The following is a 144,179-nucleotide window of genomic DNA, read 5'->3' on the forward strand; positions in this document are numbered from 1 at the left end:
TTTCAAATTTGGACTCAGAATTTTAATATTCCATGTCGAAATAGCTCAATTATAAAAATGTTGATTTTTACACTATAAAAAGGACAATAATTTCATCTGATAAATGAACATATATTATTATTGAAAATGGGCATGTTATAGCCAAATAGCTGTGCCTGCACCCAGTCTGTGTCAATGGTTTTCGAAAAGTTCACAGCACTAATAGCAGGGAGGTCAGACTGCACTTGTTCCAACTACTGCAGGCTTGTACTTGTTATTGCTTCCTGTTTGCTTCTGATGCTCTAGTTGTTGCACGAAAGGATGAAGTTGCCAATGTCAGCCAAGTCCTCCTTGAGATTTTTGCTGCATTTTGTTTCAGCCGCCCCACTGCTCCCATTCTTAGCCGTTCTTCCCTTTTTGTTGCTGGACTTTTTACCAAAGTCCGAGATTGTTTTCTTCCCCGAGGCTGCCTTCTCCTTTCCCTGTCTGGACGCTTGTTCCTAGGGCTTACGGCTTCTTCATCTTTGGGCTTTATCTCCTCTTTTTGTCCTACATTTTCTTCTTGGCCCTCCTCCTTCTCCTTTATGGCTCTTGCTTGTGCGTTAAATAAGGCTGTCAGGTATATGGGGGCCAATATTTTTTCTAGTGTTTGGGCGGTTGATTTTTCCAATCTGATCATTTAGATTATTGTAAAGCACCTCAGCGCCCAAGCCACTTTCAATCCTGCCTCTGCCTCTTTCACCATCCCATAGGCTTTTCTCGACATGCAATATAGCTTGTGGGTGAGATTTATCATCTCCACCATAAAGCACATTCACTTCTATCGGTCTTCGTCTGTCGTGCACCTATTATTTTGAATTCTTTAGCCTTGCCCTCCACATCATGCCAAATTCCTTGATTAAGTCATCCTCATTGGGCTAGCTTGACCTCAGTCTCCCCTTCAACCTAGCAATTTGAAGACTTTAGCCACATAAAGGGGGTTGAATACACTTTTCTCACTTGATGGGAGCGTTATGATATTCGATTTCTACAAATTGCTCCAGCTGCTTCACGGCCTTGAAGTTGTGTTGGAGCTCCTCCAAGGGCAGCTCTGCAAACTCCTTCAACCCCATTTTTTACAACCACACTGGGTGTGCTTGGGCAGCTCTGCAAACTCCTTCAACCCCATCTTTTCCAACCACACGGGGCATGCTTGTTTGCCTCCTTGTATAAGGTGAATGAGAGGAAGTAGAATTCCACCATTTTCTTGACATCGGCTATGCTGGGGTTGAGAGACAGAAGGCAAGGGTGGAAGCAGAGCTTAGAAATAGTATAGATTAGAGCGCAAGGTAGCAAGAGCTTTTTGCACATTGATTTTTGAAGTAGGCTTTCTTGACATCGGGGTTGTGCTGGGGTTGTGCTGGGGTTGAGAGACAGAAGGCAAGGGTGGAAGCAGAGCTTAGAAATAGTATAGATTAGAGCACAAGGTAGTAAGAGCTTTTTGCACATTGATTTTTGAGTTAGGCTTTTGATGGAGAGATAGCCGACCGTTGCCGTGATGCACTCATTCCCTAGGTACGTCCATAACTGCTCCACATCTTCATGATTCCCCCAAATCCCTTTCACAATTGGGCCATGAGTGCCTACGGCTCCCTTTGCAAGAGGTCATTAATGACTAGGCTAGGAATAGGCGACGGTGACACGACATGTGTCCCTTTCCATTCATGCACCCTTTTTCAGGGTGGCAACTTTGTTTTTTCCACCAGCTCCACACTACTACCAGTTCGCTCCTCTATTCCTATGCATACTGAAATCATATTTACATATGAACATCCTAATTTGGGATTTTGTTTTCTTATATTTTTGTTTACTCTAGAATCTTGTTCTGATTCCCGATCCTGATAGGACTCAGACTCTTCTTGTTGGGCACCTTCCAAATCCTAATTGGACATTTCTGCTTGTTGTTGGACATTCTCCAAACTGGATCTGGATCTGGATCTAGATCTAGACACACTTTGGTTTGTTAGAGACAATCTCTTTTCTTAGGTTCTCCAAATCTAGACACACTTTCCTTAGGTTCTCCATATCTCGATCTGGACACACTTTTCCTTCAGGACATACTTGTCTTCCTAGTTCTGGCACTTTTCCATAATAAGGCTTCAGCCCTGTACCCATTCACCAATTTCCTTAAGCTTTCTCCATCCAAATTTGCCAACTCAAATGTTCATGTCCCCATTTTCTTGATAATTTTGAATGGGCACGTCCATCTCATTTTCAATTTTCCTGGGTGGGATCCCATTCTTGATGAGAACAGCAAGAGTGTATCTCCTGTTTCAAAGATCTTGAATTTCGTGTTCATGTCCACATGTTGCAACTTTCTCCTTTTCTGCATGATCTCGGTTTTCCATGCACTGCAGTCTCCTTTCATCCAGCTCAAGGAGTTGCTCGATCCTGTGCACCTCTGATTGTTCCAGAGAGAATCTTTCTGCTCTACAGTTATCCTGAGGTTCTATGTTAAGAACTGCATGGGCAGCACCACTTCCTCTAGTCCATACACCATGCTGAAAGGTGTAAGTCATATTGCATTCTTATACGCTATCCAAAATTCCCACAATGTTGAGTGCATCTTTCTGTCCCAATCGATCTTATTCTCATTCACTGTCTTGACTAATATTCCCTTCAAGATTTTATTTGTGAATTTTGCTTGCCCATTTTCCTATTGGTAGTATGTAGTGTTGACTTCTTATGTAATATCATGTGCTGCTTTGTCAGTTTCCTAATCAGTTCATTAAGGAAGTGGGTCCCTTGGTCACTCACTATGTCTATTGGGCATCCAAATCTTGTCATTATAGTTTCATAGAGAAACTTCCCTATTGACAATGCCTTATAGACTTTCAAGGCCTTGGCCTCTACCCATTTGGTGTAGTAATCCGTGGTCACCAAGATGTATTTGTTTTCTGTTCTCTGAGTTGTTGGCTTGAATGGGCCAAAAAAGTCCAGATCCCAGTTTTGAAATGGCTGTAAGGGCAACACTGGGGTGTGTGGCATTCTATTTGCATCATTAAGTTGCCCTAGCCTCTCGCACATATCACACTCCTTTGCAAGCTTGTGTGCATCTTTCAATGAAGTCGTCCATCACAAACCTGCCTGGAACACCTTTCACCCCATGACTTCTCCAAAAAAGTGCCTTCTGCTTATTCCTTTGTGCACTTCTGCCAACACAACCTTTTGCTCATGTTCGAGGACACATCTTCTCAATATCTGATCAATTCCCATCTTGTAGAGCTATCTAGCTACCACCATGAATGACTTGCTCCAAGAAGTCAGCTTCTTTCTTTGATCTCTAGACATGTACTCTGAAAAGGACAAGTCTGATAGGAATTGCACAATTTTGCTGTACCAACTAGGTTTTTCTCCATCTGTGAGGAAGAGCTGCGCATCCGGGAAATCATCTTCCACCCCCTCTGGTTCTTCTCCTGACTCCAGTCTTGACAGGAAGTCTACTACTACTGCGTGTTTGTTCCCGAGGGTGTGCCTTATGTTGAACTCTAACTCTTGTAACAAAAGCATCCATTTGGCCAATTTTCCAGCCAGGTCTGGTTTGTTTATTAAGTATAGGAGTGCTTTGTGATCTATATGAAATTCAGACATTTTCCCCAATAGATAGTGCCTGAACTTCTTGATGGAGTAGATCATTCCTAGTGACTCCTTTTCTATAGTGGAGTAGTTCTTCTCCCCTCTCGAGATGCTTCTGCTGTTCTGGACTATAATTGGCTCTAGTTGGCACTTTGGCCATCTACTTCTTTCCTACGCCAATTTCGTCTCTTTTCTTGACCAAGTTTTTCCTTAGGATGCTCTGCTAGGGGCGGGCTTTCTTGCATTTTCCTCACCATCCCTTGTTCACTCTGCACCAACTTGGTGATTTGTTCACAGACTCTCTGCTACCCTGTCCACACTGTTATGGCTTCTATTTCTGTTCCGGCTCGGCATTCTTATCTGTCAGCATCTTGAAAAGTCCTTGTGATTTTGTCATAGCCATCACCTCTAGTGGCTTTTCTTGTTCTTTTCCTGCCCCATGGTCCACTTTTACCATGTGCTTAGCTGCATTAGCTCCTACTGTCTTTGCGGCCTCGCCTCTTACAGTTCCTACTAATCACGTTGAAATATGGGGTAGTTGTTTTGTCTATGTACTAGACCATTGCACTAGAAACAAGCTCCCTTTGGTCCAAATCTACCACCTCCTCTTCCATATGGTCTGTTGACTTGAGGTCCTGTGGTGGCAACCTGGTTAACGGTTGGGGCTTATTGCTACTGCCTTTCCATCACCCTTGGATTCACGTTTCGAGTATTATAGTAACACGTTTCTGCAGTGTGATTGTTCCTCCCACAGGATAGTGCATATCTGCTAAGTGTTCCTTAAACTAGCTCTTGTCCTTCATGTGCCCTTGATTGTTACACCTTGTGCACCAGACGTCTGGCCTGAGTCCCCAGATCCTGTGTGTCCTTTGGCAATCTTGGCTAGGGCTTCACTAGGGTGGCCTTTAGTTCTTCCTAAACATTTACTACCTACTTTTTGCCTTTCTTTTCTCAGAGCTTTCGCTCTTCGGCATCTGACTCCTAACTAGACTCTAACTCTGGAGGCGTCTTCTCCGAAATCTGATTCTAAAGTTTCTTCCTCCTCTCCTTTTGTTTTTCCTTCTTCTTCTTCTTGGGGTCTTTGCTTGTTTGCCTTCAAGATCCCTTCAGCTCTGGTAGCTCATGCCACCACTTGTTTGAAGGTGAGGGCATCCAAGTCATATGAGGCTACTGCTATCTAGAGCTTTTTTCTCAGTCCTCTCATGAACCACTAGTTGAACATGGCTGGAGTAAGTCGGTTGGTGGGCTGATCTAGGTGCATCAACATTTCTCAGAATTCAGCTGCATAGTCTTTTGTTGGCCTCTTTTTCTGAGTTAACCTCTACAGCTTTTTGAGCAACTCTGTTATGGTCTTGTCTTTCCTGAACCTTTTTCAAGAAGGCCTTCTTTAATTCTTCAAATTTCTAGAAGTGCTCCAAACCATATTGTGCATACCATCTAGTGGCCTTGCTACCCAACATTGTCACAAAATACTCTATCTTTTGACAACGGAGATCTTGTGGCTAGGAATGTGGTTTCAAAGGTAAAGATGTGGGCATCTGGATCCTTCTCACTCTTGCCCTTGAATTTATAATACTTGAGAGATATTATTTCCAATTGCTGCTAGTTCTTCTTCTTCTTGAGCTTCTTGCCTCTTGTTTTGTGGCTCCTTTTGATCTTCTTCATGATTCCTTAGTGGTTCCTAAATCTACCTTTTCAGTTGGCATAGAATCCCTTCTATGAGTCTTCTTGGATGATATAGTTATCCTTTGTGGTCTGCAGCTTCGTCCTAGCTGACGGTGCATCTGACGGTGCGACATTGCTCTATTTGAGCTACCTTCGTTCTCCATGCATGCTTTTATGACTCTCTCTTGAACATACCTAACCCCAGTGTGTATGCACTTCCTTTTCTGATTTATTTCAACCAGCTTCACTCTCTGACTAACTGTGTAGGACTGACCTAGGACTAACCTTTATTTTCTTACTCCCCTACCTTGCAGACCAGTTCCCCAGCAGGATCACCAAAAGTGTCGGTTTTTGGTCAAGACCCAACACTTACATGGTTCCAGACTACCTAGTTAGATCCGAAGGAGTAGCGACTAATCCAGTTGTGCCCAATGCAATAAGCCAACACCAGGACGTTGAGCTACCGTCTGCCTAAGTGTGGGGACATTGAGCATAAATGCAAGAGGGTTAGTTCCTATAGCTATCCAGATTCTAGACAGACTTCCACATCTAGATAGGAATGACTTAACACAAGATTGAAAACTACATAGATAGAGATGAATAGATAGAAAGCAATAGTAGGACAAGGTCCAATCCATTCTTAAGTATTACAGTACAATGCCTTAGAAGAACTCTGCCCACCATAAACTACTCTCTCAACTCTCCTATGTCCCCATTTGGTATTGTTCCTCTCGTCAGAGCCTGAGTAGACTCCACGCGTATCTCCACACGTATCCCTCTATCCAGACAGTAATGTGCACTCACTTCTCCAATGTCAACCGGGTAGACTAGATCCACTCTCTCTCTTCTATCCCCTTATCCAACTAATCCCCTTTTTCCATTACAACCATGAGTACTACCCGTTAATCAAGAAGCTGTTACAACCATGGGTACTACCCGTTAATCAAGAAGCTGTTACAACCATGGGTACTACCCGTTAATCAAGAAGCTGTTACAAGGTCATTACAAAACAAGAAAGCCTGGCTTGTTACACAACGATTAGTCCAGCACAGCAGCGATCTAGGCGGCGGCCAAAAGGGCTGGTTGGCCGCCGCTAACACCTAAGAAAAAGAAGAGCTCTAGTGAGGAAACCCAAGAAGAAGAGTTAATCCAGGAGGTGAGTGATGAGATGACTCAGGGGGTGTACTTTTAAGAAGACTACATCCACAATGTGCATTCAGAGGGTATTCAAAAATACTCTTTTCTGGGAATTTTGACTTAGTAAAATGACCCTTTTTTCTTTATAAACTTATGGGTTTTTTTCTACCATTTAAAACCCCCTTATATGTAAGTAGATTTTTGTAAATTTTTCTCAAAATCTTAGTTTATCAAATGATGGAGTGTGAGTTGTGAAATCAAGCCTCCATTGAAGGTGGGTTGGTGGATAAGATGTGCAAAAAGACTAAAATGATCAAGATGATAATTAATACAAATCATATTTAAGCAAAGGATGATTAAGGAGCTATGGATGAGTGCTATGATGCCATGTTGGAATCATGATGGCTTGAATGGAGTGATTAGGGACATGGCTTAAACATGATGACTAGATTAAATAAGAGATTAGGTTCATTAATTAGGATTAATCAAATAATCAACATAATGACGACATGAATATGAAACATGAGAGTGTTCTCTTACATTAGATCAGAGCTTTTAGATAGGCATGAGTACCATGGATTAAAAGATGATTCAAAACTAATATCCTCCCAAAATGAAAACATGAATATGAAAAATGAGAGTTCTCTTACATTAGATCAGAGCCTTTAAATATGCATGAGTACCATGGATTAAAAGATGATTACAAACTCATATCCTCCCATAATCTCCCTAGATTTGAGCACCATCAAAAAATAGCACCTCTATCTAGATTTAAATGCAAACAAGGTCCTCCATCCACCAGCTTCCATGAGTACCATCGATTAAAAGATGATTAAGAACTAATATCCTCTAATAATCTCCCTAGATTTAAGCACCATCAAAAAAGAGAAACTTTACCTAGATTTGAGTGCAAACAAGATCCTCCATCCACTAGCTTCCCATGAGTCTCTCTAGCTAATTTTGCAGGGGCTGAATGGACCATATTATCCCTTTGCTTATATTGGATTTTAACCTTTAGAACCTATTATCCCTTTGCTTATATTGGCTTTTGACCTTTAGAGCCTATTTACCTTAGCCCCAATGTCACATACATGAAGTATTTTGGTGTATTATATCAACATTCAAGGCCATTAATTTCAAACTTAGACTAGAGATTAAAACATTAAAAAAAGTAATTTTTGTAGTTTCTTTTTAAAAAATGAATTTTTCATGAATCTTTTGTAGTTTCTTTTTTAAAAAATATTCCATGAATCTTTTGGTGGATGTTGTTGTCCGTTCCAAGACCCAACACTTCAGTTGTTCAGGACCACCTAGCAGAGGCATCATCTAGCTAAGATGTTTGTTTGTGCCTGAGCCTTAAGTGGGTAAAACATGCCCAACACACTCGTCTACATGAATTGAGGACATTCTGGAGGCTACACCAAATGAGTCAAAGGATAGCTTCCTAAAATGAGTCTAAATAGAAGCCAAGAGTACCTATCATTGTTCATAGTGCAAGAAAGGCTTGGTTACATGGACTATAGTACTCATGTTTATGACCACAACAATGCATAAATGAAAGCTCACAATATTGAAGTGTGCAACGCATGTGAAATACATAGTTATACTTTGGACATCACATAGGTAGAACTCAACAAGCAGATAGTCTAAATCCATTTAGTAAAGACCATTATCTATTCAAGACCATATTAGGACTTTGGAAAAATCCCACTACTTTGGGAATTTGTTTTTCAATCTACTTTTTGGTATATGTTGAGAATACCAATTCCAAACTTGTTAGAGAATGTGGATTTAGAACCAACTCTTCAAGAGCATTCCAACAATATGTCACTTGAGGGGGTTTTGACAAAATCTTAAGAGGGTTCACTATGCCCCCCCCTTTCTTGATCTTACAGCTTTGTATACTATGGAGCAGTAGCATCACCGTATTAGATTTGTTATTTCGGCCCCTTGGCTCTTCTCCCACCTTTGGTGCTCCATGCCCACTCATATATAGGGATTCTTGTTGCCTACACACACATATATATATACATAATTTATTTATATGTGTACACACACATATACATTATATATATATATATATATATATATATATATATATATATATATATATATATATATATATATACACACACACACACACACACACACACACACACACACACACATACAAAATATATACATATATACACGTACAAAATACATACATACATACATATATATATATATATTACATATATGTGTGTGTACACGTGTATACTCTAGTCATTGGGATATGCACTTTGAGATTTTCCTCCCTAACTGAATCTATGTGAATACATATCTTAGCACACCAATGTTGCGCCCCATCTTCTAGCCCCACAAAATAAGTGTTATCTACTTATTATGAGGGGGTATAAAGTACGAAAATGGTGAAAAGATTGCAATAAATACACACACCCATAAACACACGTAAACATTCACACTAATGTAAATTGGACATCTAGACTAGCCACTTCTAAATAGCCTACTATAGCCTTAATTGTAATTGTAATCACAAGAGTAATAAAAATGATGAAAATGAGTTACTTTACATTGGATATGCCAAACTTGATTATCATCGTGCGGTGACATTTGATACCTTTTATATATCTCCATGTTTTGACAAAGATACCAAGGATATATACAAAATGTTTGACTTTTCTATTTAATCTAGTGCTACTTTTCATGACCACCTATGTTTTTATGAACCAAAATACTAAAATATAAAAAAAGGTTACATAATCCTTGGTGATCATCTTCATTATGAAAAAGTATATCCATGATGTGTGTTAATGGGTGCTAATGGGCACCCATTAGCACCCATTAGGGGCTAATGGGTGCTAATGGGTGCTAATGGGCACCCATTAGCACCCATCCATGATGCGTGCTAATGCGTGCTAATGGGCACCTTCCTCTCATTTTTATGATTAATCACCTCTATTTACTATGTTATTGCATTTTAGAAAGCAATTCAAACACAAGGTAGGGTTTCTAATAGGGGAATAGTCTCTTGTTTTGCAAGCGCTTCAAAATTATATTATGTGGTTAATGTTCCATGGAAAGACTAATTTTATTGGATGTATCATTGAAGTACATGAATAAACTTGAGGGTATTCTAATTATTAGTATGCCTAAAAGTTTCTATCTAATAATTTACATAATGACACCTTTTTTGTTATAAAGTCCTAGCACTATAGGGTGATGATTAAAGTTAACAAAATTGACATTTTTGAAGTTGGAAAACCAAAAAGAGGTGATGGTGGGGGGTGGATGATAAGACCCTTATTCTTATCAGTCTCTCAAGTATTTATGTTTGTGGGCCTTAAAAGTCTTTATGTAGTACGAAGTAAGTCCCTTAATTTGAAACATGTGATGGGAGGTGGACGATAGGTCCCTAAAGTCTTTATATTTAAAGAAATTCTCTCTCTCTCTCTCTCTCTCTCTCTCTCTCTCTCTCTCTCTCTCTCTCTCTCTCTCTCTCTCTTGTGTCTAGTCTTTCACTCTCTTATGTGTTTTAAAAACTCCTATGGATTTGGATTTATAAAAAACATTAGATAACCTACCCATTTGAAATAGGTGATAGGAGGTGCCCCCTTATTCTTGTAGGTCCCTAATATCTTTTTTTCATAGGGTACCCTAATTAGATAATTGAATAAACTCTCTCTCTCTCTCTCTCTCTCTCTCTCTCTCTCTCTCTCTCTCTCTCTCTCTCTCTCTCTCTCTCTCCCGGCATTTTTACATATACTTATTGATTTCTTACTTTATACTCTAATATTATTTAGTGGGATAGGGTAGAGACCAAAAAGAAAATGTTTCCCACCACTAGTACATCCCTTGTCGATGTCGATGATGTAGCAACACCCATGAGTATAATCGTATCATTGGAAGCCAATCCACCTAATGAGAGAACGAACAAGGGGACTTGTCACTTCCTTCTTTGCCTAGATTTACTATGGTAGAATAATGTGATTATGTATTATTAACAGACATTATGCATCATTTTAATATTCGTGAAGACTATTTCTTGGATTCTGTAGCAAATTATAGTGAAGCAGTCATGGGGTGGGTAGAGCAAGGAGTTTACAAACACCTCCTAGTTGATTCTACAGTCTAGGACTCCGAGTATCTACTTGGTAAGGATATATTAAGGGACATGTTCAATAAAGCTAGGGCATATGAAAGCCAATTGCCTTCCAAGGAGGAGGCTACAGTAAGAATAGACCGTCTTGTTTAAATTGGTAGATATGGGCAAATATATAGCAGCTACCGTACATGAAGACAGTAAGTCTACGATCCCTTTGTGGACAAGTAAAATGCTTGAAGGTGATGAAAATCAAAAGGTAATAGTAAGTCTACGATCCCTTTGTGGACCCAAGCAAAATGCTTGAAGGTGATGAAAATCAAAAGGTAATAGTACCGAAAATTTCTTAAACTATTAGTATTCGTTTTACGTGTATTTTGTTGATTAAACGTATTACATTGCTTTTGCAGGTTTTTGTATATGATGATTTCCTAAAGAGAGCAAGAGGCTCAAGATCATTCGATGCTAGCAGGTCAAAATCAACAGGTTATCAAAAGGATGTTGGTCTCACTAAATATATAAGACATTTGAATCATCAAAAGGTGCATACATTTTATGACACTTGCTTATAATTGATTAGTAAGTTGACTTGAATCATGATGCTTACAATTTTTATGAGTAGATCATTATATTTCATAAAGAGTTCTCAAAAGACAATGCAAAATTTCCTTTATTTGCATTGAAAGTACTCTCCAAGTTTTGTGGTGGATATGATGTGCCATTGAATGCTAAGAAAGTGGTGCCCCCTACTTGATGTAGGTTCTATCCTCATAACCTTTACCTAAGTCGAAAGACCTAGTCGCCGAACTCATGTCGATAGAAGTTGTGGTGTGATTGAAGCTTTTTTAGGGTTCTTGAAATGCTGAGTGTGATGTCCAGATGTCGGTGTCTACCATGTCTTCGAATGTGACATGCATATAACCTGGCGGACACCTGAGGAGGCAATGATAATAAAGCATCATTCCATGTTCATTCAGGCCTCTATTCATGTCGAAGCATAACTTTTGTGCCTCATATCCATCATACCTTTCCTTTTGTTGATCAATAAAGACTATGATCAACTTCAAAAATTTGACATGCCCGCCACTATGTCGGGATCTAGTATTCTGCACCATGCTCTTATCCATGTCATCATCTGACTTCTTTGACTAGTAATATCCTAAAATGTTAATGGTGATAATTGAGGGAAGTTATAGCAAATGTGGGAATCCCACTGCTTTGCCTCATGGAACTGTAAGGAGTGAGCCACCTTTTGATTGGCATATATAGAGGATCTAATCTACTCTTTGTTTTGTGGCAAAACTGGTACTGAAGGCTATACTCTGGGATTGTGAGATACTCCTTTCTCCAATCAGGCTGTATTCCAAATTCCATGAGGTGAGGGTTGGTATCATATGTAACTATTGATGTTTATCCACCCCGTGTATGTACTAGTAGATGATGCTGCTTGGGCCACCTGCGGAAACACTAATTGATCATGAATGTGATGATGCAAATTTCTAGCAGGTCAGCCAAGTGTGGGTTTGCCAATTTGGTGTGCTTTGCCACATTTTCCCACAAAGAGCTACCTTCAAACTCTGGGTTAGAGTTTTTTGAGGATGCCATCTGTAACATTATCAATAGAGCATCAGTCATTGTTGATTGGTAGGAGCACAAGATAAGAATTTTAAAATTGATCTTCTTCTTCTTCACAACAAAGGGTTTTCTACCAAAGGATAAGGGAAAAACAACATAAGTACTAAAGTACTATGTACATGTAGTCTATAATGTGAACACGCTAAGTAAGTGAGATGGCAAGATAAGTATGCCATAACTCAGTGGTGGACTAGTAGCTGGTGTAGTCTAGTTGTAGAATCACTGGTGAGACGATTTATCATGTTAGTATCCTACCAAACACGCCACTGATGTAAGTGGCAAAAACAGTCACCCAGGCGTATCATGAGTGTCAGCTTGTGTTGAGCTTGATATCTCAACACTCCCCCTCAAGCTCAACTCCATCTCTAGGACTCCAAGAATAGTCCAGAATCGATGAAGCTTCTTTGCTCCCAAGGCTTTCGTGAAAATTTCAGCTACTACTTGCTCCTCTGCTAACATACATGAGATTAATGTCTCCTGCTAAAACCCTCTCTCTGATGAGGTGATAGTGGACATCTATGTGTTTGGTCCGCACATGAAAAATCAGGTTCCTCACCAACTGTATACTGCTAAGATTGTCACAATAGATGATAACCTATTTGTTAACCTACAGCCCCAAATCACCAAGTAGCTTGTGCAACCAAGCTACCTCACATGCTGCCATCGCAGCACCCCTATACTCTGCCTTTTTACTCGACAAGGCAACTATTGGCTACTTCTTGCTACTCGATGTAACAACACCACTCCCAAAGGAGAACATAAATCCACTGTTAGATCTCCTATCTGCAATACTACCAGCCCAATCTGCATTGGTGTATCCAAACACCTGCAACTCTGTATACGAGCCTCATAAAAGAGACCATAGTCTATTGTAGACTTCACATAGTGCAATGTGTGACTCACACCACATCCAAATGTGGCTTCCAAGGAACCTGCATAAACTGACTTTCCAATCCAATTGCATAGTTCAAACCTAGCCTCGTGATCATCATGTAAATCAAGCTACCCACTATCTTCCTGTACATAGTGGGGTTCTCCAAAATCTCACCCACAACTGCACTCAACTTGCCATTTGAATCTAATGGCATAGAAATTGGCTTACAACCAGCCATACCATATTTGGACAACATGTCCAATGCATACTGCGTCTGTGTGATAGCCATATTCCCTTGGCCGTCCTAATAGCCTCAATGCCAAGGAAGTACCTCAGCTCACCCGAATCCTTCATGTCAAGTTTCTGCTTGAGGAGACATTTCACACTCTCAACTTCCTCTCCGCTTGTCACCCCCAACAATCAAGTCATCCACATAAAATGTGATGACCACAAGGCCCCTTCCTCTTCCACACATAAAGCGAATGATCAACATCTGCCACATGAAATCCAATGATGATAAGATATTGTGCTATCTTATCATGCCATGCTCTAGGTGTCTATTTCAAGCCATATAAGGTTTTACGCATCTTGCATACAAAGTCAGGGTGGCCCACATCTTCATAATCTAGTGGTTGATCCATATACACCTCTTCTTGCAAATCACCATGCAAGAACGCATTCTTAACATCCATTTGCTCTGCAAAACCCATCCTTTTAATGTAGCCACCGCAACAATAAGAGATCTCATGGTTGCCATCTTGGAAACGGGGCTGAACATCTCCTCATAATCAATGCCATAAGTTTGAGCATAACCTTTGGCAACCAATCTTGCTTTATACCTGTTAATACTTCCATCGTAGTTGTGCTTTATTTTGTACACCCATTTGCATCCAATAGCCTTCTTGTCCTTAGGCACCAATTCCCAAGTCTCATTTGCATCCAATGCAGCCATTTCTTTATCCATGTCTTTCTCCCAATCTAAATTCCCAACAGCTTCTTCAAAACATGTGGGTTCAATATCTTGCACAACTTTAGCCATATATGCATACATTATATGTCAACCTGTCAACAGATTTTCTGAATCTCCCTGATCTGCATTGTCCATGATCACTACATGGTATTTTTTCAACTTCTCTTGCCTGTCTTACACCAAGTGTTCTAATAGCTGGAATCCCAAGCTCATCATCAAGGCTCTGCTCCAAGCCACTAGACTCTCCATCAACATAAGAATACCCTGCAAAAATGTCAGGCATACTAAGAGACTCACCAACCTTCTCTTTGCCTTTTCATGATGTACCAACTGCATTTTCAGGACAGGTATTTTGACGCAGCCTGCCACTCCATGGTCTATCAAGAGACCCAACACAAGAGGACTCTCTAGGTCCACTCAATGATTGTGATTACTGCTGACTTGCTTTCTATGCACTCACATTTCTAGCTACATCAACCCCAATGGCATCTTTTTCACCAGCATACCAGCTACTCATTTCATCGAACGCAACATCTCTGCTTACCCTTAACTCACGTGTAGTAGGTTTATAGCATCTATATCCCTTTTTCTCAAGTGAATATCCAATAAACACACATTTTTATTCCTTTGGATCCAGCTTCATACGCAACTCGTCTGGCACATACACATAGGCAATACATCCAAAAACTTTCAAGTGAGACAAATTAGGTTTCTTGTCATTGAATTTCTCCTTTGGCGTCACATCATGTATGGTTGTAGTAGGAGTCTTGTTCATGATATAAACTGCTATAGAAATAGCTTTAGCTAAATAGCTATGCAACATATTCTTCTCAATCATCAATGCTCGTGCTATCTCTGCAATGTGCCTGTTTTTCCACTCAGCAACTCCATTTTGTTGCAGAGTGTATCTATATGTAAACTATCTTTAAATGCTATTCTTCCGAACAAGAAATCAGAGAACTCATTTGAAAGATCCCTGCCCCCTCTGCGCAACGAATTCGGGGGTGCTAGCAGCGGAAGTAGCACTTCTTGCGTAGGGCAGAGCCTCTCACTCGGGGCCTCACCCACGGATATCCGGACAAGAGACTAATCCCTTGGTTTATTCCAAAATCGAACCCGAAAAAACTTCCCTTGCCTAGAAAGCACGGGTGATTCCTCCTGGATATTTTTATTCTAACGTAGTCAAGAGCCTTAACTAACCAAACTGATCCGAGCGAACCAGTAAGTCATATGGTCAAATCAAGGAAGAGACTTGCACTTGGATCATAGAGACCAATGTTTTTTTCCTCATCAAGAGACACAGCCGTTGATTCTTTTCCATAGAACAAAGACTATCCGGGATTTACTTCAATTATTGTCGTAACTTAATAGAATTGAGTCTCATTTTAGGGATCCATCAGTCCATCCTTACCCCATCCAGTCCCATGGGTTAGCCAACCGCCCAACCATTGTAAAGATAGGATCTATTTAGGAATTTGGTTATGTTTTGTCCTGGGTACTAGGGAAAAGAGTTCCTAGGCTCCCTAGCCGGCACTTCAAGCAAACTTCAAGATAGTCACACCACTTACACACCCAATATGAAATTGCCTATTTCACAGATTCAGCTGTCTTTAAAAAAATCTTTTAATGAAACCATAGTATCACTGATCATAATCCTCCAAAATATCTGGGTTGAATTCTAATTTCCAATCATTCTTTCATCGGTGTACCTATGGCCTCATTGACAAAACCAGAACGCTCACCACCTGTTCACTCAGGGGTCTTTTCAATAGTTCCTAGCTCATAGTACTCGGAAATATATTCACTTATAAAAATCCAGATGGACTCTCCATTGAAGATCAATAAGATCAACCAACAGATCCATATAAAAGAGCCATGGACTCATCCGTTGTTGAGGACCAGCAAGGACAATCAACCAGATCCATACCCGAGTTCAGAAAACAACTCTAACTCCTTGTTTCATTTTCTTCCTCGATGCACGTGTGGATATCTTCGGCAACCCAGAGCCCGAGCACTGTATGGTCAGCACCCTCTAGGCTTCTTCGCAGGTCACCTAGCGCTTCACTCATATGCCGCTTCCTTGGTCCCTCATCCACCGTACTGGAAGCTCACCATTTAAGTCGAACCGAGGCTGGTCAAGACCTCAGTCGACCTTGCTACGCGAGACATCCTCCATTGACTCTCCGTCTCAGCTGTTGTAACTTTATCACTTAGGTCTCCACTTAGGTCTCCACGACCTCATTCACAAGATGGTCAAAATGCTTCCCCAGCATTCTTGACATAAAATGGTCATTTAAAAATAGGTCATAAATACAGTTTCTAACGAACTCTCATCTTTCCACATTGTTCCACATAATTTCTCGTTATTCCACATTCTTCTACATCAATTCACATTGCTTAATCCACATCTAATCATATATATTCCCATTGTCCTTCATCCATTCCCATCTAGTCACATCATATTACATCTCATCACATCTATCCTCATCATATCTCATCCATTCACATCTACCCATATCCATATCACATCACATCACATCCATTCACATTGCATCTCATCCATTCACACCTATCTCGATTCACATCACATCACATCTCATTCATTCACATTTATCCCGATTCACATCATATCCATTCACATCCAATCACATCACATCTCATCCATTCACATCTATCCATATCCGTATCACATCACATCACATCCATTCACATTGCATCTCATCCATTCACATCTATCCCGATTCACACATCTCATCCATTCACATCTATCTCGATTCACATCACATCACATCTCATTCATTCACATCTATCCCGATTCACATCACATCACATCACATCCATTCACATCTATCCCGATTCACATCACATCACATCCATTCACATCATAACTCATCCATTCTTATCTATTTACATCACATTCACATCTATTTACATCACATCATATGTCATCCATTCACATCTCATCGCATCCATTCACATCCATCTCATTCATTACTCCACATCACATCACATACATCCCATCCACATTACATCACATCCACATCTCATTCTCATCCATTTACATCACATCACTCCCTTTCACATATCATCACATCTCAATCTCATCTCATCACATTCACATCCACATCCATTTATATCACATCACATCCATTCACATCCACATCCATTTACATCACATCACATCCCATCCACATCTCTTCACATCTACATCCACATCCATTTATATCACAGCAGATCCCATCCATATCTCATCACATCCACATCCATTTACATCACATCACATCACATCACATCCACATCCATTTACATCACATCTTATCACATCCACATCTCATCACATCCACATCCATTTACATCATATCACAGCCACATCCATTTACATCATATCACATCCTATACACATCTCTTCACATCCACATCCATCACATCACACCCCATCCACATCTCTCCACATCCACATCCATTTACATCACATTCACATCTTATCATATCCATTTATATCACATTCACATCTTATCACATCCACTCACATCTCTTCACATCCTATCACATTGCATTCATATCTTATCACATCGTATTCACATTTAGTAACATTTTCTACTTTCGATACCGATGGGACTTTTTCTAAATTTTTGCCAATTGCTTGGCCTAGTTAAAGGTACTTTTCTCGATGGATATTTTCATATTCTTTCTCAAATTTCTCAAGTGAAATATATTCAATATTCTTCTTTTGAGTAAAAGATTCATGGGATATACAAAAATCAATTCTATCCATATTTCCCAATAATGCTCAAAATTTTACTTTTGATAAACTCATAATTTGAATTATGCTAAAAATTTCTCTTTTTCCATTTAATTTCTTGGATCTCAAATATCATGGGAATTCCTCTTTTTGCATTTAAATGATTGAATTTCAAATGTCATGGAAATTCCTCTTTTATCATAAAATAAATTTATATAAAATTTCTCTTTTCTTTAATAAAAATATCCATTATTTCAAATATGCCAAGAATTTCATTTTTACCATTTAAATGATTGAATTTCAATTGTCATGGGAATTCCTCTTTTATCATTTAAATTTTCTCATGCATAAAATAAATTTATCTAAAATTTTTCTTTAAATTAAATATTAATTACTTTAATATACCAAAATTTCTCTTTTTTCATTTAATTACATGGATCTCCATTATCATGGAAATTCCTCTTTTTGCATAAAAATAAAAATACCAAAAAATTCTCTTTTCTTTAATTAATTATTTATACATAAATACTAAAAATTAGTTTCCCATGAATTTGATGAAAACTATTCTTTTAGCATAGGATGTCCAATCCTAGAATATGGTAGGAAGTCCTCTTTTCACATTATGCATAAAAATGAGTTATGTATTAATTTCTAAAATTTTTACCATAGCTTCGCTGCTATTACTGATAATTTTTAATATTTCTAGAAAGAATAAGACTTTGTAATACAATTATGATAGAATACTATCCTTAGACTTAAATCTAATTTATGGAATTAAATTCCCTTTCTTATTATAGTTGGAGCACTCTTTGTTCTGCTTCATTCAGAGTAGTTAAGGATAGTGAATGTAGTTGTCCTTGTAGCTCTTCTTCCTTGGCTTGGGAGGTGTGCTTTAGCTCAAGTAGCTATTGAGCATGGATAGCCGCTTGCTCCTTGTTATGTGTGACTTCCTTTTGAAGTTGCTCCTTGGCTTGTCCAGTTGCACTTTCAAATTTGTATTCTTTTTTATCTTTTGCACAATGGTTTGGCTCAGAACAAGATTGTTATTTTCTAGTGCTTGGTATCTGGCTTCCTGCTCCTCGGCCGCTTTTAATCTCTTTAGGATAACATCCTTGTGGGTTGCTTCTCCTGCTGTTAAGTTCTCTTGCAATGTCTGAACTTGACTGGTAGCCTCTTGAACTTGCTTCCACAACGTTGCATTGTGGTCATAAAGCATGTGGGTTGTAAGAAGATGGCATCGCCATACACGTTGCTCTTGTTCCCAAAGGGAAACACTTGCTGTTGCAGCCCTTTCCAATCCAACGTGTGGCAAGAGCAAGAATTCATCTAGTTCTTCCATAGCCTCTTGAAAGAATCTGTCATAATCCAAATTATGGAGGAAGGATGTTTTTGGTATCTCTTCCTCATCCTCTAGACGTTGCCTTCTTCTACTGGGACTTGGTGTCTCTTCAACCCTTGGTCGTTTTCCTGTGTCCAGTGGCTCTTCTGTTAGTCGTAGTACTGGGAGTGATGTGGCTTCTTCATGCCCTTGGGGCTCTGCTTTTGGTAGCACTTTCAGTTTAGACTCTTTCTGCAGCCTAGCAGCAGGTGTATCTTACATTGTTGAATTCTTCAGGGAAGAAAGATTCTTGAATATTAGTTGTGCGGCCAAACTTGGAGGAGTTAGATGTTGTACTTCCATCCTCTCTTGAGGTGCTGTGAAGCTAATACTTGCTTCTTGCTGGCCCTGTACTTCTTGGTATGACGCTATTTTCTAGGCTAGCTCGGCCTCGATCCTTTGTGTTTTTTCTGTGACATCCAATATAATGCCTCTCATCTTTTTCTCAGTCTTCTTCTTTCTCCCTTTCTTGATCTCCTTCATGACCTCTTTTGTTTCCATTAGTACAGCTTGTCCTTCCTACATTTCTTCAGCAACAGTAGCAGTAAGTGGCGGTTGCTATGTAAGTAGTACCAGTTGCATCCTTTCTTCTGGTTCCGGATCTGGAAGAGGCATTTGAGCTACATGATTCAATACCTGTGTCATTAGGTATGAGTTGCAGATCTTTGACTGGTGGGCCTTTAGATAATTTTCCATCTCTCTATGGATGTAATAGGCCTAGTCATTCTCTTTTTCTTCATATCCTATGTTTAGGGGCACCCTATTGTACCTATCTACTAGCTTCACTTGCATAATTAGCGACATTGCCTTGCATGCCTTTTTTGTTACTTGGCTTATGTCACCGTCGGGGTCTCTGTGACTTCTGGGTTAGATGTTGCTGACGTCGACATCTGTACATTGAGAAAAAGGTTAGTCCATAGATTGGTGAGGGCATGTGCCACACCTTGTTGTTTTCTCTCTCTCTCTCTCTCTCTCTCTCTCTCTCTCTCTCTCTCTCTCTCTCTCTCTCTCTCTCTCTCTCTCTCTCTCTCTCTCTCTTGAAGTGTTAAGGTTAATTTTGATGAAAAGTGTGTTAGTAGTGTGAGCAATTAAGAGGGTACAAGCTCTGTGACGTGACAAGGTCCATAGCCTGTGAGTTGGTTAAACACCGTGAAAGTGCAGGTGTTCATGCCGTGAAAGAGAATCCCGTGGAATGGTGTAAAGCCATGAAAGTGCAGGCCATGAGATACGTGAAAGCTAAATCCATGAAAGTTAATCCGGTGAAATTTAAATCCATGAAATGGGGTAAACCCGTGAAGGTTAATGCCGTGAAATGGCTTGGAGCTGTGAAAGTTAAATCCGTGAAATGGGGCAAAGCCGTGAAAGTTAAATCCGTGAAATGGGGTAAAGCCGTGAAGGTTAATTTTGTGAAATAGCTTGGATCCGTGAAAGTGCAGGCCGTGAAATGGCTTGGAGCCGTGAAAGCTAATCCCGTGAAGGTTAATCTTGTGAAATGGGGTAAACCCATGAAGGTTAATTTTGTGAAATGGCTTGGAGCCGTGAAAGTTAAATCTGTGAAATGGGGTAAAATCATGAAGGTTAATTCCCTGAAATTGCAGGTGTTCATGCCATGAAAGGGAATCCCATGGAATGGTTTAAAGCCGTGAAATTACAGGCTGTGAAATGGCTTGGAGCCGTAAAAGTTAATCCTGTGAAATGGCTTGGAGCCGCCATGAAAGTTAACTCCATGAACGTTAAATCCATGAAACGGGGTAAACCTATGAAGTCAATTCCGTGAAATTACGGGTTTTGGCTTGGAGCCGTACTTGCAGGTTTTGTACCTTGTTGATGAATAGTGAAGTTGTTTCGTGTTTAAATAACTTGTTTTCATGAATGCATGATTTGATTGACCCGCAGAGCAGAGGGTTTGTAAAACGATGATAATTAATGTGATTGACACAAGGGGGAAATCAACCATTTCAATCATGCAAAAAGAATTGAAAACACGAAAGAAAAACGCAAAAGCAAGGCACAAGCTCCCACCTCAAACCCGTATATGTCGATTTTGCGCACTATGTAAGAAAACTGAGATCGTCGCTCGAGAACCAAGCTTGATAGTTGCGCACACGATGAAGGATGACGAATGCAAAATGACGAAAAAGGAAGGAAATTTGATTTTATGGCATAGCCGTCGGACTAGGTGGCTACCTTAATGAAGAATGCCACGTGTCTTCCTATTATTGGCCGAGAGAATGTGACTATTTCACAGCATGAACCCTTGAGGACCAATTCACGGCGTGAACCTTTTAGGTCCAATTCACAGTGTGAACTACTTAGAATGTTTCGTGACGTGAACCCTTTTGTACCAATTCACGACGTGAACTGTTTTTTTGTGCCAAGTGTGTGCAAGATTGATACCCTACATTTCTCTTCATGCTCAGACACTCAACCATGCATTACAAGATTGGATGAAGTGAATAATACCCATTTTTACCTTGTATCCATTTTTGAGTAATAGATACCTTCATCTTTTTATTTGCCATGGAAACTAAGGTGGTACTTTGGTACTTCTGCGCAAGCGTTTTAACTCCATGTCAATTCTAACCGACCCTTTGAGGTGTGATCTCGGACACTCGGAAAGGTTCTAGACCTCTGTACTTTGGTACTTCTGCGCAAGCGTTTTAACTCCATGTCAATTCTAACTGACCCCTGAGGTGTGATCTTGGACACTCGAAAAGGTTCTAGACCTCTGTACTTAAGTTTCTTTTTTCTGGTGCTCCCTACACCATACATGAGGACAAGGTCTCCCGTTTCTAGTTCTTTTTATTTTAAGTTATTGTCAAACCAATGTTTTCTTCGTAGTTTTTTGACCACCATGAATCCATGCGATGCAATTAATTGGTTTCATCAAGCTTCTCTAAATCGATTAGCCTTTCAGCTATAATGCATTCTCCGTCAAGCGTTCTTGCACTGCAATTCTCAAGCTTGGAACTAGGTATTCCATAGACATTACTACCTCAACACCATAAGCTAGATGGAAGGGAGTATATCATGTCGCTACCTTATACAATGTTCGATATGCCCATAAGGCCACTATTGGCTTATGTTCCCAATCCATTTGACTTGCTTCCAATGTTTTTGTCAAGATAGTACACAAAATCTTGTTTGTACTCTCCGCTTAACCATTAGCTTGTGGATAATAAGGTGATGACTTCCGGTGGACTACAAGGAATCTAGCACAAGTAAGTGATCAATTACCTCATTAAAAATGAAATGTGAACCGTGATCATTGAATAACTCTAATGGGCAGCCGAATATTGAAATGATTTGCTCATATAAGAACTTTGATGTTGGTGCATCAGCTCGCTTAGAGGCTCTAGCTTCTACCCATTTTGTGAAATAGTCTGTGGCCACACGATCACATATCGGACTTGTGATGGATGCACAGCTGGACTAATAGGTCCAACAAAATCAATTCTCCATTTCTCAAAAGGTTGTCTTACAATAATAGGGGTAAGTGGCATCCTGTCCCTTTGTTGCGGGATAGCAAATTCCTGCTGACATTGCACCTTTTGATAAACTCTATGGCGTCCACAAAAAACGTAGGCCACTCTTGAAGCACCTTGCAAGTTGTAATCTCTCCAGCAAAATTTCCTCTGACTACCCCTGAATGTGCTTCATCCAATATCATGATGAACTCATCTTCCCTCTCACGCATCTCCTTAGGACATTATCCTTACCTAGCTTGTATAGTTCTCCTGTAATTAATTGATAAGGTGCAGCAAGCTTAACAAGCCACCGCATTTTATCTTTGTTCAAGGGTCGTTCTTTGTGGAAAACCATAAGCTAGATAATCAAATATTCCTCGCTCCATTCGGGCACCATGTCCAATCAGGGAGGTCATTATCAACACCCATTGTCGATTCCCCATTTGGAATTCTCGACATATGATTGGCCAACACATGTTGTGTCCCCTTTCTCACCATCGTAACCATGAAGTCAAGTTCCAATAGTAACAACTGTTGAAAATACAAGTGAATAGGGTGTGTGGGGGAACAAGCCCTTGGTTAGAGGCTGTAAAAGAGAAGATGTAATTGTGAAAGAACCTGTGAAAAGGTGAGAAGAATCTACTGGGAGAGAATAATGGGTAGCATGAGGGAATTTAGGAGTGTGGAGATATTCTGGGAGATATTCAGGGAAAAGAGAAGAGGTGGAGAGAATCAGGCAAAAGGTGGAGATATTCTGGGAGTGAATCATGGAGAAATCAATGGGATTTGATGCTTGATGTAAACTCTATAAATTGAGGCATAGCCCTAATCAGAATTTGCTGGTTTTTGAGTATCCATGCCTACATTAATCTATTTGCTAATTATTCACTAATTACGTCTTAATCATTTGCTAATCATTTGCTAATCACTAATCACTTTGTTAATGATGTTGATTCTAGTGTATGATCCACCATAGCTCATCATTTTGCTCAAATTTCAACATGGTATCAGAGCCATGCCTAGAATCAATCAAATTTATGAGCCCATTAGTGAATTAATTAGGATTAGTAGATAATTAGCAAAAAAAATCAATTTTTAGTGAGTTTTTCATCTTCCCCTTCACCCCCAGCCAGTGGAGGACTCCATTCTCCATGCACAGTCAACATTAGGTCTTGCCCTTCTAACACAAGCTAGCTAACCTATTTGGCTTCAAGCCATCTACTCCACGCATCAAACTGCCGACGGCAGCAGCCGATTTTCGCAGATTTCTGGGCGCCATTTTTCTGAAGCATTTTGAAGATTTCTCCTTGTGCAAGTCAAATTGATTCAATTCCTCCTAGTCCAAGGTGTAATCAAGCATGCTCTACAAGCTGGTGAAGACAGAATTCAATTTCATTAAGTCTACATTGAGATCAAAGCTCTTCATCAAATCTGCAGGTGACTTTGGTAAAACAGAGATTAAGCTTTCATTATTTGGTCAAATCTTGTGTTTCTTGGCTTAATCCTCTACTAGACTCATTGCTATTGATGCCTTTGAAAGCATTTGAGCTCATTTGAAGTGGAAGGCACCAGATCTGGACTCCCCGCATACTCTGTTTTCTGCACACAAAACAGAGCATTAATTTGCTAATCAGTGTAATCAGTGCTAATCACTATATTTTGGTGCAATTGAGGATTCAAATTAACCATTAGGTATCTGATACAGATCCCTATAACTTCAAATTTCAAATCGGAGTTGGTTTGATACTCCAACCATCCCGTACAAATTGGTTACCCTTGATTTAATGTAATTTCTAAGAAAATTGTGCTGATAAAATTGTGATAATCATCATTTTGCATTTAACCCTTGGTTAATGCTTGTAAATCTCGCTCAAATTCAAGATTATTCACAGCCAGAGTTGCATTTGGAATGTGCATGAGAATGAATGCTATACGCATTATGTATTGGGCACATTGCATCAGTGTAAAAATGGGAACAGACACTGCCCTTGTCCAAAATAAGGCAAGAGGTAAGACCTCCCGCATAAATTTGGGTTTGCATCGCATAATGATAAAAGATAAACATAAAAAGCCCAAAGGAACTGTCAGCAAAACATTGAAACATGTTGCTCACATGGAGCAAAATGACCTGACAGACGAGCTCATGGCCCCAGTCATGAAAGAAGAAGAATATCTCTTCCCAAGAAGAGGATCCACACCGAGAAGAAGATCTGAAGGAAGACATGGACACGAGAAGAGAAGCTGCCACGAGAAGAGAAGCTGCCCCAAGAAGACTGAAAGAAGAGACGGACGCGTGGAGAGAAGCTGCCACGACAAGAAGACTGAAGACAAGAGAAGATGTGAGGCTCCAAAGAGTGAGGAGCCATGTGAAAATCTCTGAGAGAGAGAGAGAGAGAGAGAGAGAGAGAGACCCCACAACCCAATGTAACCTGCCCCAATAAAGTAAAACCACCTCTGAGCCACCGATGATGTAGGCCACGTGGTAGATGTATGTGTGAGCACTTTAGTCAAGGTCGCGGGCACTTATAGTAGCCTTGGACACATAGAGAGAGAGTGTGTCAAGGACTATGGAGTTTAGGGACTTGAGGCACTGGTCGCGGACTGTCAAGTAAGAAAGAAACTTGATACAGGGTCCAGGTGTGCTGAGATAACTTGAGGGGAGGAGTAGACACTGGTCGCGGACTATCCAGTTAGGGGAGGCAAACTTGGTATAGGGTCTAGGTGTGCTAGGATTATTCACTTGAGGGGAGGTGTTGAAAATACAAGTGAATAGGGTGTGTGCGGGAACAAGCCCTTGGTTAGAGGCTGTAAAAGAGAAGATGTAATTGTGAAAGAACCTGTGAAAAGGTGAGAAGAATCTACTGGGAGAGAATAATGGGTAGCATGAGGAAATTTAGGAGTGTGGAGATATTCTGGGAGATATTCAGGGAAAAGAGAAGAGGTGGAGAGAATCAGGCAAAAGGTGGAGATATTCTGGGAGTGAATCATGGAGAAATCAATGGGATTTGATGCTTGATGTAAACTCTATAAATTGAGGCATAGCCCTAATGAGAATTTGCTGGTTTTTGAGTATCCATGCCTACATTAATCTATTTGCTAATTATTCACTAATTACATCTTAATCATTTGCTAATCACTTTGTTAATGATGTTGATTCTAGTGTATGATCCACCATAGCTCATCATTTTGCTCAAATTTCAACAACAACAACCAGCATGTGATTCTTCTCGTGGTGCAAGGCTTGTTCACCAAGTATAATAAGGCCTGATGGTCTTCAAAGAACACAAATTTGTTGGCCAATAGGTAATGTCAATACTTCTTGACTGCATAAACCATGGCCAACCCTTCTCACTCTGTGGTAGTATAATTCACCTCTACATCATTCAATTGGCGACTAGAAAAGTAGATTGGGTAGTCTAATTTGAACTCACCACAAGCTATGCCAATATGCATCCAATAGCAAAGTTTAATGCATCAATATGCACATGAAATATAAGGTCCCAATTAGGTGGTCTTAGAATTGGCGCGCTTGCTTCAATCTATTATATGCTTCTTGGCATTCTTCAGTACATTCAAAGACAATGAGTAGCTTATATAATGGCCTGGAGATTTCAGCATAGAAGATTATGAAGCGGCGGTAATACCCAACATGGCCCATAAATCTTTGCACACCTTTGTAATTAGTGGGTGGTGACAGCTCCAAGATCAAGCTGACCTTGCGATCATCATCTGTGGATATACCATTCTTAGAGATAATGTGTCCTAATATCACACCATGTTTGACCCAAAATTGGCATTTTAAAGGGTTTAAGGATATACGATACAATCGACATCGCTCAAACACCTTCCTTAAGCAAGCCAGATGGTTTGTCCATTGAGAGTGTGCACACAGATCATCAATGAATACCTCCAACCACTTCTTCAAGTAGTCTTTAAAGGTTGTGCACATTAATCGTTTTGGAATGTTGATGGGGCATTGGTGAGACCAAAAGGCATGACTTTGTAAGCAAACGTCCCCCACATTGTATTGAAGGTTGTCTTATGCTGGTCTTCGGGTGCTATAGACACCTGATTATAGGCTAAAAATCCATCCAAGAAGCTGTAAGCTTCTTCACCAGCAACTCTCTCCAAAACATGTTCCTTTTAAGGAAATGGATAATAGTCCTTCCTAGTAGTTGCGTTGACCTTTAAGATCAACACATACCCTAAGTTTCCCATTCTTCCTTGGCACTATTACGATTGGTGACAACCAATCCGTATGCTCTATCTCATAGATGAAATCTACAGTAATGAGTTTATTGATTTTCTTCTTTACAATTGTCACATATTTAGGATGCATCTGGTATGGTTTTCGCATGGTTGGTCTTGATCCGTCTATGATTGGGATTGCATGTTACACCACCTCAGGTGGTACACCGTTCATCTCTTTGTAGTTCCAGGCGAAGAAATCCTTAAACTCTTTAAGGAGAGCAACAAGCTCAATTTCTTCAACCGGAGTCAAGTCCTTATTGATATAAACAGGTTTGGTTTCCTCCCTTGGTTCTGCAATATCAATTTCCTTGACTTCAACTAGGCCATCGTATGATGTGGACAACCCATCTTCTTTAACTCTTTTTACCATCAGTCGGACCACCTTTTGTTCATCAATTGTGTAGGTTTTGAATTGGTCTGGTTTATCCTTATTCCTCACTTTTTATTTTAGCCATAACTTTCATGGCCTCTTGCTCAGCTTCTACCAAAGCTTTGTTTCATTTTCAGCACCCAGCTTTCGTAGGCTTAGGCATTTCCGGTTCTTGAAGGATGACTTCCTCCTATGTTTCCCTTTAAGGGATATCTTACTCAATTCCTTACCCCAATCCTTAGAATTTCTAACTCGTTGTGTACCTTAGTAGCTTCGAGGTATCTCAGTCTCACTGTGGGCATCCATGGGTTTTCTTCGTAGTAGGGCATTTTGTTAGCAATATATCATTTCGGCTTTCGCCGTCTTCTCAGGCATTGGGCGTTGGTACAGCCTTGTGATACTGTCCCTTCTATGCTAGAGACCTCCTCTTCTGATTCCTCATCAATGGTTTGCCAATTGACCATACAGACAGAGGTAGTGGGAACAATTCCAGATTTCACATATTGGGTTCCTCGGGGTTGCATCACATCTATGGTAGTTAGCACGTGCATCCAATTTTCACTGAAATCTGGAGGAGGAAGTAATGCATACATTTTCGTTTGCTCTTCCTCTTTGGAAATTTCCACAGCGGGCTGGCATATTTGTATGGATGTGGTTCGCTCGGTTGTAACCGAATCATTACCGAACACAGTGACCGAATCATTACCGAACAGTTTCCCTTCCATGGGGTGTGCTCTCCATGTTCTTAGATCTATCTTTAGAATTTGCGAATCCCTACGAACATACACATGGTCTAATGCCCAATTATGCACCAATTTGGATTCTCTCATGAACCCATTATTATGTCATATGAGTCTGGTTGGCACAGAAAGTCCATTACTACAAACGTATGATGGTAGCGAAACGTAAAGAGTTTGAGTCTCACATTCTCTAAAAGCCCAATGGGCCTTGAAGATGTTTTGTCTGCCATTTTGACGATAAGATCTGCTCTTTTCAGATTGGGTTTTTCCCAATTTTTCCAACATTGTTTTGTGATGATGATAACCCTCGCCCCACCAATTGGGAGGAAGCTCCAAGATAGCCAGTGCCTGGTATCCATTATGATGAATTGGGATCGTAGCATTAGTGTCATCGCTTTCGTAATAACGCCCCAATTGATTAACTGGTATCTTTATGACTCTGGTTATTCTTTACCTTGTGTGTTTTAAGGTTGTTTCTGCCACCACAGGTGATAGAACATCCTCTGTAGTGTCGGCTGGCCTTAGTCCGCCCTTTACCCATTCCTTTATGTCTATCCATAATGTTGGTGAACTGTGTAGTAGCAGTTGTCTCAATGGCATTTGCACAGAAGTGGACAGTACAGCCACGAGGTTGCCTATGTCTCTGGGTTCTTTGACAATTCAGAGTTCCTTCCATGTGTGTGTCTCGTATCCATCCCTAATCGTGTTTCCTTGAGATCCCTCTTCCGTCTCTTCTGGAATTGGAGTAGGTACGTCCAATTCCCTTTCCCTTGTTGGTTTGTTTATTGGATACATTGTATCCCTGCCCGGTTAGCCCGTAGCTTGGCTTCGTGAAGTCGTTGACACTCTTCTACTAGGGCCTTGGCTTCTTCGAGCTTCCTTATCTCTTCTTCAGCATTTGGGTATTCACCAACTCCTTTAGGAGTTGATGGTCTTTTCCCTTTGCATCTCTTGGTCCAACTCATTTGGTTTGACCACTTGATCCCTCTCTTCTCTTGATTGAGTGGATCCGGTGTTGATCGTATCTTCTTCAGATCCATCTTGAATTGTGACCCTGGTGTCACCCTTACCCACTTTTTTCACCCTCTTCTCTTGCCAGTTCTGGAAGTGGTTGCATCTACTGGGTGCTTCCCTTGGTCCCCCAATTGGGCTTGGGCTCGTGTTAGGACATTGAGTGGCGTGATGTTCCTAGGTTGCACATTTATGGTGTGGGACAGCGGCCTAGTTAGAAGTGAAAGTCGAACCACTTGCGCAGTATGGACAATATTTGATCAAATGATCAATCCCACATTTAGTACAAGTATTGGCATGTCATTGGGAGGTGCAGTCAATTGTTGAGGTTGGTGCGTATGAACCACATTCTTGTTTGGACATTCAACAATTCGATGCGGTCCATCGCAACCAAAACATTGTAGCGGTCCTCTCCTCATATTTGAGTTTATATCCTTACCCTTCCATTGTAGCATGGTTTGAAACACAGGCACTGGCATGTTATTTTGTAAGACATAGAATTCTAGTGCAATCTCCGCAGCTTCCTCATAGTACTCACCCCACTGAGTTCTACTTCACGCACCACCATATCCATATCTTGTGATGGCTCTTCAATCAATACTTGGTTGATTTTATCCTGTGGTGGTTGTGGTGGTAGAACAGGTGGCGGCAGAGGTGAAGTGTCATGTACCCAAAACATCCCCTTAGGTAAATCGAAAGGGTTTGGCTGCCCTGCAGAGCTGCAGTGATTTGCACAGGTGGTGCTGGTAAGGCCAATGGAGCTTTACGTGTCGTTAACTGTGCTATTGTTTGGAACCTTGGATATCTGCACATGGAGGTGTCATGATTCCCTAATTTTATACAGTGCGCACAATAGAGTAATGGCCTTGCTCTTAACTGTGGGCATTCGGTGGTAGTGTGATTCAATCTACACATAGAGCACCACACCATTTCTCTACGAGGGTAAAGATGGATATGCCCATGCCCATGCCCAGATGTTTCTCTTCCTTCCTTTACCTTCAATTTTTCCAGTATCGCATTACTGAGTTCATCCACAGTCATGTTCCCGACTGCTTGCTTCGAGTTCCAATCTCTTGGTAACTTGAAACTTGCAAAGTTGTTGCTGTCGAGCGACGACGATATTTTGACATCTTCTGGCTGTGGCAATTCTAGCATATTGTCTTTATATTCAATTGCCAGCTTACAATAGGCATCTAGAGTAGTCGACTGGGCTAATACCAGATAATCATGCATCTTGTGGTCTGGGACTCCTCTCCGGAAGCAAGGCAATAACTGATCATCAGTTAGCCCCTCCCGTAGTTTGCACCTTGAATTCAAGTGCTTTAGCCACCGAGACACATAGTCTCGCATATTGACTCCATTTCTTTTTGTTTGATGTTGTGCAGCTGTGCCACAAGACTCCATCTATCGCCACTTCTGGCAAAGCTTGGCACAAACACATTCTTGAGCCACGTGAAATTAACCTTATCCTTGGGTTTGAGGGTTCAGAACCATTGATGCTCTTTTCCTTCTAGGGTCAATGAGAAAGCATGAATCATGGTTACATCACTTACTAGCTCGCAGGTTTCACAACTGGACTCAAAGATCTCTACATGTTGAATCGGATCCCCATCCCCAGAGAATTTTTTAATAAGCTTTGAAATGATGTGTGGCTTCATTTGGGAGGGTCAGGGTTCTAGAGCAGTGCCTAGTTCCTTGACCATTCCTCGGCCCATTTTCGCAGTCATATTCAACAAGTTCGTCTTTATGGTTGCATTAAGATCTATGGTTGGATCCGCCCTTGGTCTTTGAGGAGCTCCTCCCCCCTACCTAGACCTCGTCTTCTTCCTACATTGGCTCTTCTAGGCATTTTCGGTCTATAGGACGGTCTGGCCACTTCATTCTAGAACGGCTCATCATTAGTCGACTCCGGTTGCCTCTGTAGAATTAAGAGCTCCATAACCTGTAAGAAGGTGGGATGATTGATCATCTGCTCGGTGTCCTTCTTGGTGTACAGGCGGTCTTCCACTTCACCTGCTTCTCTTGGTAGATTATCCCCTTCATCTAGAGTTACAAACCCTTCCTCTGCCCTTTACTCTTCATTAATGGGTCCTAATTTTGGAATTTCTCCCTCACTCCTATCCATGGCTATTTTCGGCTCTTTGCCACATGATTAAAGTAAGTTCAAACTTCCCATATCCTTTTGTTCGTCGACTCTAGCCCTTCGAGTATTGAGCTCTTGTTTCCTTAAGCTCAACTCTCGTAGCTACCGTTCTACTTCAATCCTTTTTAAATCTAATTCTACTTCCTCTGAGGTTGGGAAGAATACTTGGCATGTCCTGGCTATGCTTTCCATGTCTCTTCTCATTCGAGGGGGGTGCCAGTGTTTGACAGCCTCGAATTTGAAGGTTGGATAGGTACTTCTTGCCTTTGGACCAAGTCCAGCACTGGTTGATGGACTCGTGCCCGCAGATTGCGCCTCTTTATTGTTGCTGGTTTGGAGACCAAAAAATCGTTGGGCTATATCAATGATACCACTGGATCTGGTAGGGGAGGGTGGTTTCTCCTCTTCCCCAAACCCAGAGTATTGCAGCCCTTCTTCCATGGATTCTTCACTACTAGTCTCGATGGTGGTTAGATTCCTTAAGACACTCAATTGAGTGCTTACTGAAGTGGCCTGAACCCACACTCTTTTGATAGGAAGATTCTTAGATGATTTGCTGCACTATCGTCAGGAGTGAGGTCATCTCCAATGAGCTTTCCAGACCTCAAGTGTATGTGAATATGATTTGATAAGCTATTTTGCTACCCCAAGTAAATTCTAGCAAGATACTGTCAACTTTTTTCTAAGGCTGTGAGATTGCAGAGAATAGTTCACGATGTGAAATGTCAGAAAATTATTCACGTCGTGAACAATTTTTTACACTTTCACGTGTTTAAAATTTTTGCTCTTCGGACTCAAAAATCCACGTTTAAACCTTGTTATAATTTTTACTGATCTCAAGAACTTTCTTAACCTTGATCTAACAATACCAGATTCATGAGTTAGATTTGGTACAAGCATGAAACTGCAGAAATAGTTCATCTCGTGAAGGAAAATGGTTCACGTCGTGAAATGTAAATGTTCACGCCGTGAAATGCAAATGGTTCACGCCATGAAATGCTCTGAATAAGTTCACGTTGTGAACGTTTTCTGCTAATTCACGGTTCTTAATTTTGTCAGACCCGTGGTGTCAAAGGTGTCAGGATAAGGCTACCTATTTTTAGCAAGGTAATCCCGTGAATTGCGGCGATGATGTTGGGAGCATTTCACGATGTGAAGTTGCAGAGAGTGTTTCATGTCGTGAAATGGTCTCCTGTAGTTTTACGTGGAAAATTCCCGCGTCGACTGAGATGAGTTTGGGTGCAAAATACCTATCCAGATGCTTCCAAAATGATTGTGCCACGCATAAATAATGTAATACAAGTTCAAGACACAATCAATGGCTCCTTATTTTTACGATTTTAGTAAATTTTTGCAAGGAAAGAAAAACAGAATATCACCCTACTTGTTCACGTTAACGATTCTGGTGATACAACATCAAAATTGACTAGAAAAAACAATGGAGCCTTCTTCCAAGGCCACTCCACTACACAAATACACAACAAAAACAACTAATTTCTCACAATTTTTCACTTCATTCATTCCATACACAATGCACTACCAAAATGCAAAGGCAATGATGAATCTTATGTAATGGGAGCTGAAACTCAAAGAGGATGGAAGAAACAAAGGTGTTTCCCGGAAGCGGCACCAAAAATGTTATGGGCTACCACACTTCCAAGAGGAAACTCAATGCATTCACCTTTAGAAAGAGAAATAGAACACAAGTGTCGTAAGGCACTTACCAATGCTTCAAACTTGTGTCAATTGAGGTCTCCAAGCTCACTTGAGAAGCTCCAATCCTCCAAGCTCCACCTCCACACTGTCACCGTAGAGTCGCTCACACCACCACACAAGGCAATCACTCTCTCTCACTTCTCAATACAAGCATGCAACATACAAGTATAGAGAAGGCACAAGTGCTAGAATGCTCTCTCTCAATATCTCTCTCAAGACAAAAGCAAGGACTCTCATAGCACAAAGGGGGATTGTGTCCATTCATTATGAGAAAATGCCTTATATACAATTGGCCCTTATTCACACTTGGGCACCCAAAACTTACTTGACCCGAATTTCAATGGAGACACTGTGGGAAGTCATTTCTTTTTCAATGGCTTCTCTGTAGGGTTAGGTGGGATTGATGGTGGTGGTGAATTTGGATCTACGAGAAGATCTACACGATTGTTGAGCATTAATCTAATTGCCTTTGTTCTCACCCACCATATGTATGTGTCTGTGTAACATGAAGTGCTTAGTAAACATTAGTACAATATGAAAGTTTAAGATAAATTCATACTACTTTCTTTGATGTTTGTTGAAAATACTTATAACTACTCTTTTTGAGAATTCAGCTCTGGCTGTTGACAGTAGTCAGATGAGATAGTGGGATAAGTGTTGAGCACTTAGTCGAGGACCTTCTATTTCTAACATTTCAATGCTTGGCATTCATTCTTTGCATGATATGTGTGATTCATATGTTACATATTCTTATTTTTCTGATGTTTGGCACAAGTTAGAAACTAATAATTGGTTGCCTCTTCATGATTATGCATATAATGATGGTTAACTTTTCTTTCAAAAGCGTTTATGCATTACACTTTCTTATAGATCTTTTATTCTTGAAGAGATGCATCGTCCCCCATATGTTGGTCATCGTGGCATTCTCACTACTCTTCGCATCATAGAAGTATGGGCCATGTGCAAACAAAATATACTTCACATAGAAAAAAGAACATATTAATAATGAATTTATGTCATATTAATCAGTTAATGCATGAATTACATGAAGCAAAAACTCTTACTAAGTAGAAGGCTATGTCCTTGTTCCCCCAGGTAGCTACAATTGTTTTCAAAAGTGTCTTGATTGCTGTCTCAAACTGACTTGTTTAACCACCTTCAGTCATTTGCTTACGTAAGAGTTTCATAAAACTATCAAGCTTTGTCCAGACTCTTATACGAAGCTTTGTCATCCTTGGATCACTAGCTTGGTTGGTTGTGTGCTCTCGCATAAAGCCTTCCAACATTCCCATACTATTGTAACTTGTTTGTTCTCATAGTTTGACAAGAACCTCCTAGCTTTGGCTCCTCCCATTGACACATCTGCCAGAACATCACCAGTGGTATCTAACTTCTTGTCATCCTTTTTAAGTTGCACATGTCCACCATGAAAGCCCATGTTAGAGAGTAATATCTCACATTGCTCTAAACATGCATCTCATAGTTCTAATGGCAAAATGGAATTAGCATAGTCAAGATGAAGCTTTAATAGCTTATCCAATATTCTAATTTCTACATGTAAAGTACAAATGTAAACTTGTTCTAGCTTTATAGGAAGTATCCCAATTGGGATCCTCAGGCACAATACAAGGTTCACCCTTGACTTTCCCTTGCTCCCGGTCTTTGATTTCCCTTTACCCTTGGTTTGGTCTTTATCACTACTTACTTCCTTAGTCTTGTCTCTAGATGGAGGCTTCGTACAATCCATTGTTGGGTGGTACCATTCTAGACTATTCATGCCTGCCATGCAATAGAGACATGGGTTTGTTGATCTAGGACCACCACACACCCTATACATGCACTTCAATGCTTTTAAGTCGGCACTCATGTACCACTCCACTGTAAAGTTTCCTACCCCATCCACCACAAGATTCTCACCTTTATTCTGTGCATCAATGATGCTTAGAATTTTTGTGTGCTAGACCAACCATTTGAGATTATCATGACTCTCATATGGCACTGCACAGCTACCCCTAGGTGCCATAGTTCCATCTCTTACTGTGCACTGTGTAATGGCTAGTCTAGTCTATCTCACCTTGGACATAATTCAAAGCTTTGTTCATCAGCCCTATACTGATTCTTTCCATTTTTTGATATTTGAGGATCTGTGCCTCATCAAGCTTGATAACAACAATAAGATTACCCTCACATTCCTCTATTGTGCACAGATAAAACTTCATCGTGGCTAATTGGACCCTTCTAATGTCTGTAAATATGTTATTATACATGTCGTACTTGAATGTTGATTTCTTTTTCTTTGGCTTCTCTACGGTCATTAAACTGTCAATGTGTTTGTATTCACCTATGAACCCTCGAATAGCCAAATTTTGTTGGTGTCGTGCCATTTCTACAGTATGTGGTCGGGGTAGGCCAAACACACGAAGACGACGAGGCTTCATACCTTGGATGAGTAACTGTGATATGGCTTTGTATCCCTTCATGCTTATTGAAACCTTTCGCAAGCCTCCACCACCTCATCAGGCTTGACCAAGTAATGAAATTCATTGCAAACTTCCTTGACTACTCTCCTTCAAAGCCCTACACACTCCGGGAGCTTGAGCATTTCAATCGTCATTGTTTTTAATAGCAGACTTGATTATAGCAATTCTATCTAAAGGATTATCCAAGAAAAAACCTCCCTATCACACTATTCATGTAGCTTTGAGCAAGCTTCATCCGTTTCTTCTTAGCACCCCCATGTGTTGCTAGACATGTAACACTCTCTTAAACTATCTAGATCTCGCTCTTAACCCAAAAAGAGTACTTTTTAGTTGGGTTTTTTGGAGTGCATGTTCCTCTAAATTCTTGTTAGTTTGTCTTAGCTCTGTTACCTCTTCTTGAGATGATTGAAGTAGTCTTTACAACTCATTTACACGTTGTGAGATTACAATGTCTTCTAGCACTTTAACAGATTTCTTATATACACCAAGCATAGTTTTAGCCATGTGTGTGTGTTGATAATGGAAAATAGTAGCTTGAATATTCAATTTTGTGAGCAGTATCCAAATAAGCATATCCTACTAAAGAGAGTAGCAGGATATGGAAGAGAGTAGCAGGATATGGATATGAAAGAGAGTAGTAGGATATGGATTTTAGAAAATAGTAGCTTGAATATTCAATTTTGTGAGCTTGAATATTCAATTTTGTGAAATAGGTTTATTTTAGAAAACATGTACTAAAGTAGATAAGACCACCGCCAAGAATAGGTGAATTAAAGACACTATAGATACGTGATGGATGGCATATTAAAGACACTCTCCTCTAAATATAGGTAAAAGAGACGCATTTAATATAGTTATTTGTCTATGCTATTTTAGTTAAATCACTTTGATTAAGAAAGTTAATTCAATCCTTACACGACCCTTTTTTTTCCATTTTTGACCTTGATGGTACCTTTCCTACAATTATTCTAGAAAAAGAGGAGTGAATCTTTCTTCCTATGGAAGTCATCCTCTAACAAGCGTCCATGCCATGACAGGAAAAGATAAATCTATCCCAAATAGATGCCCTTTCAAGTGGGTCAATGATGCCTTTGTCCCCCCTTCTTATATGTGGGTTGCTCAACCATGTTGAATTCATGTTGATCTACCATATTGGAAAGTAACCTTCTTTGGCTTATTGGAATCATTATTAGTCTCAAAAGAATGGTTTAAATTATTCTTTTGTTGGAACTTCTTGCCTTTGCCCTCAGTGATAAGAGCGTGATCATTGTTGGAACTAATAGATACATTCTTTCTAGATTGCTCCTCCTATAACAATAAGCTAGCACGCTCACCATAGGTAAGGAAGGCTGCATTGAAACCCAGAGAAAAGTATTAAGATTCATACAAAGAGTTAAGGGTGATGTTAACCATTCCTTGTCACAAATTATATCATCAATGTTGAGAAGAAGCTCTCTAAAGTCCCACAACTTGGTTAAGTGTTCATTCATGGATCCCATCTACATTTTCTCATTATCAACTTGCCTTTTGAGAAAAGCAACTTGTGCATCTGATACATAATCTCTACAGTACCCCAAACAAGTTTAGATGTTTTGTAAGAACAAATATGCGAAACAATTGACCCTTTGACAAACAAAGCAATTAATGGCAAAGCTTGTGCATCGTTAAAGTCCCATCTTCTTTGATCTGTAGTAGTTTGAGGGGCATGAGACTCAGTATGTTGGCCCTAACCCTATTGAGGAGTGGCACGAGAAACTATGACATGGTGGGACTCGTCATCATTGACAAGGCCCCATATATCCTTGGTAAAATATACAGACATTTTTTACTATGAAACTCCAAAGGAAGTAAGTTAAGCCATTTTACTTGTCCTCTTTTGAAGGAATACCAAACAAATCATTGGATAAGTTCCTAACTATTGTTTAATCTAAGAAAGAGAGATGTTGAAAATAGCTTGAAATGAAGTCACTAGATACTGTTGATTTGTCAATCTGCTGAAAATCTACAGTTGAATCGAGCGATTAAAGTTGACAGTTGAATGAGACAATTGAAGTCTTGGATTGGATGATTGTGACAATTGAAGTCTTGGATTGGATGATTGTTGAAGTAGAATCGAGCAATCAAACTAACAATAGAATCCAACGATTGAAGTCCTGGATCCGATGATGATTGCTGCAGGAGAATCCGATGATTGAAGTACAATCACTCAATCGAAGAAGTTCAATCGGATGATCGAAAAAGGTCAATCACCTATCGAAAAGTTCAATCAGACGATCAAAAAAGATGAATTGGGCGATTGAAGCAGCTGGATCACCGATTAAACTGGTCTTGAATCGCACGATTAAAACATGTTGGATCTCCCACAATTTATGCAGTTGAATCGGCTGATTGTAAAAGGTTGGATTGCCGATTGAACTGCTACACAAACCAAGGTGTAAACCATAAAATCCACAAAGCAACAGTACAACAGCTCCCCTTGAAACCAGCTCTCCTCTATCAAGATTGGGCGGTGACAAGGTGATTTGTGGTACCATCCTAGTCCTCTTCCAAGCACTTTCAGTCCAGTTGCTTAGCTTTTCTTCCACTTCAGCTCTGTAGATTTTGGCCACTGCTGAATTGACCATAATGGTATGGTCACTGTTGAGCTAATCTGGTCTCCACTACGATACAGGTTTCACCCCAATCCGCTGGCCGCGTGGCTTGGTCCATGAGTCCACACATCCAGTCCAATGTAACCCCTCCATTTCATGAGCTCCAAAAATTATATAAAGACAACCTTCTGCCTTATCATGATAGCCAACTTGATGGTATCTCATGTCACCTCCCCCCACTGTGAAAGTCATTCCAAATCTGTATAGCATACTTAAGCACTGTGTCAAGCTATACAGCATACTTAAGCACCTCATCCTCACTGAAATATCCAATGGCCATGGATTTGTCTCCATGCCTTCTAGGTTATTTGGTGGAGAGAGAGGAGGTGAAGTATTTTTCATCCATTAGATACTTTCAGCACTTTTATCTTGATAAATTCTATGAAAGGTCCACTGATAAAAAATTTGAAAGGATAATAATTACAAGTAGATAACAAGGAGGATTTTTTAGCAAAATGAAGCAACCACTTATACCAAAGAGGATACCACTTGAGTGTTGCATCAAACTCAAGCCATCTGAGGATAAAATGAATGTTGAAATATGTCATAATTGATAAAGATAACAATGAATTTCACCATTTCAAAGCCAGTAATCGGTTTAAGTTTCGCAAGGTACATCATGATCAGACACAAAAAAGCCTATTTCCTCGCATCTGTCCTAGCCAATCCACAGTTGGTTTGTGCATATAAAGACGTGTTTCCTCTTGATGTACGGTGCATCCTCCACTTCTCTAGCTCTGTTTGCAAACTCCAACACCCACTTGTGAACCAATCATAGAGCTAGAATGATGGTTTTGGCCTCCCAGAAACTAGAAAAATAACCACCAAAAGATAGAAAAAAACCAGAATGTCTTATGCCTTCTCACCATTATCCTGCCTAGGAAATTTAAAAAAAATTAGGCCACTTCAAACCACTCTTAAGGATCCAATTATCAATGACCACAAGTCTAAACTACCATATATGAGCGCCTCAATGAGCATGATTTCACTGCAAGACCTTAGCTAAGGTTCAGTTTATCCAATAGTTGGCGCCAACGAGGAGGTTCTTCATCAAAAATGTAAGTCAATGGAGATACAAGAACCCCACTTCCTCCAACCTGGGCATCAAAACAACCGACAAGACAGTTTAACAATCGATGGAGGACATCTCCCCATAGTAAGGACTGATGTAAGGTTCAGTAAAAAATTCTCCCAAGCACTGCATCACCAATCGAATGGGTGGGGATTGGATGGAGAAGATTCCCCACCCATGAGGGACACGCAGGTGAGATCGTCCCTCTTCGCGGGCAGGGTTATGGCTGTAAAGCCCTTTAAGTACATGACTTTCATCATTCAACGAACTTCCAGGCTGTGCAGCTGCAGATATACCTTTCTTAATTGTTTTACTGCATCATAAAGATGGTTCTTTGCCACACAGATGACGATAGCATAATAATCCTCTTGCATTGTCACATTTGTTCCACTAAAAACCGGACTGATGGTCGGTCCCTGGCCAGAAAGAAATGGCCAAAAAAACAAAAAACAAAAAAAGAGAGAACAAAATGGTTACATGCACACACAAGGTAAAACGAAAAAAACATGACTAAAACCTGCAATCCATGGAAATCGGTGCCATTTAAGATGCGCTCGACAACCTCTACACTTGACTTGCCACGCATGTTGGCTACAACCTGCATGCAAACATAAATAAACTCTGTTTGATACAGCTCTCCACTTCAACCTCGTGCGCGCGTGTGCGCGTGAGATTAAAATTTTACCATAAATTGACGCTTTGCCCGAAAATGAGCCTCCAATCTCTCTAATATGTCATGAGTCATCTGTAATGCCGTCTCCCTATGAAGCAACGCTCGCTTGCTTGCAACCAGAACACCCTGCACAATCCTCCCACAAAGCAATTCTGGAATAGGCTTTATAATTACAAAATGCAAAATTAGTAATGTATAAAGAACTTCCAAGGACCTGGCTTTTCAGAACTAAGCCCCCATCAATCTGCTTCAAATTATTTTCACGTAAGGTGGTTTCACTGCTCACAAGGTCCAGGATGGCATCAGCTGTACCCATCTGCCATGACAAATGCAGTCGTTAGATTACAAAAAACGACATGTCAAAAACCCACTGATCATGCAGGCCGACCCATGGAAGGGGCCCAGTTGTGACCTATACATAGGCCCTACCCCCTGCCTCGTTCATCATCCCTCAAAGCATTGAAGAGCAAACCACTAAAAGAAGCAGGCATCACCAGCAGAAGTCCCAGACTACAAGGAGCAGGTGTCCAAGATCTTCCACAGCTCAGCACACAGCCTGCCCAAGTACAAACCAGCCCAGGTGAGCACACTCACACCTCCAGTCAGCCTGGAACTCCGTCAACATTTGTCCACAGGTTCCCAGGATCAACATTGATCACTATCTTTGTATTCATCATAATCCACAAATATAAGCAAATACACTGCAATAGTTGGGACCCAATTGAGTGTACCTGTCTCACTCTTTCTTTCTAGAGATCCTACTAATCAGTCAACAATGCTGCTCCTCTCCAAGCTCAACCCACTGGGAGCAAGGGGAGGCCATGATTCGCATACAGGCAACGAAGGACCTTGACAGACAACCCACTCTCTCTTCTCATCTCTTCAAATTAAGATAATTGCACAAGTACAAAAATTAATCACGCCTTAATCAGTACACTTCCACAGTGCATGTAACAGCCCAGCCTTATGATATAAGGACATCAATACGAGTCAAGCGCTGAGGCTGTCACACTACCACGTCACTGTCATCCCAGCTGCCAAGGCTCCTACAGCACCGCGGACTCCTCTCAAGTCTTGACACCCACGGACCACATCAGCAGCACCTCAGCCTGGCACATGCAGTGAGACTTTCGAGATAACAGTTACCACAAAGACTCCCTTTCATCTTGACATACATCATTCACACCCTTCAGCACCTTCAGAGATTCCCAGGTCATGCAGGAGCATTGAGCAGCCTTTCTCTGCACTTTGGCGCCTGAGACCCTTTTTCTCCCACGTTGGCAGATCCAAGCATTTGACAATCGACTCTTTGAATGATTCCTGGGAGTCTCATCTATATGACAATCACCAGCCTTCACATTTCTTGTGTGGTTGAAGCACTGAGTAAGCACATGGCAACACCAAAGAAACAACGACGAAATGCAGCACACAGGACCCTACAATAACAAGTTTTGAAACATCAAGTACAAGTAGAAAACTGCAGCTATGAGGCTTCTGATATGCAAATTGGGCACATAAAGTGGATGATTGGAAATCAACCTCTGCTTACCTTTGACCACAAAAATTGTGTCATGGTCCAGCATAAGGCAACCTACGGTTCCTCTTTCTCAAGTAAAGGAAAGAATACAAAGGCATCACAAATAATATCTGCAAGTGCATCTCGCTGCTTAGAAACATGGAACTAGATAAAGAGAAACTAACTCCACTTCACTTTAATAATCTTGCTAGCAAACATTCATGTGTTGCTAGCCCAGACCAAGCATGTAAATGTTAAGAACCTCCAAATTATCGCACATACAAAGTGGCAATGTAGACCTCTGCAGGAGCACAGAGCAGAAATCTTCACAAAGCCAGACTCACATGTGAAAAGTTTGAGCACAGATATACACTTGAAGTCAAAGAAGAGAAGTAGCCATTATATGACTCATAATGACTACCATCTCCCATATAAATACGCTTATAGCTCTCTAAGCCACTATAATCTGGCTTAGTGTCAAGAGCTTTCCTATGGCACATAACATGTTGTATGTGGGTCCCATATTAACTCCCATGTCATCAAGTTACCTGCTGTTCAATGAGGGTTTTCTGTAAAGACCATGTTTATCGAATTGGGAAAGACAGAATGGCTTAAAATACCACCACTACATTTCATACAATCTCCACTATTTGCTAAGAAACACCCAGAATGACCTTTGCTACCTGACAAGGCTGGAACCAAAATAAACTGTCTGTACAGCTGCTGACATTCGACTAGGCTTCCATTGTTTACAATTCGACATGAATTGTCGCACCACGGATCTAAATCACAAAGGACACGCAAAAAAGTGCCCACTTGTCATGCATAAAACAAGACAGCAAACATTTTCCAAAAAAGACCAAGGCTTTGCTACTATAATTGATGTGCAAAAGGCATGTAGCAATTAACTTGGTCTTCCTCCTCTGGACACATGGCAGGGCTCCTCGGTAATATTCCATAAGCGATGCTTGAAGCTTCCATGGAGGAGAGAGAGGCTATTAACTCCTCCAGCTCTTCTGGACGTGGCAGGGCTCCTTGGTGATATCCCATATGCGATGATTGAGATTTCCGTTGAGATATAGGCTCGAGGAGTAATATGGTGCCAGTATCCCCGTGCACATTTTGGGGATGCCAGCTCCTTGGGTGGCTAGGCGGGAGGAGTGTGGGACCAGCTCTCTCCAGTCAGCAAGAGAAGGCAGCACCCTTTCTTGAAAAGACAAGCTTTTGCTATTTTTCACACACATTTTCCTCACATCCTTGTGAGGGGCATCCTGACACCTACACTTTCCCCTCACAAACAGAGACGCTATTGGCATTATGCAGCACGCTTTCCTGAAAAGACGAGCTTTTGCTATTGTTCACACACACTTTCCTCACATCCTTGAGGGGCATCCTGACACCCACACTTTCCTCTCACAAAAAAAGAAGCTATTGGCATCATTATACATTAGCAAAATGATAGTACAGTTAGCTTAGGTCGTCGATCCCTATATTGATAAGTAGAGGGGGCAGGTTCTAGATAGTTTTCATTTATAGTTTGCATACTTTTGTATTTTGTTAACAATTGCATGGCACATGTCATTGGGCTGCTGATTATCCCTTAGGGCCGATGTATGTACCTAGGTCCTAAATAGGGCTTCAGTTGCACGACATCGATTCATTCAGTCATTTCTATTTTTGACTCTTCATTTGTAAGTTTCCACTCTTTTGTGGTGGATGAATACAAAGGAAGACAACTCTAGCTCTGCTAGCCAGCTTACTTGTGTGCTGATCTGAACATGTGCTCTCGAACCAAATAAGAGAGAATCTTTTTCTATTGTTCACTTGTTCTGTTATTTTAATCGTGCATGCTTTGTTGCTGGCTGTTTCTGCTAAGTCTAGTAGTAGCTACAGTTTTTGGTAGGAACAGTCCTGTTACAATCATCATGAAGCAAAGAGTGGACCAACCACGTCCATGCCTAGCTATAAACTAGTATCTAGCCTTTTATTCTCCTTCCAGAGGTAAACTTATACTTTCTTTCACTAGGTTCAATAGGTCTCCAAAGACAACAATACAAACGTCTACAAAGAATGGGCAACTTAATAAACACTGTTAAAGAAGAACACTCCCTACCGCAGGAGCAGCTTCCAAGGCCCCATCTGCTGTGAGCAATTCCACGTGTTTGAGACCATTTTTTTGAATGAATTGTTTCCCTAGCTGCAAAAGAAAGTCACATCATATTCCCCCACCATTCATGTTTGATCTTAACATAAAGTACTCAAAATGTGGCATGAAAACACACACATATGTATAGCCTGTGATGATCCGCAAAGGCCTTTCCACAGACCATTGTGGCATTGCTGCCAGTTCAGCTATAGATGAAACATTTGCAAATACTCCATATGTCGGGACCTGTGCGTTGTGATCAAAAAGTTACTTGATGTTTCTCCACCTCTAGGTTGGATCTAAAAGGCACTACTTACACCAATAGCCAATTGGCATTCTCCGAATTCAAGAGCATCATGCACAACAATCAGATCATCATCCCCCTAGTCATGTACAACATGAAACAAGATTATTAGTCGCCTAAGTCTCTTTAACTCGTTGACCCAACAATCCTTAGCTGCTTCTCTACAAATTCATAAAGGATGAGATTCTAGAACATCAGAAGCTGGAAAGCAAGTGATTCACCTGACCATACTCACACACATCGTCGTAGCCCACGATTCCCAAATCCACATCACCTGCCCTGATCTTCCGTACCACATCTGAAACGCGTTGGAACCAAACTTCCAAGCCTGACAACTGCACTTAGCAATCTATCTAGAATATATGACATGTACTCGTGCATGTTGGCTTTTAGTACAGACAACTAAAACTACTTTGGGACTACCAAAGAATTTGGAAGGTCACGAGTGTTACACTTGGAATATCTGCTATATACTGCCACGGATCCGGCTTATGAACCGAGAGTTGGCAGTCCTGAAACAAGGAAGTAAAACCCTATGTAAATTGCAACAAAAAATCACCAAGTTGAGTGCACTAGCCTTCTACGAGTAACCATCAGGTAGAACCTCTTTAAAGAGTGAGTGGCCTAGCCATGGGTGTACACACACACACGAAAAAAGGAGGGGCTAACTGGGGTTAACACATCCGCTACTACTGATGGACCCATTTTGGTCACAGGAGGCAAGAAGTGCTGTCCAAGCCCCCACCCATCTAGGGGATAATAATGTTTTCCCCTGGAGACAGAAAGGTGCTGGAAATTATTTCTCCAATAATACAAAAACCAAGTTTTGAGTGCGTTATGTATTCTTTTGAACAAAAGGGGAAAAACTGCAATTCTATGCAGAGCTGAATTAGGGCAGCCAAATGAGCTCTATGAGGGTAGCAGAAGATGGAGAGGAGAATCACCAGAGTGCTGCAACAAAAAAGACCAGCTGAACAACACAAATTAGATGGCTGAGATGAGCATTATATGGGAGGCAGAGCTGGCCATACTGCAGGCTGCTTGGACTGAGGAGGTTGTACAGAGGCCTGTGATACTGTAAATGACCATACAGAAGCTGTACAGCTCCGTACAGTACGGGATAATGAAATGTGAACGGTTTTTGGCGCCACCTTTTCTTGGCCATGACAACTGGCCCCCACACTTGATTACAATGTGTGAACAACTTTAACCACTGATAAATAAAGGTATAATTGAAAGTACTAAGGTTCAAGGCATTACTTACCACCTTGGCCCCACACAACACATGAGCACATCAAGCAAGCAGGTGGAAGAGAGAATAAAGAAGAAAGCAATTCACAAACTTCATCATTGATGACAGTATGAAAGCGAGAAGAAGAAGATTACTGAAAATTGTACTTTTGAGATTTCTCGAAATAAGATTCCTATGATTTGAATCATTGTAATTTTTTGAACCCCTAAATAAGTGCAAGCAAGAGCGAGAGTAAGAGAAAGTGATAAACCTCTACGAAGTCAAGATGGAATCTCTTTAGAGATGCAGGTGAGTGAGAATGAGAGTGGGTGAGATAAGTTGGGGGGTGGTTGGGTGGAACTCTCTCGAGTAGTTTGGACAATTGTTTCGTGGAAATCTTCTATCATATGCTTTTTCCCTGGAGAAAAGACTGAACATGATTTTAGGCTTCTTCGAATTTTGCCATCATTTTTTAAAATTCTACAAAATTTATGCTTCCGTGCCTCCAAGCTGGTATATGTGCATAGTTGCAAACATTCTCGTTTGCAAGGGTATGCAAACATTTGCAAAGAATGCAGCAAACTCGCAATTGCAGAGGCTTGCATTCTTCCCAACGTTTAAAAACGGGCATCTAGCCAAAATTTGGATTCTTGTAAGGACAGCGTGGTAAAAATTTAACATTTAAAGGTGTTGTCTCGAGCCTCATTTTTATTTTCAGTTTGTAAGTTCTAACTTTAAATCTTAGTTTGCGTTCTCTTTCCTTCTCCCATAATTAGTAATTTGGGCATAAGTTTCATGATTTTATCCATACATAACAAGGTCACGAATGCAACCTTGCCAAGGTTTAAAGCATTCTTTAGCATACTTAGCATACTCGTATGCGTATGTGTATGCGTACGAATGCAAAGAATGCTTGCAACTATGTATACGAGTATATGTTGATTTTGTGACGAACCTGCCTCCCAATCTAGGTAAGCGTAATACACAGTGTTTGACGATTGTTGATCATTTTAGCAAATTTGTTATGCTTATTCCAATGTGACTGCTAAAGATGTTGCTAGGTTGTTTATCAGGCATAGGTGGCATACCTAGGACCGTTGTGTCAGATCGAGATGCCAAGTTTACCAATCATTTCTAGCGGGCATTATTTGATAACTTTGGAACTACGTTGAATTTTTCCAATGCATTCCACCGGCCAGACGGAGATTTACAATCAATTGGCATTCGATGTGCTTAAGTATTTTTTGCCTTTAGTTCAAGATGTATTGAATGACTCTTTTTCTTCATCTATTGGCAGACTCCATACGAGGTGTTGGGTATTTCAGAGTCTCTTGTGTCCTGTATGTCCACCTCCTATACCTGTTAATATGTGTATATCCATCTACATGTGGTTGTATAGGTGTGAGCACCTATTTAGGTGTGACCACCCCATGTTTGTGTAAGTGTGCTTATGTGTGTGAACACCCTCTTATCCAGATAAGATAAGTGTGTGCATGAGGTACGGATTGGGCAAATCACGAAGCACCAAGCGCAACGGATTTCTCAACGGCTCACCCAACGCAAGAAACGGGAGTTCTATGCTGGGAAAGAGGATGAGTTATACTGACTTTTCTTAGGGCCAAACTGCAAAGAGGCCTGGAGGAAACTCCGAGAACATCGCCCTCCCACACCTATCACCTGCCCGAACACATGGCACTCCTATGCACGCTCCCTTTTATCATATCCCCCATCAGCCACCCCTATGGCTGACATCTACATGCTCCTGAATGATGAACACTTGCTGAATTCTCCACAGTGGGTTAAGAGGACTGACTTGACACTCTTAAGGCTGGGAGACTGACCTACGTAGCTCATGACTGACATGTCTCGGACTGGGCTCACAAAGGGGTCGCGGCATACGACAGATCAATCCGAAAAGGTACTACTTCTGTACATGATTCTTGCATTGTTGATGAGCCAGTTTGTCACCGTGTACCACAATGCATGGGTGCACTTGACATTCCCTCCTGCTTAGCTTGGCGACAGGTTCATAGCTTCGAGGTAGTCCGCCAATAATTGTGGATACTTGAGGAAGAATTCTTCATATAGCCAAATGGCTTCATGGGTCCCTCGATCTTTGAGCTTTGCATAAAATTGGCGAAGACGTTGTCCAAAACCATGCTTCCAGCGATGTAGAAGGATCTACTCGGGCTCTATCACCTCTACTTCATCAACCATTTCTGGCTGCTGCTCTTCTGGAACATTCTGCAATGAAGGTCCAATATAAGGCTTTAACCAAGAGACGTGGAAACGTTGTGCATTGTCCAACTGTCTGGCAATCTGAATTGCATGGCGGCGTCACTTATCTTCGTTATGATGGGAAAAGGACCAAAACTTTCGAATGACAACTTTGGACAGCGCTTGCCCACTTGCTTGAGTCTTTGCTTCATGATCCTTAAATATACCCATTCGCCATCTTTGAAATTGACGTCTCTCTGTGACTTGTTTGCCCGTCTGGTGCAAGCCTCCTGAGCTTTGGTAAGACGCTCTTTGACGGACTCAATGATGGCTGAAAAAGTTTATGTTGTCTTGTTGGCTTCCAAGGAAGGAGAGATCATCCTCGTGAGAAGGGATGAAAATCTTTGACCAAAGGTTGCCTCGTACGGAGTTCTGCCAACACTGGATGAGTGAGTGTCATTGAGAATCACCTGTACCGACAGGAGATGAAGCTCCCACTTTGACCGCTGATCATGGCAGTACACTTTAAGCAAATCGAACGGTTTGCCCATCGGTTTGGGGATGGAATGCACTGGACAATTGCAATTTGGTACCAAAGTTGTTGACTAGAGCTCGCCAGAAGTGAGATGTAAACTTTGAATCCCAATCTAAAGTAATGGTCCGTGGCAAACCACAAACTGGATACCAATGCCAGAGAAAAAGCCAGGCCGTATCTTCTGTTGTGGCTATCTGCTTGAAACTCGCGGCGGGTGTGCCCGGGGGACTAGGGCCTTTGACACACTTGTTGATACCATCAATGCATATTAAAACATTTAAACATGGCCACAGCCTTAACACATATCCATCATCACTTTGCATAAAACATAAAAGCTGGACAAAACATCCACAAATGCTGAAAATGGAGACCGCATAGAGGCCGGAATGGGCCCACCCCCCGCTTGGAGTATTTTATTACCCAAGGAGAATAATATCATGTACAAGCTTTGTGGGCCTTACTCTCCCCACTGGTACACCAAGTACAAAAGCTAGTACAACAGGTACAATGGTTGGTACTATCAGAATATGCAGCGGAGATGATAACCAAATCTGAGAACACTAGAGCAAGAACAGTGTAGAAAATAAACAGCACAAGAGAATGAGAGAGAGAGAGAGGTGTGTAACTCTGCTCTATATACACAAGATCCCGAAAATACAAGATGAATATGGCAAGGGGCTATGGGGCCATTTTATATGGCCCCAAAGAAGCAGTCGGCCTGCTTCAGGGACAACCGACAAGGCCTGTATCTCCACGACTTACTGAAAGCACCCAGTCAGCCAACTGTATCAAGTCGGCCAGCTCATAGGTGTAGTCGTGGACCTGAAGCATCAGTCGGCCAGCATCTGTGTACTCCAACCACCACAAGGCAGCCACCCAAGCCATAGAAAAATAGGGAAAAAATACGGAGTGGGGAAAAATGAGAAAATACCTGATAAGGGTGGGCACACCCACAACAAAGGCCCTGGTGTATAGGTATAGACAGGAGATGACTTCTAACACCCCCTCTCAGCTGCTCGCTATGAAACCAATCCCAGGAAGCTGGAGTGCCGCCTGAGCATAGCCTAAGGTAGAGACTTCGTGAAGAGGTCCGCCGCATCGTCCTCTATCGAACAATAAAGTAGCAAATGTCACCAGCCAAGATCTTCTCACGTACAAAGTGATACTGTATCTCTATGTGCTTGGTCCGGGCATGGAAGACCGGGTTCCGAGCAATAGCTTTACAACTCTGGTTATCGCACTGGATGACTGTGGGCTCCTTCTATGGAAACCCAATCTCGCCAAGCAACCTCCGCAACCACACCACCTTGCAAGCAGCACCACAAGCAGCCCCGATACTCTGCCTCTGTCGAAGCTAAGGCAATTGCAAGCAGCACCACAAGCAGCCCCGATACTCTGCCTCTGTCGAAGCTAAGGCAATAGCTTTACAACTCTGGTTATCGCACTGGATGACTGTGGGCTCCTTCTATGGAAACCCAATCTCGCCAAGCAACCTCCGCAACCACACCACCTTGCAAGCAGCACCACAAGCAGCCCCGATACTCTGCCTCTGTCGAAGCTAAGGCAATAGTTGGCTGCCTCTTACTGCTCCTGAGCCGAGGGTAAAACTGTAACCTGAAGTAGATCTCCTCGTGTCTGGATCTCCTCCCCAATCTGAGTCACTCCAACCTTGGAGTCGGACTCCATCCATCAATCCCCCTCCTATGTAGAAGAGTCCAAGATCCTTCATACTCTGCGATACCGCAAGATCCGCAATCATGCGTCCCAATGAGACTTCAATGGCGTCTGCATAAATGAGCTCAATAGCCCCACGAAAAAGCTCAAGTCCAATCTGGTGTTTAGTAACCAGATCAATGAACCTCCAATCCCAAAAAGAAGTGGAGTAAGCCTAGGTCGGCCATCTCAAACTCCTCTGACAAGGCAGCCTTCCTCACGCCAATGTGCTCCACATGACCGCCAGTGAGAATGAGATAACCCACATAAAGGACGATAATCGTAACCATGACGTATTCCCGAAAGAGATACAAGTTGGGATCTGCAACCGATCTCTGAAACCAGTCCGAAGAAAAAGGAATCAATCTTCTGATTCCAAGCCCTCGGAGCCTGTTTAAGACCATACAAGGCCTTACGTAACCTGTAAACCATCCCTTCTGCTCCTGGAACAACAAAGCCTGGAGGCTGCTCAACATACACCTCCTCATGCAGGTCACCATTAAGGAACGCAGATTTTACATCCATTTGATACACAGGCCACCTCTGAGAAGAAGCAAGGGCAAGAACGGTCCAAATCGTGGTCATCCTCGCTGTCGGTGCAAAGGTATCCTCATAGTCGATGCCTGGCCGCTAAGCATAACCCTTAGCCACGAGCCTAGCTTTGTGTTTGTCCACCGACCCATCTGACGCATATTTGGTCTTAAAGACCCATTTGACACCAATGACTGACCGTTTTGACGGCCTCGATACCAACTCCCATGTGTTGTTCTTCTCGATGGCATCAAGTTCACCTGCATGGCTTTTCTCCAAGTATCCTATGAAAGGGCTTCCTTCACGGAAGTGGGCTCCTTGTCCCGCATGATACGAGACATCAAAGCATAGTTTACCTGAAGAAGCTCCGCTGAATGACTTTTGTCTCGGACTCTGCACGAACTTCGAGGACCGTCCTCTGTGGTTCACTCGGAGGGAAGCTCCGTGACACCCGACTCCCGAAGGGTGTCTATCAACCACCTGGGTACTCGAACAGAACGCGGAGCTTCCTGCTGCTGCTGCAGGGGCTCAACTCCAGTTGCGGGCTCATCTTCCTGTACTTACTATGGTTGTCCAGCTGGAACAATGGACTGGGAATCATCATCAGACTCCTCTGGGTCTCCAAGAAGTGGTGGCTCCTCGACAGTGGATACTGGAACATGCTCATCAAAGACAACATCTCGACTGACAATAATCTCATTCCTCTCTGGATCATACAATTTGTATCCCTTGGAAAGAGAATTATACCCCACAAATATAAGCTTACGAGACTTGGAGTCAAGCTTCCCCCTCTGCTTCTTCGGAATATGTACATACGCATCGCTCCCAAACACACGGAAGTGGGAGACATCAGGTTTCCTGCCAAAGTATGCCTCAAAAGGAGTCATATTAGGTACTGAAGTCGTTGGAGACCGGTTGAGGGTATGGACAGCCATCGCCACAGCATCTCCCCATAGTGGACGAGGAAGATCACGATGCTCCAGCATTGTCCTCTCCATCTCCACCACAGTCCTGTTTTTGCGTTCTACAACTCCATTCTCTGAAGGCAATCTTGTATTGGCCAGTTCCCGCTTGATGCCATATCTGCACAAAATCTGACGAAAGCATTCGAAGAGAACTCACCTCCTTTGTCAGCCCTGAGAGTCTTTACCTGCAATCCAAACTCTTTCTCCACCATCACATGCCAATCCTTGAACCGTGCAAAAGCTTGGTCCTTTTGTGAAAGAAAATAGACCCATGTGAATCTGGAACAGTCATCAACACGCAGCATGAAATATAGAGAACCTCCCAATGATGGTGTCTGCTGAGGTCCACACAAGTCAGTGTGAATCAACTCCAATGGTTTTGAAGCCCGCCTGGAAGCCTGCTTCGGAAAGGATTCCCTCTGCTGCTTACCATATATGCAAGAACTGCAACGTCCTTGCCTGTTGCCAACATCTCGCAAGCCAACCACCATCTGGTCCCGGAAAGCTCGCCGCAATGCATCCACATTTAAGTGGCCAAACCGAAAGTGCCACAGATCTCCAACTTAAGAACCTGTCAATGAGGAGAGTGCAGAGAGCTTATAGATACCATTCTCCACACCGCCTTCCCAAACAACCTGGCCAGTCTCACGGTCCCGTAGAGCAACTGAATGCTCCTCAAATTCCACCCGAAAGCCAGTCTTGCATACTTCATGCACTTACAGAAGATGAAAACCAAGAGCAGGGACATAAAGAACATGGGAGGAATGCTTACCCCCCTTGCCCTCGGGAATAATCTCCATCCGGCCCTCACTGTGAATCGGAATAGTGGAGTTGTCGCCAACGACGATGCGACCTGATTGCCGTTTGAGATCCAAAAAGAAGTCACAGGAAGGAGTCATGTGCCTTGAAGCACCACTGTCAAGAATCCACTCCCGGGTATCCTTTGCGGTGAAGCCAACTGCCTCCTCGCTCGAAGACGATGAAGCATCTGAGTCCATCATCTCTAAGTACACAAATGCCGGAGTCTTTGCAGCTGAGGCTAAAGAATCACCACTCTTCCCGGTCCGCTTAGGACACTTCCTCCAATAGTGGCCTTTCTCGCCACAATCGTTGCAGGTTCGCTCGGCCTTCAGTTTCTCTCGGTCTGCATCAGGCTTCTTCTCAGAAGACTTCTCCGATGAAGCCTTCCCTTTTCCCTTGTTATTCCGGCCTTTCGACCGTTGGCCAGTTAAGGCCTCCGAACCTCCACCTTGAGGAGGGTTCGTGAATCGTTCCTCCTGGTCCAAGACCATGGACACAAGCTCCTCCCATGTAATGGTGCTGAGCCTGCCACTGGTAATCAAAGAAGAGTAGAAAGCGGAATACTGAGAAGACAAGTAGGACACCAAAGTGATGGCCATATCTTCTGACGATATCTCCTTCCCAGCCTGAAGGACTTCCTGCTGAAAGGCCTACAGCTTGTTAATATACTCCCGCATCGTCGCAGGGTTCATAACCCGCATCTGTACTTCCAAGGAAATCCTGGATACCCTGTTATAAAGAGAAGCCAAGTGTTGCCATATGCCTCTGGCCAGCGTCATATGCTTTACATGATTGATTACTTGCGGTGTGCAGTTGAGGAAGATAAATGAACGGACCCTGGCGTTGACACAATCCCACAACTGTGCCTGTGCCTCACGGTCCTTTCTGTTTAACGGTAACTCCCCTTCCTCTGCTTCCGGCCATGGTACCCCAACAACGATGAAATCAGCAAGGTCATATGACTCCAGTTGAGGAAGATAAATGAACGGACCCTGGCGTTGACACGATCCACAACTGTGCCTGTGCCTCACGATCCTTTCTTGTTGACACTAACTCCCCTTCCTCTGCTTCCGGCCGTGGAACCCCAACAACGATGAAATCAACAAGGTCATATGACTCCAGAACAGATTCCATCATAACCTTCCATATGCCATAGTTGTTCCTGTCCAACTGACGGTCCACCGGGAACATGGGGAGTGTTGGGATCTTCACATGCTTTTCAACCATCTCTAATAAATTTGCCATTGCGGGGATGTAACTAAAAAGGGTGGGTGGGTGGGAAAAAAAAACTTACACCTGCAAAAGTGGCTGCCTAGCAAATCAGCCCGCCGTCCTCTTGCTTCTCCTCTTCCCGAACAGTCCACCAATCAGCAACGCAACAGTCCCCCTCTTGCTCACACAACTTCCAAGATCTATCAAGAGCCTAGGGCTCTGATACCATGTCAAAATATGCAGCGGAGATGATAACCAAATCTGAGAACACTAGAGCAAGAACAGTGCAAAAAATAAACAGCATAAGAGAATGAGAGAGAGAGGTGTGTAACTCTGCTCTATATACACAAGATCCCAGAAAATACAAGATGAATATGGCAAGGGGCTATGGGGCCATTTTATATGGCCCCAAAGAAGCAATCGGCCTGCTTCAGGGACAGTCGACAGGGCCTGTATCTCCACGACTTGCTGAAAGCACCCAGTCGGCCAGCTGTATCAAGTCGGCCAGCTCATAGGTGTAGTCGTGGACCTGAAGCATCAATCGGCCAACATCTGTGTACTCTAGCCACCACAGGGCAGCCACCCAAGCCATACAAAAATAGGAAAAAAATAGGAAAAAATACGGAGAGTGGGAAAAAATGAGAAAACACCTAATAAGGGCGGGCACACCCACAACAAAGGCCCTGGTGGATAGGTATAGACAGGAGATGACTTCTAACAGGTACAGTAAGTCAAACAAGTACAAGGACTGATACAGCCAATACAGTGGCTGGTACAACAAGTACAAGGACTGATACAGCCAATACAATGGCTGGTACAAGTACAAGGACTGGTACAACCAATACTGTGGCTAGTACAGCAAGTACAAGGGTTGGTACAACAAGTACAATGGCTAGAAATCATAATAAATGATTAAATACCCTTGCCTTCAGTATTTCTTTGCGATGGAAGCCTCCAAAACAGTCCCCAACAGCCGGTATTCTTCATGGGCAGCCTTCAAGAGAGAGAGAGAAAGAGTAGCCATCATTAGGGCAACCTGTAACGGTGGTAGAGGCTAGTGTGCAGCAAGAGAGCCTCTATTAATGAAGAGAGAGGGCTCCAATATATAGATTTGGGGCTCCCATGAGTGAAAATGAAAAGAGAAGGCTATGATGACAAGTGGGGAGCCACACAATAGCTGGAGTGACAAGTGTGAGGCCACTTGTCTCACTTTGATCCACTTTCTGACAAGTGTGAGGCCACTTGTCTCACTTTGATCCACTTTCTTGCCACATGTCCCAATGTAAGAGATGGGTTCTCCCATAATGTTTCCCAACTAGTAGACATTCTGTCATAGGCACTTTGCCAACTCTTGGTATCTACTCAATTCTAGATGTAATGACGCGAACAGAATCTCCATCGGAGTCGGGCCAAAAATAGCAACGCTCCGAAATTTTAGGAGTGTGGTCCTTTGTATTCCAGGATAATCCCCCATTCCCAAAGCTTGTACTTTCCAAATATTTAGACATCTTGGAGTCCACCAGACCCCTTTCATACTGGGAAATGTCCAGGCTGGTGAGATCCTCCCCCCAGCTTCTTAAAAGTTGTCCGCAACTTTAAGCTTGAAGCCATACTAGTATTGCACCCGCGCGTTGCTGCAGTCGACCAAGGTTCCAGAAAAGAACTATTCCCTCTCTACAACCATCTCTCTCTCTCTCTCTCTCTCTCTCTCTCTCTCTCTCTCACACACACACACACACACACACACACACACATGCCCTCTCCCTCTCTCTGTCACGTACACACACTCTCAAATGTTGAAACTTTCTCTCTCTCTCTCTCTCACACGCACACACATATACACACCTACTCTCTCTCTCTCTCTCTCTCTCTCTCACACACACACACAAATACACACACACACACACACACACACACCACATGCACACACTCTCTCTCTCTTCTTACACTCTCCCACACATAGAAGCGCTCTCTCTCTCTCTCTCTCTCTCTCTCTCTCTCTCTCTCACGCACACATACACATATGTAAATATATAGTATATACAATATTATGTTTTAGATACATAAACCTATACATAGACACATATACTTATACATATATACATGTATTTAAAAATATAAATACAAACATCGACATAATTTAATTAATTTTGATTAATTAAATTAATTAAATACATATATACATGTATTTAAAAATATAAATACAAACATCGACATAATTAATTTTAATATGCGGAGATGGGTCATAAGTTGTGGTCACTTTTAAATATATAGATAGATATATCATACACACATCTAAACACACACACACACATAAACATATATATATATATATATATATATACATATATATATATGTATATATATATATATATATATATACATATATATATATGTATACATATATATATATATAAATGTAAATAAACACACACACACACACACATGTATACACACATATACATATATGTTTTCTATTTAATTTATATTTTATTAAAAGATACTTTTTATTCTCTATCTCTCACTCTCTTTCTCTCACTTTTCACCTTCCCTCATTACATCTCTCTCTCTCTCTCTCTCTCTCTCTCTCTCTCTCCAGGTCTACCCCATCTCACTCTCGCTCTCTCTCGCACATTCTACACATAGATGCAGATGTACGCACATGCATGCATATACTCTCTCTCTCTCTCTCTCTCACACATGCATATACTCTCTCTCTCTCTCTCACACATGCATGCATATACTCTCTCTCTCTCTCTCTCTCTCTCTCTCTCTCTCACACACACACACACATGTACACACTGCACATACACTAATCTAAACGCACACTCTCTCCTCCCACACAAACTATCTCCTACGTAAAAATTATATGTCGTCTCTCTCTCTCTCTCTCTCTCTCTCTCTCTCTCTCTCTCTCTCTCTCTCACACACACACACACACATGTACACACCGCACATACACTAATGAAAACACACACTATCTCCTCCCACACAAACTATCTCCTACATAGAAATTCTCAACCCCTCTCTCTCTCTCTCTCTCATGCACACACACACACACACACTCTCTCTCTCTCTCTCTCTCTTCACGCACACTCTCTCACATAGAAACTCTCTCTCTCTCTCTCTCTCTCTCTCTCTCTCTCTCTCTCTCACACACACACACACACACTTAAATAGATTTACACACATATATATAATTTTAATTAATTAAATTTTAGATTAAATTTTAATGGTAGGGATGAGTGGTGAGATGTGCACACAAACTATCTCCTACATAGAAATTCTCAGCATATACTTACCTTGGTGTGGTTTTTAGTGGCCCACTATTTTCCTTGAGGAGAGCAGCGGAGACCAGATTGACCAGAGCTTATGCAGCATTGGGGAGACTAGAGAGGATGTGTTCGCAGGTTCAGTTTCAGAAACCTCGAACAAAGCTCTGGCTCTTTGACACTTTGGTCACTTCAGCCATGCTGTATGGAGTGGAGATATGGGGACCCTCAGTGGATCACCACAGCCGAGCTGGTAGCACTGATGGATGGAGACGTATGGAGAGGTCCTTTGTTTCTATGATTTCCCGGATGATTAGGGCCAAGGCCTCCGTACCACATGATATTATCCGTGCAGAGATGGCTGCCCCCCCATTGGTAGTAGAGGCACTCACTCGATCAGTCTCCTTTATACATAGCACTTGGGCTCTCCCTAGAGACAGATATGCTCGCTTAGCCCTGGAGTCTTCACGACAGTTGGCATCACAGGGAGACGGATCATGTTGGTATGCACAGATGACAGCTTGGTTCCAACTGCATGGCTTTAGTATGGACAGGCTACCTCCATTTCAGTACTCCCTGGATGCACCCTCCCTCTCTCTCACACGGGCAGAGATTACCAGACTTATCAGGCTAGACTTGACTCAGCTGGACACTAGGAGGACATGGATATAGCCGACACACGAGCTTGGTACGAAGATGGCTTTCTATAGAGATCATCTTCTCCAGCTCACGGAGGATGGGTTTGTGATTAGACCCAGCTACATGGATACTCATCTTTCTCATGGGGTACGGTGTACTATTGGTCAGATGCGCACATCCTCACACCAGCTAGAGATTGAGACTGGCAGATTCAGAGGAGTACCAGCTGAGGCCAGGATTTATCAGCTGTGCCAGATGGAGCCAGAGACAGAGTTACATTACATATGTCACTGTCCGGTATATTATGAGATACGAGGCCGTTTTCACTGCCTGTTCAGAGAGGGCTTTGGACCACTTTCTAGAGTCATGAGATACCAGGATCAGAGATGCCTCGGATTGTACTTGCTAGAGTTGCGTAGACATAGAGAGGGTCTCCTGAGAGGGAGGTGATCAGAGAGGGAGAGACACCTACAGAGGCAGATTACAGACTTCTTTCGACCAGAGATTGAGCAGTCGGGTCAGCAGGCATTGCAGCTAGCCCCAGAGTACAGCCGCACCAGAGGTACACTGATTGATCGGGCTATAGAGCTGGGGCGGTCCAGGCGCCCCAAGATGAGAGGTCCATCTCGACACCGGCGGAGACTACAACAGAGGATCAGGACCATACTAGCACGGCATGGGAGACGTCCAGTCAGAGTACTCACCATGGAGGACATTGAGGATATCCGCCATCGACCGATGAGAGACATCTTTGGATAGTGATGTGTATGATGCTTACCTTTGTTGCTGGAGTTTTCCTCCCACATGTTATCCATTAGGAGCTCCTGGTGCCGTACTTTTCCTCATAGTTGTTTCAGTTTCAGTTAGTTGTTTAATTGTTTTTAGCTTTCCTTACACAGACATTGTATCAGATCCACCAATTGTTGTAACCTTTTTGGTCTCATAGGTCATTTTGGCCTTTTGAAGACGTTAATATATCATTTCATTTTCTCTCTCTCTCATGCACACACACACACACTCTCTCTCTCTCTCTCTCTCTCTCTCTCTCTCTTCACACACACTCTCTCTCTCTCTCTTCACGCACACTCTCTCACATAGAAACTCTCTCTCTCTCTCTCTCTCTCTCTCTCTCTCTCTCTCTCTCACACACACACACACACTTTTAAATAGATTTACACACATATATATAATTTTATTTAATTAAATTTTAGATTAAATTTTAATGGTAGGGATGAGTGGTGAGGTGTGCTCACTCTCAAATAAATGCATCTTACATGTAATATCTCTCTCTATCTCTCTCTTTCACACACACACACACACACACACACATGCACATGCACACTATTTATATATACATGCTTACATACCTATAGATACACATACAAACATAATATATATAAGTGTGTGTATCTGTAGAGGTATGTAAGCATGTATACAAAGATTTCATTGAAAGATGTGAGATGAGATCTTCTTAGATTTAAATTCACACATATATATAATTTTAATTAATTAAATTTTAATGGTAGGGATGAGTGGTGAGGTGTGCACACAAACTATCTCCTACATAGAAATTCTCTCTCTCTCTCTCTCTCACACACACACACACACACACTCTCTCTCTCTCTCTCTCTTCACGCACACTCTCTCACATAGAAACTCTCTGTCTCTCTCTCTCTCACACACACACACACACTTAAATAGATTTACACACATATATTTTAGATTAAATTTTAATGGTAGGGATGAGTGGTGAGGTGTGCTCACTCTCAAATAAATGCATCTTACATGTAATCTCTCTCTCTCTCTCTTTCACACACACACACACACACACACATGCACATGCACACTATTTTTATATATATGCTTACATACCTATAGATACACATACATACATAATATATATAAGTGTGTGTATCTGTAGGTATGTAAGCATGTATACAAAGATTTCATTGAAAGATGTGAGATGAGATCTTTCTAGATTCAAATTCAAAATTGCATTGGAAGATGTGAGATTTGGCTCCTCCTCACGCTTGAAGGAGGAGTGGTTATTTTGAAATAGTCCCACCTCCTTTGCCCACGTGGAGGGAGGTGGGGTTGTCGTTAATCCTGTATAGATATCCAAGATATAATCATGTCCCATTAAGTGGGCGAGACGAGACAATCTCAAAAATCCAATATAACGGAAGAATCCATGTCCCAAAGAAATGGGTCAGACTAAATAAGTCTCCATAATACCAATATCAAAAGCATGTCCCAAAATAAATGGGCAAGACAAAACAGTCCCATAAGTCTAGATATCATAATCATGTCCCAAGTAGATGGGCGAGACAAATCAGTCCCATAAGTCCAGATATCATAATCCATGTCCCAAGTAAATGGGTGAGACAAAATAAGTCTCCTGCCAACTAGGCATCGGTCCACATGACCCTTGGCATAGACATAAGCCCCGTGCCAACCAGGCGTCATGTCCACTTTACCACTTGCACTCTGTGTTGGTACTCTAACCATACACCTTGGATGAGAGGTGGGCTCAAGTAACAAGATAAAACAATCACTCATAGGCATAGATAGCCTGGTGTTCCATAAGCATTTCTGTTACACATAGTTTATAGGCATTTCGGCCACCAATAGTTTGTAGGCATTTCGGCCACCAACTCACGCTACCCTCTCAAGTGCCCATGTTCCCTTCCATCTGCTCTCTATTGTTCCACCCACACATGATAGAAACAATCTTCAAGAGAGCACGTAGGACAAGAGAACACTACACAGGGTGTCACGTGCACAGTGTGTATCTACCGTGTGCTACACGCACGCAAGACTAGCTTCGAGGTTTAGGGAAGCTTGGAGCTAGGCAGGCTGATTGGCGAGCTGAGTTAGAGATAGACTAACGGGCGGGCACCCAAGTATGGACGGGCGGGCATCCAAGTGTGAACGCCCGATGATCGGCCAAGAGCCTATAAAAGGGTGGCCAAGGTTAGTCATTAGTCCTATAGAGTCTCGCGTGATTTGTGAGAGCTCTATGGTCTGGAGCCTGGATCTAGTGCAGACGTGCACCTGCTTCATGCAGCCGAGACCGGCAGCAGTCTCAAGGCCCGCGAGGATAGCTTCGTGGCGGTATGGGACGTCGCGAGGTAGAGATTGGTCGGTACGTCCATCTAGTTAGCTCAGCTCGTGGCTCGGTGGGGACAGCCAAGTCTGTGGGCTTACCCACGACTGTCGTGGTTGGGAGGTGAGTCAGGCCTGCACCCCCTTGTTTGTTTGTTTGCAGGTTTCGAGTCTCGTACCAGGAGCGTTCTACGAGGAGATGCGGTGGGGATTTGACACAGGGTATGTTGTGCTTGTCACTACCCTTTGAAGTGCCCATGTTCCCTTCCATCTGCTCTCTATTGTTCCACCCACACATGGTAGAAACAATCTTCAAGAGAGCACGTAGGACAAGAGAACACTACACAGGGTATGTGAACCATGAGTTCCATAAGTCCAATGCATCCCAAATAAAGGGAGCCATAAAGAATAATCCATCCCAGTAAAAGGGAGTCATAAACATAATCCATAAACCTGAGGATGGATCCAAATCCCTAGAAAAGAAGTCCAGGAATCCATAGACCTGTATACCATAATTCTTGTATACCATAACTCTTACCACATACTCCGTGCTAACCACACACCTTGGAGTAGAGGTGGACTTTTATCCATAAAAGCATCATATCCATGAGATATCCAAATATTTATTCTCTATAAACTGGGACAGATTCATCCATAGAAATTGCTTGTGAAGCCCAATATCTATATAAATCTCGTCCAAGAAAAAAATCTCTGTCACCATTTTTCACTCTTGCTTTCACACTATGTACATATTGGATTGGTGTCCATGGCTTATGGAATGTGCCTATGCATGTGATTGCCCCACATACTTGCGAAGGAGACTCACATGAAAAGCATTGTGTATGTGCCAATGACTAGGTAATGCCAATCTGAAAGCCACTTCATTGATCTTCTCGATCACTCGAAAAGGCCCAAAGTACCTGGTTGCAAGCTTAGGATATACACCCTCTTTGCCAAGCCTCTTTGCACGTCTTGCTTTCTCAAATTTCAGCAATACCCAATCATTCTCTTTAACATCCAATTGCCTTCTATGCTTGTCGGCAACCTTTTTATGCTTGTCTTGTGACCTTGCAATGGCTGTCCGCACCTGAGCAAAAGCAACATCCAAGTCTCTTACATACTCATCAGCTGCAAATATCTCATCCTTTGTGCGAAGGATGGGTAGCAAAACCACCTTACCATAAACAATCTCAAACGGGGCCTTTCCCGTAGATGCATGTACTGTGTTGTTGTATACAAATTCCACAAGCGGTAAGTACTTCTCCCAAGAAGACTTCTGAAACGCCACATAACATTTCAAGAGATCCAACACAGCTGAATTTGTAGCCTCACTTTGCCCATCCATTTGAGGGTGATAGATGAGAAGTCCAATTTGGTGCCCATATTATCAAATAAGGTCCGCCAAAAGAGACTTGTAGTCCTGGGATCTCTATCCCCCACAATGGACTTCGGCATTCCATGATGTTTGAACACTTGTGCAAGATATATTTTAACCATATGCTCAGCTTTGATGGTCTTTTTGACCGGCAAGAAATGAGCTTGCTTGCTAAACCTATCCACAATTGTCCAAATTGCATCATTACCCTGTTGGGTACCTGGCAAGTCCATAATGAAATCCATTGTAATACTTTCCCATGGCTGCGTAGGAATAGGCAATGGCTGAAGCAAACCTGGTGCCTTTTGCCTATCAAATTTGACCTTTTGACAGGTGATACATGCACGTACATGTGCCTCTATGTCCTTCCGCATACCTGGCCAAAAGAAATACCGCTCAATCATGTGCATAGTAGGCATTATGCCTCTATGACCAGCATATGGAGGAGCATGGCACTCATCCAAAACCTTTTGCCTCATGTCAGACACCACACATAGGCAATTATCTTTCATGAGATAACCCTCTTTGATCACATATGAGGCATGTGCATGACCAGCCATCAAATCAGCCCAAATAGTGGCAAAATCAGCATCCGTATGATACAAATCACGCATGGTAGACAAGTCCGCATGAGAGGCAACCGAGATAGCTGTGACAATGCATCGGCCACTACATTCTTCTTTCCCGGGGTGTGCAAGATCTGAAAATGAAACATAGAGAGGAAATTGGCCATCCTCATATGCTTCTCTGACAACTTAGTTTGAGTAAGAAAATACCTCAAACTCCGGTGATCTGTCTTCACAGTGAAATCAGCCCCAAGAAGGTAATGTTTCCATATAGTAAGTGCATGAATCACAGCCAAGAGCTCTTTCTCATAAATGCCAAGAGACAGCTCTGCATCATGCAATCTACGACTCTCATAAGCCACGGCATGTCCCTCTTGATTAAGGACAGCCCCTATGCAATTTCCAGATGCATCACATTCCACACAAAAAGGCTTTCGCAAATCCGGAACGATCAATACTGGACCATGAGTAGTTGCATCTTTCAATTTGAGGAATGCATCTCTCTCTACATTAGTCCATTTGAACACGGCCTTCTTCTTTGTCAAATCATGCAAAGGAGAAGCAATCCATGCAAAGTGCCGAATGAACCTGCGGTAGTAAGAGCATAATCCAAGAAAACTACGGATCTCATGCACCGAACTCAATTCGGGCCAATTCCGAATTGCATCAATCTTTGCAGGATCCATCCGCACTCCATCTTTGGACACAATATGCCCAAGATAATGTCTCTCTGACAAGAAGAACTCACTCTTCTTTGCATTTATGAAGAGTTAATACTTATAGAGCTCTTCAAAAACAATAGCCAAATGAGCTTTATGCTCTTCTTCGATCTTCGAGAAGACTAGGATGTCATCAAAGAAGACACCTGTAAATTTCCTCTACCCACGGAATATGCGATCCATCATTCTATTGAATGTAGCCGGGGCATTTGTAAGACCAAAAGGCATAACAAGATACTCATAAAGCCCAAATGCTGTCCTGAAAGCAGTATTGTGTACATCCTGAGGCACTACACGCACTTGATGATATCCACTCTTGAGATCAATTCGGCTAAAGCATGCCGATCCATCCAACTTGTCAAGGATGTCGTCTATGCGTGGAATCAGAAACCGATTCTTGATGGTAAGCTTATTCAAAGGTCTATAATCCACATACATACGAAAGAATCCATCCTTCTTTTGAACTAAGAGGACGGGTGAACAATATGGAGAAGAGCTTGGCTGAACCAAACCCTTCTCAAGAAGCTCATTTACTTGCTTCATGATCTCCTCTTTTTGGGATGCACTTACACGATAGGCTAGCCTATTAGGTGGTGAGCTACCCGGCACAAGATCAATACGATGATCTTCCGGTCGTACAGGTGGTAACTCATTTGGTAACTCATCAGCAAAACAATCATTGTGCTCTTGCAAAAATTTCAGCCTATCATTACTAAGAGTGTTTACATGTACATTATTTTGCTCAACAGGATCTCGTACAAAAATCAAGTACGCAAAAATACTCTTTTTCATTACTTTCTTAATTTGTACATGAGATACAAGGGGAATGGTATCACCCTCTTCACCAGCATCAATTACATGTTCTCGGCTTTTATGCATGAAGAGGATCCTGTTAGTCTTGTAAGCCTTGCACGGATCAATACGTGTATGCCAAGGCTTTCCAAGCAATACATCACAGCCATTCAAAGGCGCCACAAGAAAATCCTCACATGATCCACATAGCCTTGAATGTGTATGCGCAACTTGCCAAAAATAGGCATGACCTGCACTTCTCTACCAACAAAGGCAGTCCCTGCTTCAATTTGAGGACCCATGTCCTCCACTTCAATACCCAAAGCAGCTGCCATCTGAGTGGATATGAAATTTTCAGATGCACAATCATCAAACATGAACAAAGCGGGCTGATCTTTGAGCTGTCCCCAAGCTTTGCATACAACCCTATCTTTGCCCTCATGCATTGTATCCCCTTGCACATCGGGAACCATATGTACATCGACTCAATTTGAGTTCCAATTGCTCGGTGGCGGTGGCGGCTGTAATTAATTGGTGTAAGGTATGACCAGGATACATTTGTAATCCCGCTTTGTACACGGGTTGCAATCCCGATTGAAACCTTCTCTTCCTTTCCGTCTCGGTTGCATAAATGGAGACACCTCCAAGAGCACTTTCCAAAACTTTTGTACATATGCATTTACCGATTCCCCCTCATTTTGCTTTACCCAATCCCACTTCATTGTTATCTCATTCAATGCATTGGGAGGCAAGAATTGAGCATAGAATCTCTCCTTGAACTCTTCCCATGATCTAACAGGATTAGGTGAGAGCTTCTCCGTGAGCCACCAATGGGCAGCAGTGCCTTTCATGAACATGCTTACTTGCCGAATCATGGATTTCTAAGTGAAATCCTCATCACTGAAAGCAATATCAAACTGGGCAATAAAAGCAAGTGCCTTTGATGCATCATATTTCCCATGATGTGTCAAACTTCACAGATTTGTCTCCGGCTTTGAAGTCACGAGACTTTGATGCATGTGTGTGCATCTCAACATGTTTTCCCCCATGTTTGTCCATTGGGACAGCCCCTGTGACTGGCATCATTTTTGGACCAAAAGGTGATGCATAAGGCATAGATACATGTGCCCTGTAAGCATGAGGCATGGCTGGCCCCTCAACATGCATTGATACATTTTCAACCATAACTTCTCCCTCACGAGCACACTCGAAGGCATGAGTGGCATGAGAGAGACGCGGAATACCTGCACCAACAGAAAATTGCAGCCCATGTTGCATGTGTTGTGCATGCACATTTTGAGCCGGCAATGGCATTTGACATACATTTTGACTACTGCCATAAACATTGTATCCTTCACGGGCTACATAAGGTATTCCTGCATGGCATGAAGTCACTGATTGTTCCTCTCCCATAGCATGGAGATTTATCCTCTTAGACATAAGTTCTTGTTCGGGCACCAATGGGGATTCCAAGACATGTGGGATGGTTGCGTTTTCTGCATAGGCATCCTCGGTACGAGCCAAGTATGCACGTGCTGCATCCCTCGGTTGCATGTGCAACTCTTGAGCAATCATTGCCATTGCATGATCCATATAAGATTCAGCTTTCTTGGCCTTCAAACGATCATGTACCAATGGATCCTCGCGACGATAGAGATTCAATTCTTGTTGTTGTGCATGGAGAAGAGCTTGCATACAAGTAAGTTCAGCCCTCAAGACTATGGACTCTTCTTCTTGCATCTTCTCTTTGCCACCGGACGGCTGTCCCACATATTCATGTTCCCTATTGTGCACCACATGAGTTTGCTCATCCTGTAAAGCAGTGGAGGCATGCATTTCATTGTCCCTACCTCTTGTATTAGCATCTCCAACATTCATTGTATGGCTGTCCATAATGTTCTACGTGTAGAGATAGCTAGTGTTCACGGTGATCGTCTCTCACGATAGAAGTGAAAGAGAACCGTATGCTCTGATACCAATGTAACTTGGTAGAACACAATGCTAATCAATACACTTAAATACACTAAGATTTGAAGGACACTTGCTCATATACAAGAAGTAAATTGCTGAATTGACAGCGACACACAATGAGTCAGAACGGCCGACCCCTCCCTTGAGTAAATTGTATTACTTTTGGAGAAATTCAATACATAGCTTCACGGGCATCCATTGCCAAATCCTCCATGCCAATGCATATGAAATTCAGCATTTAGAAAACAATGGTATGTCGATGTAGATCACCAGGGAGCTGCCTTGATGCCCAGCCCGACTTCAGTGCCCATATTCTCTAGCATTGGCTCTATGTTCTACCAAGCAAGGTAGCAACATCTTCAAGAGCACATAGGACAAGAGAAATACTACACAGGGTAGCTAAACAAGGAGTCCTGCCCTTCTACTGAATAAGTAATGACAACACATTGTCCAATTAGCTTACCAGCCTTCATAGAAGTTGTTGCAAGCGGAAGCCTTCGCATTGGAAGCTTTAGAAGTGTTGATATCTTCGATTTGCCACAATCCTTCGCAACAAAAGTTTTCAAGAGGATGAAGGGAACCATGGGAAAGCTTCCCCTATGGTTAAACTTGAGAAAGAAAGACTGAAATTAGGGTTTTCAGCAAAAAGACCAGAAATTACAGCAAAAATGAGAGCTGTATTGCTGAATTTCAGTCATTGGGAATGAGTAGGAGAGTGATTAGCACTTGGAAACACTCTTGGAAGCTTGGAAAACACCCTAGCAAGTCGGGTATGGCTATGGAGAGCTTGAAAATGGAGAGAAATGGTGGAAAAACAGAGTTTTCAGCCTCCAAAAATCCTCATGAAGAGAAAACACGAATTTTCTCTTAATAAGTAAGTGAATTGGGGTCCAATCAGGTGAAGGGACATGGGGAGATGCCCATTTATGAGTAAAAGGGGAGAATCAGGTCCTGGACATTGAGTCTTGTCGGTCTCGGGACTTCAGTGAGTGTGAACTTGGAAGCGGTCATAATTTATAAGTGACTTTTGGACACCCAAACTTTAATGAAGTGGGAACGCACTCACTTATAAATATTGGCTAAGTTCTAAGGGCAATTTGAGCCTAGATTGGGTAATACTTACCACCTGTTCACATGCCACACGACCATGTCAACAGACAGTTTCACACGCACGGTTCACGGGCGGGCGGGCGTCCCCTAGCCCGGAACTACACATAGGTCATGCAGGCATGAAAACAACATGCAATTTCATTTGCAGGCAAGCACATAAAGATGCTATGCAATGCAGCATTGGCATGAGCAATTTCCGTTCATGAAACCATATAAGACCAGGCGTTTCCAGGCAAGTATATGCGATACCAAACCCAGTGGAAAGCCAATCCTCCAGGCGTTTCCGGGCATGTACACAAAGGCACAAGTCAGGGCTATTTGAGCCTAGATTGGGTAATACTTACCACCTGTTGACATGCCACACAACCATGCCAGCAGACAGTTTCACACGCACGGTTCACGGGCGGGCGTCCCCTAGCCCGGAACTACATATAGGTCATGCAGGCATGAAAACAGCATGCAATTTCATTTGCAGGCAAGCACATAAAGATGCTATGCAATGCAGCATTGGCATGAGCAATTTTCGTTCATGAAACCATATAAGACCAGGCGTTTCCAGGCAAGTATATGCGATACCAGACCCAGTGGAAAGCCAATCCTCCAGGCGTTTCCGGGCATGTACACAAAGGCACAAGTCCCAACAGCGGAAAGCCAAGTCCTCCAGATATTCCGGGCATGATAACGTCAAGTCCCAGCGGAATATCATATCCAACTATACAGCATGACACGTGTCAATCACATGCATAGGCACATTTCATAATTCATGGACACCAATCCAATATGTACATAGTGTGAAAGCAAGAGTGAACCATTCGGGTGGCCAAATGGTGACATTTCCAAATATGATCCACACTGCTGTTGCAAAACCACATGAATTGACGCCTCTATTCCACTAACCACTCTCTTATACCATAGAAAGATGGAGTTGGAACACCTTGCCCATAGTTTTTGATGCTCTTCTTACACTTGCCATCTTGGCCACCTAACCATTTAATTTCAAAATCAAATTCCTGCAGGGTCTGCATCCATCTCCTTGACGCATGTTGAGATCCCTTTGGGTGAAGATCCACTTCATGCTTTGATGATCTAATCAATATTGAGATATTTTTGGATATATAAATTCTACAAATATCAAAAATATGTTTTCCTCAAACAAAAAATCAAAAAAAAATTCCAAGGTGCAATTGGAATTAATTAAAAATGATTTAAAAGACCTTAGCCTAACGGTCAAGATTTTTTGAAATTTTTGGATTATGGTCCAATTAAGCTTCCTATGGACCAATAAGATTAATCCAAGTGTTGGGATGAGATAAATCCAATGAATAAAAGAAAATACCCAAAAATAAGTAAATGCCCATATAAGATGAAGAGTTGACTGAGTACAAGATTTATTAGTTAAAAATTATGAAATATTACTAAAAAAAATGAGATTTTCTGGAGTAATCATTCATTTTTGACACCTTGGTAAGGAAAGCGAGAGCCTTCAAGAAGGTGCCTATTTGACATGTGTGGAGGAGTTTTAAACTAAAAAATGAAATGTCACCATTTGGCCACTCGAATGGTTCACTCTTGCTTTCACACTATGTACATATTGGATTGGTGTCCATGGCTTATGGAATGTGCCTATGCATGTGATTGACACGTGTCATGCTGTATAGTTGGATATGATATTCCGCTGGGACTTGACGTTATCATGCCCGGAATATCTGGAGGACTTGGCTTTCCGCTGGACTTAGCCAATATTTATAAGTGAGTGCGTTCCCACTTCATTAAAGTTTGGGCGCCCAAAAGTCACTTATAAATTATGACCGCTTCCGAGTTCACACTCACTGAAGTCCCGAGGCGGACAAGACTCAATGTCCAAGACCTGATCCTCCCCTTTTACTCATAAATGGGCATCTCCCCATGTCCCTTCACCTGATTCGACCCCAATTCACTTACTTATTAAGAGAAAATTCGTGTTTTCTCTTCATGAGGATTTTTGGAGGCTGAAAACTCTGTTTTTCCACCATTTCTCTCCATTTCCAAGCTCTCCATAGCCATACCCAACTTGCTAGGGTGTTTTCCAAGCTTCCAAGAGTGTTTCCAAGTGCTAATCACTCTCCTACTCATTCCCAATGACTGAAATTCAGCAAAACAGCTCTCATTTTTGCTGTAATTTCTGGTCCTTTTGCTGAAAACCCTAATTTCAGCCTTCCTTTCTCAAGTTCAACCATAGGAAAAGCTTTCCCATGGTTCCCTTCATCCTCTTGAAGACTTTTGTCGCGAAGGATTGCGGCAAATCGAAGATATCAACACTCCTAAAGCTTCCAACGCGAAGGCTTCCGCTTGCAACAACTTGTATGAAGACTAGTAAGCTAATTGGACAATGTGTTGTCATTACTTATTCAGTAGAAGGACAGGACTCCTTGTTTAGCTGCCCTGTGTAGTATTTCTCTTGTCCTATGTGCTCTTGAAGATGTTGCTACCTTGCTTGGTAGAACATAGAGCCAATGCTAGAGAATATGGGCACTGAAGTCGAGCCGGGCATCAAGGCAGCTCCTTGGTGATCTACATCGACATACCATTGTTTTCTAAATACTGAATTTCATATGCATTGGCATGGAGGATTTGGCAATGGATGCCCGTGAAGCTATGTATTGAATTTCTCCAAAAGTAATACAATTTACTCAAGGGAGGGATCGGCCGTTCCGGCTCATTGTGTGTCTCTTGTCAATTCAGCAATTTACTCAAGGGAGGGGTCGGCCGTTCCGGCTCATTGTGTGTCTCTTGTCAATTCAGCAATTTACTTCTTGTATATGAGCAAGTGTCCTTCAAATCTTAGTGTATTTAAGTGTATTGATTAGCATTGTGTTCTACCAAGTTACAATCTCCATAGATATAATCCATCCCAATAAAGGGAGCCATAAACAATGTTTCCCTGAAACCATCTCAAGGCAAACAACACCACCTTTCTTCTTCCATGGCTATACAAGGGTTAGTGAACATCAAAAACACTTCACAGTAAATAGCAAAAGCACCAACTTTGCAAACTTAAAGTATACTTAGCTTTTCTTTGCCAGGTTGGTAATGAAGCCAAAAGAAATATCCCCTCACCATATCTGAAACCGGCCTCTGATAGAAACCAGAGTGCGGTAGACTAGCCGTCACCCGTCCACTTGTAGTCTAGATATGAAAACAGAAAAGATTGGGGCTAGAGTGCCCAAATCTGAAAACAAAGCGACACCTGTTGGCCCCAAAACTTGGCGCCCCTTGCGGTATTTCTTTATTCAATTCCAAAAGTATGAAAGGCTGAGTACAACCAAAATCAGCCAAGAGATTACACCTGTATGTCCAATCTGACGGCCCACAATACCTCTTAGCACAGAGGATCCACGTACACAGATCTATGTCTCAAAGCAACACACTGTGCTCCCTCTGATCAGCCAAGACCACTAAGCAGGGCAGCCATGAGCATACATCTGGCATAACTCAAGCACATGATTCAACATCTCAGCTCATACATACATGTACTGTTCAACCTCTGTCTCCACCCTTGTCAATCTGCCATACCCCTCCTCTCACAAGGGGCCAGATAGCTCAAATCTGCAACAGACATAAAGCAGTAGAAAGAGAGATAGATGAACAGATGCGGAGCTTACCAAATTCAGCCCGTAATTCTGCACTGGAGGAAGCAACGATACCAATCTGTACTTGCAAACACTTGTTTCCACAACCCTGCTTCACACGTGTGCATGTTCTTGTCTATACCCTCCTCCTTGCATCCAACTCTATGCTGTACTTGACTGTACAGATCTGAAAAACAACACTGTACCAGTCTGTACTTGATTGTACTTGTCCGTACAAGACTGTACGGACTGTACCTGCTGTAACCAGAAGTACCCGCCTGCTGTCTGGATACTGGTCGCCTGCGCCGCCTGCAACAGATGATGCCCAGCACCTGCCCAGCACCTGTCCAGCACCTGTTCTGGCCGTACAGTGTACCTGCAGAAGTACAGAACTGTACTTGCAGTCGTACAGCCTGTACTGCCTAGATTCTGCAGCTGCAGCCGCCTGTTGCAGCCTGTATCTGTTCCACAACCCAACGCCGCCTCTGCCTACAGCAGTACCTGCTATCGTACAGAACTGTACGGCCTGCTCCAGCACACAGAAATCAGCAGAAGCACAATCCCCTAATCAGCAGTCGACTTCCTTTCCTCAGCTTTTCCACGCTTCCCCACAACTCCTTTTGCTCCACGTTTTCCAAAAGCTAGAGAGAGAGAGAGGAGAGAGAAGCACACACTCCAAAAGTGGAGTTGCCCCTCTCCATAATAATCCTAGGGCCCCCCACTTTAATTATTATTAAAGTTCCCTAGGGGCCACTAAGGCCTAGGGGCAACTTTAATAAAACATTAAAATACTAATGTTCTAGTTCCCCCCTTCACACCTAGGGATGTCCACACATCATTAACTCTGTCCGGCCACCCCCCATGTGAATCATTCAATATTTTGACTCAGCAACCACCATGCCCACACTTGTGCTGTTCCATTTTCACAGGGCCATGACATACCCCCCTCTTGAAAAATGGCAAGCGTCCTCGATTGCATTCTGGTGATACAGCAAAATATCCAAAGTGAAATATACAATATGGCAAGATCAACGTCCCAATCTCTCTAAGCCATGCACATGTATCAACATTCACTGCAAACCAATGGCATAGTAATAGTCCAAGTTGTATACCACTGTGAACCATACATATCCACAAAATCCCATGTGACTAGTACACATATATCATAGAAGTCCCATAAACAGATGTACGGTCAGCCTCAGTACCTTCGGGTGAGATAAAAACTACAGCAAGCGACCTCTAGATGTCATCTGAGCCTGTCTGTATCAAGGGAATGGAGGTGCTACCCCCCTCTTGAGCATCAGGTAATGCTCCAGACCCATGCTCTGCTGAACCTGAATGAGCCACAACAAGAGTCGGCTCTAACTCAAAGGCATCGAGATAAAGCTGCAAAACCTAAGGTGAATCTATTAAGTCACCTTCCTCCATCCACTTCGCATCCATCGGTGAATAGTTCTTGAACTTCACAAGTGACAAGATAGCGACGGGAAACTTTACCTCATACCTTCCTTTCTTTATGTGCCAGTATCTGCTCTGGAATCAGAACCTCATCAAGTTCCTCAACTTCCGGCTGAGCCTCATCTGATACATCCTCAGGCACATCCCCACGGAAAGGTCTACGTAGACTCACGTTGAAACCGGCCTCTGATAGAAAACCAGAGTGCGGTAGGAGCAATCACCCGTCCACTTGTAGTCTAGATGATAAACAAAACACAGATTGGGACTAGAATGCCCAAATCTGAATACACAACGACACCTGTTGGCCCCAAAGCTTGGCGCCCCTTGCGGTATTTCTTTATTCCATTAAAAAAATATGATAGGCTGAGTACAAAACAAAAACCAGCCAAGAGTTTACACCTGTAGTCCAATCTGACTGCCCACAAATCCTTCTCAGCACAGAGGATCTATGCACACAGATCTGTGTCCTCAAGCAACACACTGTGCCTCCCTCTGATCAGCCAAGTTCACAAAGCAGGCCAGCCATGGGCATACATCTGGCATAACTCATAAGCATGATACATCTTCTCAGCTCAACATATACATGTGCTGTTCAATCCCTGTCTTAATCCCTTGTCAATCTGCTATACTCCTCCTCTCACAAGGAGCCAGATAACACATACCTGTAGCAGACATCAAGCAATAGAAAGAGAGATGGATGAACAAAGTCAAGGCTTACCAAGTTCAGCTCGTGAAACAACTCTGGAGGAAGCAACAGCACCAATCTGTGCCTGCAGGCACTTGAACCCACAATCCTGCTTCACACGTGTGCTTGCACTTGCCTGTATCTTCCTCCTGATGCTCACTCCTATGCTGTCCTTGAAAGTACAGATCTGAAAATCAGCACTGTACTTGATTGTACCGCCTCGGGATGCGTGCCAGGCGTTGTACTTGCAAAAACAGCCTGCTGTCCACTTCTGTACCAGCTTGAATCAGAGTACACAGGCCTGTCCAGCACCTGTCTACACCACCTGCAGCACTTGTACCTTCTGTACCAGGCTGCCCGTACACTGTACGGCAGCCGTACCAGGTGTACCTGCTGAAAAACCAACTGTGCAGCCTGCACAGGCCTTCTGCGCAGCCCAACAGTAGCTGTCCTGTGCGCCGCCAGCAGTAGAGGAGAAAGAGAGAGAGAGAGAGAGAGTCCAGCACTGGCCGTACAGTGCTGTACGGCTGGTTTCTTCAGAAAAACAGCAACAGTCTGCAGCAAAACAGCCGCCTTCACCTCCTCTTCAGCTTTCCCACGATGGAACTCAAGCGCATGAAGGAAGGCTCCACTTTTGCTACACGACTCCCCAAAAAGAGAGGAGAGAGAGTGTAGAGAGAGAAAACCTCCTTCCCAAGTTAATCCCTAGGGCCCCAACTTAATAAGTTCCCTAGGGCCACTAAGGCCTAGGGGCAACTTTTATAAACATTAAAAGTTAATGTTTTAATGTTCCCCCCTTCACACCTAGGGTTGTCCACACATCTTTAAACACTGTCCGGGCACCCCCCATGTGAATCATAAAATATTCTGACCCTGCAACCACCATGCCCACACTTGTCCTGCTCCATTTTCACAGGGCCATGACATACCCCCCTCTTGAAAGATGGCAAGCGTCCTCGATTGCATTCTGGTGATGCATCAAAATATTCAAAGTGAAATATACAATATGGCAAGATCAGCGTCCCAATCTCTCTGAGCCACACACATGTATCATCATTCACTGCAAAGCAATGGCATAGTAATAGTCCAAGTTGTATACCACTGTGAACCATACATATCCACAAAAATCTCCATGTGACTAGTACACATATATCATAGAAGTCCCATAAACAGATGTACTGTCAGCCTCAGTACCTTCGGATGAGATAAAATCTGCACCAAGCGACCTCTAGATGTCATCTGAGCCTGTCTGTATCAAGGGAGTGGAGGTGCTACCCCCCTCTTGAGCATCAGGTAATGCTCCAGACCCATGCTCTGCTGAACCTGAATGAGCCACAATAAGAGTCGGCTCTAACTCAAAGGCATCGAGATAAAGCTGCAAAACCTGAGGTGAATCTGTTAAGTCACCTTCCTCCATCCACTTCGCATCCATCGGTGAATAGTTCTTGAACTTCACAAGATAGCGACGGAAAACTTTACCTCGTACCTTCCTTTCTTTATGTGCCAGTATCTGCTCTGGAATCAGAACCTCATCAAGTTCCTCAACTTCCGGCTGAGCCTCATCTGATACATCCTCAGGCACATCCCCACGGAAAGGTCTAAGAAGACTCACGTGAAAAGCATTGTGAATCCTCCAGTGATCTGGTAACTTCAATCGATAGGTTACCTCACCAATCTTTTCCAAAACCTGAAAAGGCCCATAATATCGCATGCTCCCGTTTGTGTCCGTGGAAGATCAAATACAAAATCCATGGCAATGCTTTCCCAAGGTCTATCCGGAATAGGTAAAGGCTGTAATAACCCTGGTGTCTTCTGACGGTCAAACTTTACCTTCTGACATACGATGCATTGCCTCACAAAGGCATCAACATCTCTTCTCAAGGTTGGCCAATAAAAGAAAGTCTCCACTGCTTTGACCGTGGCGTCAATACCTCTATGACCTGCATACGGTGGAGCATGACTTTCAATCATAACCTTGAGTCGCAATGGCCTGGTAACACACAGTCTGCCATGCATCAATAAAAACCCATCTCTGAGAGTGTAATGCTCATGCCGCTGACCCTCAGACATCTGATCATACAACCTTTCAAAATCCTCATCATGGGCATACTGCTCTTTCATTTCATCAAGCTCATGATGATAAGCAAGTGAAACAGCAGAAACCTGTGGCTTGCGTGACAAAGCATCTGCCACTACATTCTTTTTGCCTTCCACATGCACAATCTGGAAGTGAAACATTGACAAAAAGTTTGCCCAACGCATATGCTTCTCTGAAAGCTTAGTCTGCGTGAGGAAATATCGCAAGGTCTGATGATCTGTCTGTACAGTGAAATCAGCCCCAAGCAAGTAGTGTTTCCATGTAGAAAGAGCGTGAATTACAGCCAACATCTCTTTCTCATACACCTGCAAATGCTTCTCGGCATCTTGCAAAACTCTACTCTCATAGGCTATCACATGTCCCTCTTGCATGAGAACTGCACCAATGCTACTTCCACATGCATCACACTGGACAACAAAAGCCTTTCGGAGGTCCGGTAACACCAATACTGGGTCCGAAGTAAGCTTTTCTTTGAGCTTTTTGAATGCTGTAATTTCCCGATCAGCCCATCTAAACGGAGTTGCTTTCTTCGTCAAAGCATGAAGAGGCGAAGCAATTTCAGCAAAGTGCCGTATGTAACGCCTGTAATAGGAACACAATCCTAGAAAGCTGCGTACATCATGCACAGTCCTCAAAGCTGGCCAATTAAGTATTGCTTCCACCTTTGCTGGATCCATACGGACTCCATGACCAGACACTATATGCCCCAAGAAATGTATATCCTGCAAGAAAAACTCACTCTTCTTGCCATTAACCACCAATCTATGGTTTCTGAGTTCTGCAAACACAATGGCCAAATGCCTTCTATGCTCTTCCTCAGTTTGTGAATGCACAATCATATCATCAAAGAATGTGCCCACAAACTCTCTATGAGGCCTGAAAATCCTGTCCATCATTCTGTTAAATGTGGCAGGCGCATTCGTTAAACCAAAGGGCATAACCAAGAACTCATACAACCCAAACGTGGTTCGGAATGCTGTCTTATGCACATCCTCGGGTCTAATGCGTATCTGATGATACCCGCTTTTCAAGTCAATACGACTAAAAACTGTGGAGCCCTGTAAGCGGTCCAAGATGTCATCGATCCTCGGTATGGGGAATCGATTCTTGATGGTATTCTTATTCAGCGCCCTGTAATCTATACACATGCGCCAAGAACCATCCTTCTTCTGCACTAAGAGCACAGGTGAGCAAAAGGGTGATGAGCTAGGCTGAATCAATCCCTTATTCAATAGCTCCTGCACCTGACTCATAATCTCTTCTTGTTGGGCTGCACTAACACGATACGGCGGTCTATTCGGTGGAGTACTACCAGGAATCAGATCTATGGCATGATCTTCTGGCCTCTCAGGAGGTAATTCTCCTGGCAATGACTCGAAAAAACAGTCTTGAAACTCACTTAAGAAATCAGCCCTGTCCTTATCTAACATTGACAAATTAGACTTAGACTCATCATCCTGTGCATCCTTTACATAAATCAAGTACGCAGAAAGATGCTTTTTCATTACTGATGAAATCGCCGAAGCGGATACAATAGGAACAGATTCCCCTTTGAGTTTTACATCCAATACATGCTCTTTCCCTCTATGAGTCAGAGTAATTTTCCTATTGTAAGTATCCACCACCGCATGTACCCTGTGGCACCATGGCATCCCCAACAAAACATCACAGCCATCCAAAGGCATGATGAAGAACTCCTCGCTGTCCACATAACCCTGCAAATGAAGCCGAAGCTTCCCAATAATAGGAGTAACGGGTTCTGCATACCCTGGACAAGCCATATTTGCCTCATGTAACGGCCCCATCTCCTCTGCGCGAATCCCCAATCGGCTAGCCAAATCTGGTGAAATGAAGTTGGCTCTAGCACCTCCACTCCCTTGATACAGACAGGCTCAGATGACATCTAGAGGTCGCTTGGTGCAGATCTTATCTCACCCGAAGGTACTGAGGCTGACAGTACATCTGTTTATGGGACTTCTATGATATATGTGTACTAGTCACATGGAGATTTTTGTGGATATGTATGGTTCACAGTGGTATACAACTTGGACTACTACTATGCCATTGGTTTGCAGTGAATGTTGATACATGTATATGGCTCAGAGAGATTGGGACGCTGATCTTGCCATATTGTATATTTCACTTTGAATATTTTGATGCATCACCAGAATGCAATCGAGGACGCTTGCCATCTTTCAAGAGGGGGGTATGTCATGGCCCTGTGAAAATGGAGCAGGACAAGTGTGGGCATGGTGGTTGCAGGGTCAGAATATTTTATGATTCACATGGGGGGTGCCCGGACAGTGTTTAAAGATGTGTGGACAACCCTAGGTGTGAAGGGGGGAACATTAAAACATTAACTTTTAATGTTTATAAAAGTTGCCCCTAGGCCTTAGTGGCCCTAGGGAACTTATTAAGTTGGGGCCCTAGGGATTAACTTGGGAAGGAGGTTTTCTCTCTCTACACTCTCTCTCCTCTCTTTTTGGGGAGTCGTGTAGCAAAAGTGGAGCCTTCCTTCATGCGCTTGAGTTCCATCGTGGGAAAGCTGAAGAGGAGGTGAAGGCGGCTGTTTTGCTGCAGACTGTTGCTGTTTTTCTGAAGAAACCAGCCGTACAGCACTGTACGGCCAGTGCTGGACTCTCTCTCTCTCTCTCTTTCTCCTCTACTGCTGGCGGCGCACAGGACAACTACTGTTGGGCTGCGCAGAAGGCCTGTGCAGGCTGCACAGTTGGTTTTTCAGCAGGTACACCTGGTACGGCTGCCGTACAGTGTACGGGCAGCCTGGTACAGAAGGTACAAGTGCTGCAGGTGGTGTTGACAGGTGGCTGGACAGACCTGAATACACAGATTCAGGCAGGTACAAGAGTGGACAGCCAGCTGTTTGTGCAAGTACAACGCCTGGCACGTATCCCGAGGCGGTACAGACGGGTACAGTGCTGATTTTCAGATCTGTATTTTCAAGGACAGCATAGGAGTGAGCATCAGGAGGAGGATACAGGCAAGTGCAAACACACGTGTGAAGCAGGGTTGTGGATTCAAGTGCCTGCAAGCACAGATTGGTGTTGTTGCTTCCTCCAGAGTTGTTTCACGAGCTGAACTTGGTAAGCCTTGACTCTGTTCATCCATCTCTCTTTCTATTGCTTGATGTCTGCTACAGGTATGTGTTATCTGGCTCCTTGTGAGAGGAGGAGTATAGCAGATTGACAAGGGATTAAGACAGGGATTGAACAGCACATGTATATGTTGAGCTGAGAAGATGTATCATGCTTATGAGTTATGCCAGATGTATGCCCATGGCTGGCCTGCTTTGTGAACTTGGCTGATCAGAGGGAGGCACAGTGTGTTGCTTGAGGACACAGATCTGTGTGCATAGATCCTCTGTGCTGAGAAGGATTTGTGGGCAGTCAGATTGGACTACAGGTGTAAACTCTTGGCTGGTTTTTGTTTTGTACTCAGCCATACATATTATTTTAATGGAATAAAGAAATACCGCAAGGGGCGCCAAGCTTTGGGGCCAACAGGTGTCGTTGTGTATTCAGATTTGGGCATTCTAGTCCCAATCTGTGTTTTGTTTATCATCTAGACTACAAGTGGACGGGTGATTGCTCCTACCTTGAAACCGGCCTCTGATAGAAAACCAAAGTGCGGTAGGAGCAATCACCCGTCCACTTGTAGTCTAGATGATAAACAAAACACAGATTGGGACTAGAATGCCCAAATCTGAATACACAACGACACCTGTTGGCCCCAAAGCTTGGCGCCCCTTACGGTATTTCTTTATTCCATTAAAATAATATGTATGGCTGAGTACAAAACAAAAACCAGCCAAGAGTTGACACCTGTAGTCCAATCTGACTGCCCACAAATCCTTCTCAGCACAGAGGATCTATGCACACAGATCTGTGTCCTCAAGCAACACACTGTGCCTCCCTCTGATCAGCCAAGTTCACAAAGCAGGCCAGCCATGGGCATACATCTGGCATAACTCATAAGCATGATACATCTTCTCAGCTCAACATATACATGTGCTGTTCAATCCCTGTCTTAATCCCTTGTCAATCTGCTATACTCCTCCTCTCACAAGGAGCCAGATAACACATACCTGTAGCAGACATCAAGCAATAGAAAGAGAGATGGATGAACAAAGTCAAGGCTTACCAAGTTCAGCTCGTGAAACAACTCTGGAGGAAGCAACAGCACCAATCTGTGCCTGCAGGCACTTGAACCCACAATCCTGCTTCACACGTGTGCTTGCACTTGCCTGTATCTTCCTCCTGATGCTCACTCCTATGCTGTCCTTGAAAGTACAGATCTGAAAATCAGCACTGTACTTGATTGTACCGCCTCGGGATGCGTGCCAGGCGTTGTACTTGCAAAAACAGCCTGCTGTCCACTTCTGTACCAGCTTGAATCAGAGTACACAGGCCTGTCCAGCACCTGTCTACACCACCTGCAGCACTTGTACCTTCTGTACCAGGCTGCCCGTACACTGTACGGCAGCCGTACCAGGTGTACCTGCTGAAAAACCAACTGTGCAGCCTGCACAGGCCTTCTGCGCAGCCCAACAGTAGCTGTCCTGTGCGCCGCCAGCAGTAGAGGAGAAAGAGAGAGAGAGAGAGAGAGAGAGTCCAGCACTGGCCGTACAGTGCTGTACGGCTGGTTTCTTCAGAAAAACAGCAACAGTCTGCAGCAAAACAGCCGCCTTCACCTCCTCTTCAGCTTTCCCACGATGGAACTCAAGCGCATGAAGGAAGGCTCCACTTTTGCTACACGACTCCCCAAAAAGAGAGGAGAGAGAGTGTAGAGAGAGAAAACCTCCTTCCCAAGTTAATCCCTAGGGCCCCAACTTAATAAGTTCCCTAGGGCCACTAAGGCCTAGGGGCAACTTTTATAAACATTAAAAGTTAATGTTTTAATGTTCCCCCCTTCACACCTAGGGTTGTCCACACATCTTTAAACACTGTCCGGGCACCCCCCATGTGAATCATAAAATATTCTGACCCTGCAACCACCATGCCCACACTTGTCCTGCTCCATTTTCACAGGGCCATGACATACGTGAAAAGCATTGTGAATCCTCCAATGATCTGGTAACTTCAAACGATAGGTTACCTCACCAATCTTTTCCAAAGCCTGAAAAGGCCCACAATACCTCTTAGCACAGAGGATCCACGTACACAGATCTGTGTCTCAAAGCAACACACTGTGCCTCCCTCTGATCAGCCAAGACCACTAAGCAGGGCAGCCATGAGCATACATCTGGCATAACTCAAGCACATGATTCAACATCTCAGCTCATGAATACATGTACTGTTCCCGGCAACGGAACCTTGAAACCGGCCTCTAATAGAAACCAGAGTGCGGTAGACTGGCCGTCACCCGTCCACTTGTAGTCTAGATATGAAAACAGAAAAGATTGGGGCTAGAGTGCCCAAATCTGAAAACAAAGCGACACCTGATGGCCCCAAAACTTGGCGCCCCTTGCGGTATTTTTTTATTCAATTCCAAAAGTATGAAAGGCTGAGTACAACCAAAATCAGCCAAGAGATTACACCTGTATGTCCAATCTGACGGCCCACAATACCTCTTAGCACAGAGGATCCACGTACACAGATCTATGTCTCAAAGCAACACACTCTGCCTCCCTCTGATCAGCCAAGACCACTAAGCAGGGCAACCATGAGCATACAGCTGGCATAACTCAAGCACATGATTCAACATCTCAGCTCATACATACATGTACTGTTCAACCTCTGTCTCCACCCTTGTCAATCTGCCATACCCCTCCTCTCACAAGGAGCCAAATAGCTCAAATCTGCAAACAGACATAAAGCAGTAGAAAGAGAGATAGATGAACAGATGCGGAGCTCACTAAATTAAGCCCGTAATTCTGCACTGGAGGAAGCAACGGTACCACTCTGTACTTGCAGGCACTTGTTTCCACAACCCTGCTTCACACGTGTGCATGTACTTGTCTATACCCTCCTCCTTGCATCCAACTCTATGCTGTACTTGACTGTACAGATCTGAAAAACAGCACTGTACCAGTCTGTACTTGATTGTACTTGTCCGTACAAGACTGTACGGACTGTACCTGCTGTAACCAGAAGTACCCGCCTGCTGTCTGGATACTGGTCGCCTGCGCCGCCTGCAAAACAGATGATGCCCAGCACCTGTCCAGCACCTGTTCTGGCCGTACAGTGTACCTGCAGAAGTACAAAACTGTACTTGCAGTCGTACAACCTGTACTACCTGGATTCTGCAGCTGCACCTGCCTGTTGCAGCCTGTATCTGTTCCACAGCCCAACGCCGCCTCTGCCTACAGCAGTACCTGCTGTCATACAGAACTGTACGGCTGCTGTACGGCCTGCTCCAGCACACAGAAATCAGCAGCAGAATCCCCTAATCAGCAGTCGACTTCCTTTCCTCAGCTTTTCCACGCTTCCCCACAACTCCTTTTGCTCCACGTTTTCCAAAAGCTAGAGAGAGAGAGAGAGAGGAGAGAGAAGCACACACTCCAAAAGTGGAGTTGCCCCCTCTCCATAATAATCCTAGGACCCCCCACTTTAATTATTATTAAAGTTCCCTAGGGGCCACTAAGGCCTAGGGGCAACTTTAATAAAACATTATATCCACACATCATTAACTCTGTTCGGGCACCCCCCATGTGAATCATTCAATATTTTGACTCAACAACCACCATGCCCACACTTGTGCTGTTCCATTTTCACAGGGCCATGACAATATCCTTAAGATATCTCGAGATATATCTCCATATAGCTTGCCTGTAAGCTTGATAATATAATCCACAATATCCATATGGAAAGAGTGCTAAACATGTGCACATAAAGCCAACTACATACTTCCAAGATAAATTTTGTGAATTCATAAATCCTTAGATCAACAAGCTGTCTACTGCAAGGTTGGATCAAAACGTACGTACGGATGCATTCCGTACCGTACATCCGTACAGTACGGGGATCCGTACGTACGGATCGATCCGTACGTGTGTTTTTTTTTTTTTTTGGGTGGGGTTTTCGTTGATCGCTTGCGATAGGTTTTTTTTTTTGGGGTTTCGCATTCTTTTGGGTTTCGCCGATCCGTACTGCCGCCAGCCGACGATAGCACCTGGACTCGTCGCTTCGTACAGTCGCCAGCGCTCGCACACCTTCCGGTACAGTCTCTCTCTCTCTCTCTCTCTCTCTCTCTCTCTCCCCGTCCGAGTCTCCACTCTCCAGGCCTTCCGCTTGCTTCACCTTCCGGTACAGTCTCTCTCTCTCTCCCCAGGCCTTCCCACTTGCTTCTGTGTTCTTCTGCTCTCGCCCCCCTTTGTTGCCACCGCCCTCCCGAGTCCCTTTGCTCAGCCATGTTCTGTGGTGCTGTATCTTCCGTGTTCTTCTGCGAATCTGCTCTCGGCCCCCTGTGCTGTATCTTCCGTGTTCTTCTGCGAATCTGCTGTCGGCGGCCTTTGCCCACCCACCCTAGCTCAGGCCCCCAAGGCAGCAACATAACTCTCTCTCTCTCTCTCTCTCTCTCAGAACCTTAGGCCACCATCTGTGGACCATGCACTTAGCTCTCAATCTCTCTCTCCCTCTCCCTCTCACTCTCACTCTCACTCTTACCTGAGCTGCCCACTAAATATTATGCATTGCACGATTGCTGAATCCTGATTGAAATTGTATGGCATTGTGCATTGAATTTGTCAGAGCAATCATGCCAAAGCGAGAGAACCCATACTGGAAGGAGCACACAAACGTCATTCGCATTGTGACTACTCCAGGGCAGGCAGGTAGTGGCACTCGACAATGGCAGTGCAAGTACTGCAATTTCACCCTCACGAGTACAATTACTCGTGTCATCAAGCACCTCACAGGCATTGGCACCACCAACAATTGTGCAGGGTGCAAGAGAGTGCCACAAGCATTGAGAGATCAGTTGATTGCTGAAAATTTCCCTGCAATGGGGGCAGCTGGAAGAGGAAGAGGCACACAAGAGACACAGGATGCACTTCATGATGCTCTTCTTGGGGACTTGGCTGGTCCATCCACGCAGGTTGATGAATCTCAGCCTGCCTCTTCTGAGCAGGCATCGTGTGCGAGAAAGAGGCCTTCTGTCATGCAAGATGAGAATGAGGGTGATACATATACGGAAAGGCAAACCACCTTGCCTTCTCGTGTGCATGCACAGTCTTGGGTCAAAGAAAGGCAAAAGGTGGCTGAGATGGAGATTGCTCGCACTCTCATAGAGTGCAATATCTCCTTCAATGTTTTGAGGACTGACCAATGGAAGAGGATGGTCAGAGCTATAGCCCAGGTTGGACACACGGAGTCATGGTCAGGGCTTGAGTACAAAAAGATGCGCACCACGATGCTTGATGAGCAAAAGGCCTTGATAGACAAGGCATTGGTTCCAGTGAAAGCAGGTTGGCAACAATTTGGTTGCACTATCATTTCAGATGGCTGGAGTGACACACGGCGACGACACATCATCAATATTCTTGTCTCTTCATGTCTTGGTACGTATTTCTTACGCGCTGTGGATGCTGGGAAGGCAGGCGAACGCATCACTGCTGAGAGTATCTATCAGCACATTCGCCAGGCAATTGTTGAAGTTGGTCCAGAGAATGTGGTGCAGGTTGTAACAGACAATGCTGCTAATTGCAAGGCAATGGGAGACATGGTGGAGGCGGAGTTTCCTCGCATTGTGTGGACTCCCTGTGCAGCCCATTGCCTTGATTTGCTTATGGAGGACATAGGCAAGCTGAGTTGGGTGCAACCCACAGTTTCTGATGCCACGAAGATCACTACATTCTTCAGAAAGAAGCAGCAGGCATTGGCTATCTTTAGGAGCCACAGCAACCTAGATATGGTGCGGCCATCCAAGACAAGATTTGCCTATATGTATTTGGTGCTACACAGGCTTTTCAAATTGAGAGATCCACTATTACAGACAGTTGTGGATCCAAAGTGGAGAGATATGTATCATTCACAGACAGAGTCCACCAAATACATACAGAGACGGATACTGGATGAGACCCTCTGGACGGATGTGCAAACTCTCTTGGTGGCTTTGCAGCCAGTATTTGTACTTCTGCGAGTCACAGACATGGAGGGCTCCACTTTGGGCTTAGTGTACCACCTCTTCATGCAGATGAAGAGTCATATTGCAGCCTGTACGTCCCTGACACAGAATTGGTAAGTAAAATCTTGATTCTTGATGGCCGATTACAGAATCTTGAATCTTGATTCTTGATTCTTGAGTCTTGAGTCTTGACTTACTAATTGCTCTACTTCTCTGTTTATTTTACTCTTGCAGCCGAGATGATATATTGGCTATTGTGGATTATCGATGGGGGTATATGAGTCGCCCCATTCATGGGATGGCTGCATTCCTCCATCCTTTCTACAAGACGCCACTTCTCTTTCATGATAGGGAGCTGCTCACCTTACGAGATAGATACATTAATAGTATGTATGATGTGGAGCAGCAATTGGAGATTGATGCGGAGCTCTGCAGTTGGGTCAACAACTTGGGACCCTCATTTGCCAGAGTTGTTGCTCTTAGACCAGAGGCCACCAAGCTTCCTCTTACTTGGTGGCAAAACTATGGAAGACAGGGTCTTCCACAGCTTACAGATATAGCTCTGCGAGTGCTATCTCAGGTATGTATATCATGTATGTACTATGGACTATGAACTAGTCTTGTGAAGCTTATTGGGAATTGCTGAGCTCACATGAATGAAGCACTTTTTTTGAATTGGAGTGCAGGATTGTTCAGCAGGTGCTTGTGAGCGCAACTGGAGCGCTTACTCGCTCATACATACAAAGATACGCAATCGTTTGAGCACCTCTCAACTAGAGAGACTGGTCTATTGTAGGGCCAACATGAAGCTCGTACGAGCTTATCATGCTTTGGGCACCCCAAAACAGGTGAGTTTATCCTATTCATTCGCTTGTGGGGATTGGCCTCCCATTTACATAGCTTTTATACTATAGTATACAAAAAGTTGAGTCGTTGATACTCCGCATTCTCTTTGGTTTTACGTTGAATAGGTGGATCCAACACGTGTCAAGCTGGTCCCAGATCCTACCACCATTGATGAGGCAGAGCAACGGTTGAGAGATGAGCAGGCCGAGATTCTTTGCCTCCTGCATAGAGAGCTGGAGAGTGTAGACAGGCGGGTGACGAGATCGAGAGCCCGAGCTTATAAAATTCAGCTACATGAGGGACCTGCAGATGCAGAGAGTTCTGGCTGGAGAGGCGCCCGGAGAGGGAAGCTGCCTATTCAGACTCCTCGAGCACGTGCGAATGAGGCCGTTCGCCTCATTCACACTACCCAGCAGGATGATGCAGAGACAGGGACAGGGACATCTGAGGCAGCCCACCCACCTGTGCCCATGATGACAGGGCCTGAGTATGATGACGAGGGCAATGTCATCACGGAGGGTTATATGCTTGATTCTCCAGGGTCATCATCCTCATCGGATGATGAGTTTTGATTTGGATTACCTTAGTTTTGATTTGGTGTTGTATGGACATGGCACATTTTGTCATTATTCATAGACTCATTTTCAAATTTCATCATTTCTTGATGTGAATTGTGAGTTGTCACGACTCACTTGTGACAATGTGACTTGTCTTAAGTAATAAGTATTAAGTATTAAGTACGATTAACTTATTAAGTATGATTGACGACTTTGTGATTCTAATTTCTCACTTTTGAATTAGTAGGTTTTTGACCTTGTTGTGTCTCTATTTCAAAAGTTTTATATGTCAATGTGGACATGGACTGAAATTTAATGTAAGTGGCTGAAATTTTTGACATTTTATGTATTTTTACCAATAGTACGTATTTTTACGTACCTTAAAATTTTTTTCCGTACCAAACAACGTACAGTACGTACGGATCCGTACAGTACATAACGTTTGGAACCACCTTGGTCTACTGCTCATGCTCTTGCTTCATAAGCTATGAAGCGGCTGGCCATGCTTAACAGCAATGATGGTAAGTGTGGTCCCCACTTGAGATCTTTTCTCTTCCTTATTGATAGAAGGAAGCCTCCGCTTCCAAGAAAGCCTATGCTCTGATACCAATGTAACTCGCGACAGGTGTGTGCCCGGGAGACTAGGGCCTTTGACACACTTGTTGATACCATCAATGCATATTAAAACATTTAAACATGGCCATAGCCTTAACACATATCCATCATCACTTTGCATAAAACACAAAAGTTGGACAAAACATCCACAAATGCTAAAAATGGCGACCGCATAGAGGCCGGAATGCCCCCCCCCCCCCCCCCCCCCCCCCCCCCCCCCCCCCCCGCGGAGTATTTTATTACCCAAGGAGAATAATATCATGTACAAGCTTTGTGGGCCTTACTCTCCCCACGGGAGATGCCGGATTATCCATATACAAATGCCATAACATAGCCCAACACGAGGCTACCAAGCCAGAACACAGGCTGTAGAAATGCCAAGCCAACAATATAATCCATATACCTCCATGTCGGTACTGATTCTTTCCCAAAAACCATGGGTCTTCATGCAATAGAGCTGGTACAGCAAGTACAACTCTCCATTCAACCGGTACAACAAGTACAATGGTTGGTACAACAAGTACAATGACTGGTATAACAAGTATAACAAGTACAAGGACTGGTACAACCAATACAGTGGCTGGTACAATAGGTACAACAAGTACAAGGACTGGTACAACCAATACAATGGCTAGTACAACAGGTACAACCAATACAATGGCTGGTACAACAAGTACAATGGCTAGAAATCATAATAAATGATTAAATACCCTTGCCTTCAGTATTTCTTCGCGATGGAAGCCTCCAAAACAGTCCCCAATAGCCGGTATTCTTCATGGGCAACCTTCAAGAGAGAGAGAAAGAGAGTAGCCATCATTAGGGCAGCCTGTAACGGTGGTAGAGGCTAGTGTGCAGCAAGAGAGTCTCTATTAATGAAGAGAGAGGGCTCCAATTTATAGATTTGGGGCTCCCATGAGTGAAAATGAAAAGAGAGGGCTATGATGACAAGTGGAGAGCCACACAATAGCTAGAGTGACAAGTGTGAGGCCACTTGTCTCACTTTGATCCACTTTCTTGCCACATGTCCCAATCTAAGAGATGGGTTCTCCCATAATCTTTACCTCTAAAAATATCCCAACTAGTAGACATTCTGTCATAGGGACTTTGCCAACTCTTGGAATCTGCTCAATTCTAGATGTAATGACGCGAACAGAATCTCCATCGGAGTCGGACCAAAAATAGCATCGCTCCTAAATTTTAGGAGTGTGGTCCTTTGTATTCCAGGATAATCCCCCATTCCCAAAGCTTGTACTTTCCAAATATTTAGACATCCTGGAGTCCACCAGACCCCTTTGATACTGGGAAATGTCCAGGCTGGTGACACTGCTCGCATGGTAGAAGCATACAAAATTTACTAATTTTGTCAACTATCGTACACTAAGTATCCCGAGATCCAGTAAATGCGAGAAGGGGTCCAACAAAATCCATTGTGAAACGGACCCTCGGGAACTTGCAATGACTGAAGCAACCCTGCCTGTTTGGTGTGAGGTACTTTCACTTTTTGACATATGGAACACTGCGAAACATAGTTGTAAACATCCATGCGTATCTTCGGCCAATAGAACGATCTTTCTAACTTCTCCAAGGTATTATTGATCTTGCAATGACCACCAAGTAGTGAATCATGGGCATCATGGAGAAGTGCCAGTCGTTTCTCCCTGAGAACACACAGTCGACCCTTGTAAAAGAGCCAACCGTCTTGAATGGTGTAATGACCTGGTTCGAAATAAAGGGCCATACTGTAAGGAGTTCCAAATTCTAGACAATCTATATACTGTCTAAATCTTTTCCATGTATCTCCGACACAGTGGACTCCTGTACTGTCTGAATACTACCTTTGCACCTCAAAGTGTCTGCAACGGGGTTGTTCTTACCCGGTACATACTCAAAACAACTGACTCCACCAATGTTGTCTATCGCTCCACTGGGCACTTGGCATAGTTTGTAACCACTTCAAGGCCTAGTGGTATGTCTTCACAGTAAATTCCCTTCCATAAAGACAAGGTTTCCACTGCTTCAAGGCTGTGATAACCCCTAGCAACTCTTTGTCGTATACAGAATAATTTTTTTATGCATCATTCAACTTTATACTGTAATATGCCACTGGTCTGCCTTCTTGTTGCAAAACTACTCCTATGGCGAGATTATTGACATTGGTGGTTACCTCAAAAGTGTCATCCCATGATGCGAGTTTAAGAACTGGTGCTTCGGAAGCTGCCTTTTGCAAAGCAAAGAAAGCCTCTAAAGCCTTACCTGTGTGACTGAAACTTTGTCTTCTAGTCTTCACTCCCTTGAGCAAATCTGTCAATGGTGCTACTGCAAGGTTAGAAAACTGATCCATATGCGAGCTATATACTTGGCACAAGCCCACGAAGGAGCGTATCTCTTGGGCTGTCTTTGGAACATCCCAATCGAGGATTGCCTTTATCTCAAGGCGAATGCCATTGTAACCGATCACATAGCCCAGATACTGGTACTGGACTTCTTGAACTCCAAATATGCTCTTCTTTGCATTAATGTAGAGTTCATTGTCTCGCAAAAGCTGCAAGACCTTTTGCACATCTTTCACGTAAACCTTCGACAATTGTGAAGGTATCTTGCCTCCAATCAAGAATGGGCGCATACTGGCGGAACCACTGAATTCCAAGGATCGTGTCGCACCCGAGAAGGGGCGAGACAATGAAGTCCCTCTGAAACTGGGTCTTTTGAACTGTGAAAGCAAATTGTTGAGCTTTCTGGGAAATATGGCCAAGAGTGAACCCATCCACATCCAAATGATACAACACAAGGGCACATGTCATCTTGGTTGCCAACTGAAACAGAAGGGCAACTGAACACGGAAAATCTAATCAATCATGAAATCTGAAAATAACAGCCCATAGCACTCCCACATCAGCCCGGGACAACTCAACATCATCGTCTTCTTCCTATCTGGCTCATAGAACAAGTCGACCAGCCCTCAAAGGCTGTTTTCAGCGGTCAACCAACCCGCAATAGCCTCAGAAAAACTCAACCAGCAGTTGTACACAAGCCTGCAAGCCCCCAGTCGGAAAGAAAACTGTCCAGATGCCCACGACCAGCTCTTCCTCCCTGTTTGTATCCTCTGTCCAGCCTCTCTGTTCAAGTTGGAAATCAGCCGGCCAACAGTGGAGAACATGCAGAAGGGGTCGGCCAGCACTTCCCATGCACCTATTAGATTTTTGTCGCGGTAGAAGGCTGTAAACAGCCTGTAGAAGCAGTCAACCAGCTCCCATGCACCTGGAAAAGTAGGCGCCTCACATAAAACTGGAGTCTTACTCAAGATTAGAGCTCCTCCGCCAGTTTTAGCTCCCACATGTGCTTTTTAGGTCCAGACAGGGGGCGCCTCATTTGAAGAAGGCCCAAATAATGTCCAGTGCCCCGCTTTCGGCTGCCACGTGTATTAAATAAGTCTTGCTCAATGTGTACTCACTTATAAGTTGTCCGGCCACTTATAAGTGAGTGTGAACCTGCATCAATAATTATTAGCATGTGAACTCATAAAGCTGTAAATTGAGTTTTTGGGAATACTTACCACCTGCAAAACACATGTAGACCACCTGTCAATCCCAAGCAGGTGTGCACATACACGTCCACCACAGGGTGCCAGGCATCCCCGGCCCCATGAACAACACAGGCAAAAATCTCAGGCATTGTCCAGGCAAACAAGACAAGTCATCCAAAGATAAAATGAAAGTCATGCACACACATGAGTGCAACTAGATTGGAAGAAACACCCATCTGCTCAGTTGTATCCGATAAAATGTCCAGGACTCATGATCCTTCCGGAGCCTTCCCATAACATAAATACAAAAGATCTCTAGGATAGCTAGTCCCAGGGAATTACATCATGTCAGGCTCCATGAGCCATACATGTACTGTCATGTCAAGCTACACCAGCCATACATGTACTGTCATGTCAGGCTCCATATGCCACACAGACACACCATGTCAGGCTCCACATGCCACATGAACAGTAGGAAAATAGAAGCTGTAAGGAATTTTGTGACACCAACTGCGGAGAGGTGGAACATCTGAACTGCCCATGTCGAAGAGGACAAAAAACTGTTGCTCCGTTGTGCCACAAGCTCTGATAAGACCTTTCTGACGCTCCTCAGCTCCGCCCTCCTGCTTATCATCGAATACCACTGCGGGTACCGCATTCAAAGCAGGCAAAAGTTGAACAGCATTCGTGGTTGAGAGCGGGGGTGGAGGTGTGGCGGTAGCCACTTTAGAGGTTGGTTGTTTGCTCTTTTCTGCCTGCCATTTGGTACAATCCTTCCTAGCATGTCCTATGTGATGGCAGAAAAAACAACAGTTCTCTTTGAAGTACCATTCCTTCTCATCTGACTGCAGGAATCCTCCAGTAAGCTCCGCCTTGATCTTTTCTTCAGGGGTCTTTTTAGGTCCATCTTGACGTTCCTTCCCAGAGCTATTCTGGCCTTTCTTCTTTTGATCCTTATTGTTGTTAGGAGCTCCCTTACCTGACTGCTGGTTAGACGCCTGGGTCTACTGGTTGGTCTGCATTTGCTGCTGAGGTTTGGGGGTGACTGGAGCCGTCTTGGGCCTGCCTCCATTGAGCATCATCCCATGATTCTATGCAAGAGTCAAAGCCCTGTCATATGTCCAAGGTTCAAAATTTTGAACGAGGAACCAAATGTTTAGATCCAATCCCCAAATGAACTGCTTGAGCTTCTCCTCCTCGGATTTCCCCAACTGTTGAGCTGATGTGATCACCTTGTTGGAGTAGGTGAGCACGGAAAAACCGTTCTAGGTGAGTTTGTAGAACTCATCGTCAAGATTTGTCATGTACTGTGGAGATAGAAACCTGGTCTTCAAATCCGACACACAAGTGTCCCAATCATAGTCCGGTAAGCCCGTGTAGGAATCTGTGTGCAAACGGGACCAATGTTGCCACGAAGTAACTACATCACCCGTGAGGTGTGGAGCCGCCTGATGGACTTTGTCTTGGGTTTCCGTGATTTTTAAAAGAGGAAAGTGGGCAACAAACTGGTGAATAAACTGAGTCACAACCAAATGGTCGCACTTGCCATCGTACTTGGTGAAGTTCGGTAAGGCACGAATAACTGTTGTCGAGGCTATGGTTGGGGTTGTGGAGAATTGAGAAGGGTGGAAAGAAGTTACCAGAGTCCAGAGTGTCTGTTGGAACTTGTCCCTCAAATCTTCTCGCGCCTCTCCTACAACCACCAAATAGTGTTTTTACATCTGGCCATACCTGTGTACCGTTGTCCGTACAAACAATGCTCGTACAGCCCTAATATTCCTATAACTCAGTTTTTCCACCCCTGAAAACCCTAAAGCAACTTGCTTTTAGCTTTTCCTCGCGTGAAAGTACCCGGAACACCCTGTGCTACTCCGAAATGCCCGACCAACCCTAGGAGTCGTTGACCAGCTAACAGGGAACCCTATGTGCAGCCAACCAGCCTTCTTGCAAGCACCAAGCTCTTGATAAGCACAAATCAGTCCCGATAGTAAGTTGAGAGCTGCTTTTACCGTTCTTTGCTTTGTTTCAAAACAAGTGATATTTTTTAATAATTTGCTTTTCTTCCAATGGACACACCTAGCAAAAGAATGTCCATAAGAATAATAGTTGTCCACTATACAAAATCACTTTAATATCTTGGTCTGATCACTTTATAATAGCTGTGGGCGCCTGCAAACACAAGTTTAGCGTTGAACATGTACATCTAATGCTTAAGCAACAAATAAACTTACCGGCTGCAAAACCAACCAGGAAAACTTGTTACTTTAGGGTTAGAGAGGAGCACCTAAGGTGGTTGATGCTTAAGAACCATGTTGTGCATAGAGAGAGAGAGAGAGAGAGAGAGAGAGAGAGAGAGACAATACTCAAGAGAAATGTGTCGCACAACTCAATAATTCTGTTGATTGATGAATAAAGGCTTACAATGCTTTTATAGGCTTTAAAGCCTTATCTTTGACACATGAGATTGACTCGGGCAATGACACATGGCTAGGCCTATGACATTACTACTTATCACATTCACACATAAAACGGCTATAAGAGGTGGTTCACACACACTTACTCACTTATTCACAAAAGTGAGTATTCACACACATACAAGGATTGTTCACAACAAAAACAAGCGAGTACACACACGTGAAGGCTCCAAAACCCAGCAAACCCCCCTTCGAAGCGAAGGTGGAGATGTCCCAAGATAGACCCAATGATTTGATGTCGTGCATGACATGGACATGCTAATCTCCTTGCTAATCTCTCAAAGGCAGCAGAAAATACAGATGAATTAGGGCACTACCCAAGCTCAAGTGTATGCAAAAGAACCCCGGCAATACAAGAGGGTTGTCGGCCAATAGCTACTGTAGCTGGCCGACATAGATTTTGAACAGCAGGTCAGGTGAGGAGGTTGCTGGCCGACAACAGGTCGGCCAAGTCTTTTGCATATGGAGAGACTAAAAAAAGGCTAAGCCAAGATCTAGATGGGCATTCAGCCCTACAGCGATTGGATCATTAGACTAGGGTTTTTGGAATCCAAGATCACCTTTTATGGGGCAGCCTAGGGCTTGCCAAGATTGTACCTTTTTTGTACATTATGAATGTACTGAAAACTCAGCTCTCTCTCTCTCTCTTCTCTCCATCTTCTATTTGCGTTTTTGCATCAAGATGTTCCTGAAAGGTGTTTAGGGTTGAGAGAAGACACCGAGCTTCCGCACATGTGACATTGGTATCAGAGCTTCAGGTTCAGCAATGCTTAACACTGATGGTAAACAGTGGTGTCCCAGATGAAGGTGCACAATCCAAGGAGAGTAACACAAGACATGGAAGAAGTTCCCAAGAGGTTGGTTGGTGGTATTCCACAAGACCCAAGGAGAACGGCAGCCCTATGAGTCACATGCCACTTGGGGCAAACTGGGAAAGGCTTTCAGGAAAACGGAATGATGATCATCCAAGGGGTAGTGTGAGAGTGCCAGACTCAATACTCAAGATAAGAAGACCAAAGAAAGTGTTCAGGGACAGGGCAAGAAGACAAGGGGACAAAGTGGAACAGATGCACAGATCTTCATTAGATTTGGAGTGGAATTGGAAAATAGGGTAAGGGTTTCAATGAAAAGGTTGCCAAGAAGGGAAGGATGACAAGTTGGGGAGTCCATGTGTAGACAAAGGGGATGATGACGATCCTCCAAGGTCAGAAGTTGGAATCCCGTCATCAAGTTTAGCAGAAGGGGATGTCATGTGCATGACATGGACATGCTAATCTCTGAAAGGTAGCAAAAAATACATATGAATTAGGGCACTCACCAAGCTCAAGTGTATGCAGAAGAACCTCGGCAATACAAGAGGGTTGTCAGCCTGTAGCTACTATAGTTGGCCAACACAAATTTTGGATGGCAGGTCAAGTGAGGTTGTTGCTGGCCGACAGCACAGGTATTTTCAAATGAAGAGCCTATAAAAAGGCTAAGCCAAGATCTAGATGGGCATTCAGTCCTATAGGGATTGGATCATTAGACTAGGGCTTTTGGAGTCCAAGACCACCTTGTATGGGGTAGCATAGGGCTTGCCAAGATTGTACCCTTTTTGTACATTATGAATATACTGAAAACTCAGCTCTCTCTCTCTCTTCTCTCCATCTTCTCTTTGCGTTTTTGCATCAAGATGTTCCTGAAAGATGTTTAGGGCTAAAAGAAGACAGAGCTTCCGCGAATGTGACATTTGGGCTCAACACTGCATTCCAATGCTCTATCTAACTCTATCTAAGACATGTTCCCTACTACAAACTCTAAGGCTAGTAAGCATAGTTCATAGGCCAATGAGCTTGGCACAAAAGACTCAAAGGCTCACCAAGCATGGCTCTCAGAGGCTTAACAAGCATGGACACGTAGAGACTTAAGAAGTCTAGGAAACAGGTGCCAAACGAGCTTGACCACTCATGACTTTCACTTACATCAGTCTCTCAAGAACAACCCCCCTTTGATCTAAACAGGGGTAGAGAATGAAGGATTTACAATTATTACACACACGATGGAGAACAAATAGATGAAGAAACACATCTAAATAGATACAATCAAGTTTCGGGAGACAACCCGATCAGAGAACCCTTATTGACACTTAGGGAGAAAGGGCTTAGAAGGCCCAATCATAATCTTCCTCATTGAAAGGGAGATTAACCATCACTATAAGAGCTTTTTCTTCAGTTTGCAAAAGTTTCTCGTGCCTCTTTGGAAAATTCTTCGTCTTCTTCTGCAACAAGATTGAAGGGGTCCGTGGATTGCTCCTTGGCCATCTTCTTGAACACTTGTTCTTGTTAGCAGTCATCTCTTGTCTGTACATTACACACTAGGGCCTCTGTTGTGGGTGTGCCCGCCCACTACGTGTTTCTCCATTTTTCCCTTATTTTTCCATGTATTTTGCCCATTTTTATGGGTAGTGGAGGGCTGTTTGCACTGCCCGACTCTATCTGTGGTGGCCGACTGATGTATGTGTCCTAGCCGACTGCTGTTGTGCAGAGGCCGACTAGTTATTTGCCAGTCGTGGACACACTGGCAACCTGTCAGCTGATTTAGAGCTGGCCGACTGGTGTTGTAGGGTGGTATAAATACCACCCTTGCCCCCACCTCCCACATTGTACCGGATCTATTGTATATAGAGCAAAGTTCATACAGCTTCTCACTCTCTCTCTTCTACGTTTGTTCTTCCACACCTAGTCCTGCGTTTTCAGGCTGGTGGTTCTCTTGCTTTTGCTCATCTTCATCGTGGAGTCTTGTTGCGTGTACTCTTAGTTGTTTGTCTCATATCCGTTGCGTATTCCGACATGGTATCGGAGCCCTAGGTGGCTTGAAGGTTGGAGACTTTGGAGAGCTTGCGGGATTGTTTCTTGAAGACCTTGGAGCTTGCGAGAGATTTGAAGAGCTTGCGGGGTTGCTAGTTTTTTTGGTGTTGATTGGAGATCTCTTGGGCTGTTCGGGACTTGGAGATTGGGTAGAAGCGGCCATCACCGTCGGACAGCCACCTTGCATATTAGTTGCAACCTCTTCTTCATTTTTTTTCCCACCCACCCTCCCTTCACAAGACCGAAGTAACCCCAACCGAGATGGCAGACTTGCTTGAGATGGCTGAGAAGCACGTGAAGATCCCTACTCTCCCCACATTCCCAGTGGATCAACAATTGGACGGGACCAACTATGGCATCTGGAAGGTTATGATGGAGTCTGTATTGGAATCTTATGACTTGGCTGATTTCATTATTGTTGGTGTTCCACGACCAGAGTTGGAGGACAGGGAGCTGTTACCCTCTACTCGGAAAGAATAGGAGGCTCAGGCACAGTTGTGGGATCGTGTCAATGCCCGTGTGCGTTCTTTCATCTTTCTTAATTGCACACCACAGGTGATTAATCATATCAAACATATGACGATGGCCAAAGGGATTTGGCAACATTTGGCTTCTCTGTATAAATGGGTATCACCCATGAAGCGGATCTCCTTGGAAGTGCATATGCGGGTGATGGATCCTACAAAGTCTTCGACGATGCGGAAGCACATCAACAAGTTGCAGGCTCTTCAGCAGGAGGTTCTTCAAGCTGGGAAGGAGATATCTTCAGAGGACATGGCCATCACTTTGTTGTCTCATCTGACCTCTCAGCTTTCCACTCCTCTTTGATCACCACTGGCAGGCTCAACACCATCACATGGGAGGAGCTTGTGCCTACGGTCTTGGACCAGGAAGAGCATTTTACAAACCCTCCTCCATAGTGCGGAGGTTCTGAGGCCTTGACTGGCCAGCGGTCGAAATGCCACAGTAAGAGCAAAGGGAAGTCTTCACAGGAGAAGTCTTCCGAGCAAGAGCCCAACGTGGATCGTGATGCCTTGAAGGCAAAGAGGACCTGTAACAATTGTGGTGAGAAGGACCACTATTGGAGAAAATGTCCTAAGCGGAGCACCGAACAGGGTGAAGATTCCTCAGCAGTAACCGTGAAGACTCCAGCTTTTGTGCACTTGGAGATTATGGACACCGGTGTTTCATCTTCTTCGAGCAGGGAGGCCGTTGGACTCACCGCTAGGGACACTCGGAACTAGATTCTAGACAGTGGAACTCTCAGCACACTCTCTTCCAGGTTCTCAATTAGGTGATGTGTGGCAGTTTCATCATGACCACTTGAGTGTGGATACGGTGCGTCGGGCTTTCCGAGACCAGATGGTGAATGGCTTGCCAGATGTTGGCAGTAGTAGGCAGGGACATTCCAGTTCTTGTGTTCGTCCGTCAGAGGAGCCTTTACAAGTGAACTATGATCTGATGTCTCGTATCATTCGGGACAAAGAGCCTTCTGCAATTGAGGAAGCTCTTTCCCCCGGGGGACTTGTAGGAAAGCCATGCAAGTGGCAAATGGTGACTTGCAAGATGAGGTGTATGTTGAGCCCAACCTTTGAGGTTCCAGGTTCAGAGGGGGTGGTTTACAGGTTCTGGAAGGCCTTGAATGGTCTTCAGCAAGTTCCCAAAACTTGGCATACCAAAGTCACAGTTGATGATCCTTGTCAAAGTTACAGTTGATGATCCTTGTGAGCAGGTTGATGCCTCTTTGTATTGGAAGCAGTTTTGCCATGTGCATCAAAGATGCCATGGACATTCTCAGGTGCTGGTCCAGAAAAGGCAGCCAGATAAAGAGAATGAACCAGATAGAGTTAGGATTTGAGCACAAGAGGACAAGTGTGGACTCAAAGCAAGGCCTGGAGGGCTTCTTGACAGTGCGTTAGAAGCAAGGATGGCTGGTCGGCTGACCCAGAGGACAAGGCAGCAGCCGGCGCATCATGGGCAAGGGGAATATTCAGGTCGGGCAGCGCTGAAGGGGATTTATGGAAGGTGGACTGGCAAACCAGCAGTCGGCCAGTTGGCCAAGCCTTAGAGAAGTCCTATAAAAGGGACCATGTGCTCATCATTGTACTCATTCAATCCTCTAGGGATTGGGTCTTTAGGAGTCCAAGTAGGGACCAGGATTTTGGTGTTTATCACCCTTTTATGAAGACAACCTAGGGCTGTAGCAAAGTACCCTTTTTGTACTATATCAATATACTGAATTTCCAGCATATCTCTCTCTCTCTCTCTACTCTCTCTCTCCATATCTGCGTTTTGCATCAGTATGTTCCAGGAGTGTTTAGGGCTGAAAGAAGACCCCCAGAGCTTTTGCATGTTACAGGCTTGGTTCATTGATTTGGTTGCTGAACACCAGATTGGACTTGAGCTTCCCAGTGGGGCTCTAGAGCTCATTTCTACATACGCCTTTGAAGACTCATTGGGACGCAAGATTGCAGATCTTGCAGTTTTTGCAATGTACGAAGGATCTTGGACTCTTCTATGATACTAGAGGGGGAACGACGGATGGAGTCTGACTCCACGATTGGAGTGACTCAGATTGGGGAGGAGATCCAGACACGAGGAGATTTACATCACGCTATTGTTTTACCCTCGGCTCAAGAGCTATTTCATGATGGAACAGCAAGAGGCAGCCAACTATTGCCTTGTCGTCTATAGAGGCAGAGTATCGGCCTGCTTGTGGTGTTGCTTGCGAGGTGGTGCGGTTGCAGAGGTTACATGGCGAGATTGGGTTTCCACAAGAGGAGCCCACATTCATCCAGAGTCACTTTGTTCATTAGAAGTTTTTTGCTAATGACATCTTGCTAGAGTTTTGTTCGACGCAACACAATGCAGCTAACTTCTTCACGAAGTCTCTACCTCAGGCTATGCTTCGGCAGCACTCCAACTCACTGGGATTGGTTCCACATTCAGGAGCTGAGAGGGGATAGCAATCATCTCCTATCTGTACATTACACACTAAGGCCTCTATCGTGGGTGTGCTCGCCCACTAGGTGTTTCGCCATTTTTCCCTTATTATTCCATGTATTTTTCCCATTTTTCTGGGTCGTGGATGCCTGTCTGCACTGCCCGACTCTATCTATGGTGGCCGACTGCTGTATGTCTCCTGGCCAACTGGCTATTTGCCAGTCGTGGACACCCTTGCAGCCTATCGACTGATTTAGAGCTAGCCGACCGGTGCTGTAGGGTGGTATAAATACCACCCTTGCCCCCACCTCCCACATTGTACCGGATCTATTGTATATAGAGCAGAGTTCATACAACTTCTCGCTCTCTCTCTCTTCTGTGTTCGTTCTTTCACACTTAGTCCTGCGTTTTCAAGCTGGTGGTTCTCGTGTTTGCTCATCTTCATCGTGGAGTCTTGCTGCGTGTGCTGTCAGTTGTTTGTCTCATATCCGCTGCGTATTCCGACATGTTCTCGGGTGTGACCGAGCTTTTTGTTGTAGGAGCATTTCAGGGCTTTTCCAATTCCCTTGCCTTTGCCTTTTCCGTAGAAAGCTTTGTCGAAGTTGAATCCTGCCTGATAGATCCTTATGATGACGATCTTCGTCTATAAGGATAGCGGGCCACTCGGAGAACTCCTAGACTCTCCAAAAATCTACTAACTAGTAAGCAAAACTCCTTTCGTGTTGTCGTCATCTGGCGGAGCTTTTAAAGCAGTGAGCTGCTCGATGATTTGAGCCTAATGTGCTTAAATGTTCTTGAAGAGATTCAAATTCTTTCATTTTTGTACCATAAAACTTCTTATTTAAGAAAACCTTGGAATTATTAATTTTATTTCCAAAAAGATTTTCTAACTTATCCCATTCCGCATTTGTCGGCTTATCAATGTCAAGATGATGGATGACATTGGCAGCGAGTCCAAGGCCGTTGTGTGCCAATGCCTTGTCATTTTGGTCATTCCAAGCTTGAACTTGCCCAAATGTTTCTACACCTTTTGGTTTCTTATTTAAGGCTTTCACCACGTTCCACATTCCATCATGCATCAAGAGCAACCTAATCTTTGTTTGTCAAATGGTGAAGTTATTGCCTCAAATACTTTCTAAGGTGATACCCAATCTCTGGGAGTCCATGGTGGCATAGAGGAGGCTTTCAACATCAGTAGATAGCAGCACAGATGCAGTAGAGAACAGGCAAGAGGGCATTGTTCACTAAGAGCTAAGTGGCGATTGCAGTATCAGCAACAATAGACGAGCCTTCTGGGCAAACGGGGAGCATGGCCATCATGGTGGCAAAAGCGAGATCATCGGCCAATAGTTGGTGCAGATGCAATCAAAGGCAGAAGCATAGGCAGCAATAGATGCTAGCTAGCAATTCTCCACCTAGCGTTGACAGACGACAACAATAGGCGAAGGCAATGGGCAAGTCAACACTTCTGTTAATTGGTATCCACAACATAGGTGGCAGGCACGCGACCCTGATAGATGGCAATAGTAGCAGTGTCAACAGCATCGAGTTGGAAGGATGAAGCACTAGGCTGAGTTCAGATCTGACAAGTGGCGCTAGGATCCTAAAACCGACACTAGGTTGCCGTAAACGGTGACAATATGCCCCACGAACAGCGATAGCTTACTAGAGTGGTCAACTAATGGTGAGAAGGTCAAGGCGGTAGGCTAGAATCTTGCTCTGACACCATTTGTCACTTTAGGATTAGAGAGGAGCACCTAAGGTGGTTGATGCTTAAGAACCATGTTGTGCATAGATGGTGATAGAGAGAGAGAGAGAGAGAGAGGGAGAGAGAGAGAGAGAAATGAAATGAAATGAAATGAAATGATATATTAACGTCTTCAAAAGGCCAAAATGACCTATGAGACCAAAAAGGTTACAACAATTGGTGGATCTGATACAATGTCTGTGTAAGGAAAGCTAAAAACAACTAAACAACTAACTGAAACTGAAACAACTATGAGGAAAAGTACGGTACCAGGAACGCCTAATGGATAACATCTAGGAGGAAAACTCCAGCAACAAAGGTAAGCATCATACACATCACTATCCAAAGATGTCTCTCATCGGTCGATGGCGGATATCCTCAATGTCCTCCATGGTGAGAGAGAGAGAGAGAGAGAGAATACTCAAGAGGGATGTGTTGCATGACTCAATGATTCTATTGATTGATGAATAAAAGCTTACACCAAGTACATTATATTAGACTTTAAAGCCTTATCTTTGACACATCACATTGACTCGAACAATGAGACATGGCTAGGCCTATGACATCACTACTTATCACATTCACACATAAAATAGCTATAAGAGGTTGTTCACACACACTTATTCACATAAGTGAGGCTTCACACACACATACAAAGGATGTTCACACGCAGATACAAGAAGGTACACACACATGAAGACTCCAAAACCCAACAACCCACACACATGAAGACTCCGAAACCCAACAATGCCACGTCAATCCCAAGCAAGTTTGTGCACCTGCTTAGACTCTTGTTTCAATAAGTTTTCATTAGACCGAGTGTTTTGCCTTGGGGGTTTGCCAATTTTGTTTTAAGAATACATTGCTTAGACTTTGATTTTGATGAGACACAAGCATATGAAACCTCTATACATACAAACAACATCATTCTTATGAAAAATAAAGTAAAGCTGAAGTTCAAAGTAATGGCTATCATAATCAAGATCAAACAAGAAAACAACATCATTCTTATGAAAAATAAAGTAAAGCTGAAGTTCAAAGTAATGGCTAGCATAATCAAGATCAAACAAGAAATAACTATAGAGAACGAGAAATCTCGTCTTGGATATATTTAGAAAAGATAAGATAATTTATCTTCAAAATTTCTAGAGACTTGCTCCAAGGATGGAGCCTTTTGAAGGAGGGACCAATGTGACGCCTCATTTTTTAATGATGTTAAATCTTAACAATTATATTAAATTAAAAGATTGGATATTGTACACAAGACAACCTATGCAAGAACTACAAAGCTATGCAGGGTAAAGATGTTGAGCATTTTATTGATTAGAGATAAAGATTAATAGAAATAAAAATTAATAGAAAGAAAGATTATTCGAGATAAAGATAAGTGACATCTCCCTCTTTCTTTTAGATATGATATTTGATATTTATTTTGTTTTAGGTTTTATTAATAAAGAGAGCTGGCTCCTGATTGAAATCTGGTTTGAAACTGTTCTGAAGAATACTAATCATGACTAATCATCTTTCTAGATTAGGATTCTTGATTGAAATCTGGCTCCTGATTGAAATCTGGTTTGAAACTGTTCTGAAGAATACTAATCATGACTAATCATCTTTCTAGATTAGGATTCTTGATTTGACGAGTTGCATATGATTGAAGCTTAAATCAAGACTGTAATGATGATTCAAATCGAAATCAAAATCAAGATTATGTTTCTGAACAACATTGAAAATTTTACTGTGGTGCAAGTGAGAGTGAGAGAGTGATAAGTCCTGTACAGAGGCAGATGAACCTCTCTGAAGGTATCAACATGGTATCAGCGCCACCAGGGCTGGATCAAGTGTGATTAGGAGGAGTTTAGTGTAGGCTTACTTTCTTTAATATCCATTCATTGTACAGTCCTCCCCATCTGTTCCATTAGAAGTAGCAAAGAGAACAAGAGAGAAGTGAGAAAAACATTTGCAAGAGCAATGAGGCTTGCTCAAACAACGGTGGGCCCTCGACGAGTGACCTTAGTAGCTTAGTGCATTGACAACTCCAGTTTACGATCGGACCAACACACCTTGAAGAAGAAGATGAATCAACAGCAGGTCATTCTCCAAGAGAGAGAGAGTGTGATTAGTCCTCTGTGGAGGCGACATTGAACCTCTTTCGAAAAAGCAAGTGTGAGAGAGAGAGAGAGAGAGAGAGAGAGAGAGAGAGAGATTACAGCTGGTTGAGTGGTCTCACAGGTACCCACATGTGCAATTGTACTGCCATACATGTCACGGAAAAGAGTGTACTCCCATTCTTAAAATGGAAATGCTCTCTGTTTCTTTTTTTTGCAATTCTGTTATTTCTGCATATTCAGTTCTTTCCATGAATTGGAGCCTCACATTGGTCATCCATGGGCAGGTTTCCTATTAATCCACACACTCATTCAACAGGGAGGCCTCTGGACCAGCGAGACATATTTGTGATCAAAACAGACCTCAGATCCTTCATACTCCGCTCACGTGTCTCTACAAAAAGGGGGTAGCCCAAAGCCCACAGGCAGCAAACATGGGCCATTTGACTAGGAGTCTTACCCCCTGTTTCATAGCTCACGGAGGCCAACAGGAACATTTGACTAGCAGCCTGATCCCCTAGCCATAGGCCCGGGTGGGTCCCATTTGACCTCTACTATCCATAGCCAGGATGGGCCCATGTGACTGATCCCCTGTCTGTGGCCCATAGGCACATGTGACCAATCCACTGTCTATAGCCATGGCCCCATGTAACCAATATGTCCCAACCATGGGTCCATATGACTGAATAAGTATCCGTAGCCCATAAGCAGCCAAGATGGCTCTAATTTGACAGAGTTCCAAGCCCATTGCCCATGGGAAGCAACCAAGGTGGGACCATTTGTCAGATCCCTAATCCCCTATCACGTAGTCCTTGGGCAATCAAGATCAAAGATCAATCCATTTGGTTGGCAAGGACCAGAACCCATGAAACCATCTGACTTATCCCCAAGGGGAAACAAAGATGGTGTGTAGCAAAAAGCCATCAGGAGGCCTTTCCTGGAGGTGAGGGAGGTGACCAGAGGGAGGCCTCCCAGCCGTGATGGTCACGGTGGTGCACAGTTCAATGCTTTACACGCACACTTGAGCCCTAGCCTTACCAAATTGCAGAATCCTCACACGAATATACAAAGATTGAGGACTTTGGTAAACACAGGAGGTACCTCCAGCAAACGGAGCGTGTCTTCTGCCATCCTGCCCTTGCTGGGAAGAGCCAGGCGTACAACCGAGCGGTCGTTTTTCTGCGGCGCCGGGTTATACGAACCTGCATCAGCGTGCGGCCCCAAGTCACGCCCACAGAGGAAGCGTGGACGAAACCCTAGGGAGCAAAACAGAAAACCCTCTATATATATATAAAAATCAGTATTAATAACCTGCAATGGTGGCCTGGGGCTGGACGATGGTAGTGAGATGGAGAAGCATAGCGGAAGTGAGAGGGCTCGCCCTTGGGAAGTATAAGAAGAAAAGCAAGGCAGAAAACTACAATTCTTGAAATGAGAAATGATTAACGTAGAAATATTGAAACTAGGATACTTATAGCAAAGGTTTGGCGGCTTTAATTGACATATCTCAAAGGCAAAGTTCAGAACGAACATGAATCTATAAACATACTTGGAGAGGGTGCTAGAGGTGCGTTCACAATCGATGAACCGCATGCCTCCACTTATGATCGATGGAGATCTTGAAGTACCTCGTAAAAAGGATAATTACAAATTGGTTAGTATATTTGAATCTGAGTTACACGTCGTTGTTCAAGTCATACTAATTTTATACTTGTTTGTGTGAGTGAAAAAAACCATACATAAATTATGGCGGGGAGTCTGCAGAGTCCTCTCCAAAATTTTATAAACATAAGGGAACATTCTTTTCCCCCCGTTTCCCAAATAACACTCTTGGTATCGAAAGTGGACCAAAGATACACCTTCAGTGTTGAAAGCGGCCATTAGTTTGTTCGAATATAAAAGAGAGAAAAATATGAACAGTTTTATCAGTTTGCAATACTGAAGTCGATGATGCGACGAGTGTCATGTGATATTGTTTCACGATCGCTAATTAATGTAGAGCTATAACCACTGTCGGTGTGCACAAGTTATCTTCGACCTCGTAACCAAAGCCGCAATTTGCAAAAAGATATCCAAATTAAGAATAAATTTAAGATGTAGGCAAAGCTTCTCCTGTAAGTGGCTATCAAGGCAGCTTGATCAAATAGCTAAGCTTAAAGAGGGCATAATTGAGGAACTTCTTTCTCGGGATGTTGTCTCTTGGAGTGCATTGATTTTGCAAGATATATACAATATCGCCAAGTGTGGTGCTTTGACGAGAGCACCACACTTGGCATACATATATATCAAGCATAGTCCTGCCAAGTACCATATCATTTCCAAACAACCCTTGTCTAATAATCTTATCATGAATTTGTTTCTCTTTGTCATCTGTCCTTATGCTACCACAAGCTTTCTTGATGCAAGCAAAGGTCATTGCCTCCGAAGAGTGGCCCTCATGCTACATCTGTTCAAAATAGTTTAGTGCATCCTAACCATGGCCCTTCCGAGCATACACTATAATCTTAGAATTTGTGTTTAGGCTTTGTAAATTTCACCCCACGCCTTTGTAGATGTTAAATGAACTTAGGCAGAAAATAGAACATATGTACCTAAGCACTACCTCCTCAATGAACTCATGCAGCAAAGCCGGCTTTCTTGAGCCTTTAGGGCTAGTGAGGAGGAGTATCTTACCAAGGGTCCTAACCAATCTTGGGGTCAACAAGCTGCTTGAGCGCCTTGAGCTCCTCCTGTCACATCGCAATTGAAAAAGCTTGGCTAAAAAAGGTCCGACGGCAATAACATGCATCGCCGCCCGTCTAGTCGAGGCCATAACAGCATGCTTCGTTTAGTGTTGTGCAAGGAATCTTTGCTTGCACATCTCTCTTCCTCTCAACCACTTCCTCTCTCTCTCTCTCTCTCTCTCTCTCTCTCTCTCTCTCTCTCTCTCTCATGAGAAGCCTAGGGTCCTAGTCTCTGCCCTCCTCTCAGAATATGCTTTTCTCAGTACACCTTTCTCTCTCCCTCTCTCTTACACTGTTTTTAAACCTTGGGTAATACACTTTTTTAAATCTTGGGTAGCCACATGGTCTTCTCTCGATGATTGCTTTTGTGCAAGCATCTTAGGCTACCCAAGGTAACTAGTTGAGGGAGAGGAGTCTTGGGAGCCCAGAGCTTCTTTCTCTCGGGAAAGAGGACCAAGAACCCTAGTAGCTCCAAAAACTCTTATAGCAAGACTAGGAAATATGATTGAGGTAGCCAAAATTGGTGCTTCTTCAGGCCCAAATCCAACCCTTTCCCCTGTTTCTACATTATAGCCAAGCATCTATGCAGAATCTCGCACCATGCCAGCTTGATGGACTTCTTAATATCCAATATAAAAGTTTGAACGTATCCTTGGTTATATTTTTTGTTGTGATTTAACCTATAGTTTTTATGTTTGAATATAGCGTTGTATGTCTTATAATTTCCTTAAATAAAACGAGCCCCGTATATATTATAGTTCTCTTATTTGAAACTAGCCTTATAGGTTTTGTATTTGAAAGAGAGGGATAGAGAGTTGACATAAAGTTGTTTGGTTCATTCATTAAAGGTTATATACATCATAGTTTTCTTATTTGAAACTAACCTTGTAGGTTTTGTATTTGAGATAGAGAGATACAAAGTTAGCATAAAGTTGTTCGATTCATTCATTGAGAGACATATATATTTGAAACTAGCCTTATAGTTTTTGTATTTGGGAGAGAGAGATATAGAGTTAACATAAATTTGTTCGATTCTTTCATTGAGAGACATAAGAGCAAACTATTTGTTCAATATGCATAGTAGAAGAAAGATAGACATATAAGACCAAAGATTCATTCATGTAAATAGAGAGACGTACAAGACCAAAGATTCATTCGTGTAAATGGAGAGATATATAAGACTAAAGAGAAACATACGACATACAAGATTCGCCATAAAAGACATTTGGCATACATGAAAATCAAAAGTGAATATTATCCACAAAAGGACACCCTATGGTGTCAATCCTCTTTGCAAAATGGTTAAGCACCGTGTATTGAGATCTTCCTTAAGCTTCAAAACATCTACTAGGTTCTATACAAGAACCATGAAAAAAAAAGAATAAATAGTTATTAACTAAGTTAAGTATGGTATGGAAAAGCATAAGTTGTCACTTATTTGAAAAGAAAGATAGACATACTAGACCAAAGATTCATTCATGTAAATAGGAGGCATATAGGACCAAAGATTCATTCGTGTAAATGGAGAGACATATAAGACCAAAGTTGATTAATTTGAGTGGTTAATAAGTATGTATAAGAAGGAATGGCTGTGAGTGATTGTTATAATTAGTTTATGTTCCATGCTAGTTTTCTAGTTAGATGCTCTGATTTTATATTCACGTGATCACAAAATTTTTTTTGTTAATAACATGTGTGAACATGTTATTAACATGTTCACATGTTAACATGTTCACAAAAAAGCCGGTGGCAAGCGACCTGGTAACCGGGAAAAATCCCGCCGGGCTTTTGCTATACCCCGGCGGGCCCGCCGGGCTTTTGCTTTGCCCGGCGGGTCCCGGAGGGGTCGTCACATATCCCGGTGGGCTACATTTTTCTATATATATGGGCCCGGGGGGCCCTTTGGGATTTCATTGCTGACAGCATACACAGGTAATGAAAACTTGTGTGTGTGTGTGTGTATGTGGGTGTGTTCGTGCGGGCAGCCGCCCACTGTCGCAATGCGCGGCAGGATGTGGGTGGTCCGCCACACGAGGGATGTGTGTGTGGGTGAGTTCGTGCGGGCAGCCGCCCATTATCGCAATGCGCGGCAGGATTTGGGTGGCCCGCCACACGACTGGTGTGTGTGTGTAAGGCCATTCTTCGGAATGGTGCTTACCCTGGGGCACTTAGTCGGTAACGCGGCTAGTCTGTGTCCTATGGTAAGTATGGCACGCCGTAGCGGTACTAGTCGGTAACGCGGCAAGCATAGTATCGTTATGGCGATGTCACCTTCCCTTCCCTTCCCTTTGTCAAATGCGGACATATGGTCGGTAACGCGGCCAGTGTATGTTCGTATCCTATTGGTATTCCCATAGAATCGGGCGGCATTTTGTCGTTAACACGGCAAGTTGGTGTCGTCCGCTAGTGCATAAAATGTTTTTTGCATATTGCGGCATTTGATCGTTAACGCGGTCGAAAAAGTGTCGTAAATTTGCTTGCGTATTTCGGCATATGATCGTTAACGCGGTCGAATAAATATCGTAAATTTGTTTGATTTGACTTGTATTGTTTTTATTGTGTTTGATCCATGCGATACTTGGTTGCTAACGCGACATTAGTATTTCATGGATCAAAGTTTACATCATATTGTCTAAACGTTTTATTTTATAATATCGTGATGCGTAACTCGAAAAATATGAATCTCTCTCTTCTTACCCCCCTCTCTCTCTCATGATACACTTCACAACTCTTTCTCTATCTTTCTCATGATTCACTTCACAACACGATAGATGTGTAGATAATGATTTTTTTTATTTCTCTTAAAATATACATAATTTTTAATAATTTCTTTTTTCTCCCTCTATTTACTTAAAAATTAAAACAATACATTATTTTTCTCTTTAGGAACTCACAAAAACATTAAAAATGTCATTTAATGTTTCTTCTCTCTATCTGTCACAACTCTCTCTTCCTCTCCTCTCTCTCTCTCTCTCTTATGATACACTTCACAATTCTCTCTCTCTCTCTCTCTCGCAATGATACACTTCACAACTCTTTCTCTCTCTCTCTCATGATACACTACACATCTCTCTCTATCACGATAGGTATGTAGATGAGGAGTGCTTTAGGATTACAAAACATTATTTTTCTCTCTTTAGAAACTCACAAACCTATAAAAAATGTCATTTAATTTTTCCTCTCTATCTGTCACACCTCTCTCTCTTCCTCCCCCTCTCTCTCTCTCTCTCGTCCTCGATAATGTATACACTTCGTAAGTAATAATGCGCTTGTTGCGGTTGTCTCACGTTTGATAATGTATTGCATGATGTTGAGTTCAGTAATGTTGTTTGATATATTCTGTTTTTGTTTGATCATTGATAAGTAATGATACACTTATTGCTGTTTTCTCACGTTTGATGATGTATTGGATGATGCTGAGTTCATTAAAATTATTTGATATTCCGTTTTTGTATGAACATTGACGATATTGATATACTTGTTGCTGTTCTCTCACGTTTGCTTGATGTTTATTTCAACAATGTTTGATATTCTGTTTTTTTGTGTTTAGTGATAGTTGCTAGATTTACGAAGACGATCAACATGCTTTCTCCCGAAGAGCGCAAACTTGTTCTGCGAGCAATTCGCGTTGAAGCGGTCATCACGGTATCACAATGTATTGATGATGTCGTCAAAAAGATCAACGAGTCTGAGATACTCATGCGAGATCTCATAGACCAAATATGGGAAAATGCACAGCGTCGGCTTCGAAACGGAGGCAACGCTGAGCTGCTAGATAGACAGAAGATTGGAGATTTCAACCATCAGCACATAACATGAACCATTTTGGGGAGCATGCGAGTAGCTTGCAGTGATCTTAGAGATGCTGCCCCGCCTGAAGCCAACATGCAACGTCTACAGTTATGGGACGTTGTATGGAGCGAGCAAAGAGCCAAGAGCAAGCGCATGAAGGCGTTGGATGCAGAGTCCCTCCCCAAAAGGGTGCGAATTGCCCAGGACGTCGCTGCAACGTCCAGCCAGGCAGATGCAAGTGGTACAGGTGTCATTAATCGTACCATCTACAATTCTATGTGCACACATCTTATTGGCATCCCGCACGAAGCTCTTCACGAAGGACGAACAATAGGCTCCGGTGTGTTTGGAACAGTAAAAGAGTATGCAATTAAAGGTATATCATTTTTACCGGAGCACATCACTTTTTGCGGAAAGCACTACAAAGGAGAAGGCAGCGCGAAGTTCGAGAGCTTCCAGGCAGAGCAGGGTATGCAAGTGCTACATCCATCGATTGTCCGATGCATTGCCTTTACAAAAGAGGCTCCTTGGATCACAATTTTCCCGTACTATAATGGCGGCGCTCTTGGTGATACTCTACTGAAGGTTCCCTTCAGATTCAGTGAGTTCACCAGAGCCATTTTTCGTTTGGATCGAGGATGGAGACAACCACCGCCTGATAATATCCCTTTAGGTCATCTAGAACTTTCAAAAATAAAAGAGGTAGTAATAAACATGCCACATATTATGCATGCCCTGGTGGAAGGTGTAGCGGCAGCGCATATGGCAGGTATTGTACATACCGACCTACATCCTTTTAATGTAGTGTTGGATTATACAAAAGAGCTAAAGCCACGCATAGGTATTATTGATTGGGGATTGCTGCTGAGAGCGCCCAAAAAACGGGTGTCTCTCAATTTTGTTTATGAAGCAGACAAGAACCCCGAGAAGGTGGCACAGGCAGTCTCCCACGCAGACAGAGAGCGAAATAAACGGCCGTGGATAGCCCCAGAGCTTTATGATCCATTTTTGGCAGATGCATACACTCCTGCATCTGATGTTTTTGCCTTGGGATATTTATTACAAACTTTATATGACTTTTGGAAGAAAGTGCAAGAGTTGTGGATGGATAATAGTTCCCATGAGAAAGTTACCATGGATACTATTATTCATAGAGTCAAAAATTGGATGTTTCTGTCTAATCGCGATGAGCGAAAATCAATTTTGCAAGTAGTTGAATTTTTTAGATCACTAAATACTGACCCTACGAGGGCACAACGTCCTCTTGTAGAGCTATCGGTGGCATTCACCCCAACTTTGTAATGATACAGTATCAAGAGATGAAGTTTCAGGAATTTGAAAATTTGATGTGTCCACCAATGTTTCAAAATTTTGTTTCTCTCTTCAAAATTTGATGTGTCCAATGTTTCAAAATTTTGTTTCTCTCTTCATTGAGTCTTTGCAATATCTCTCTCCTCTTGTGGTGTTTAAGTTTATGTTTTCTCTTCAAAATTTGATGTGCGAGCATTGTTTGAAGTGTTTTTGGAGTCAAGTGGATATTTCTCATCGAGTCTTTGCAATACATATCTCCTCTCGTTGTGTTTGACTTCAAGATTTTGAGAGTAATGGTCAATTTATCTTACGTTGATCTTTACAGTTCATTAAAATCCTAAAGTCGTTTACGTTCATGCAGATATGGAGCAGGCGCAAGCGAACGAGCATCAGGAGTTAGCCAAGAAGGCATACGAGCGAATGAAGGCCCTTGCACATGGCCTGACAGCCCGCGAAGCTACAAGAACAGCGTGCAGGTTATCGAAATGGACAAATCCAACTTATGCCCAATGGAAAGACATAAACAAACGCGTAACCACAGAGATGATAAAGGAAATATGGCCATGTCCAGATGGCGAGATTAAGAAGGGAAGATGGAAGATTTCTCGTTGCACTCACAATGATATCAAAACTAATGCCGAGCGCATTTTCTTGGAGGTGTACGGTCGTCCTCTCCACAACGCCGACGCTCCACTCTATTTTGCTAAAATGCTATATGCTCACTTTATCCTGGAAACTCCAGTGGACTTCGCCTCCAGAGAGGCCACTGTCAACACCCACGACATACGTGAAGAGACAGTGACATTCACAAGAGAAGAACTTGCTCTTGTGGTGGAGGGTGCCGGACTGGAGTTAAACCAGGTCAAAGAAAGCTTAGGGGCACAGCTAGCAGAGAAGGAGAAAGAAGCTGACCGATTAACTTAAGCGTCAACTCCTCCCCCGGCCAATAGAGGGATTCAAGAGCAGCTAACAAAGATCAGCCAAGATGTGCAGAGCATCTCTTCACGTATTGCTCCTGTGCGCCAAGGAAACCACATCTCTCATTTTTTGATACATCCTGATCTTGTGGGAGTTTCTGCTGAGGCTACAAGTTCCTCCACCCCCCAATGTCCTGTATGTTACAAAGTATTCGATGGGTGGAGCGGCCAGTATATACTACCATGTGGACACTACTACCACTTAATATGTTTAGTGAGACATGCAAAATACTTCCACATGTGCATTGTGCAATGTCCCAATAAATCAAGGTATTTATACAGTGTTCGGCATGGCTAGCGAATATAAACCACCAGGACCTTTAGATGCAACTCCTAGTGCAATTCGCAATTTATTTCAAGATGAGAGCTAAGAAAAACAAATTCTACTTTTGTATTGATAATTTCTCCAAATATGATCATTTGTACAAGTACTTTTTATTAAATTAATGAAGTGACTTCTTCCTCTATGTCAGTATCTTGCTCCAAAATTCTTTCACCGTTTACTCTCTCGTCTGCTAAATTAAGCTCATCTAAGTCAATGTCTAAATTGTCTTCTATCTCAAGGGTGGTGCACAACGTACGTCCAACATCAAAGTTCTCGTCTACTACATCTTCACAATTGTACATCCATCTGGGCATATCTTCTTCATACTCTTCGCTTTCGATGTCTCGCAAGATCTTTTCATTGCAGTACATGTAAACAAGTTTATCTGCTCGATCTGCAAGAAGTCGATTGCGAATAGTACTATGAATATATTTATACATGCTCCAGTTTCTTTCTGAGCCTGAGTTTGAAGAGCACTGACTTAGAACCTTCATCGCAAGGTTGCGCAGCAAAGCATAATGCTCACCACCATTCATCATCCACCACTTCCATGCAGGTTGCTCTTTAGCCATTTGTTGAACAAGGGAGTTGGAAAATAAACCCTCTTTCAACCGAAATGAGGTCATCTCCTTTATGCACTGTACACGATCATCATCATTATTATAGAAAGTGTTTACCACTTTATAAAAATCTTGCACCACCTCAACGTTGGACATCAAATCCATATTCCAATATTCAGGATCTAACATGTAAGCAGCACTGTGCAGTGGTGAATGCGCTCCAATCCATCTAGCATGAAAGTACTTCAACAGAACTTTTCTTTGTCTACTGGAGAATGGTACACGCCATTGCTTTTCCACCATTGAATGCTCTAATTTCTCAGGACACTTCAAACTCCGCTGGACAGTCCACCATTGCATCCATGCTTTTCCGAGATTAGGCGCTCTTTGATCAAGGCTTCGTACAGCATACATAACAGGCATCATTACATGGTATGCATCCATCACACTGTTCCACCAACTTCTTCTCGTAAGCGCTCCCTTCAAGACTTTGATTTTCTCTTTCACTTTTTCAAGTTGAGTGTTCTCCCAGTCATGAAATGCCATGCATGTGAATGTTTCACAAACTGCATCTTTATTTCTAAGAAGAGACTCAAAAGTGTAAAAGTGAGTGCAAAACCTAGTCTCCGCTGGAAGCTTTAACATAACTGACATGTGAGGTCGAAACATATCCAAAACTCTCTGTCTCTTGAGCATGAATTTCACAAGCTGGCGAGCAGTGTCGACGATTGAGGCAAACCATTTGGTATCATCAGATTTATACCAATCTTTTAATACAAGATTCAAACTATGAGTATTACAGCCTACCGGAAAAATATGTGGATATTGTCGCTGTAGGATTTTGGATGCATTTTTACAATTTTTTGCATTGTCCATGACGACTTGGACTACATTTTTGGCACCCACTTCCTCTATCACAGAGCTAATGACTTGAGCAATGTAAGCCCCAGTTTTGATTGAACCAGCTGAATCCACGGCACGGATGAAAGTCTCACCTCTAGGTGAAATAACCATTACATTAATTAATGGTTTTCTTTGCACATTAGACCATACATCACTTACTATACTACATCCAGAAAGCTCTATATTGCTAAGAATTATTCTTTGTACACGTTCTTTTACCTGCGCATAACATTTCTCTAATAGATCATTTCGCATAGCATGGTACGTAGGCGGTGAAAACCCTGGTCCAAACTCACCAATTTTCTTCCATGCTCTCTTCCAATGCTCACTGTCCACCATCATCATAGCACTCCCAGAAAAGTAAATCGCTTCAGCAAGGACGAGTTGTGCATCATCGAGTCGACCTTGACGTAGGCTTTCTTGCAATGAAGTTTGACGCATGGGTATATTTCCTACGTCAAAGTTTTGCTTGCAAGAAGATGCACTGGGTAGATTACTTTCTGGCTGCATATTGCCGTTCGGGATACAAGTAGGCGATGTAGCGGGAGTTTGATGATTAGAACAACAGTGTTCTTGCTGCCTTGATACATTAACGGTAGGAGTGTCATGTTTTCTTGAATCTTTCTTTTGAATTTCTTCTCTTATGCGTTTGGCCACTATAGGTGCAGAGGGGTGGGTACATGACTTTTTCTTCGGTCCGCCTAAAAAGTGTTCTCTTAGTCGAGGCGCCCCACCTGATTTTACTGCATGGCATAGCTTACACTCCCAATCTATGAATCGATCACCAACGTTAATTGCATATTGCCACTCTATCCCAGGTGCCTTTTTTTTCCTGCTATTTGAAATTTGGACTCTATTGGAGGTATCACTAGATCCAACATTGTCCTCCATCTCAACAAATAACCTATTCAACCAAGCATATAACAATGAATACACAAATGAAAAAACAACAAATCACTCACGTATAACAAAACATACATCTGCAGACAAAGTACTTCGAAACTATCTTGACAAATACAAAAGATCATCACATAACACAAAACTATTTCAAACTATCTTGCAAGGTCTTACTACAAAACTACTTCGAAACTATCATGCACATTGCACCCCCAATGAAGGATGCCTTTTGTACCCAATTAAGGATACTTTACACAATCAAAGATCTATGCTTGCCCAATACTCTAGTATAGGACAATAGACCTTCTCTAACATTCACAAAAAAAATCAAAGATCTATGCTTGCCCAATACTCTAGTATAGGACAATAGACCCTTGTCTACTCTAAACTATATCAAGTATCAAGAACCAATACAAGCCCCTAAGCAGGACTCTTGGCTCCATCAAACCATTCATAAAGCAGAATGAGGTAGATTACGTACATGGCTCAAATGCAAAGCTGAATGACTCCAAATTTGTCCCTAAATCTCCGCAAGTATTAGCTACGAACCACACCCTGCCCCCAGTTCAAAGAACTAAGGACGAGTGGCCCAATAGCCTTAGGAGTGCCTACAAGGAAAGACGACAGCCCCTAAAATAAGGACGTTCTTCCCAAGAGGACACTTCTAGCAACTCGAGAGCTCTACAAGTACTTTGAGGAGAGATATCACGCCCCCAAAACAAGGACTATCTTCCCAATAGTTATACGATGGGTGTCGGGCTGTGTTTATATACAGAATAATACCCCGCCGGTGTTTTTTGTTTTTCCCGGCGGGCCCGCCGGGCTTCTATCATTCTCGGCGGGCCCGCCGGGATAAAGACTTTTCCCGGCGGGCCTGCCGGGAATGATAGAAGCCCGGAGGTGTTACTGGAATAGTGGGTTCCGGCAGGTCATTTCTCAGGTCATGTGAATATACAATGTGATCACAAGTTTTAATATGTTAACAATAGGTTTTGTTAACATGATCACGAAAATGTGAAGACGTTAATGAAATCCCTGGTTAGATGGGTGTTAGAACTTTGGGAAGTAGTAGTAGTCTCATTCTTTACTTAGATTTTATTTGAGATATGTTAAGGGAGTATGCCAAGATACTTAGGCTATATTATGAGTGGGGTTATCTTGAAACTTATGTTCTAGTTTCATGAGTGAATTGTGAGCGAGAGGAATGTTTAGTAGTTTAAAAAATAAGAAGGGAAAAAAAGGGCAATGAAAATAAAACAAAGGAAAAGAGAATAAAGTGATGAAAAAAGGAAAAACCAAGAAGATAATCATCACCATGTTGAATTCTTGGTGGGTTCTTGGAGGTTCTGTTGTGGAGTCCTTGGGCTGCTACCTTGGTCTTCATGGGGTGGGACCTTAGTAAGAAAAGTAATAATAACACAGAGGAGTTTCACTAAAATAAAAATAAAGTGAGGAAAGGAGAAATTAATAAGTATTAGGAAAATTCCAATTAGTTAGCATTCTTAGTTATGGGATTAGAATATATAGTTTTTGAGATTAGTTCCATGAAGAAGTACTATGCTAGAGACTAAGGTCATAACCGTAGATATTTTCTTGAGTAGTGTTTAAGTATAGAGTGCATTAGTATTGATTTTTAAGTTGGGTTAGCTTTAGTGTTCTTTTTTTAGCATGTTTATGGAAATGTGGATTAGTTATAACAATCGAGAGAGGGAGTGATTATAATGCATGTGAGTATTCTCTTTTTATGTTACAATATTAATTTCTTTGGGTTGTGTGTTATGAATTTTATGAAGATGTAGAGGAGAGGAGATGCAAAGTAGATGATTAACAATTTCGCTTGTTTGAGGATGCTTCGATATTAAGTGTGGGGGGAATGATAACTCCTAATTTTAGGGCTTTATTTGCCTATTTTTTGAGCAAACTGGGGTAGTTTTTCTATGTTTAGTAAATTTTTAGGATAAAATAGAGAAAATTATTTCTTTAGCAAGAAAATAAGAAAATATATAATATTTTTTATTTTTGCCATTTGGTCATTTATCCCTATTTTTAGGGTGTATTGCTCATTTTTGGGCTGTTTTGATGTATTTTCTACCATATTTGTTCAAAAATAATAAAATGACAAGAAGTCGAAAATGTCTTGCCAAGCCTGATGGGATTGAGATTTCGAGTAGGGGAAGAAGAATTTAGTAAGAAAATGAAATTTGGAGAATTTTTAGGCTAAAATGACCAATTTTCAGATGCCCAGCCCCATTAGATATGAAGAGATACTTTTGGATCTGTAAAGAGTGTGTGTAAAGAAGATTTCAAACTTCATGTGATTATGTGGCTTTGATCAAGAAAATAGTACCTTCTTCATGTGGGGTTAGGAGGCTAATTAGGAAGATTATATAGAGATTAGTGCTTGATTATAATGCTGAATAGCTTAGCAACGATGAGTGCTTCTTTTCTTTTCTTTATCATTCTCTTGTCCTAATTCTCTCTAATTAGTGCACAATTAGGGTTTAATTTAGAGGACAAGAAGAGAGAAATAGGAGAGAGTTTAATCAACAGGGGCCTTGAATGAAGAAGAAGGAGTAAGGATCCCTCTACCATCACTTTTCTTACCAATGTTCCATCCCATGAAGACTAAGGTATTAGCCTAAGGACTCCATAATGGAATCTCCAAGAACCTACCAAGAATCCAACATGCTAATGATTATCTTCTTGGTTTTTTCTTTTTTCATCACTTTATTCTCTTTTCCTTTGTTTTTTTTTTCACATCCCCCTTTTTTCTTCTTCTTATTTTTTAAACTACTAACCATTCCTCTCGCTCACAACTCACTTATGAAACTAGAACATAAGTTTGGAGATAGCCCCACTCAAAATATAGCCTAAGTATCTTGGCATACTCCCTTGACATATCTCAAATAAAATCTAAGCAAAGAATGAGAATACTAGTAGCTCCCAAGAAAAGTCAAGTTCTAGCACCTATCTACCTAGAAGACTAGCATGGAACATAAACCACTTATGATAACCACTCACATAGTCATTCCTTCTTACACATACTTATTAATCACACAAATTAATCAATATTAAAAATAACACATTAATTCAAAACTCACAAAAATAACGATAAGTTTCAGATACATCTGATATTTCACATCGTTTTGCCAAACCTTATTTCTTCATCTTCACTTCCTCTTGTCTGCATCTAAAACTCCCCTCATACCATAACATTCTTCACACTTCCAAATTGGAGCTTGTTTCATAGCACCATAACTACACTAAATAGTGTAGTCCTAAACTAAAATTTTGGTTTTTTTGCTATTTTTTGTTTTTTTTCTTTTGTCTTTTCTGTAACAAAGAAAACCTAAAAATAGATAAAGACAAACTCACACACACACATCAACCTATTCTTTAAAAAATCTTACGTCACCTCAACAGCTCCTCCTCTAGTAAGCTCCAAACGGTAACTACCCACATCATTAAGATAAGTATCAACTAAAAACAAATCGGTCCAAGTTTGAACTTCCACTTCCTACCATGCCTTTGCATCTAAAGTATATACTCTATCCCGTAAAGTAAGAGACACTAATGCTACTAAACTATGAAAAGGCATGCAAACTATAGGTAAATTCACTAAAAGAGAAGGCATCATTTTAGCAATGCTTATTTACGTCATTTTAGTGGTGTTTTACATTATGTCGCTATAAGCGTCGTTATTAGCATCATGGATAAATGTTGCTATTAGCGTCGCTCCAACGACGCTGGGAAAAAAAATAGAATTTTGAAATGGAGTGGAAATAAAAACTTAAAAATAAATTAAAATCCAAAAATCTTGACAAACATCCAAATATTTTTGAAACAAAACAACAAAATCACCAAATTGTTATACAAACCAATCAATGTATACATATGTTATGATGATATATATGTTATGGCTTATCCTAACCCTCCTTGAAACACATCTAAAAAGAGATTACCTGGTGAACCATAACTATCGTGAGGATCTTTTCCAATAGCCGAGCTTGTAACCCTCGAGGTCTCCAAGCTCTATAACTCCTTGAGAAGCAATTCCACCGTGCCTCCCCGAGTGTTGTCACAATGTCGCATTGCACTACAGGTAATCGTCCCTCCTCTCACCTCACTTCACTCACACACACTCACTAGCATGCATCAGGGAGAGAGATGAGCAAGAGGATTAGCAAGAGCCAGACTCAATAGCACAATGGGATACTATGTTGTATTATGAGAGATATTCACTTATATACATGGCCATAAGTGTTCACACTCACTTAAACTGTGGTGGCCGGACGGGCACTTTAGGCTCATAAGAGGCCTAATGCTATTACAATGACTACTCTCATAATATATCCATGAGGTATATGACTTAGGACTTCATCCTAACTTGCTACCACAAGATCTTGAAGTGGGAATCGCCAGGGTCAAATGTAAAACCAAGGAATTGCTTGATCATAGCCATAGATCTCGTACCACTTGGATCGAAAGGGTAAGTCATATAACCCCAAGTCACGGCCCACCTAGATCAAATATGAAGTGATAAATATAACCCCAAGTCACAGCCCACCTAGATCAAATATGAAGTGACATCACTCCACCATCGAAAGGTGGTCCACCAAGAAAGCCTGGATCAAATGAGATGCGCCACCAAGATCATGGTTGTTGGCAGCCAACCAGCCCGTTTGGCCGCCGCCCAGATCATGCTGGACTGACCATTGTGCAACAAACCAAGCCTTCTTGTTTTCTGACAAACTTGTAACAGCTTCTTGATGAACAGGTAGTACCTGTGGTTGTAATGGAAAAAAAAAAGGAGATTAATCGGATAAGGGGATAGAGGAGTTAGAGTGGATCTAGTCTTACCGAATGAGATTGTAGGAGTGACTGCATTACTGTTTGGATAGAGAGACTCATGTTGGGTCTAATCAAGCCCTGAGGAGAAGAACAATACCGAATAGGGACACAGGAGAGTTGAGTGAGTAGTTCATGAGCAAAGTTCTTCTAAGGCATTGTACTGTAATACTCACCCACGAATGAATTGGAGCGCATCTTACTGAAACTTTCTATCTATTTAGTTTTCAATCTTGTGTTAAGTTATTCCTGTTTGGATGTGGAAGATTGTCTGAAATCTGGATAGCCCAGCTTTAGGAAGGCCCTACACTACATCTATCAAGTCAAATTTTCAAGATCATCACTTTCATTAAAACAAATACGATCCATTATTATCACAGTATAGGAAGGCCATTTTTTCAAACAAACATGATAGGTCACACCATTACGGGTGCCCATCCAAGTTGTAGCTTTGGACACTATTCCTTAAGGTGTGAAACTATTAATTCGTGAGAGACCTGAACTCGTGAGATTGCAGGTTTTTTGGCCATGAAGGGATATTCCGTGAAATGGCCCAATCTTGTGAAAGTGCAGGCCATGAAATGGTGATTCCGTGAAGGGTAATTCCATGAAAGATAATTCCATGAAAGTGCAGGTTTTGACCCTGTGAAGTTGCAGGTTTTGATTCCGTGAAGTTGCAGGTTTTTTAGGCCATGAAAGGTTATTCCATGACCCGTGAAAGTGTAGGTTTTGACCCCGATGGTTTTTGATTGAGGTGATTCTATGGGTCAGCTAGGGCATGACATGCAAGCAACTAGTTCTTGTGCACTTATGCTTCACATCCAGAGGGGTGACAAGAGCATTGTGAGTGTCTTTGATGTGCTCATAAGTCTCCATTTGCAGATGTGGGAATTGATTCTTGAATTTTTGGCTCACATGTTATTGAGGCAGTAGATAAGACTGCTCCTTGGTTATCATTGGGGTTGCTTGAACACACAAGCTCTTGTGTAGGTGCTGAATGCATGAGAGTGGTTGAGTGACTTGCTTGGTGTTGCTTGGGCCTCCATTCTTATCAAACTTTAGGTGAAGCTGTTGGGGTTGAAATCAGTGGTGAGGCTTTCTTCATGTTTGATTTTGGCAACCATGTTGTTGAGGCAATAGATAAGACTGCTCGTTGGTTACCATTGGGGTTGCTTGAACACACAAACTCTTGTGTAGGTGCTGAATGCACGAGAGTGGTTGAGTGACTTGCTTGGTGTTGCTTGGGCCTCCATTCTTGTCGAGAAGCTGTTGGGGTTGAAGTCGGTGGGCGAGGCTTTCTTCACATTGTTTGATTTTGGCAACCATATGATGGAATTACCATCATCGTATCCTTGTTGTTGAAGCACATGCACAGGCACCCACCTTTGATGAACATCATAAGTTGGTGGCTGATGCTTTTGGTGCTGATACTTTCTTCTTTGTGCAAGCTTAGGGGACTTTGTGATGCGCTTGGAAATTCAAGCGGTGGTATGTCCTTGGTAGTACCCTTATGCTTGTAGTAATGTTTTGGGTACCCACACTTGTTGACTTGGTGGAGTTCTTTGAGGAACTTGCATAGGCTTTTGTGGACAGTGTTGTGAAGTACGTTTCTTTTTCCTTGGCCTCTGAGTGTTGCGTTAAGGAAGAGGCTTTGAATGTTGAGGCACCCAAATTTGATTGGCACCTTCATAGTAGCCTTGAGCTACAAGTAGTTGCTTCTCCACTCATATCTTGATACTATTAAGATATCTTGATTTTTGTTGTCTTGGTGGAGTTTTCCTTTGGGTTGATATGGAAGATTTGGGGCCCTCCTTGACTTTGGTTGGTGCTGAGGCTACTGGTTTGAGACTCATGGCCATTATTGAAGATGACGAGGCTAGAGTCTCTTGTGGAGTGGCTGTCGATGGATGAGGCTTTTGAGCATGCGGTTGTCTCCTTTGGTAGGGTGTCGATGCGGCCATTATTGAAGATGACGAGGCTAGAGTCTCTTGTGGAGTGGCTGTCGATGGATGAGGCTTTTGAGCTTGCGGTTGTCTCCTTTGGTAGGGTTTGTCGATGAAGAGGAGTTTTCCTTTGGGTTGATGTGGAAGATTTGGGACCCTCCTTGACTTTGGTTGGTGCTGAGGCTACCGGTTTGAGACTCATGGCCATTATTGAAGATGACGAGGCTAGAGTCTCTTGTGGAGTGGCTGTCGATGGATGAGGCTTTCGAGCATGCGGTTGTCTCCTTTGGTAGGGTTTGTCGATGAAGAGGTATAGGCTCTGGGGCTTTTCCTTTGAGTTTCGTGTAAGAAATAGATGGTTGCCTTGTAGGAACTTCTTCAGGAATAGCTGTTGATTGTGAGGTTTTGGCATTGAACTTTGTTGGTGAGGATGGGGTTGAAGGAGTAGATGCTTTATCGGAGTCGGTCGTTGAAGGCAGATGGTAGGTCATTGTGTAGAGGGGCTTCTGTGGAAGAGGCTTGTGACCTTTTGCATTCAGCATCATAGAAATCTATTAAAGTTGGATCCTCTTTCTTGTAGTATGGTATCGTCAACTTTTTGTCGTTGACCATCATGATGACTCTATCACTAGCAAAGCACAGTGGTGCTTGGGCAGCAATAGTCCATTTATGCCCAAAGATCAAATCTGCTTCCAACACATACTCAACCACAAAAAACTTGCAAGTAAGGGGATTAGTTTCAATATACATTGTATGTTCAAAGTACCCCAAACATGGCATGTTCAAGTTTTGTGTAAAGGGAATGTTTTCAGGATGAGCCGTGCGAGTGTTGGTTGACCTAACAAATCATATAACTCAAGGGTCATGAGATTGTATTCTCGTGTTGGATAAAGCTATGCTTGAGCTGTGGTGATTTTATTTGAAATTTCCCATCCAACCTGAATCCTAGGGATCTTTTCAATAAGATATGTTGGAAGTTCCAACTCCTCCAAGGTCTCTTCCTCCCATAATATCAGTTGTACATTGTCTGCAACAAGAGTGTTCAAGGTGACCGTTTGCATGGATTCATCTATTGAATATAACAAGTCGCGTATCCAAGTTCCACTAAGGATGACATCATACTCAAGGGAATCTAGGGTAACATGGAATGTATATTCCACATCTCCACTGATTGTTTGAGTAGCATAGCTAAAGTAACCTCAAACTTCAATGCTTTGTCTATTGGCTCCTCTTGCAAGACCATTGTCTGTAGGGGTAAGTTTAGGTTGTCCCAACAATGACACCCAAGTGTCTATTTTCCTGGTGTTATGACTAGCTCGAGGGTTAATCAACGCCGCGCGTTTGCGCTTAACGTCATTGCTTGTAGGGAAATCCAACCATATCATGATAGAATGTTCAAGAGGATGTTTCAATTTTTGTTTCAGCCTCAAATCTTGTTTCGGTTTCATATTCCCATTCACTTTCATCCTCTTTTTGGCTCTCGGCTTTTTCAAGAGTACCCAATGTGTACACTAGCACACTTGGCCCTTTGACAATTCTAAATCCTCACAGTCCTGTTCTATTGATCTCCTTATATCTTGGTATAACTCATGTTGAGCTCTGAAAGGTGCAAGTGCTGATGTTATGTTGGCTTCACCATGAGAGAAGAGCATTCCTCCATATGAGGTTTTGGGAGACTACTTTAATTTTGTAAGGGAATTATCGAATTCCTCACGTGCTTTCTCAACCACATAATTCATGCAGTCTGTCTCGAATGACTCTTATGTAGAGAGTATGTCTTTCTCTTAAAAGGGGAAGCGGTACTCCTCTAGGTTTTGTATTTTGGTTGCTTTTTTAGGTTTGTCATTATTAGGTTCAATTACAACCAGTGATCCTGTAAGACACTCAACCAAGCTAAGCATGCTCTCATGAGCTTGCTTTTTGCGTTCTGTATATATCATGTGATCATTATTATCAATTTGGGCTGGTTGGGTGGGTTCTAGTTTCTTGATTGGTCTATTAAGTGCACTGAGTGACGAATCAAATTCATCCGCCCTTAGTGATGTACTAGAACTTGTTTCATTTTCTGACTTTCTTTGGATCGTCAATTTTTCATTATGTTTGTCCATGCGACGAGATAGAATTCTCTTTTGGGCTTTTGTATCCCTTGTCACACATATGGGTTTTGTGGTTTGTGTGGTGGTCTTTGAGGTGGATGCTTTTGCATTATGTGTAGCTTTTGGTTCTTTTGGGTGTATGTCCCCTTTTGGGTTTATGTCCTCCACAGGCTCCTTTTCCATGTCCTTTAATTTAACCTTGGTTTTGATAGTTTGTTGTCCCTTGTTTTTCTTAGGTTTAGAAGGTTTTGTTTTTTGTTTTGGCTTCTGCTTTAAGGCATGGTCTTCTACCCATGTTGAGGTATTGTCTTTTGCATTCTTTTTGACCATCTCTCATGCCTTGGCTTTTGTAAGCACATTCAAGGGTACTGTGGACAATTGCTCGTTTTGTGCACTTAAGATGTTAAGAGATGGATTTTGTGAGACAAGTTGCACTGAAGCAACTCGTCTTGAAGCAACCCGTTTTGTACACTTAAGATGTTAAGAGTTGTATTTTGTGAGATAAGTTACATTGAAATAACTCGTCTTGGGCAATCTTGGAACATGTGATCAATGACACATCGTTCACACATGGGTCGCGTGTCAGTGACTATGGGCATGGAAATATTCCAAATTATGCAGTCTGCCACCTTGTGAGCTCCACGATAATAGAAACATTAAAGTTTTTGATTAACTTCTTCCTGAGCAGTTTCTACTCTTTGTACTGTTTCTGTTTGGTGCACGGGAGATGGAGGTTTTGAGTCAATTGCGGATGAAGTGGGACACTTTTTGGTATTATGATCAAAGGTTTTACAGTATATGTAGTACAGAAAAACATGTGCCTTGAATGCACAATGGGATTGGGATGGTTATAGTGATTGCACTTAATACAAGGTATTTCGTTCCTCACTTGTAGAGGCATTAGGGATGTTTGGTTTTGAAGGATCTCATCCTCTCTTAGATATGTCGATTGAAAGCTTTTAGGCAAGGCTGTATAGAATTGAGGGAATGACAATTTTGAGACCGATCATTCTTTAGCCATTGCTTCACTTGGTTTAGATGAGAAACAACTCATAGCATGATCATCTTCTGGCATGTTGTCATCTAAACGTACCGCTTCTTTACAACATTGATCGAATGTTTCTGGGTTGGACAGAATGATCAAGTTGTGTAAGCTATTTTTTTTAAAGCCCACTCATAAAACATCTCTTCAATTGAAATTGTTTAATTTTTCCCATGACTCACATTGTGAGTCCAAGAGTTTTATCCGAAGGATAAAGTCTCTAATGGATTCATTTGGTTGATGCTCAATTGAATAGAGTTCTTTTGTTGCACTCCACCGATCACCTTATTTGGAAAAGCAATGGATAGAGGCTATTTTCAAGGTTCTAAAGTTGGTCTTGATCGCCGGCATCAATGTGATGAACCATCGACTAGATTTTCCCTCTAAGCATAGGTTCAACGCATGTACCTTGGTGGGGCAGTTGGGATTTCCAAAGGCTTCACATCTCTATTCAAACATTTGTATGAATTGAATAGGATCTGTTGTTCCGTCATATTTGCCCATAATTTTGAAAATATGTAGGGTCGTATTTCTGTATGAGTCATTGAGGTCGTATGTGAATGCTTTTGTTGGGAGGGACTCACTTAGTTCTTGGGCTACCCCCCTTCTTAGACTAGTCACTATGTCCAAGGTGTGGGAATTCAGGTTGGTACCTATAGGATTTGTGGAGATGTTAGGTAAAGGACCAAAGCTCGGTGGTGGAATTGAAGCGACGAGGGGTGCAAAACCCGATGACACATTTGTTATAGGCATGGCCAATGGTATTGGGAGGTGCATTTGCGGCATAGATCTCAATGGCTCGAAGATGTCAGCCATTGGGTTCAGTCCTTGTGTGATCCCTGGTAATCCCTCTATCGTTGCCATGTCTGATCGCCTAAATGCTCCTTAATGAGTAAGCACATGTTTTTTTTTCTTTTTATATTTTCTCCTCAAGTGGCTTGATGTTCTCTTCGTTGGGTCAAACGAGTGTCCATTTGTCCTAATTAGCTTAGGCGCTATACGCACGTGAATGACATAGATATTTTTCTGGAAAAAGTGCATGCTAGTAACTTTCCAGATGGAAGAGGAGGTCCTAAAATCTATTTTCCATCACTGTCTCAAGACGAAAAAATTTTCTGAAATTTTTTTCCTGTTTCGTAGCATGTTTTTTCAAAAGGAATTTTGAAAAATTCTATATGAGAGACTTGTAGTCTTTTGGAGTACTACAACTTTACTTCCTTGAGTCGTTTGTGATTTTATCGTTTAGATCCTCAAAAAGTAGCCCGAATATGGTTCGACGTCATTTTCACGTTTTTTTGTAAATTTTCGTGCTTTTCAGGCTATTTTTTGCCTCGATTTTTGGGTTGGATTTTGAGGTTGCTGGTCGAAGGCCAAAACAATTGATTTTGACTTCGGACAGCCAAGAACAAAGTTGAAGAGCTTGATGTCAGCTTTTCGATGAGTCCTAGAGCACCTTCATCAGATATACGGTTTAGGAGATACGAGCCTCCAAATAGAGGTGTGTTTTTTTTAAATAATGGCATGCTCTTAAGGCGTGAGACCCTTAATCCGTGAAGGGCTTGGCCCTGAAACTCTTGGCTGTGAAACGCTTTCTTTGAAATGGGTTAATTCCATGAAGGGTAATGAAATGGGATTTCGTGAAGAGAAATTCTGTGAAGTGGAATTCCGAGAAGAGCAATTCCGTGAAATGGAATTCGGTGAGGGGTAATTCCGTGAAATGGCTTGGAACCATGAAACTCTTGGCCGTGAAAGGCTTTTTTTTTTTTGAATTTTTGATTTTTTTGGGAGTTTAGTGGGAAATACAAATTTCCTTGTTTGGGGGGATATTTTTTGAATTTAAATTTAAGGAGATATTGGTATTTTTCCAAAAAGGTAAGTGAGAATAAAAAAAGTCAACCTTTTTAAGACACCCCTTACACCCTTCAAATGACCCCCCAAAATGGACAATTTGATAACTCATGAGCATCTACTCTCATTAGCCTTAATGAGTTATGTAAAAAAGTGATTAAAAATTAATCAAAGATTAATCTTTTCACTAATCTTTCCCTCTTTTACACTAATCAAGGACTCTAATTAACCACTAATTACTAATTAATTCACACAATTGAGAACATTATTGGATAGAGCAAGGGAATGCTAATCTATGTGCATCAACAGATGCGTAAATTAATCTAAAATAGGACATTAATTAGACTCTTAATTTTGGTCTCCTCAAAGAGAGTCAAATTTTGGTCTCCTCTTTTAAGGCAAGGTTAAGCAAAGAGAGTCAAATTCCTCCAATTGATGTAATTAGGTGTTTTGATGCATCTAGATGCTCTCAAAATACTCAAAAACACTAATTTCAACTATCACATGATCAATTTAGACCCCAAATAACATTTTTTCTAATTTTTAAGCCTCTTGAATAAGATTAATCACCCTTAATGACAAAAACTAGTCTATTAAGAGAAATTAATCGAATTCAAGGATTTTTTATGGTTTTAGGAAATTTTTTGAAAGATTAAGCTAATTCTAATGCTTGCTAACACTCTAATGCAAACAATTCAAATAAAAAACACACAATTAAACTAAAATAAATGATTTTAGTTCTATGTTTAATACTAAAGAGAGCTAACATTTACTAAAAATTGCATTCTATTGCATTGTTTGATGCAATGGATGCAAACTAGGCCTAATACAAACTATGTGCAAGTCCTAAGAACATGAAAAACCACAATAACAACAACAAAAACAATAACTTAAGCTAAAAATTAAGCAAAAAGCATTCTTTACAAAAACAAAAAAGAGAGCTATTCTACACCAAATCAAACACAAATCACCATCAAATCCACATCTTTTTCATGGGAAACCATTAATCAAGATAATGGTCAATGGATAATGCGTAGATTAGAGGAAAAACAATGGAAAAAGCCAAGGGATAGCTCCCTAACAGCTGCGCCAAAAATGTTATGGCTCACCCTAATCCTCCTTGAAACACATCTAAAAAGAGATTGCCTGGTGAACCACAACTATCGTGAGGATCTTTCCAATGGTCGAGCTTGTAACCCTCGAGGTCTCCAAGCTCTATAACTCCTTGAGAAAAAATTCTACCATGTCTCCCGTGAGTGTTGTCACACTGCCATATTGCACTACGGGTACTCATCCCTCCTCTCACCTCACTTCACTCACACACACTAACTATCATGCATTAGGGAGAGAGATTAGCAAGAGGATTAGCAAGAGCTAGACTCAATTGCACAATGGGATACTATGTTGTATTATGAGAGATATTCACTTATATACATGGCCATAAGTGTTCACACTCACTTAAACTGTGGCCGGTAAACTGTGGCCGGACGGGCACTTTAAGCTCATAAGAGGCCTAATGCTATTACAATGACTACTCTCATAATATATCCATGAAGTAAATCACTTAGGACTTCATCCTAACTTGCTACACAAGCTCTTAAAGTGGGAATCGCCACATAAATAATCCATCACACCATTACGGGCGCCCATCCAAGTTGTAGCTTTGGACATTATGGCTTCATATCTTGAATGTATGACCCTTTGGTGTATCTATCGTGACTCCTTGATGTAAGATAATGGCGGTAGATCTTGTTAACCCTAGAATTGGGTTAACAATATATTTAATTAGTACCATCATCAAATCCATCTTGCAATAAATCCATGCAAGCCAATTGGTCTATCTCTAAATCCATCATTTTGATGGCTCTTATATCAATACAAAGTCCTATTCCACTACTTGAAGAAGATTTAGAGGTATTATTATCATGGTACTCATGGTTGTCATATTGATTATTAGTTGCATCCTCCATTGATTGTCCACCATGCATTTCTTCTTTAACATCTTGATCTTGAAATATACGTTTAAATCGAGGAGCGACTTGTATTATATACCACCAATTAGAATTGCTTTGGTCTGAATGAAACACAACCTAAAAAGAAGAACCACAAAATATTTACAAAAAAATATATACAATGCCTTCCTTTTATCTATAAATTCATCAAAATTGAAAATCAAGTGTAAACTTGTTCGCAATGTTGTGGTAGAATATATGTATCTCTTGAATCTTGCCATAATTTAGTTGAGTCAATTGAAAAAAAATCCGCTTGGATGCTTCTTAACGGTTGCTTGAGTACCTTCTTATACTACTTTGAAACCACTTAACATCAAAGATGAGCACTTTTGAAAGCTCTAAATCTAATCTCCAAGATGTCTTGAATTGTTCCACAATATTCAAGTTTCTCCGCTGCAATATTATTACCTCTTCTACTAGCTCAACTATCTTGGTCAAAACTTGCCATTACACCACAATCATATGTGATTCTCTTAGAGTCCACACATTGAGTGTGAAAATGTCAACCTTCTGACGACATTGCATTATGCACTTTATACTACAACCCAATAAAAGTCTTTAATATATCTTATATGTAAGTAATTTAGTATTCAGCATTATATATCTTAGCAAAATACAAGATATGCTAGTTAAATATTAAAACATCTTTACTTACATGGTAGTCACATCCCCTTACATACTTCTATTCTTCTCTTGTAATCTTCTCTCCCGTCCTTTTGTCTTGCTCTAGGGTATCTCTAAGCTATTCAAATATTGCAATCCTTTGGAAGAGCATTTAGGTTGGGTGGGTATGCCATGTTGCCTTTGTGTTGATCTCTTAAATACTCTTCTCTCCTCTATTCTTATCTTTCTTACATCTTCATATTTCTCAATCCACTTTTCCATCACAGAAGTGTTAAGAAGATAAAATGTAATGACCTTTTACGCAAGGACTCATCCATCTTTCGAATGCATCCTTTTTCATGTGGACATGTGATACCATTCGTTCATCCTCATCATTGTGCATGAATCTAGGCATAGATGGATCAATTTGTTTCAAATATTCAAAGATGTATACGAGGGATTCTTGCACCAACCATCCCTTTGCCATGCTTCCTTCTTGCCTTACCTTTTGCCTCACAAATCCCTTCAAGGTTTTTATGAAGCGTTCAAGAAAGAGCATCCATCAGCTATGAACAACTCCACATATAGCCACCTTATCCACCAAATTTACTAGAAGGTGCAATTGAGTTATGAGTATGCTTCTCGAAAAGCTTTCTTCAATCATACACACCACCTCAATTGACTTAACTCGAGCCTTCTCAATGGAATCTGGATGAATCTCCAGTGACACTATCCACCTATTTAACAAAGGAAGAAATGATAAATTAAAGAAGAATAGATAATTTCAAAGCTATATGTTATGCCAAAAGCACAAATCTCTAGTTTTGATTAGAACTCATCTTGCCAGTCCACCTAATTTATAGATGGCATTCTGAGCTTTCTCTTCTCCGCACCCACCAATTGATATTGGAAGTATGAACTAGTGCAATCAATTTTTGAAGACAATTAAAGATCAATATTGAGTCCACACAACATAAACCAAGGAGTGCCCAAAAAATAGATATAGTTATGTACGTACCTATATCATCTTGTGCCAATCATGTGATTTAACACCATACAATTGATGCTCACCCTTCTTTTTTGTTATTGTAAATGCACCCTTTAATGAGTGCATTACACCGGTTGGTGTACGAAAAGATAAAATTTGATTCTTAACATTCTTTTCCTCTTGCCTTGTCAACCTCCATGGCGCCTTTGGTAAAACCACCTTGTCTCAGTGACTGCCCTTAGCCATGCATTTTCCATGCGTTTGATATCCTTTAGATCATCCCTTATTGCATGGGTGTCCTTTTTTACGAATTAGATGGTCCCAAATCATTAATGCCACATTCTTAAAAATGTGTATTGGATCTTAACTCTGTCCAATATGGTAGACGATAGAAGATTGGGTACCTTTTCATGTCCATGGGTGCTGTGGATGGGAGTCACCCTCCATCTCTCTCCCACTCTCCATCTTTCCACCTTTCCTCCAATGGCATTGTAGGAGACGAATGCCATATGGCTTCCCACTCTGTACCTCTCATCACAATCGGAGAAACCTATGATGGAGCATAATTAGAGTGGTTTGGAGGAAGAAATCTATGATGTTCATTATACATCACTTTCTTTAGTGCATGTGCTTGTTTGGATACAAGTGATAGACCACAAATCGGACATGCATTATATCCTGAAGTTGTGAGACCTACCAAAATGGCATGTAAGAATTGAAAGTTAATAGACATTACAATACATTAGAGTTATAAATGAATCATTTGTGCATGCTTAGACCTACCAAAATGGCATGTAAGAATTGAAAGTTAATAGACATTACAATACATTAGAGTTATAAATGAATCATTTGTGCATGCTTAGATAAGAATCACTTTATGAGTATGATGTACCTGAGCACTCCGTATATAACCTGAAAAATCATGCATAGTCCACATCAAGATACCCTTGAACATTGCATTGCGGCATGAAATTGGATGAGAAAAATCATGCACCCTTATGCCTCTCCATAATTGCTCGAGCTCATCAATCAAGAACTCAAGGTATACATCCATATTCTTTACCTTGCTTCCCGGGCAGCACAAGAAGCGCAAGCATCACATGACCTTTCTTGATGGACACCATGGAGGAATATTGTAATTCACAACAACAATGGGCCATGTGGACCATGATATAGACCTCAATCCAAATGGGTTCGCCCCATCCATACCCAATCCAAGCCGTAAATTACGAGGCTCATCTTTGAACTCTGGCCATCCATCCTCAATGTGAGCCTAAGCCAGTGTGTCGGTGAGAATCCTCATCATGCCATCAGTTGAACGATGGTTCATATGCCATGCCATTAACTCAGCAAAACGGATTGACACCGGAACATATGTTGAATGCGAGGTATAATAGGAAAGTGCCTCAATACCTTTTGCAAGATTTTTACACCTTGTAAATCCTTCCTCTAATGATCCTCTCCACAAATTGGACATTGCATGACATTGGCAAAGGCACCCTTAAATAGTACACAATCATTAACGTCATGCATGAATTCTAGTGTAGTTTATACCAAGCTTGGAAATTATTTTTTGAGCAGCACTTCTTCTTGTGAGCAGCAAATTGTTTTTTTAGAGCATCTTCTATAATAATCGGAGTAGGCTATTCACACTATTATTGCTCCACCATATGTTGTTTGTAAGTTGAGGATTTCCAAGAATGCCCACAAAGTTGAGTACTTTGCACTCTCATACAATGGTGTGTTAGCTTCCTTATGTAACACATCCTCTCTTTCATGTGTTTCAAAGTTAGGTGTGTCTTCCTCACCCTCTCTTCGAAAAAAGTGAGTGATCATTTCCTCTATGACATCCTCTTCCTATATCTCATGTGGAGGAAATCCCGGGTCTTCCAAATGTATTGAACATGCTCCACTTTCCAAGTGCTCCTTTACGACGCTTGTACTCCTTCCTCAAGTTTTCCCCAATGACAGAATAATGATGCATATTGTGTAGTACTTATGCACGAATGTCCATGCCCTCCTCATCCTAATGAAACATATTAAAAAATGACACCCAAAATTACATATGGCAAACCATGAATACACATATCATCTCATAAGTTTATGTACTAACTGAGGACTGAGGGATCGACTTGCGTCATCATGTTGGCTCGCATTAGTTCAAACGATCCCAATTTTCTAATATGCTTCTCCAATGTCACTGGATGTTCACGTACACAAACATTCTTGCATCTTGCACATAAACAAGGGATTCTTCTTCTCAACCACTCTGGACCTCCAATGACATTCCTCTTTCGCTATTATATAGTTGCATTCTACATCACTTATATTTCTACTTGCATAATATTTAGGGTGGTCCACCTTATTATCATCAAATTGGCATAACAACGCACCGATTGCCATCATCAAGGCATCCTCATGGATGTGAAATTCCTTGGTCGAGGTATTAAGATTAGAGATTCCACCAATCTATACTTAAGTATCTCAAAAGCCCACCCTTGTCCAGATAAAAAAGGGTTGTCCTTTGCCAACAATGCGGTTTACAATAAAATGACGTAATAGTTCACATGACCGAAAAATCCACATTCTTATGATTTTCAGGAGGTGGTAATTTATTAATCTTCCTGATCTTTGCTTCATCCATAGTAATACAGTTCTTGATATTATATAACCTAAGAGAGTGCCACTTTCCACATTGAAAACACACTTTTTTGGATACCCACTTCAATATTCATATTAAACACATGTTCCAACTCATCAAGCATATCCCAAAGAGGCATATGCCAAAGAGTACCAAAAAAGCAAAAATCATCTAGGAAGACCTCCACCCATTGCCTTAAAAAGTCTTGATAGATTGCTATCATACTAGATAACCCAAAAGGCATAACGTCATCTTAGGCTGATCTTTAGGATGAATTAACACTTGATTATATCCCCTAAAACCATCCATGATAGAGTAAAACGCATGGCCTACTACTTTATCTAGGACCTGATCTATGAACAGTAAAGGAAAATGATCTTTCTTTGTTTGCCCAATAATTTTTGATAAATTACGTAGATCCAAATTTCATTGCTGATAATCTATGCATATTCAAATTTTCATATTATTTTTAGGGACTATCATAATAGGTGATAACCGTTCACTATAAGACACTAGATAGATGAACTCCGTATCTAGTAACTTAGTAATTTTTGCCTTAACAAGTTTTGCATAAACTGGGTTTATTCGTCATCACTATCGTTTGACAGACGAGACATGCATTTGGCTCTAGATCAATATAGTGCGGTATAACTCAAGCTTAATCCCCTTTAAGTCCTTATATGTCTATGTAAACACAACTACGTGTATAACAGACACTTTGGAACAAAATGAGATCCCACTAATGAAGACCCAATCATCTGACTTCCCTTTTGATACTTCAAATTTTGTCAATTATGTACTAGAACCACCCACATAATTAGACCGAGGTTTCCCAACATATAATTTAGGAATCTCTTGAGAGTTATGCATTGTTACTTCTTTTAGAAGACCATGGTGATTTAACCTAACTATCCCTTTTACTTCAAATTTTGTCAATTATGTACTAGAACCACCCACATAATTAGACCGAGGTTTCCCAACATATAATTTAGGAATCTCTTGAGAGTTATGCATTGTTACTTCTTTTAGAAGACCATGGTGATTTAACCTAACTATCCCTTTTATCTTCATCTTTCATCACTATGGTCACTGCTAATATGTAGGGTACAATATCACGACACTCAAGAACTTCCTCCTTTTGTGTCTCTGTTAACTCAACCATTAAGCAATGTAGTGCTATTTTATTTTCTTTCCTTCTATACTCAAACTAGCCTGACACATCACTATACCTCCTTAAATCTATCTCTTTTATCATTGGACCCATTCGATTGGGGTTATCCATATCTCCTCATCTGCTTACCTTAGTAAGCTTAGATCCCATATGTCTCCTTTTTGGTTTATAGAACTCTACTTCCCCCTTTAATGTTTGAATGTAACCCATTCGATTGGGGTTATTCGTATTTCCTAATGTGCTTATACCTTAGTAAGATTAGCTCCAATATGTCTCCTTTTTTGTTTATAGAACTCCACTTCCCTCTTTAATGTTCAAATGTAGCCCTCATTTGGGTTACTGTCCTCTTAAAAGAACCTACTATAGATGCTTGTTTTTCTCTCTCAAGCTACCATGTGGGTGCATGTTCCATATCTCTAGGTTGGCATATCAGTAATTCTCGTTCTTTTATAATAAAAATTTTCTCTTCTACCATGGCCTCCAATAATGTAATTTCCTCTCTGAGATAAGCATCCACATTTTGTGTTAATTACTTACTATGGTGCACTTCTAACAAAGCTTGATCTTTATCTATTTATAAATACAGGATTACTACCCTTGCTTCCCTTAACAAATCTTCAACTTAATCAACTCTTTGATTATCCTCATCTATGTACCATGTTGTATGGATTCTACTACATGCTCCTTCACTATGCATGCATCTCTCTCCAAGGTTTGGACTTCTAGCGATTCACAATTCTCCACACAACTATTGAATGGAAACCTAACATCTCTTATACACACTAACATTTCCTTTTCCTCTCTCTCACATTGTCTAACTAACTCTCCATCAATAATTTCTAACTCTTCAACTTCATTCTCACTATTTTCAACTACACTTTCTATCATAAGATAATTAGTCATCCATTCTTCTAATCTTCTAATGTGGATAGCCAATCAATGATATCAATATAACTTTTAGACAAGTAATGTACTTAATATTCACCTAATCCTTTTTTGTTTTGTATAATTTAATTGGTGTACCACATTAATTTAGTTTATCTTCCAAAGGAGATACACTTTGTCTCATAAGGCTCGAATTAACCATGAATAGGGTTGTTCACCTTCTTGGACCCTATCCTCACTTGCGCTCATTACCTCTCCCTTAGAGACATCTCCTCCATAACCTATAGTATCCTCCTTAATGATCTTCCAGAGCCATTCCTTAGGCACTACCCTTATCTTAACTTAGTCTTGAGGACCAATTATAATCAACCCCTTATGCCAAGTCTGGTCATCCCCTAATAAAATAGGAAATGAAGAGACATGAAAAGTAGGATGCACTATTAAAAAAATGATTCTAAAGTCCAACCCCACAATAATGGTATTCAAAGCTCTTAGTACTCCTAAGGGTTTGACTTTACATTGGTCAGCTAGTTGTGCAAAACTAAATTATTCTCTTACCCTTTTAGCCCTAATTCTTCCATGGTTTGTTTTGTCATTAAATTCACAGCAGCTCCATTTTCTAACTGTGTCCTAGGAACTGACATATTACCTGTGTTCATCTATCACAAGGGATTCTGGATCTAGAAAAAGATCAACTATATGCATATCTTTTGCTTCCCTTGGCTTAGGTTTAAATCCATCAGTGGGGACACTCTATCTCTGTGTGCTCTTCTTTTTACCAACTTTTGGTAGAGTTGTCTCCTATAGCTAGGGGTATTCCCTAATAATTATCTTAAGTTTATGGAAAAAGGAATGTTCTCTAATTCAATCCATAAATCAAATACTCTATTCTCTATGGGTCTACCAGCTCCTTTCTCTGTCCTCCTTTTTGCTTGTACTTATCGTTTAAGAAATGGTACTATTCCCACCTTAATTTTTCTATTTTTTAATGGGAGAGGTAGGATAGGGTGATCCAAAGATTATCCTTTGGGATTTAGACTCTATTGGCTCAATGTTATGGCCTACATTTTCCCCCACACTTACTTTCTTAGTCTTGAGTGTCACTTTCTTGGCTAGTTGACTTGAGTCCCTCTCTTTACTCCTTCTTTCTTCAATTGTGAACGAGTCACTATGCTAACCATATGTATCTTTGCAAAGGTCACTCTATGAGGTATAAATTTTGATTTAATAGGTAATCCAAGATCCTCTTCTCTTTCTATCTCCACGAGATTGGCTGATGAGATAGGCCCTTCACTAACCACTTGCTTTCCCTTATCATTGATGGGTGGAAGATTGATCCTTTGATGGATAATCTTATTCATAATAACCCTCCCCGATTATAATTCCTATATACAACAATGGAATGAGCGTTTGATGCTTTATTTCATTAGGGAAGTATGTAGCTATATGCTCTTCTTGCTTACAATAATAGCATATAATTAGGCCTTGTGGCCTAAAACGATTACTCCTCATGCCACTATTTCCAAGAGTTCTAAATTTTATTTGAAAAGGAGATCCTCTCCACATATTTCTAAGGATGATTCGTTCTTGGCATTGGAGGTTGGCCTTGTGTAGGTAAACCTTGTTACATAAATGGTTGTGGTGGTGGTCCTATGTCATGAGTTGCATTTGATCAATCCATGAAATTATAATTAGTTTGCAAGTCTTAAGCTTGCCATTTTTGATTATTGCAATTAATAAAGCATCGGTATTCTGTGTGATCATTTTTTAAACAATACTTACATTGTAATAGAGGGATTTTAGGTTGCACATGCACATGGGGAATGGCTGCCAATGTGAGGAGAAGAAGAATGAAAAATAAGAAACTTACTTAAGAGAAAAAGAGGGTGCTATTCACTATCTCTTTAGGGTTTTTTTAACCCATTACTTTCTTTTACCCATTCACACCTACCCTCCTCTCTTGCTCATTCCTTATCCCTTTCATTACTCTTCTTCTATTTAATCTAATTTTAGGTAAATACCAATTTAGTGATTTAACCACATAAAATATCTAAAGATATTCTTTCTATCACTTAATTTATCAACCCTAATTCTCTAGGTGGAATTTTGCTAAAAATTCCTCTTTTGTCACCAAAAATTAATTCAACTCTTTCTCTACTTAAATACCATAAAATTTCTTCTTTTAACTAAATACCAATATCCATTTTTTGCATAAGCTTAAAATTCTCTTTTTCTCATTTAATGATTGAATTCCAATTATCATGGAAATTTCTCTTTTATCATAGAATATATTTATCTAAAATTTCTTTTTAAATTAAATAAAAATATCCATTAATTCAAATATGCCAAGAATTCCACTTTTACCATTTAAATGATTGAACTCCAAATGTCATGGGAATTCCTCTCTTATCATTTAAATTTTCTCATGCATAGAAATAAATTTATCTAGAATTCTTCTTTAAAATTTAAATAAAAATATCCATTAATTCAATTATGCCAAGAATTTCACTTTTACTATTTAAAAGATTGAATCCCAAATGTCATGGGAATTCCTCTTTTATCATTTAAATTTTCTCATACATGAAAATAGATTTATCTAAAATTTCTCTTTAAATTGAAATAAAAATATTCATTATTTTAATATATCAAATTTTCTCTTTTTCTATTTAATTACATGGATCTCCAATATCATGGAAATTTCTCTTTTTGCATAAAAATAGAAATACCAAAAATTTCTCATTTCTCTAATTAATTATTTATGCATAAATACTAAAAATTAGTTTTCCATGAATATAATTAAAATTATTCTTTTAGCATAGGATGACTAATCCTAGAATATGGTAGGAAGTCCTCTTTTCACATTATGCATAAGAATGAGTTATGTATTAATTTCTAAAAATTTTACCATAGCTCCGTTGTGCTATTACTGATAAGTTTTAATATTTTTGGAAAGAATAAGACTTTATAATACAATTATGATAGATTAAATATCATTGGACCTAAATCCAATTTATGGAATTAAATCATAAGTTTACTATAACTTTATTATCATTAAAAGCATAAAAAAGCTATTTTCTAACCTCTAGCTTAACTAGCATAGAGTTTGATTTTTGAATTAAGAATTTATCAATGAGAAGAATCCATTTGAATAAGAATTAGTCTTAATCATTAGAATTCTTATAGAGCCTAATTTTCATTGAAAAACAATTCATTTGAAACTTCTCAAGCTTGAGAGGGGTTGAGAAGTGAAATCATTGAGAATATTAAAGAAAACCATGAAATTACATCTTACCTCTTGATTTTGCTTGCTTCTTTCTCTTAGAAGAAGGAAGCCCCCAACCAATCAATTGGTTTAGTGTGTTGAGAGGAAAGCTCCAAGGATTGTTGAAGAGAGAGAGAAGCTCCATTCTCTCCAAAAGTAGAGGATTTTGAAGGGATAATAGAAAATATGCTTATTTTAATGTAATACTGGCATGGTCTAGTTTCAGAGATGAGAATACAAAAGAATGAGGGTCTATTTATAGGTGAGGGAGGCCACTAGCTGAGTCCAACTAAGGTCTAGAATTTTCTAGCTTCAGTTTGGCTAAATCTAGATAAGATTTGGACCAGTTTAGCTCCCATTTTGATCCGTTTGATCCAAGAGAGAGGAGAGATAAAAATATCTTAATATTTTTGAATTAAAAACCCCTCCACACATGTGAAGGAGGCGCCTACCTCAAAGGTCTCCCCTTCTTTACCAAGGTGTCAAAAATTCATCATTCTTCCAAAATATCTCTTTTTTTTAGTAATATCTCATAATTTTTAACTAATAAACCTTGTACTCAGTCAACTCTTCATCTTATGCGAGCATTTACTCATTTTTGGGTATTTTCTTTTATTCATTGGATTTATCTCATCCCAATACTTGGATTAATCTTATTGGCCTATAGGAACCTTAATTGGACCATAATCCAAAATTTTCAGAAAATCTTGACCCTTAGGCTAAGGTCTTTTAAATCATTTTTAATTGATTCCTAATGCACCTTAGAGAATTTATTTTGAACGTCTATTTCAGGGAAATATATTTTTGATATTTGTAGAATTTTTATATCCAAAAATATCTCAATATTGAATTATCTCTCTTTAGAATTTTTTCATCTCTCTAGGCAAAAACAAGGAAAAATAATATTTTCTTGTATTCAAAAATAGGAAATGATTACAGGGGATTGAGGTAAAAGCTTATTCATTATTTAGGCTGAGGAGGAATCTTACATCCTCTCCCACTTGAAAAACGCAAGATGTCCTCATCTCGCAAAGTGGGGATAATCTTTCGCCAACTCTTCTTCTTTCTCCCAGGTGGCATCTTCTAGAGGGAAGAACTTCCACCTAACTATTGAGGACTCTGCTCCTGAGAATCTTCTCCCAAACGTCAAGGATTTCTTCAGGTTGAAGTACCATCTGGCCTTGAGTCGGAGAGATCAAATTTTCATCATCAAGCACGTGACTCGGGCTTGGTACATATTTCTTAAGCAAACTGACGTGGAATACATTATGTACCAAGCTTGAGATGGGGAGGCAGAAGAAGTTTATAGGCTAGATTGCCCACTTTCTTTATGGTCCACAGTATTTGGGAGAGAGCTTCTTGTACTTCCCTAAGGATAAGGAACTTCTTTTTGGTCGTACTCAAATGAAGACCATATCTGATTCTTCAAATTCTCTCACTGATCTCTTTTTATCTGCATACTGATTTTATCTCTCACTGATCTCTTTTTATCTGCATACTGCTTTTGCCTATCTTGGGCTGCCAATATATCTTTAGGATTGATTGCATTTGATGGTCCATGTCATCAAGCATTTGTCTGGACATCTCGACTCTAATCAATGGGTCGGACCAAGTCAATGGTGTAAGGCAATCTTGTCCATACAAAGCTTTGAAAGGACTCATCCCAATGCTTCGATGATAAGAAGCGTTGTAAGCAAATTCAACCGGATGAAAATGGCTTAACCACTTCTTGGGTTCCCTGTCGTCGTCGTAGCATGACCGAAGGATATCTTCTATTACCTGGTTCACTCTCTCAGTCTGGTCATCTGTTTCGGGGTGATAAATTGTGCTGAGATCCAAGAAAGTTCCTACTGCTTCAAAGAATGCAGTCCAGAATTTTGATGTGAATTTGGGATCTCTGTCACTTACTATCCTCCTAGGTAAGCCATGCAATCCGAAGATCTCTTTAAGGAAAACTCTGGCAACATCCACTGCAGTGTATGTTTCTTTCAATGGAATCAGATGGGCGACTTTGGTTAGCCTGTCAACTACCACAAAAATGGAGTTGTAACTTGATTGCACTAAAGGTAATCCAGTGACAAAGTCCATACTGATACATTCCCACTTCATCTGAGGAATGTCTAGAGGCTGCAGTTTCCCTGGCATCTTGACTCTCTCTGCCTTGACTCTTTGACACATTAAGCATTTCCGCACATGATCAAGTACATCCTTTTTTAGTCCTGGCCAGAAGAAGCTTTTCTTCATAGACATATAGGTTTTTATAAACCCTGGATGTCCAGCTATCAGGCTAATGGGCTTCTCTCAGAATTCTTCCCTTTATTCCCTCATCATTGGGAATACATAGCCGATTATTATAATACATGTATCCTTCATCCAATTTGTACCCAATTTCTCTCATGTGTTCTGAGTTTTCTAGATTCATAGGCCACTGCATGACCTTCCTGCATAAGAGCACCACCTAAGGCAAACCCACTGGCATCAGTAAAACTACCTCAAAGGGTTTGGTAAAATCTAGTAACTTAAGGACAGGGTTGGTTACTAAGGCTGTCTTCAGTTTATCAAAGGCACTCTGACACATTGCAGTCCACTGAAAAAGGGTACTCTTCTTAAGAAGGTTAGTTAAAGGGGATGCTATCTGATCATACATGGGTATAAAGATCCTATACCATCCAGTTAATCCTAGGAATCCTCTGACTTCCTTTATCGTCTTGGGTTCTCGCCATTCTACGACTGCTTGGATCTTTGTGAGGTCAGGAGAAATCCCATCTTTTGACACTATAAATCCCAAGTATTCCACCTGGTCAACAGAGAAAGAACACTTGCTCTTTTTTGCAAAGAGTTGGTGTTTCCTTAGGATTTCCAGGACCTTGCGCACATGATTATCATGATCTGCAGCATTCTTTGAGTATACCAAGATATCATCATAGAAGACAAGAACAAAATCATCCAAGTATTCTCTGAGAATATCCTACATAAGACGATTAAATGTCGTCGGGGCGTTAGTCAATCCAAACGGTATGATTGTGACTCATGATGCCCATAGTGAGTATTGAATGTTGTCTTCGGGATGTCCTATTCCTTGATTCTGATCTGGTAGTACCCGGATTTGAGATCCATCTTTGTGAACATTTGGGTCCCACTTAACCGATCTAGAAGTTAATCAATCCTAGGAATAGGATACTTATTTTTAATTGTTAATTGATTTAATCTCCTGTAGTCAATACAGAGTCTTAGTGTTCCATCTTTCTTCTTTTGAACGGGTGCACCCCAAGGTGAGACACTGGGGTTTGACGAATCCCTACTCTAACAGTTGTCTTAACTGCTCCTTAAGTTCTATGGCTTCAGGGACTGGCATTTTGTATACACGCTGGGCTACTGGGCTAAGCTCCGGGGGTTAACTCAATCTCATGATCTACTTTGCGAGATGGAGGCATCTCAGTCAGCTCTTTAGGGAATACATCTGCATAATCACTTAACCACTCTGGTTCTTTAGCCTTGCATTTTATGTGTACCAGATTCATCTTAATGACATAAATAGCTTGCCTTTTTTGAGCCCTTTTAACAATTTAGAAGCCTTGACTAATTACAGCACTGGTGATGTGGAAATTCCAATTCCTTGAACTTTATTCTTGTGAAGGTCAAGGAAAGAGATGGCTCCTTTGTAACAATGAATGTCAGCTTGATTCTTGTGGAGCCAATCCATTCCAAGGATTCCATCATATTCTCCCAATGGTAAGACTCTGAACTGGCACTCTGTTACGTTCCCATCTAGACTAAACTGAATAAGGTCTGTCTCAAGGTGTGTGAAAAGAATCTTTCCACTGGCCAATTCCACTTGCATAGGTTTCCCTTATTTTTAATTTAGGACTAACTTACACAGACATCCTGAGGAAATAAAAGAATGACTACTGCCTGAATCAATCAAGAGCTTGAATTGCTTACCTTGGTACTCTGCTGGAGTCTGGAGGACTGAAAATTGACGGTTATTCCCTTGATGCTCTATTGTGGCATAGATCTGTCCTTTTTCTTCCTCCACTTCGTCAGCTATAATGACGGCTCTAGCTGCTGTAGTCTAAGGTGGAACTCTCTCTCTTTGGTTACCCCAATTCTGTGAGGGAGTTTGGAGACTGCTTTGCATGGAGGATACAGGCTGAGCTGGCACTCTTTTGGGATTGCCCTGATTTTGGCACGGGGGACCCTGATTGGACTGATACAAAGGAGTCTGTCTCTTAATTCTAGGACCCTGGCTTGCTTGGCCCACAAAAGGAGATGGGCAATCCTTGAGTTGGTGCCCAAACCCCTGACATCCAAAGCACCTAATCTCACTTCGAAGCTCTTCCCTTTGCATTCTTGAGAGAGCTGGAGTTCTTGAGAAAGTACTTCGAGGGAAAGGTCTTCCTTCATTCTTGAAGCTTCCCGTCTCCAGATTCTGGTTGGGACCTTGGTGTCTCTTTGGAGGCAGAAAGTTGGAAGAACCTCCCGATGTCTGGAATCTTTTGAAGGATGAGGGAGCTGGCTTTGGTGCGGGACTTTCACGATGAAGGCTTTGGCGAAGTCCTTCGCCATTCTAACAGCTTCTGTCGTTCCTCCGAAACCGAACCCGAAAAAACTTCCCTTGCACGGAAGGCACGGGTGATTCCTCCAGGGAAAATCTTCAAACAGGAGAATTAATCTAACAGGTCAAAGTCTTAACTATTCAAATTGATCCAACCGAACCTGAAGTCACATGGTCAGATCAAAGAAGAGACTTGCACTTGGTCCATAGAATCACCGCTTTTTTCCTCCTTTAATGAGGCACAGCCGCCGCCCCGCTGATTCCCTCCCACACAGAACAAGGGTCTTCTCAAGACTTAATCTAACTAAAGTAACTAATCGTAACTTAACGGTATCGCAGGAATCCCCCAATCCAACCTACTCCAACCAGCCCATGGGTTAGCCAACTGCCCACTGTATTGGTGGGATTCCTTTATAAGGATTTGGTTATGTTTTGCTCGGGTACCAAGGAAAAGAGTTCCCAGGCGCCCTAGCCGGCGTTTCATGCAAAAATTAAGGTAGGCATGAGTCCATTGTATTATAAAATATGTCATCTCTGGACTCTCCGTTGAAGACCAGCTGGCCAACCAACGAGATCCAATATCAAAATTTGATTCACAAAAGTCATTCTTTTTAGTCCATCCAAATCTTCCTCGATGCACGCATGGGTGTCCTAGCAAACCGCGAGCCTATGCATCACCTACTGGTGAGAACTCTCTAGGATCCTACTTAGGTGTCCTAGCACTTCACACAGGGACCGCTTCGTCGGTCCTCGCCCATCGTACTGAAAGCGCACCATTTTAATCGTACTGAGGCTAGTCAAGACCTCGGCAGGCTTTGCCACGAGCGACGTCCCGACGACTCCCCGCCAGTTGTTGCAACGAGCGTCTTAGATTAAACACATACCAAATGCTTCCTCCACCAGCATTCTGGCGTAAAACAGTCGTTTAAAAGAAAACAGAGATTCTATACAAGTAAAATTCCCAATTTGAGATTGGTTCCACAAAAACCCTTTTTCCTTAATCTACAATTTCATAATGAGAATCCTTGATCTCTCATCGGGGTAATCTACCCATCATTTGACTGACTGGCCAACTAGATTCTTGGTGATTTTGGTCAAGGAAAAACTAGTTAATTCAACAGTAGTCTATTCTTTGTATTAATAATTGGAATCGGTCATCACGAGGTTTTTGCTTGATTCAGATTGAGAGATGGATAAGTAGTTTGCTGACCATCCCTCTCATAGTCGTGGTCTAACCAAAATCATTCGGTTTAGTTCTAGCTTTGATTCCAAGGATTTTCTTTAGATAAACATCTACTGAACTTCTAACCGTAAGGGAATTCCAACTTTGTGAATTTTTTCCTTCTTAACCATAATAGATTAAGAATTGGTTTTATATGAGAATATCTGATTTTAATGAAAATACTCTTCTTCCATTTAATCTAATTTTGGGTAAATACCAATTTAGTGATTTAACCACATAAAATATCTAAAGATATTCTTTCTACCACTTAATTTATCAACCCTAACTCTCTAGGTGGAATTTTAGTAAAAATTTCTCTTTTGTCACCAAAAATTAATTTAATTCTTTCAACTGCATTCAACTGCATCAACAACTGCATTCAACTGCATCAACAACTGCATTCAACTGCATCAACAACTGCATTCAACTGCATTCAACTACATTAACTGCATTCAACTGCATTCAACTACATTCAACTGCATTCAACTACATTAACTGCATTCAACTGCTACTTAAATACCATAAAATTTCTTCTTTTAACTAAATACCAATATCCATTTTTTGAATAAGCTTAAAATTCTCTTTTTCTCATTGGATTCCAATTATCATGGGCATTCCTGTTTTATTATAGAATAAATTTATCTAAATTTTCTTTTTAAATTAAATAAAAATATCCATTAATTCAAATATGCCAAGAATTCCACTTTTACCATTTAAATGATTGAACTCCAAATGTCATGGGAATTCTTTTTTTATCATTTAAATTTTCTCATACATAAAATTTTTTTATCTAGAATCTTTAAAATTTAAATAAAAATATCCATTAATTAAATTATGCCAAGAATTCCACTTTTACCATTTAAATGATTGAATTCCAAATGTCATGGGAATTTCTCTTTTATCATTTAAATTTTCTCATGCATAAAAATAAAATTATCTAAAATTTCTCTTTAAATTAAAATTAAAATATTTATTATTTTAATATATCAAATTTTCTCTTTTTCTATTTAATTACATGAATATCTAATATCATGGGAATTCCTCTTTTGCATAAAAATAGAAATACCAAAAATTTCTCATTTCTCTAAGTAATTATTTACGCATAAATACTAAAAATTAGTTTTTCATGAATGTAATTAAAATTATTCTTTTAGCATAGGATGACTAATCCTAGAATATGGTAGGAAGTTCTCTTTTCACATTATGCATAAAAATGAGTTATGTATTAATTTTAAAACTCTAGCTTTACTAGCATAGAGTTTGATTTTTGAATTAAGAATTTATCAATGAGAAGCTTTCATTTGAATAAGAATTAGTCATAGGAATGACCATTCTTTTGGGGAGAGAGAGATATACATAAAAAACATCCTAGTTAAGCATAAATATAAACTTTTTGTGATTAATCATTAGAATTCTTATAGAGCCTAATTTTCATTGAAAAACAATTCATTTGAAACTTCTCAAGCTTGAGAGGGGTTGAGAAGTGAAATCATTGAGAATATTAAAGAAAACCATGAAATTACATGTTACCTCTTGATTCTTTCTCTTAGAAGGAAGCCCCCAACCAATCAATTGGTTTAGTGTGTTGAGAGGAAAGCTCCAAGGATTGTTGAAGAGAGAGAGAAGCTCCAATCTCTCCAAAAGTAGAGGATTTTTAAGGGATAATAGAAAATATCCTTATTTTAATGTAATACTAGCATGGTCTAGTTCATAGATGAGAATACAAAAGAATGAGGGTCTATTTATAGGTGAGGGAGGCCACTAACTGAGTCCAACTAAGTTTTAGAATTTTCTAGCTTTCAGTTTGGCTGAATTTGGACAAGATTTGGACCAATTTAGCTTCCATTTTGATCCGTTTGATCCAGGAGAGAGGAGAGATAATAATATCTTAATATTTTTGAATTAAAAACTCCCCCACACGTGTGAAGGAGGTGCCTACCTCCCTCTAGAATTTTTTCATCGCTCTAGGAAAAAACAAGGAAAAATAATATTTTCTTGTATTCAGAAATAGGGAATGATTACAGGGGATTGAGATAAAAGCTTATTCATTATTCAGGCTGAGGAGGAATCTTACACACACTCTCTCTCTCTCTCTCTCTCTCTCTCTCTCTCTCTCTCTCTCTCTAATCTCAACTCCTTGGAAGGTTATGGCATGCACTCACTCCCTCTAATCTCAACTCCTATCCCTCTCTCTCTCTCTCTCTCTCTCTCTCTCTCTCTCTCTCTCTCTACTATGAGCTTAGGGCCTCCCTCTTCTTTTTCGCTATCAACTCCTAAGCATGGCATTGCATGAAATCACTAACACTAATGTGCCATTGCAGTGACGCAAGGTGGATTTGCATGTGTAGGTGTTGGAAGAGTATGCAACTTCGAGCAAGGTTCATCTCATAAAACAAGAGAGGAATGTACGTAGACAAGGGGGTCACACTAATGTGGATCTATGGGTTGATGGGCATCTATACCTAGTTGACCAAAGAGCGCATTACCCACCCACTTTCAAAGACTTACCACAGTATGTGGGAGATGGTGAGAACAGGATGCTTGGCTACTGCAAGAGATTAGCAACAAACTGACGCTTCTACTTGTCATCACAGT

General features: G+C 41.8%; 2 protein-coding genes across 8 annotated transcripts; one reads left to right on the forward strand and one right to left on the reverse strand.

Moving 5' to 3' along the window:
• Positions 1-38,353: 38,353 nt before the first annotated feature.
• Positions 38,354-102,427, reverse strand: LOC147607571 (ATP phosphoribosyltransferase 1, chloroplastic-like). Of its 7 annotated transcripts, none has more exons than XM_086790547.1 (13): positions 102,292-102,427; positions 102,082-102,182; positions 44,090-44,149; positions 43,859-43,972; positions 43,651-43,716; positions 43,472-43,579; positions 43,301-43,384; positions 39,886-39,987; positions 39,684-39,797; positions 39,516-39,596; positions 39,295-39,414; positions 38,924-39,023; positions 38,354-38,735 (listed from the first exon to the last, which is right to left on the reverse strand). In XM_086790547.1, the coding sequence occupies exons 1-12, from the start codon at positions 102,338-102,340 to the stop codon at positions 38,925-38,927; spliced, it is 1,098 nt and encodes a 365-aa protein (XP_086646673.1). In that variant the 5' UTR covers positions 102,341-102,427; the 3' UTR covers positions 38,354-38,735; position 38,924. The 7 variants fall into 7 exon arrangements, with proteins under 7 accessions (XP_086646673.1, XP_086646671.1, XP_086646670.1 ...); XM_086790545.1 differs by having other exon boundaries at positions 38,354-38,803; XM_086790544.1 differs by having other exon boundaries at positions 38,883-39,023.
• Positions 81,798-84,943, forward strand: LOC147607572 (uncharacterized). Its single transcript, XM_086790647.1, has 4 exons — positions 81,798-83,434; positions 83,556-83,901; positions 84,008-84,169; positions 84,293-84,943. Exons 1-4 carry the CDS (start codon positions 81,921-81,923, stop codon positions 84,737-84,739), a joined length of 2,469 nt encoding a protein of 822 aa, XP_086646773.1. The 5' UTR covers positions 81,798-81,920; the 3' UTR covers positions 84,740-84,943.
• Positions 102,428-144,179: the final 41,752 nt, after the last annotated feature.

The sequence above is a fragment of the Cibotium barometz genome, chromosome 55 (genome assembly GCF_041138505.1).
Source record: "Cibotium barometz isolate CiBa-2024 chromosome 55, ASM4113850v1, whole genome shotgun sequence".
NCBI classification, from domain to species: Eukaryota; Viridiplantae; Streptophyta; class Polypodiopsida; order Cyatheales; family Cibotiaceae; genus Cibotium; species Cibotium barometz.

Excerpts from the sequence above, each read along its gene's own strand:
- LOC147607572 (XM_086790647.1), top strand. The coding sequence starts at position 81,921 with ATGGCATTGTGCATTGAATTTGTCAGAGCAATCATGCCAAAGCGAGAG. Across the intron at positions 83,902-84,007 it reads CTCTGCGAGTGCTATCTCAG|GATTGTTCAGCAGGTGCTTG; the intron begins GTATGTATATCA and ends ATTGGAGTGCAG. Across the intron at positions 84,170-84,292 it reads CTTTGGGCACCCCAAAACAG|GTGGATCCAACACGTGTCAA; the intron begins GTGAGTTTATCC and ends TACGTTGAATAG.
- LOC147607571 (XM_086790547.1), bottom strand. The coding sequence starts at position 102,340 with ATGCTTCTCCATCTCACTACCATCGTCCAGCCCCAGGCCACCATTGCA. Across the intron at positions 43,717-43,858 it reads ATGTGTGTGAGTATGGTCAG|GGGGATGATGATCTGATTGT; the intron begins GTGAATCACTTG and ends GTACATGACTAG. Across the intron at positions 39,597-39,683 it reads GGGCAAAGCGTCAATTTATG|GTTGTAGCCAACATGCGTGG; the intron begins GTAAAATTTTAA and ends GTTTGCATGCAG.